The sequence below is a fragment of the Uloborus diversus genome, chromosome 8 (genome assembly GCF_026930045.1).
Source record: "Uloborus diversus isolate 005 chromosome 8, Udiv.v.3.1, whole genome shotgun sequence".
NCBI classification, from domain to species: Eukaryota; Metazoa; Arthropoda; class Arachnida; order Araneae; family Uloboridae; genus Uloborus; species Uloborus diversus.
In genome coordinates, this window is record NC_072738.1 from 108,430,115 (window position 1) to 108,574,293 (window position 144,179).

At 32.5% G+C, this 144,179-nt stretch overlaps 1 protein-coding gene across 1 annotated transcript; it reads left to right on the top strand.

Moving 5' to 3' along the window:
- The first annotated feature begins 30,438 nt into the window (after positions 1-30,438).
- On the top strand, positions 30,439-103,553 carry LOC129228533 (neural cell adhesion molecule 1-A-like). The gene is made up of 11 exons (XM_054863214.1): positions 30,439-30,502; positions 33,455-33,751; positions 56,304-56,594; positions 70,445-70,732; positions 74,319-74,621; positions 83,409-83,537; positions 86,639-86,666; positions 89,370-89,458; positions 95,243-95,370; positions 96,093-96,281; positions 103,458-103,553. The coding sequence occupies exons 1-10, from the start codon at positions 30,439-30,441 to the stop codon at positions 96,276-96,278; spliced, it is 1,803 nt and encodes a 600-aa protein (XP_054719189.1). The 3' UTR covers positions 96,279-96,281; positions 103,458-103,553.
- The last annotated feature ends 40,626 nt before the right edge of the window (positions 103,554-144,179 follow it).

Consider the following 144,179-nt stretch of genomic DNA (forward strand, 5'->3'; position numbering starts at 1 on the left):
TGTCGTGCAACACTGTAAAAAAATTCAGAAATATTACTGACTATTTCCGTGTAAACTTTTGGGGATTTTAATGGTTTTTATCCACTTCCTGGAAAATATCACGTATCAAGGACAAAAAGTTTCCTGAATGGCTACCAGTCGCACAACTGCAAACTTCTCTCTGTTGTAAAAAATATTTTTTGCTCCCAGTTTAAAGATTAATTGAGAGTATTTATAAGGTGTTATCGGCTTCAGTTTACCTACGGCTCGTCCATGCTGACCTAAACTCCCCAAAGGGGAGCGAATAAGTATGGATTTCGTAGCTTTGCCAGAAATACAAGCAAGTGAGAAGCTTGATACTTACTTGCAATTCTAGCTTAGCTATGGCCATTCTTGCAGTACTGCTTTTGGCAGTCTTGATAAATCAGGAAGGTGCCAAGCTGTGATATTATCTCTACCAGAGATAAGTTTGAACTTAAAAAGACAAAAAACTTTAAACTTCCAAAAGACTCTTAAACGGAAAGATTTTTGGATTTTTCAGGAAGGTTACTGAATTTTAGCGGAAAACTTTCCTGATTTTAGCGAGATATGTTTACTGGCAGAAAGTGGGCACATCAGCTGCCTATTATTTTCCAGGAACGTTTCTAAATCGTTTTTACAGTGAAAGCGGAGAAGTGGTTACTTTCAACAAGAGTTGAAATTGAGAAATAGGTGGTATTAAAATTGTATGTCTCCATAATTATTCGGATATTTTTTCTTTGTTTCAGATTTTTTTTAACATATTTTTTATTAACGAATGGACATTGTATCCAGGGAGCCTTCGTTAGAAAAAAACCACCATTGGCGATATACAGTTCCGATTAAACAATGGAGAATACGACTGATATTATTAAAACAACAATCAATATTGCGCATAAAATGTTGCAAAACGCAAAAAATAACGTAATGTTAAAATGGTTTGGCATACAAAGTAAATAATACTTTGCGTTATATAACTTCTAAACATATTTATATATTAGAGGCTCATCCTGTCCACAAATTCAGGTATATTTATGAACTGGAGGAGAAAGCTTCGAGTAGATAATGTGAATGCACGCAGAAGCAGAGGAAACACTTTAGGTCGTTACACCTTATGCATTTTTCTCATCCACAAATCTTAAATGAGTGTTTGCTTTTCCCCCCCATTGTTTTCTGCTTTTAAATACCAGTTGTAACTTAGAAACTACTAATAATATACTTAAAAAAATATGACATAATAAACATTTAATAATTTTGTGTCAAAGATAGATAAAATATACTCATGACTAAAAAATAATTTTATTAGAGCTGAAATGAAAAGAAGCTACAGATGGCGCTCTCGATTTAACGAATAACTTGCTAGTAAAATTTGTTATTGATAAATCTTACTATGCTAAGCATACATTTATGCAATTAAACGAAATTAAGTACCAGCTACAGGTTTTGAATTAAGGAAACTATTTTGAGAATGGAAATTTAAACTTAATATTAATTTTTCATTTTAAGAAAAATACTCTTTTTTTTGTGCGCATGTGTGGCTTTTTAAGAACAAAAAAAAAAAAATACATTACATAACACAACATTATTTATGTAAATCCAATTTTATGTTTTACATACAAATCGGTTCGTATGAAGCTTTTAAGATGAAAACAACTTTTCATTAGGTTTCAAAGATTCCAGAATTTGTAATTATTCCTCCAGAATATGTGTAGTTTACAACACAATTTAATAACACACTTGAAAATAAAAGAAAGATAATGATACCTGTCACTGCATACAATATCAGCATCTTCCACAAACATAGCAACGTAACCCCGAGCTATACAATCCACCTTAAAAGATAACGATGATTCTAAGAAGAATGTTGAGAAGGATCATTCGCTCCTATTTCATCAGTCGCATGTGGAAAAGCTTTTTCCTTCTGCACCCGAATCCATCCCTTAGAAAACAAACGGTAATTGAAATTGTAAGATTGTTGGAGAATTAATTCAAACAGACGGAATAAGATCTGCTTCGAGAAAACGGAACTACACATCTGATAAAGATTTTACGTCGAAAACGGCAGTTTCGAAAACGTAATTACAATAACAGATATTACGTTTTAGCGTCTTTTCATTTCATGTTGGAGTTCTCTAAGCCAAGATAACTGCATTACTGTTAGGAGTTTAGTTTTCCGATTACTTTTGTAACAAAGACGAATGATTTTGGTATTTTAAAATATTTTTCTCGTAAGCTAAAACATCATCCATTCATTTTGCCTCATTTAACGATTTCCTTGATATTGTTTATAATGTTTTATTGTCTTTCTTAGCATTTATTGATGTGAGTTTTGTAAATACAGTGGCTCCCAAAAATCTTCGTACACCTACGACTTTGAACGAAATAGGCCTCATTCCATTGGTTAGAATTAATATTTCGGAATAGGTATTTAACTATAAGATCTATGATTCATTTTTAACAAAACTACATGAAAATATTTTTAAAAATATTAAAACTTAATTTTTTAAAAATCAAAAACCAAAAAGTGCCGGAAATTTTATGTCACAAAAGTCTTCGTACACTTTATAAAATTTCTGTATATTATTGAATAATCTAACTTTTGATTAAGTTATTAATTAGTGGAATATCATACAGTATTCATAACACTTTTTAAACATCTGGGAATAGATTTCATTCTTTTTGTTTCTTTTTTTTTGCGTAATTTCTGAGTAAGTGTTCAACCACACTTTGAGTCTTACTGTTTCTAGCTCTATTTTCGTTTTAACGCCCAATTTTCGTAATCTAGCTTCCAGGTATCTCTAAATACGTTACATTAAGTTAAAATCTGGAGATTGAGGGGGTATTTTCTAAATTTTAGGACAATTTTCGAGGCACCAGATGCAAACGTTGAAAACCGTGTGCTTCTTATCGTTATCTTGATTTTAAAAAAAAGTTGTTTCCAATAACCAAATTTTTGGCTCAGAGTTCAAAATTGGTTTTTAAAATATTTAAAGGAACAGCATAGTTCATTATTTCATCAAAAAACTACAAACTACCAAGCCCTGATGCTAATATGGACCCTCACACTAGAACACCTCCACCGTCCTGATTAACTGATCCGAAGAAGTTCTTAAGATTAAGTCCCTAATTTTTTCTTCTACCATACAATTGTACCAAAAAATACCCAAAAATGTTGAATTCATTTTTATCTGTAAGTAAGACGTGATTCTAAAACGTTTTTAGCTTATTTAGCATTGATTTGCGACGAAAATTGTAAGCTTTCTGTTTTTCGCATGACCAAGAAAATTTCTGCGGGAAGAGTTCCCATTTAATCCAGCTAATCAGAGAACTTGGCGAACAATTTTAGGTGAAAATTAAATGTAAAATGTTTCATTTAACTCTGCAGAAACTTTTACAGCACTCAAATGTGTATTTTTCATAATTTTTGTAACTTTAAATCTCCGATCACGTTTTGTCAACTTTGCCGGTTGACCTTTTCTTACCTTGTTTTCGGTCCAATTCCTTTCTTTAAAGCATTTTATCAAGCACTTTACTATACAAACAAATAAATTAACTGATTTAGAGACATTTCAAACCAATTTACCACTACTGTGGGAAAAAAATTCAAATTTTGAATGGTGTTTGCGGTTTTTTACGAATACCAGCCATTTTACAGTAATAAGCACAATATTAAGGAATAAATAAACAAAAAAATAAAGCCAAATGACTTATAAGGGTCAACACAATGCAAAAATATTAATAAAACGGCATATGACAATTTTAATCAGGAATTTATTCGGAAATATTTGAGTGTACGATGACTTTTGTGGCGTGTTATTTCTCTGTCTCTTCGTTTTCTGACCCATTTCGAAAAAAAGATCCGTCGATATTTTGAAAAAACCAATGGGTTGTATTTAGAATGGCATAGGAATGATGTGAAAAAATATTGAACTTCATATTCGAATTCAGTTTCGAGTTATTTTGGTTTTACTAAAAAAATTCAAAGTGTACGAACACTTTTGGGAGACACTGTATATAGAGTAAGGATATCTAAAAGAGATGACATTTCTATGGTGAAAAAGAGATAGACAGAAATAAAGCCCCCCCCCCTTCCCTCTCCCCAAAAATGGGTTGGATTAAGACAAGGACGGATACAGGCTACCATTTTAAGGGGAGTCGTGCTGAAGAATAACCTACCCCCCCCCCCCCCCCCCCCCCCCATTTTCAGCGAACCTACGGCTTTGGGTACGAGAAATTCCTGAAACTGCTTGGATGTCAATAAAAAGCACCAACTCGGAAGGAGTAAGGCACCTATTAGGACATATACTTCACAAATCAAATTCATCAACAACAAAAATATGTAGTACTTCAAAACTTTACTTATAAAAATAATTAATAAATTGTAAAGACAGCGGAAGTCGTTTACATTTCATTCCTAAAGTGTCTAAACATAATGTGAACGAATACTATGGTCTACGGTTTAGGGGAGGGTGAGGGGGGGGGGCCATGGCCATCTCCTAGTATCCGCCACTGCAATAAGATACCGAAGTTGCATCGAGAGACTTCGCGAGATTGGTAACAAATAAAAGAGCTGACGGAATGGTTTGTATTCTAATTTAAAAACAAGCTTCGAAAACTTGAAACGATACCTAAGGTTAATTCACTTGCAAACATAAAGTAAGGGATAAATGGACACGTTATAGGGTGAAATCGATGCCGGAAGCTGAAACGGTGAATCCAGAAATCCTTAGCTTCTCGCTAAGGATCTTGGAATACATTGATTCAAAACACTGCGTTATTGAATTTTAATTGGTAGTTCATTTAAATATTGCTGCAAGTTTAATAAGCACGTTTTTGAAATTGCATTAAAACGTAAATTAAAATGTAAGCCAATCCGCCCGCTACTTTAGTTGGTCACTTCTCGAGATTCGTAAGAATCATTGGTTGGTAATTGGTTCTCGACCACGTTATCATAACCCCGCCCGTTTTCGCATCAATTTATCTCATGAGTCCGGCTTCAGTTCCCTGTCCCTTTTACGATAGACGTGTCCTCTCTTTCAAATGTCTTTACTCTATGAAAAATACGAAATGTTTTTCGAATGTTTCCATTATTTAAGTCATCAGTTTTAAAGCGTTTTCCAAACCATATTTCACTTTTAAGAAACTCAAATGGAAATAAAATAAAGTTCTTGTTCACGTGCCTCTTATCCTCTATGTAAATATTTCCTAGAAACTAAATTTGGTTCGTCGTCTACGTTAATAAGTCATAAATGCTTTCCTTCATAATTGAAGAAGAAAGACAATTTGATTTGCATGCAACTGAGCAATCGCAATGGCGATTCAAGTTCGAAAACTTGGATGAAGTGGTTGTTCCTTCTTTATTATTTTTAGTACTACTCGCGGGTAGACTCACGTAAGTGCGTTTTCGTAATGAAATGCTTGAATGGCATAAATTTGGATTTTAAAAATATACGTATCAATGTTATATTGAAAAGATTTTGTGATTATTCAAATACATAAGTTCAGATTATATTTCACATACTATTATGTTACATTTTGTAAAAAATTGTTTCTTAGTAATTGTTGGGGACCATATCTTTTAATTTTTGCATTTTTCGGATAAAACAACTTTTTTTTATTTTTTTGAGTTAATGTTTCAACATTGAGTTTTTAAGAGTTTAATTTAAATTGTTGTGTGTTCGTAGTTTGGTGCCAACTCGCCATCTCTGCTGTTACCTCTTTCATCCGTTAACTGCTATACGTGAAACTTTTCGTTTTGAATTAAATACAGTTGCATCAAATTTTAAATTTTATTTAAATTATTGATTGAAGCGTACAAAATTGGAATATTTTCTTCTTTTTCTCAGTTAAAAAAATTGAACATTTAAAACTTTACAGTTCGATAAAATCTTTAAATGTTACTTCCACATTTGAACAACCAGTTTATATTAATCATATTGCTATGCTTTTTGATAAAATAACTGAAAAACGAAAACTAAGGATTTCGGAAAGAAACATCCTCTCAATTTTTTTTTTTTCATTTCGAAATTTAATTTTTATTTTTATTTATTTATTTATATATTTATTTTTATTATTTATTTATTTATTTATTTATTTATTTTTTGTTTTAATTTTTTTTTTTTTTTTGAAACAAGACATCATAAAATATATTTTTCTTCCAATTCAATGTCTATCTTTTAAAGCCCATATTTTAAACTAAATAATTCAGAATTAAGCAGAGAAAGGAGTTTTACCCGTCATAATATTTAATGAACCAACATTTTAGTTTCAACACCTCCATTGTCTTCAATCATTTGATTATACATGCATCTGAGAAACGATATTGCCTAAATAATCAAAGGCATCATAATGCGGTATTAAATATTTCCATAGATTTTTTTTTCCTATTCTTCAAGATTAAAATGAAATTGCAACCTCGATAAAACGATAGAAAGAAGACTGTTCAGAAATTTTAATTAGAGTATTTCATTCTTGTGGTATTTTGTCGGGTTAAAAAGTAATTAATATTGTGTTTACCCAGGATTTTCCATAAAATTTTGCCGTGAAAGCTGTTAAAAGAATTAATTGTGCGAAGTATGTTAGTTTGTTTTTGTTTTATTGATCAAATTAAGAAGCAGTTTACCTTAGTTTAGATAAAACTTGTATTGCGCCATACTTTACCTAAAGTTTTTTTTTTTTTTTTGTTAGTAACATGAGATAAATTTTGTGGTTCAGTTAGTTTATTTCTTAGAACTTATGCAGAAAAATTTAAAAAATGATTTATTTAGATAACGTCATCTTTGTTTCTTTTCTTTTTTTTCGTTGGTGCTATGTAATTATTTATGTTTTATGATTTTAAACTAGTACTTTACTCAAAGTTGGTAGAAACGTAAGCATTCTAATACTAAAGCACATTTGACTGTAAATTAGTGCTTGTCTCTCTGCCTTTATTTTTGTTAATTCTTCGCTTCTTTACAAGTAATGTTTTTTTTTTTTCAAAATTATTTCGCAGTCCTTTGTTTTGATTTGATTTTCAAAATTTAAAACTTCGTCTATTTCGAACAGTTTTTAAAATGTTGGAAAAAGGATCAATGTTTTACCTTTTTTTTCATTAAGTTGAGTTCCGAATTCAAAACTGCCGCCGCAAACGTGTCATTGTGGACAAACTAATTGAAAATGAATTATTTTCCTGGCTCTATCCAATTATTTAGGTTAATTTTGTGCGACATCAGATGCTATATGTTTTTTACCTTTTTTCGGCTAGGACTTCTAGATTTTTTTTTCAAGCAACCACGAATTTCTTATTGTTCTCACTTGATAGTTCTAAGCGTCCGCTCGTCTTTTAATTTTTTTGTGGGACTCCTCTTCGGCAGTCCCCTCTCGACGCTGCTCCTGCCGCGAGCACCGTCTCTAGGTTGCCTCCATATCCTACACACACGCTCATGTTTGCGAAAAAGATAATTTGAATTCAAGATGTCGAAATTCATTTTTTTTATTAAGCTTTATTTTGATCGAATATAGTAAGCCATCTTTGCTTTAAAGCAAAGGTAGCACAAAGTCAACCGGAGTAATTCAAAGTTACCCTAAAGTAATACTTCTTGGGACATGTCAGGGAGTTATTTTAATTTTCCTCTTTTAGCTTAAACATTCGTTTTTTTTTTTTTTTTTTTTTTTTTTTTTTTTTTTTTTTGAGCAATCACGATTGCTTATTGTTCTCATTTGACAGTTCTTGACGTTGTGGTTCCTTTTTCAGCTTGGACCAGCAGCACCGCTCTGGTCCTGAGCACTGCCCCCCGGAATCCTCTTCTGCTGAGTGGTGGCGTCCATATCCTATGCACACGCATGCTCATACACCCTCGCCTACACGCGCGCACCTTTACACACATACACAGGTCTACGTGCACACACTTAAGCCTGCACACACACAACTATACACACATAACCACCCAGGAGGAGGGACATGCTTGGGGGCGGAGCCATTTCTAGAAACAATAACTCTAATGAGTAGGGTCTTGTCGCAACTCGTGATTGCGAAAAACATAATTTGAATTCAAAGTTTTAGAATTCAAATTAGAGTTGATTGGAGAAAGAGGGTCACAGGTTTTTTTTTTATATATATATATATTCCATTGTGTAAAACATCATTTTTTTTTTTTTTTGTAACTTGACTGTAGTAAGCAATGTGTGGAAGTAAATACGTGCATCAGAGTACCAATGAGAAATTTTATCTTTCAATTACATTTCATTGCGCATGTAATTATATAAACACATAAAAATAATTTTATACTTCAACTACATTGCTTTTAAATCACATCGCTCAAAAAAAGCTGCGTGGAAAATGAGTTAGAGGAAATGTCCTTTCACTTCCACTTCCTTTTTTACTAAAAAAATCTTTAAAAGTATCTAAAAAGTGAATTATATTTAATTTTTCATTCTTGAAACTAAATTTATTTTTGAGCACAGTTCACGTTGTAAGTCAAAGCATTTTCTTCTTTATGAACAAGTAATTTCTTTTAAGAAACCACACCCTTTAGCAGTAAGCTGTCAAAAATTTCATCTTGAGAAAGAAAATAATAAGCGTTGATGCGGATACAAGTATTTTCCCTTAGGCTATGTCTTTTTCAAACTTTGTTAGTCTGGACTTTTTTTTTCCATTTTCTTAGTGTTTCATATTTCTAATAATTCATTAAATTCCTTAACTCTTCATAACCAAATAATAAAATGTGCGGACAATTTACCTGTTTGACGTGTATAAATTGAAATTTTTTATGGAAACTACGTAATAAAACGCGCGTTAGATGTTTCTCGTATACATATTTTTTTATATAAATGATTATATGAGTTTTGAAAATTAAATTTTCATTAACTGCGTCATGAAATACTGCAACGTTGATACGCAAGTTCACATGCACTCCACCTAGCCTGAATTTAAAAAATGATTCTAGTGTTTAATAAAAACACACACATTCCAAAATAGTTAGAAAAAACTACCCAAAATTTCTGTGATAAAAAAACAATAAAACAATTATTTTTTAGCAATAATAACATACACGTAAAACGAAAACAACGTATGTGTTGTTTTTTCCCCCTTAATTACCTTTGAAAAACAATGCCAAACATGCATTAGTATTTAAAATAACGTTCCAGCATAAATATTAAACTTTAGTATCCATGGTGCAATGTCTAGATAAAATGGAGAAAAAAATAAATATGAGTGCTCCCTAGAGATGAGAAAAAAAATAGTGAATGTAATTACTGTCATTGAAAATTTGTTGACTTTCGTTTGACTACCAGTTTATTTATTTATTTTATTTTGATTAAGTAGGAGAAAACGGGGCAGTGTAAAATAATGAAATATTTTGGTGAGTTTAATGCTCCCCGCGTCTGACATTATTTCAGGAAAATGCGATCTTCGAAGATCAAGGTGTATGGTATTACAAATCATTTTTAAAATTTGATGTTTAAATTATAATTTTTTGTGTACATCAAAGATAAAGTTTCTATTATTCTAAATGTTAATTAAAATTACAAATTTTCAGCACAGAAATTATTTATTTCACATTCTGCATTTAAAGGCGAGCAAAGTGAAGCAATTATTTAGTTTCAACTTTAATGATAATAAAGTTGAAAGTCAGTCTGGACGTCTGGATCTCGGTGACGCGCGAATCGCCGAGACTGTTCGGTCGATTTTCATGAAATTTGGCACAGAATTAATTTATATAGTTTATAGCATGGGGTGTGCACCTCGAAGCGATTTTTAGAAAATTCTATTTTGTTCTTTTTCTATTCCAATTTTAAAACCTTATAACCGAGCAAATTATCAGAACGTGGGCGAGTAAATTACCAAATTATCATAACGAAAGCCAGAGGCGGCGAGTGGGGCTTAAAAGTTAGGGGGCAAATTTTTTTTAGGAAGTTGAAGACTATTTTAAGCTGTTTTGAGTGACGAGGGGGGGGGGTCGCTTATGATGTTCTTTCGTGTAAATATTTTGGAATTGTAGTTTTAAAAACGTTTTTGCAGAGTTTTGTCAACGTTTGGGGAACGGAAATGAGTTTTCAGGGTTGTCTCCGTAATGTTTTTTTTTTCTAATTACTACTAATAAAAATAATAGAAACGAAAAGGTTTGGACTGTCTTTGGCAACGTAAGGATAAGGAAGGCTCTTACCGGAAAAAAATCTTAAACTGATGTCTTAAAGACGCAAATTAAAGCCACCTTTAGCAAACTTAGAGCAAGGTGTTTAGGATTCGCTCCCAGAAATTTTGCTAAGTTTAAAAACGTATTTTAAACGTCTTTTCAAACGCTATTTCAGACTTCTCTTTTACTGACCTAAAAAGTAACAAAAGGTTTCGGAGGTTCTCCTAGTAGTTAATATAATTATTAATTTATCGATTAATGCATTTATCGTCGGTTTAGAGGAAAAACTCACTAAGTGCATTTTTCGTCGATTTTGAGGTGTCGTTACACATGGTTACTAAAAGCTGGGATCCAAAATTACAATAATGCAAGCTTGAAACAAAGCTTCAGCATCAACTTGATAATTATTTTTTACGTTTTTCCAGAAATTAACCAAAGTGCGCTTAGTGAGTTTTCTCTCTAAACCGACGATATATATATATATATATATATATATATATATATATATATATATATATATATATATAGTAATAATAATAAAAGTGAAAAATATTGAAAAGGCCACACCAAGAGCCCATAGATGCGCAACGCAGCAAAACTAAAATCAAAGTAAATATAAAATTAAGCAAACAGTTTAGCAAGTGGTGCTTTCGCCCATTGTTACTCTATATTGCATGTACTGGAGCTTAAACATTCTCTTTTAGTTCATAGTTAAAATTTTGGTCTTTTGACCATAATTAATGAATCCTTCACGGCTGATGAGCTCTGGATTCATACTTTATCTTTTCCTACTTAATAGCTGTTTGCATTTTTCCTTTTTATCATCATTAATTATTTATAATTTGTTTAATATTTGAAATTCTGTTTGCTTGATTATATATATATATATATATATATATATATATATATATATATATATATATATATATATATATATATATATATATATATATATATATATATATATATATATATATATATATATATAAATAAATAAATAAATAAATATATATATATATATACACATATATATATATATATATATATATATATATATATATATATATATATATATATATATATATATATATATATATATAAGAGTTTAGCTTTTATTTCTTTGCTCAAATTCTAGAAACTATACGAAAATGGCTACGCGCTTTCCTTTTCTTTTAAACGAGTTGAAAATGCCTCGACATTAAAAAGTTCTGCCGAAAAAGGAAATGTGAAAAGTCAGAAATTTTAATGAGATTTTTTTTTATTTCAAAGCATTTGTAGCTCATAAACGTTAAGAAGTAAATGTCAGCAACACAGATTTTGTTTTAATGTTGTTTACTGCAAATAAAAAGTTAAAACACAAAACGCATACTCATTTTTCGCAAAAATGCATTTCTGCTAAGGTTTATTTTTACGGAAGAAATAAATATTTGATTCCAATCATCTTTTTTTCCTAAAATTCCTCTTCTTGTGGCCTTATGAAAATACAACGCTGCATATATTTTTAAATAGAAAAATAAGCTGAGAATTTGCAAGAAATTTAAAACATTTGTGGTAACAAAAATAGCTTTGCACAAAAAAAAAAAAAAACATGAAAATGGATCATATACATTTTATTTTACAATGTTAAATAATTTTGTGATTTCCTTCGATACATAATGAAAACTAATGCATTAACATTAAGGATATAAAAATAACAAGAAGAAAAATTGATTTTTTTTTTTTTTTTTTTTTTTTTTTTTGAGAATTTATCATTTTACGTTAGCGCATGTTTTTTCCCCCGCATGATTTTGCCAGATGGCCCAGGTCGTCATCCGTGGCAGAGGGTCATTGATTCTTATTCTGCTACAAAACGTATAAATAAAATTGCTATTAGAAAGCTAAAATTCCTTGCTAAAAACACTAAACTGTTATTTGGGACATCAAAAAAAAAAAAAAAAAAAACACACAAAGTGGCAAAGGGAAGCCAAGTGTACTATTATTTAGCGAATTCTAAAGCACGAGTCAGTTTACACTTTAAACAGTTCATTAAAGCTCTAGAATTAATATTGAACCTTGCTAGTTTTTTGGCAAACTTCAAGTTAAGAGCTTTTTTTTTTTTTCAATAATAACAAATAAATAATTTATATCCTTGATTTTATCGTTTGAAAACGGGTGCACCTCAAATTTCAGTGCAGTTCAGTTTATTAAAATAATAAGTTATTTCGAGGTTCATGAAGTAAAGCGATGTAAATGCCAAAATTAAAAATTTGGAGATAACCTGTAAAAAATGGTAGGTGAACTTATCCTCTATTTTAGGGTAAGAAAGAATACGGGAAGCCCTGGTAGGTTTTGCTATACATGGTGATTTAAAAAAGCTTTTCAATGAAAATCTACCTAAAACTGTAAAATGTCCACTTACATTTCTTTGCTTCTCACCGCCCCATATAAATTATACAGGGTGTTCCCTTATTTACCTTTATTTTCGCAACTGTTAGTCCTAGATCTATACTTCCAATTCAAAAATGTTCAAAATCAGATGTAGAGTTAAGGTACACTGTAAAAACGATTCAGAAACATTCCTGGAAAATAATAGGCAGCTGATGTGCCCAATTTCTTCCAGTAACATATCTTGCATAAAACAAGAACGTTTTCTGCTGAAATTCAGTAACCTTCCTGAAAAATAGAGAAATCTTCTCTTTTAAAGCCAGTCGTGTCTCTGGAATTAAAGAGTAATCTTAACTAGAGATAACATAACAGCTTGGCACCTTCCTGGTTTATCAAGACTGTTCCAAAGGCAGTATTGCAACCATGATCAAAGCTAAGCCAGAATTGCAAGTACATATCAAGCATCTCACTTGATTGAAATCCTTGCCAAGCTATGTAGTCCATACTTATCCGCTCCCTTTGGGAGTTTAATCAGCATGGACAATTCGTAGCTGAACTGAAGCCGATACACTTTATAAATACTCCCTGTTAATCTTTAAACTGGGAGCTAAAAATATTTTTTGCAATAGAGAGAAGTCTGCATTCGGACGACTTGTAGCAATTCAGGAAACTTTTTGATGATGAAACTTGATATTTCGAGGAAGTGGATAAAAACCATTGAAATCCTGAAACGTTACATGGAAATACTCAGTAACGTATCGGAATTTTTTTACAGTGTAGAGGAAGTTTGAAGTAAACATAAAATGAGTCAAAAAATACAAAATTTACCTTTTCATAACTGGTCAAAACGGTCTTTTTATACGGGGGCCAGGTCCCCCAACTTATATTTAGGGAAATAATCTCCATTGAAAACTATTACTGATACAAAAAGGTTGACATTTGTGCACCCAAAACTCAAGGAGATGTTCCATTTCAAAGTTTTAAAGGACCATACAGAAGATGAGATTCAAACTTATCGCTCTTTCAGAAGAATGGCAGGTCGTCATACTAAGAAAAACAAGGTACTTATATTTTTCTTTGCTCTTCAAAAATAAATGCAAATTTTAAGCCGTGATGCGCTTAAATACACTACGAAAACTCGAACAATTCGAAAAACCACACACCCTAAGCGCACATATAATTTGAAACACTTGTTAACAGCTATATTTTCCCCCAAAAGGTGTTATTGACCGCGAGTGAAAAGTGGGGTAAGTCACAAGACACTGCGTTTCATATATCGGTGAATAATGGTCCACTGTAAAAAAATTCCGAAACGTTACTGGTTATTTCCGTGGAACGACTCGGGATTTCACACGTTTTCACCTATTTCCCCGTAAAAACAAGTATCATCACAAAAAAGTTTCCTGAATCGCTACAAATTGCACGCGTGCAGACTTTTCATTGTTGTGGAAAATATTTTTAGCAACCAGTTTAAAGATTGAATGAGCGTGTTTATTAAGTGTATCGGCCTAAGGTTACTTACGGCTTGTCCAGATTGACTAAGCTCACAATGAGAGTGAAAATGTCATTGGATAGCTGAAGTCTTTGCAAGGCAGGAGTTGCAGACCAGAGATATGCTTGGTTCCTTCTTGCATGGCTTTGGTCGTGGGTGCTCTGTTTTTTATGGACCCTTCTTGGTAAATTAGGAAGGTTCTAATCAATTACACTAAACCTACTTAATTTTTCTAGAAGGTTCTAGAGATATGACTGGATTTAAGAGGGCAGATTTCGTACTTCTTCATAAAGTTTCAAGCTTAATTTCAGAAAGGTTACTGACTTTTAGCGGAATGCGTTCCTGGTTTTTTCAAGATATGTCACTGAAAGAAATTGGGCACATCAGCTGCCTAGTATTTTTCAGGAACGTTTCTGAATCGTTTTTACAGTGTCGTACTAATTCAAACGTTATGTGTTAGAATTGTTTTTCAATGCAAATTATTTCCCCAAACATAAGTTAGGGGACCTGGGGGGGGGGCGCATAAAAAGTTAAATTTTGTATTTTTCGTCTCATTTTTAGTTTCACTTCAAACTTTCAATATCATAACCTTGCATCTAATTTTGAACAGTTTTGCAATTGGAAGTATACATATAAAACATGCGAAAATAAAGGTCTCTAAGGTTAACACGACACACCATGTATAAATAGCTTTAATACCAATGCTACCATTGATATCGTAAAAGTACCAGTTTATTCTCAAATGTAATACCAGATCTCGTGTTTTAATTTAGCTGCAACCTTAAGTAAATATTCTCAGCTAACAAGAAAATAATTTTTCTTCTTCTTAGCCATGCTCTCTTTTTTTTAAATAAAGACAAAACTTTATAAATGTTAACTTCTACATCTTAAATTGAACAATTTATTTTCTGCTTTACCCCTTCAATTATTCATTCATGCAAAAAATTGAATTTATAGCTCGTCCTCAGATTTTTAATGATATCTTCAGCTTCATGTACCCCATTATAGCATAATTGAAGCAACCTGGGTTGCAGTTAAGTCACAATTGCATTACTTCTAAACAAAACAAGCTGACTTCAAGATTTTAATTAGATTTTTTCATGCTTCCCTTCTTTAATTGGATTAAGTTATTTAATATTGCATTGATATCGACTTTCCGAAGAGACATTCTTTTGAACGTTACTGGGACAATTCAATGATTTTCTTTTTAACCAGGTATAATAGGGATAAAATATTTTCGTTCTGCTAATCAGTAGTCATTATAATTTAATTATAATTGTCTCTGTTCTGTGGAAGTTTCACATTTCATTTTTTCTGAATGCCTTAAAAAACACATTTACGAAATGTATCACATTGTTTTTTGCTTGTTTTTATTTTTTTTTTTTTTATTTCTTTTTTGAACTATTAGTTTTGCGTTTTTGTATCATTTCACGAGGGAACACGATTTTAACTTTTTGTTACATTGAAAATTGTTATTTCAATTGCTTTCATAATTTTTGCTCTTTCTTACACACTCCACTTGCTTTTCGGAAAACATTAATAAGATTAAAAACATGCCAATTACTAAAAAGTTAGCGAAAATAAGCGTTTTTTTTTTCGTTATTTTTGCAATGATTTTTTTTTCAATGAACGCTCTCAAAAACGTCTTTTATATCAATTCATTAAAATAATTTTTGAAAAAATAGTTTATTATTTTTTCCCCTAACAGTTTCATCTTTTATTTATTTATTTTTTTTTTTTTTTCATTTTTCAAAAGTTTACATGAGCAACAATCAGTGTCTGATATACTTGTTTAAACGTAATAAATATCATAACACTTTTGTTTAAAACCTAATCTACTGATAAAAACTGTAAAGTATGTTTATTACATGCTTAAAGAATCTAAATATATGCAATGATTTTCGATTATATTTATTTTTTAAAATATACTAAGACTTTTCTTTTTTAACTCTCGTGTTTTTAAATATTGATGCTTTTTATTCCATTACACTTTTTGAGGAATCTAAATATCTAATCACTAGGCAATAAAAAACAAAATTTTGTCTGCATTTAGATTTTGTCAATTCTTACTAAATTTTAGATTCAAAAAAATTAGAAAACAAAAAAAAAAACGAGTAGGTAAATATTTTTTTTTTTAATTTCCTTTTGTTTACAAGAAAAGTAAAAATCTTCTGGGTTAAGATGCACAGCAAACACCTATTGATTTGAAGTTAAATTTAAAATGAAACAAAAATCACGTGCAATAATTGTTATTAAACAGCTCATTTCTTAAAAGTTTTTTTTTTTCCTTTCAGAAAGCAGCAGTTACTTTCAGCCTATTGATGCATATGCTTAATTTTCGATTGCTTATTTTGCGTCAAACAAGACTAATCGCTTGTAATTGCCCAGTGGTGTTTGACGAGCATTAACTCAGCTCAGTGAGTCCTGATAGTTGCGATATATTGCAAATATATCCGCTCACTGCATCGCAGTTTTTAGGCAAACTATTGGAGGAAATTGAGTTTCAGTGACATATTTTGCATCAATGGTTACAGAACTTTCGTAGGATTATTTTCACCAACTGTTCTCGTCTTGTAGCACACCCTCAAAGACATCCAAGCTGTTGTTCTATTTCCCTCCAGATTTTTTTTCAAAACAATGATCTTCATAATTATGCGTATTAGAATGACCGTTAAATAGTCTCTCTTTAATCTTAGCTTCAATATATTCAGAAAATTTCCATATAAAGTATTGGAAAATCATCTATGTTCATAGTTTCTTCATTTTTCGTGGCAGAGAAGAATGGGTTGATCTACTACTATAGAGGCTCGTTTGAGCATTTCTCCCCCCGGAACCCTACCTCTCAAATTCCATTTGAGGCAGTGAGAAGCAAAGGGATGTAGGTGGACTCTTTAAAGTTTCGAGTATATTGCGTTTAAAGTTCAGATCCTAGTTAGACTTCTCATAGGAAGTACTTTTATCTGCCGTGAAAAAAAGAACACAATTGGGGCAGTGAGATTTCGCTACCTCAGTTGGCTCTATATTTTAAAATTAAGAGTTTATCTCAACTTTTTATGGTGACTTTAGTGTTTCGTGAGACAAAATACTTAGAAAATAATTATTTTTGATGCGGATGTATTTTTGATTGTTCTGTAGTGTAATGTTAAGAAATCTGCATTTTATCTAAGAATCATGATAAAGTGTAGATTTCTTAACCTTTGCTTCTTAGCAACTTAAAGTTATTTTAAGCAACTCATAAGTTTATGTAACTAAAACTTTAATAGGTTTAATTTCGTGAATCAGTCGTCTTACCTACGTGTCGTCAAATGTCGTCATCGCTAAACTGAACGTCAAGTTTGGAGATCAACGAACAAATTATATCCCAAACTTACTGCTTCACAAAATTTTGCTTAAAATTTAAAGGGACAACTGCAAAACTTTGAACGTGGATTTCATTATGCTGATATAACTTTATCCACTGTCATTTTATAATTTGACGGAATGATGTAAAAAACGGTACATGCAAATTCAATAAAAAATCTTACTCTATTAGATATAAAATGTATACGATATTTTAACGGAAAGAATATTACAATGAAAAAAAAAATTAAATAAATAATATAATTGTTATTTGCTCACCTAAACGGAAACAAAATAACCGAAAATAAAATAAGGTATTGTCTGGTAAAGCGGTCAATGGGATAAATGTAATGAAAATAACAGCAAAAAAAATGTTTCAGCGTTGGATGAAAGTTTTTTTTATTTAATATTTAGTACTTAAGTTGGAAAATTTGGATTTTATGACTACTTTACCCGACCAACCTGTACTTATTAAATGTGTTACAATTTGGAACTAGTTGAACATGTCGCAAAAATCAAAACGGAAAAATATGATTTTGAATTTTCTCAATTATGCAACTATGTGCATATTTTATTCCAAATACACAAGTATAAAGTTTATAATTTTTTTAAACAAATATACAAAACAAGTAGAACACTAAAAAGGCAAAAAAAAAAACTTCAATATCCGTTATGACATTGTTGTCAAATTTGATCTTGGAATATTTTCCGGACATCAACACTCATAGCACGTAATACACGTTTTAATCTAACTACTAGAATTAAATAACGTTACCAGCGCTTTTATGTACTCTTCATTTTTTAAGAGTGTTTTTTATTTAATTAAAAGTTTTGATTCAACCAGTCTTGCTCTCAACATCCGTATTATTTGTTTAACATCATATGAAAAGGCTGTCCTGTAATACGTTGCTTTTAAAATGTATGAAAATTTTCCTCTAATATAGCTTCGAAAAGTTCAAAAAAAGGCTTAGAAATTCCTTTTCTCCTCAAACTTTAAGCAAACAAAACTTTATGTGGTTTGAATTTTTATTCACCGAATACCCTGAAAGAATTTGCTGAATAGGCAGGAATATTTATGAAGAAAAAGGTGGCTCCCAAATATCTCTTGAGTCTACTTTACCCTTTTGTTTTTCTTATTATTTCTTTCTCAAAAGAAATGAAGAGAAATATCATCTCATTTTGTCTCTAGAAAGTGTGGTTTTTCAGGGGAAAAATCCCTTTTACGGGAGATTTCGTTGAATAAATTTTATAGCGTTGAATATACCTTCCTGAAACTATTATAAAAGTAATTTTTAGGATTAAAAAAGAAACGTATTTACACGTGATCTGAATGAATATTCGGTTACAGCACACCTTCAGAATAGTAAAGACTTTTGCATTATTGTAATATTTTATCTCTAGTACTATCTAGCATTATTATGTCAAAAGTAAGCAAGCATTAGCTAATTGTACTCACGGTATAAGACACAATGTTTTATTTTTTTTAGTCTGTCTCTTACAGACACTAGAACTAGCAGAAAGATTTCGCTGAAAAATTATAATTTAGTTTTGGTACTGGCAGTGCAGTGCTCATTGACCCATCCGGAAAAAAATCTTAAACCACTTCCTTTAAATGTTTTGTACGGTAAAAATTAAATATTGCTTCATGTCCCAGTTAAATTTCAACCAAAATTTTCGTTTTAAAAGTTTTCTAGATCAGGACGACGCCTGCCAACACTCCTTACTTGCAATACCAATTGAAGGGGGGGGGGGATTGTTTAATACCACTAGCTGTCACGACATAGTCGTCGAACCCATTAACCAACCATTAATCAATTTAACCTTTCTTACGAAGCCCGAATGGATATTTCGACGAAATTCATACCAGCAACAAACTTTCATTTCGGCCATTTTTGACTCTATTTTTTCTGTGTCATCAGCGTGAGCCGCAATTATTAAGAATCGGTTATCTAGTGTTCATTATCTATTAGCAAGAAAGGAGCTGTGTATTTCAGAATAGTCACTTGACCAACACCGTGTTTAAAGTCGAAAGTTGCCTTTTTCTTTTATTCTTGTTGATTATTTTTTATAGAAACCACACGTGAATGTTTCAATTTCATATACTAAAAGCATATAGAAATAACAAAATACTATTGTGAAAGATTCAATAATTGTTCAACAAATAATTTAGTCATTTTGTCTTAAAGACTCAATTATCTTTAAAATGTATACTTTTTTTAATGTATTTATGAAATTCCCAAATTAAACGTTACCATCATTGTTAATTCCTTTTACAAAAAAGAAAGTATTGTATTCGTGAAAAAAAATTTCACTCAAAAATCGACCTTAATTTCCATTTTGCTCGCCCTCGAATGAATGTTGAGGTTTTTTTTTTTTTTTCAACCCAAACACACGTGCATATATACCTAAGAACGTATAGACGCCAGAAATATAAATTTTGGCGCTTCTCGAGTTAATTACATTGAGTTTTCTCGTGACCTCTATATGTACGTATGTGCGTATGTGCGAATGTGTGTCGCATAACTTAAGAACGGTATGTCCTAGGAGGTTGAAATTTGGTACGTAGCCTCTTAGTGGGGTCTTGTTGTGCACCTCCGTTTTTGGTTGCATTTGGGTCATTCTAAAAGGGTTTTTGACCTTTCTGGGGGGGGGCGTGTTCTTAAAGGTTAAAAGTGTTTCCGTGGCAAAGAAATGTTAAATTCACGGTAGTTTACTTATCTAGATATATTATGCCGTGGGAAGAAAAACGACAGTATCTGCTGCAATGAGTTTTCGAGGTATTTGAAGAAATGGATTCAATACTAACAACAGGGAAATGTTGAAGTTATACGTTTTTTCGCGCTATTTATTCAACGAATCAAAATTCAAAAAAAAAAAAAAAAACAATTTTCAGTTACAGCCCTTTACCTGCCCACGGAAGTATTCTAGAATGTTTTAGTTAATCCAACGATAATTTACGCTAATATTGCTTTAAATAAATCTGTTGATGATAAGGCTATTAACTAAGTTATTCCATCCTATCTTTTTTTAAAGGGTTTACAGTACCTCAAAAATGATCAAACGATCAAAATAATTTTTATTGCTTATTTCTACACTACAAATTATTCCAAACACCAAGGAAAAGATTCATCGCTTTAGTTCAAATATTTAATACGTTATGAGTAGTTTTAGGTCATGCTCGCTATGTTCTCTTATGCAAAAGAAAAACTTTAAATTGCTTTTTCTCGATGATTTTTTTTTTTTTTTTTGTGTGTGTTTTCATGTTATTAGAATCCCTAAGGATTTTTTTCTATTAAAGATAGAGCTTTAAAATAATACTTTTTGCATGCGGGATGATATATTTAACAAAACTGTGCATTAGATAAGCAATTTATAAATTACTCAAATGTTTAAAGCATGTTATACCTTTAAAAACAATTTTTTTTAATTATGTTTTTTTTTACATAATTAATCACAGAAAATGTTCTAATACGTATATAAGCAAATGAATGCACAGGTTTTTAGGGATGGCTATTGTGATTGCTTAGCAAAAAACGTTTTTGAAATAAGTGCAAAAACAGAAAAAACCTTAGAAATTTTGAAAAATTGAATTTTTTCTAAATTTTTTGAATTTTTAAAAATGTGGGCAATATTATAAGATTTTGAAAATAAATTATTGATTGTGAAATGAGTGTGCATGTTATAGTTTCAAAAAAAAAACATATTTAAAAAAAATGTTCAAAAGGTACTGTGACCCCTTAATCGGCATTTTCGTTGCGTTCGATATTATTAAAGTGTGTTATAATTGTAAGGAATACATAAACATTTATAGAAATTAAAGTGTTAAGTGAGCGTGACGATTTAATCACTTGAAATCACTACTAAGTGCACCGATTCTCTGTCAATTTGTATTTTATATCTGCTATGTATTTTATTGAACTCTGTGCACTTTGTTATATTTTTAAATCTTCTTAGACTTGATATTTACAAATTGAATATCAGTCAATTGGTAGACTTACTAGAATAGCTGGAGGCATCATTTATCTTGAGATTGAAAAGTCACTTTGCACTTACATTTATAACCATTCTTTACTTTCAAGCATTTATTATTTTTTAAATAGAGTATAAGTTATTACATAAAAGTCTTTTAAATGGATACAACATACCTTAAAAATTGATAGATAAATACTGTCTACCCTTCACTAAACCATTTTCATCATTTCCATATTAAACATAATTGTTTCAGATTAGTCTAAAAAACACTGCCGATAGATCTTTTAGATTTAAAGTTCACAATGATGAATAATCGAGAAATGGTTGTGTTAAATTATTTCATTTGTATGCGTTTTTGTCAAAAGATTAAAAAGTTCGTTTTGAAACATTTATCAGAACGACTAAAATGCGTTAAAAAAAAAAAAAAAACAGCGCAAGTCAGAAGAGATAATCTTTTTGTACTTTCGGAAAATCGAATTGTTATCTAGAGTAAAAAGAGAAACGTTTCAGAATTTATGGGAAACTCATAATAAACAGATTAAAATCATTTATTTTTTATTACCTCAAAAGATATGAGCTATTGCATTGTAAATATTCCTGAGTAAAACGTATTTTGCTTTAAAGCATTAAAAGATATAACGTATAATTTTATGAATATTCTTAATGTGATAAATTTTTTTTCTGATGGGTTTGTTGAGTTTCAAGGACTTTAAACAGGCTAATTATGCTTTCTTTAAACGAGCTACTTCAATTTCACAAGAAACATATATATTAAGTCAAAATAAAAATGTGTGTAAAATCAAAATTATATGTGTATTTTTCACCCCATTTTTCTAAAATGACAATAGTAGAACTTAAATAATGAAATTGTTTGAACACAATTTTACCGCATCTAAGATAGATCTATGATATGATAGTAACAGTTTGTTTAAAGAAATATCTTATATTTTAAGAATTTGAGTTACTTAGCATATTAAAATAATTTCATTACATATTAAATAGTACATTAATGAGGTTCAAAAAAGAAATCCTTGAGAAAATGCGTTTAAATTCCGATAAATTGTATAATTCTTTTGTTTATTCCAATTTCAGGTAATTAATAGACAATTTTACACTTAAAAATAGTTTGGAGATCACGTTCTTACCTTTGAAAAGTTTAATCACTTCTCAATGGCTATAATTTGGATTTTTTTTTGTCTGTTAATAATTTAGCAGTGCCTCTTGAAAATTAATTAGTTTTGCATGTAGTAGTACATTTTTACTAGATGTAGTGTTTTTGTCTAGTGGAACAGAATGGAAATAAAACACGTGAAATAACCTCGCAAAATAAGTTAATTACGATATATCTAGTTTATGTAATGCAATTATTTTAGCATAATTAATTATGCTATTGATTTTTTTTCTGGTCTTGTCAAATCAAGCTTTGTTGATGCTTTGTAGAGTAATGTGTTAAAGCTGACCTCTGTTTAGGTTTTTTAGTTCTAAAATCACTGCTTAGATCAATATTCCAGTTGTAAATATTTCTCTTCAATTGCATATATAGATCTGGAACCAAAAAGAGCACAAAATATTTATTATATTACTCGCATATGTGAAACAAATTTTTTTCTTACTTTCTTTTGTCCCCCTTTATATTTTGTTTTTGACTTTCACAATATATGTATGTGTGTACTAGGTGACCCAACAGACCTTGTTCTGCCAAATAAATAATTTCAGATTAATATTTTGGTTGTTAATTTAAAAATAACGAACATATTGTAAGTGTGTGGGGATGGGATCCGTGACAGAAAGAAGAATTGTGCGCTCTAAACAATGATCGCCAATAAAAACAAAACAACACCAACCATGTATTTTCTCAATGCAATGTATTTGCAAACAGTGTTCAGAAACTTGGTAAATAATCTTATGAACATTCCAAACAACGAGCTGATGTGTGCATCACATGACTTTCTTTTACTCCAATTTAATGTCATTTCCTTATTACTGGCAATTTTAATGGGATTCAATAGTTTACTCTCTAAATATCCCCAACAGTGGTCAAATTGAAACATATTAAAAAAAATAGCCAACTTTGTCTCCAACTTGGCGAAAAAACTTGTCGACCAAAAGACTGGAGATATATCGCGAAGTGTCCGCTAAGTTATAACACCAGTTGATGAGTTTACATCGAAATTAACAATGATTTACCCCAAAAAGGGGCAAAAGACCCCTTTAGAAACATCCGTATTCAACCAAAAGAGGAGGTGCACAACTAGACGCCACTATGAGTCTTCGTACCAAATTTCAACTTTCCATGACTTACCGTTCTTGAGTTATGCCACATACATACGCACTTACGAACATACGCACATGCGCACATGCGCACATACATACATACGTACATACAGACACCACGAGAAAATTCGTTGTAATTAACTCGGGAATCGTCGTATGGATATTTCGCGTATCTATATGTTCTTAGGCACTTATCCACGTGTGGTCGAGTCGAAAAAAAACTTAATATTCATTCGGGAGTGAGCAAAATGAAAATTAAGGTCGATTTTTGGGTGAAAATTTTTTCGCGAATACAATATTTCCTTTTTGTAAAAGGAAGTAAAAATAAAATAATTCAAAGCCCTTTTCGAAATTACGTAGGCAAATCTCTATTTACGATTTCCTGAAAAAGAATCACGAATTGGTTGAAGTATAACTTTACTTAAAGTTTTTAATTTTCCAGAAAATCATTTTGAAGTTGCCACAAAACTGAAAATTTATTGATATTATTTTACTAAAAACATAGAAATATTAAGTCTACAGCAAAAACTAGGTGGTAGTGCAACATACTGCTTCTTAAACGTCTTTATCAAAATTGAATTTTACTAGTTTCAAACATTTTTTCCACGTAATACAGCTTGATGCTTGAATCATATTATATCACCTTTCCACAACGCATCTACCCAGTTAATTACAACTTAATTGAAAGGAGAGTATACTAGACTTATTGATCCAACTTCGGACATTGAATCTCTGATTTCAAAATCATGTAAAGACATACCTCACGGCTTTCCTTTCCTGAGTCATGTCAGCGTTGGGAAGTGTGAGCATCCTAATCAGTCGCTGAATTTTGAATGCACCATGAAACTTGTCTAATCTAGTGTCTATATTTTAATGACTGACTCGGAAGATATGCAGATGAGTTTTCGCCTTTGGGCGGATCACTTGTGGACACATTTCGGAATTGGAGTAGAGTAAGTTTTGAGAGGAAGACTTGTCAAATGGCTTTCACTTTGAAAGTGCGAATTTATTATTCAACTGAATTAAAACTTAGATTTAGCAAGCTTACGTTATGCAGATTGAAGAGATTTCTTTTTTAATTTGTAGGATCATTTAGTGTAATGAACTAAAAACTGAAATAAATAATGTAGATGGTTATAAATTCATTTTGGCAACAATAATTGGAGAATTGACTAAGTGTTGAAAATTAATATTTTCAATGTCAAGACATCTCTCCTTATAAAGGCAAAAATAACGGTTCTATATAATTTTCCTGTGGTGTAGTTCTGAATAATTTTAACAACATTCATGAAATGTTTGAAAAGCATAGCGTTTGGCTTTTCACTTGGCTAATACTATTACTCTATTACTATTATTATTATAATTATTATTACGAGGCGTTTTTTTAAAGTAAGTTCCGTTTTTATATAAAAAAAGAACGAGTACAGATAGAGCAAAGAAATTTATTGCACAAAAATCTACCATCCTTACGCTATTTTTTGACATTGCTCCCGTGATTTTCCAGACATTTGTCATAGCGTGGTACAGGTTTTTGTATACCTATTCATAGAAAATTGCCGCCTGTGTAGTCAGCCATGGGATAACATGTTCTCTGAGCTCATTATTGCTGTTGTGCCACAGACTACCTTGGAAAGACTTTAGATGCCGAAACAAATGAAAGATACTGCGAGCGAGGTGAGGGCACACCAGAGGATGTTCAAAAACGCCCCAGCCAAAGCCCTGAAAGAGTCCTCATGGTTGACTAAACGGGCGGTAACTTTGTACGAATAGGTATACAAAAACCTGTACCACGCTATGACAAATGCTTGGAAAATCACGGGAGCAATGTCGAAAAATAGCGTAAGGGTGGTAGATTTTTGTGCACTAAATTACTTATCTCTATCTGTACTCGTTCCTTTTTTATATAAAAACGGAACTTACTTTAAAAACACGCCTCGTATTATGAGTACAAAATCGCCCGTCGAAGTATAATGGGTGAAAATTGCTTCTACATTTGAACGAACAATTGCCTGTTTGGTGATTTAACTCCAGTGGATCTACCCTAAGCTCTAGTAGATAGCGCTCATTGTTGCCCACTTTCTCGTTTCTTAATTCTCCTAAAATTACAGTCTTACCAGTAAAACAGTTAAATTACCGGATGAAGATCTGCCTTGTCAAAATAAAGCATATCCCTGCATGTCAAGCAATGCCAAAAAATATTATCAAATTATAAATTACCTACTGAATTCTTGGTGCTTCAACAATGAAATAATACCGTCACGCATGCTATGGTGCGTTTTTCATTGTTGGTGACGTCAGAGCGTTACTCGATCAATGATTTTGGCTGTTATGTATGAGGATTATATATATTTTATCATCAACTTACTTATTACTACTACCTATATTCCATATTAGAAAAAGCATTGTGTGCATTTTGCTTTTAGCTGAATGAAAAAGTAACAAAATTTTTGTGATACTTCCCCACATTTTAAATGCAGACATTTTCCACTAACAAAGTGGGTAAATATTTTGAATGAGGCTAATACCATTAAAAGTGGAATAAACTACACCATATTACACTTCAGTGAGCATTAACGAGCAACGAATTACGTGCATTCCCCTGGTACAGTGAAACCTGTGTAAGTTGACCACTTGCGGTGCAGTACTTTGGTGGTCAACTTAGACAGGTGGCCAACTTATAGAGTGTAGTAATGAAAACTTTTTTTTGGTTGTCATTTCTTGACCCATGCATTTATTTTTTAACTAATTGGAATACTTTAAACTCACTTTCATTGTTTAACATTACTTTAAAACAATAAGAAAAAAAATGTTGTTTAGATATGTTTAGAGATTATTTACCAGAACGACGCGTAAAGTATCATACAAATTTAAAATTTCTGTGAATTGATCAAAAAAAAAAGCCTCGTTGCTTATGAAAAACTACTTACTTGATATTAACAATTCCTAAAAATTCATAACAAGTCAAAAGTGACTCAAATTATTGATTTGATTTTTTCTTGTACATTTGTAACCATGGTAATCTATTTTTCAACAAAATAAATCCTTATTAAAGTTTGACTTATTTTCTGGGACTTTACATTGGCCCAATGTTTTTCGATGGAAACATAAATATTCATAGATTTTTCTAAAATGTCTGCTTACTTATTTGAGGCATAACTGATGACACTTTTAGTACAATCTAATGCTTTTGCCTTGTGGTCAACTTACAAGGGATTTTTTACAATACTCCAAACCAAAGCTGGTGTATATTAGTGGTCAAGATAGACAGGTGGTCAAGATAGAGAGGTGGTCAAGTTACAGAGGTATTCCTTCATTTCATAAGATAGGATTAATTCCGTTCCTGACAAAAACGGTCAACTTAGACAGGTGGTCAACTTACAAAGGTGGTCAACTTTACAGGTTTTACAGTATAACTTTTTTGCAGTTTTTTAAATATTGCATTTCAGCAAATTATGAAAGAATTTTGCTTCAAAAATATCGTTACATGTACAATAAATATAACTTCTGATAGCTAAACAAAGACATCAGCAGTACTGCAAAAGATATCGATTATACGTGAAAATTCATCCTACATTTATCTTGTCCCATAAGTAGAAGAACGCATTTTATACAAGAAAAATGAATAGGTTTCTTAAACGAATACATTTAAAGATGATGAAAACATTATTTACAGACTGGGCGTTGACAGTTGGTTACATCTATCAAAATGCTCCCCGGGAAGGCAACATCTTTGCTGTAAAAATGGAGAAACGTGTTTCAGAAAGACGTAACTCCCTACAAGCAGTCGAAATGGTCATTTCTGAGGGAAAGCTTCTTTATTTTACATGATTTTTTTTTAATCATGATTCAAATTTAATAAAATTTTACTTTTATTCTGGCTCAAATATTTCACCATTGGCCCTTTTTTTTTCATTTGAAGCAAAAAATGTACTAAATATTTAAAAAATGTTAATATAATCAATATGTTTTATATTACTTGTTTGCTTGTAGCCTAAGACGTTTAAAGTAAAAGTAAAACACAAGTGAAAATGTGCACACATACACACATACACACAAAAAGACACATACGTACAAACATGCATGGTCATGCCCGTTTATAGTGTAGTCGAAGAGACGAAGTACAAACTTCATTACAGCCATAATTTTGTTATAAAAACTATATAATCCTCAGCAAATTTGAAGGGGCTTGAAACTATTACATTAGAGCCATACATACGCTGTATACTATTTTCGTTGTAAACGGACACGAGTGTATGTCTTTATAACGTGCTAATAATGCGTCTCTCCGACTAAATTAAGTAACATATGTGGAGAAAAAAATAAAGAGAAGCATTGGTAAATACATTCAAGCATGGCTTCTCCGACTAATGCGAAAATAAAGTAAAGGGAAAGAGAAATTTTTGACTAGCCGTGATCCTGACGCAAACATGGACTTTATGTGATCAGAATTTTTATTTTAGAGAAATATTTCCAGAGGATCTGCTGAATAGACAGGAATATTTATGAAGAATAGTATGGATTGCGATTTTTCCAGATTTATTTTTTTATATTCTTCTTTTGAAAAACGAACAAAAATATCAGCGGCTTTCGTAAGTCCAAAACTAGGTTTTGGAAAACTGTTTGGGAACTCCACTTTCTCCTTACCACAAAGGAATATTTTTGAAGGAGATAAATTCTTTTGATCAGGAAACGACATTAAATGCGTCTTTGTGGAAGTATATCATCCGTGAAATTAATGCAAAATTATTCAGAAATGTGCATTTTATTTTGAAACGATATTTCTTAACGAGTTAAAAAGAGCCAGAGTAGTAGAAGTTATTATACTTTGCGTTAGTTTTATTTCTACATTTTCTTCGACAGACTATTAATGTATCTCTAAAGCTAATGTGAAGGTTTATTACGTCCACTTCATTTTTTTTTTTTTTTTTTTTTTTGTTGGTATGTTTGACTTAAAAAACTACGAAGTCTAGTGCTAAGCTCGCCCGGTAAAAATACGAATAAGCTGCTCTACTTTTCATTTTAAAAAATATAAATTACATATTGAGGCAACATTATGCGCAGCTCATTAAATTATTCAATTTTTCCAAAGTTACTATTTGGGAGGTTTTTTTTTTATTTATTTATTTATTTATTTATTTATTTATTTTTTTTTTTATTTTATTTTTTTTTTTTTTTGAAGTTGTTGAAACTGCTCTTTCTACGTTTGATTGTTCTATACAATATTATACTGACGTGGGAATATAAAGAGCAGTAACTGCATTTTGTTTTTTAAATTTGCCATCTGTTGTACTTCAGCTTTACCTTGCGTGAAACAACCTTGAAACAACCTTGCGTGTTTGGTTTTAGCTGAAAACAAAACATACAAAAAAAAATCAATGTTGTTAGTATGGAATCCAAAACACGTTTTTTCAAACACATCAAAAACTCATTTCTGCATATACTGCGCTTTACCTTCCCACGGAAATATAAATGATAAAAAAATCATGTGTCATTGTAAATTAGAAAGGAAATGTTTTGAAATATTCAAAAATTTCATTTTGTTGCACTATAAATGTGCTACTTTTTTATTAAAATAATTTGTTTTGCTTCTCATTTATAACGAGGCTCAAAGTGGCGCTAAACAGCTGGATCACTTTGAAATAAGGTTCCTAATTCATTTTAAATATATTTAATAATTATCGTTTCTTATTTATGGATAACTATGCAATAGTTTAGGAGTGTTTCTACCATTATGTACCAACAAAAGCAATAAGAGTTTTAAAATATGAAAGAGAGAGTAAAGTAGAAAAATTGTGTGTCAAGGGAGCCAATTCCTTTTTTGACCAATCAAGGAACCTCGTAAATTTTGAATGGGCCCCGACTGTTGATTATTCTATTCTGCTTTGGAATTTATAATTACTTTTATGTGTGTTTCGATTGTAAAACTATTTCAATGGTGTAGTTATTCAGTAGTACTTAATAACATGCTAAAGTACTGACCTTTTTTCTTTTCATTTTAGTTTTTCAGGTTTTTACGCAATCGGGTTTTTTATTTTTATTTAATAATTATTTTTATTCTTTTTTTGTTAAGATATTTCGTTTTTAAAAGACGAGTGAAAACCCGTAAAATTCAGGAACTTTACCTGAACATAACCTGTGACATTACGGCGTTTTCTTACAGAATGAAAAAACAATAATGAAAGTCAATGTACATCAAAAGCTAAATTCAATTTATTGATTCAGGTAACGTTCCTGAATTACACGGGACTCCGCTCATTTCCTGTAAAAAAGAAGCATCTTTGAAATAAAAAATCAGTAGAAACATTCAATTGCTACTATTAGCATTATTTTTCTCTAAACTATAAGACAACACTAACGATTTAAGAAAGGAACAAAAATGAAATGATATTCCAAATGTTATCCAGACAAGAAAGAACCTTTTGAAAAGACTAAGTGGTCGAATTATGCTATTCTAAGTGCAAAATTGATCTGCAACAGAGCTCAAAATGAGAAAGTTTTTTTTTTTTTAAGTTTTAGGTCGCCATACATTTGATTCAGAATATACTTTTTAAGATTTTTTTTTTTTTTGCTTCCCATTAGCAGATGATCATAAAACATTACATGTAAGTAAAATATGTTATAAAAAATCACCTGGTGACCGTTACTCTATTTTGATACAACACTGTAAAAAAATTTCGAAATGCTACTGAGTATTTCCGTGTAACGTTTCGGGATGTTAACGATTTTCATACACTTCCTGGAAAAATCAAGTATTCAAAAGTTTCCTGAATTGCTACAAGTCACACGAATGCAGCCCTCTCACTGTTGTAAAAATATTTTAAGCACCCAGTTTAAAGATTAACTGAGCGTATTTATAAAATGTATCGGCTTCGCTACGATTGCGGTATGTCCATAGTGATCAAGCTCCTAAAGGGAGAAAATAAGACTAGAAGCTTTGCAACAATTGCAGGCGAGTAAAATTATTGATACTTGCTGGTAATTCCCGCTTAGCTTTGGCCATGTTTGCAATACTGCTTTTGGAACCTTCTTGATACATTAGGAAGGTGCCAAGCTATTACAATATTCCCACTTAAGTTAACTCTAAAGTTCCAGAGACGCGACTGGCTCTTCACGGGAAGATTTCTGAATTTTTCAGGAGGCTTCGAGGATAATTCAAGGAAGGTTATTGAATTTTTGCGGAAAAAGTTCCTTGTTCTTGCAAGATACGTTACTGGCAGAAATTGAGCACATCAGCTGCCCAGTATTTTCCAGGAATGTTTCTGAATCGTTTTTACAGTGAAAATGTAGATACGACTTTTGTGCTTAGCAGGCGGCAGTTTAGCCTTTACATTTTTTTTTATTTAATGATATTAAACTTGCTGATCCTTTTGTAGTTCATAAAATACATCAAATATTTAAAATCTCTAAAACAGATGTATTAAACTGGCAATAGTGTCCCATTTCTGACCAAACCGCAATCATGATGTTGCGTCCATTTTCCTTACGTCAAAATGTGCATTCAGTGGAATGAATAAATTATGTTTTCAGTGGTCAGCACGTGAGATCTACGACGGACATTAGCTGATGCGGAGGACGCCAAGCTCATATGCTGGTGGAAAATGATATATGATGAAACGTGTTAATGTTTCCTGTTAGATGTTTCTAGTGCCGACTATTTTTAGTTGTGTGATCGTTATGTGTATTCTTTGCACATTTGTCACGATTTGAGGTACAAATGAGATTACGTTTGGTGCTTTGTCTGAATAATGTATTCCTTAATGAACATGCTACTCAACGCATCTTACTTGTGCTGCTAAATGCTTTAGGGGTTTGATATATTTGTGATATTGTGTGTACTATAATGCGTTTCTTAATAAACGTACGTTCTGCGCTTTATACAACTCATGGGCACTAATGTTTGATAATGTTATAGTAACTGTCTCTTTCTAAGAGGCTTATGTACCGCAGAGAAATCCACCTTTTTACTTTCTTTTACAAAAAAGGAAGTATTGTATTCGCGAAAAAATTTTTACTCAAAGAGCGACCTTAATTTTCATTTTACTCACCCCCTAATGAATGTTGAGTTTTTTTTTTTTTTTTAGACTCGACCACACGTGGATAAGTGCCTAGGAACATATAGACTAGCGAAATATCAGTTTTGACGATTCGCAAGTTAATTACAACGAATTCTCTCGTGACGTCTGTATGTACGTATATGCGTATAAGCGGATGTACACTGTAAATACGATTCAGAAACGTTCCTGGAAAATAATAGGCACCTGATGTGCCCAATCTATGGCAGTAACATGCCTTGCAAAACCCAGGAACGTTTTCCGTTAAAACTCAGTAACTTTCCTGAAAAATCCAGAATCTTTCCGTTTAAAGCCAGTCGTGCCATTAGAACTTTAGAGTAATCTCAAGTAGGAATAATATAAAAGCTTGGATCCTTCCCGATTTATCAAGACAGTTCCAAAAACAGTCCATACTTATTAGCTCGCTTTGGGAGTTTAGTCAGTATAGACGAGCCGTATTCGCACAGAAGCCGGTACACCTTATAAATACTCTCAGTGATTCTTTAAACTGGGAGCTAAAAATATTTTTTACAACAGAAAAAAGTCTACATTCGGACAGCTTGTAGCAATTCAGGAAACTTTTTGACAATGATACTTGATATTTCCAGGAAGTGGGTAAAAACCGTTGAAATCCCGAAACGTTACACGGAAATAGTCAGTAACGTCTCAGAATTTTTTCACAGTGTACGTATGTGCGTATGCGCGTATGTATGTGGCATAACTCAAGAACGTTAACTCCTAGAAAGTTGAAATTTGGTACGTAGACTCCTAGTTAGGTCTAGCTGTGTACCTCCCCTTTTGGTTGCATTCGGGTGTTTCTAAAGGGGTCTTTTGCCTCTTTTTGGGAGCAAATCATTGTTAATTTCGATGTAAACTCAAGTGGTGTTACAATATGGCGGACACTTGGCGATCGATTGCCAGTTTTTTGCTCGCCAAGTCTCCAACTTGGCGACAAATTTGGCGATTTTTTTTAAAAAATCTGTTTTAATTTGGCCATTGTTGGTGATATTTAGAGAGTAAAGTATTGAATCACATTAAAATTGCCAGTAATGGGGAAATGACATTAAATTGGAGTAAAAGGAAGTCATGTGATGCACATACAGCTCGTTTTTTTTTCTCTCTTCTGAATATTTTTTGAAGTTTTCTTTACTCTGTGCATTCCTTCAATTAACTGTTGCCTAATCTTTTTCTCTCCGAGGGTTACACCTCATATTAAAATCGTATCCGAGGAGAAAATTACAAATGAAATTGCAAAATATTGCATTATTTTCCAAACAACATCGGAAAACATGGGAAAATAAATAAAACTACAGAACAATTATTATTCGTATTCTTACTTGATGCTTATTTTAGACCCCCTAAACGCGCACATCGAAATATGATGAATTTTCAAAGGATGCATAGGGGGTGTAGCCCCATAAACCTGATCATGTTAGTACAATAAATAATTTTAATCATTGAAGACCATCCTGTGTATCTGAACGCTGTTGAACTATTCTGCCGTGTGCAGGTAAACGGCAGTATCTGCAAGAATGAGTTTTCGAGATACTTGAAGAAACGCGTTTTGGATTCCAAACTAACGATAGGTAAATGTTGGAGTTAGACATTTTTTTCGCGCCTTTTTTCCAGAGGGAATTAAATAATCGAACTTGTACAATAAAGAAAACGTACAATGTACAATATAAGACAAAAATGCAAAAAAAAGAAAGAAAATTTGGCAGTAACTGTCCTTTACCTGCACACGGCAGCATTCTACTGGTTACTTTGTGATCGTGATCTATTGAATTTTGATGGTATAGAACTATAAAGTGTAATTTGTTAAAATTTTTATAAAAATCCATTTTTTCCAGTTCGACCTTTGGACGTTATGATAGAAGGAGATCGACAACCACTCTCTGCACATAAAACAGTTGAGCTGGTGTGTCGAGCGACGGGATCCAGACCTCCCGCTATTATAACTTGGTGGAAAGGAACGTCGAAACTGAAAGCGTTGAAAGACAATATTTCTGTTGATGGCAACGTCACCACTAGCATCATCACCATGACGCCATCTAGTGATGACAACGGCAAGCACCTGTCCTGTAGAGCAGAAAATCCCCTGATATCCGGAAGTGCCATTGAATATGGATGGAAACTTGAGGTTCACTGTAGGTAACTACGCAATATCTCTGTGTGTGACTGTTAATGTTTTTTTGTTTTGGGGGGAGGGGAGGATAGATGAATTTACCAGAACCATAAATAAACAATAGTAATAAAAAGGAAAGCTTAAAACAAAAACAGTACAGTTTTTTAGGAAAAACTTTTTCTCAGTCAAGTTCTCTGTTAAAATTATATTGTAACTGCGAATTTCGCTTGAAGATTGTTACAAAAACAATGAAAAATAATTAATCTTTGCTAAAGAAGTTAACAAACTGATTTCGAGGCTTAACTTAAGTAAGTGTAAATTTGTAGATTTTGTGTACTTGAAACTTTTTAATTTTTACTTCCTTTTACAAAAAAGGAAGTATTGTGTTCGCAAAAAAAAAAAAAATCACTCAAAAATCTCCCTTAATTTCAATTTTACTCACCCCCGAATGAATATTGAGTTTTTTTTTTTTTTTTTTCTCGACTTGAGCACACGTGGATAAGTGCCTAAGAACGTATAGACACGCGAAATATCCATAATGACGATTCCCGAGTTAATTACAACGAATTTTCTCGTGACGTCTGTATGTACGTATGTATGTGCGCTCATTATCACAACAAGCCCCACACGTATAAGTTCATTAAAGTGCTTTCTGAGATAAGGATCAAAGTAATAAGAAATAGTTACACTTTAATCTAAAGAAGCTTTATTTTAATGCATTTTCTTTATTAGTACATGAGTTTATACACTCGCTGCACTATATAAATTTCCCACAAACCTTTGTAAAGCGAAGCAATAAACATTTTGCGCATGTAAGCTTTAAACCTTTGACGCAGATGGGACACCGGTGTCCCTTTTATACATAATTTTTCTTACGCTCTATTTATACGTAAAAATATAATTTTATATTTTTTAATAATAAAAAACAGTCTAATTATTGCTCTTAAAAGTTTGTGAAGTAATCGGAATTTTTTTTGTACTTGAATAAAAAATTCAAAAAAAGTAGTATGAATTTTTTTTTTTCACTCACATTTAAAAATTTGTCAATAATTCATTTCTTAATCTAAAGAAATTTCAAGAATGAATTACTGTTTCATGTAGATCTAAGTAACTGAAAAAGAGTGTGATTTCAAAAAATTATTGTTTAGAACTAAGCCATGAGGCCAGACTTCCCAAGGGACACATGCGTCCCTATCTGCGATAAGCTGCCAGACCGCCCTGCGAGCAAGCATGTGTGTAATAGTTTGGGAGATAGTGTTCATTCTTTCTATTCAGGGATACAATAGGCAAGAATAGTCTCTTTCTGTTACAATGGCTCCTGATAAAGGATTTGAAGGTCACATTTGACTTTAGTATTTGCAATTTGAGCATTTGCACGTAGGTTGATCAGCATTCTGTGTTCAGCGATTTTTCTGTAAACAGCTAAAATGGCATGCAGTAAATAACGTCGTTCAAGGCATTTTGAACTAACACAAGAGCAAATTAATGCAATATTGTTTGCGGAAAGCAGTGGCAGTGAATGTGGTGATTTAGATGATGAAGATACCGAGTTTTTGGAAAGTGATATCGTTAATTTAGGTAATGGTGGTCATGAAAAAACTCTTGTCATTATTGATGGTGCAAAAGTGAAAAATACTACTGAAAATGAAGAAGTGGAGGTAGTGCCAGAGACGGAAAAATATGTGGAAAGAGCATCAAAGAGGAAAAGGAAAGCTAAGTTTCAAAAACCAAGTTGCAAGAGAGGAAAAAAATAAAACAGAAGCTACAAGAGAGTGAAGGAAGAAGAAAAGAAGGTTGTTTGGTCAAAAGAAATAGATCCCGTTTTTTTACCGAAACCTGACATCGAAATAGAATGGGGCAAAGTAAAATTACTGTCTCTGACTGAACACTCATCAGAAGCAGATACATTTCTCACAGTTTCTAACTTAAAATCTTTAGTTGAAGAAATAATTGTCCCCCAAACAAATCTGTATGCTCAACAGAAGGGTGAACTATTTGAAACCTCATCCCAGGAGATATATGCATATCTAGGAATATGTTACGTTATGAGGTATCACATCCTTCCTAATTTAAGAGATTATTGGTCCACTGACGAAGATTTGAGAGTTTCACTGATTGCAAGAACAATGACTTACGAAAGATTTACTGAAATAAGAAGGTTTTTGCATTTTAATGATAATGACAAGAATACTCCCAATATAGATGACGAAAATCGTGACAGAGCATTTAAAATTCGCCCGTTGATAGAGCATTTAAATAAAGCTTTTCAGGAGGCAGTTGAGCCGGAGGAATGTATGTCTATTGACGAACATATGATCAAATTTAGAGGCCATAATATTATGCGCCAATATGTAAAAAATAAGCCAATTCGATGGGGATTCGAAATGTGGTCTCGGTGTGGATCAAAGAACGGATATTTGTACGAGTTTGATATGTACACTGGAAAGAAAAAAGAAGCTGAATATGGTGTGACGTCGTGAGTCACAGATGTAAAGATTAACAATTCCAATCTTTTCATTAAATCAAATCACACCACGAACAAGGAAGGACTAAACCCCTTTTTAAAATTAACGAAAAAAAAATTTATTTACAGAAAAAAAAATAGAAATCGTTACATTGATGGGGTTACAAATTCAGGCAAACACAGTTGCCTCAGTGGTGGTCACGAAAAAAAAATCACGGTTTCCAACGAAACCGGAGAAATGCCTAAGGGCACCTGTTTCTCTCAAGTCCTAGAGCAATCTGCTTTTTCAAAAGTGTGGATCGAGGTCTTTTTCGAAGAAACGGGGCTTGTCCACTAAGCCCCCTTAAAATATCCCATTGGTGGAAACTTGGTGACGAACACTGCTACGTTGTTTTTGTAGAAGAAACCAGGGCCCGGATTCGTTGGTCGACCGGCGCCTCATTAACATGGAGCACACCTCCCCGTCTGCGGTTTTTCGGCAACGACAAAGTCGGACACCGTCCAGGGCTGTCAGGCAAACTCGTCACACCTGGTTTTAAAACTGTCCGAAGTGGTGCCAGACAGTCTAGTCCTTTATTTAGAAGCAGTATTCCAACAAAGGCACAAAGGCGTAGAAGAAGAATAGCTGTCCGTCAGTTCCACAGAGTACGGTCGGGCATCCCCGTCGCACAATGGACGCGCCGCATCAAAAAGGGCACAGGACTGAAGATGCCACAGCTCCTCCCCCCTTGAGAGAAAAATTTGCATGTGCAACCACATTAAATTTAGGAAGACGCGGGTGTCCATTGGTCAGAGAACTCGACTCCAGAAAAGGCAGCTACAAATTCGAAAAAACAAACCCAATTAAAGAGTACAGACATCCGACGCGTGAACCAACCTTAGGTTTTCAAGTCTGCCAACTCTTTCAAATTAAGTTCGTCAAAGACAAAATTTTACAAGCATAACCTGCGTCACTTAATCCAGTTTGTAAGTGCATCATATTCCTTATCGATTTTTCTGACGTCCAAAACTTTAAAATTTCAGTAGCTTACAGAAAAAATTAGGTGATCTAAAAGTTTTCACATATGTTACCCACAAAACAAAAAATTTAACCCAAAATAAATTTCAATTTTATTCGACGACCAAAAAATAAAAAAAATAAAAAAAAACGATAAAAATACCAATTTCAAAAAAAAAAAAAAGAAGCGATGTATGGCAATTAAAAACCCACATAGTCTGTTAATTACCGCGATTATTTACAAATAGCCTCGGGGATTGTTATGGGTCCCGTCTACTAAGGCCGTCCGCGTTTCCGTTTAATTTTCCCGGCTTATGCTCGATTTCAAAATTGTACTGCTGCAAACACAATGCCCAACGAGTAAGCCTAGCATTAGTTCCCATCCTTTCCCTCAGAAAAGTGAGGGGTTATGATCGGTTTGGATTTTAAATTTTTGGCCATTTAAATAGTGATCAAGTTTTTTCAATTCAAAAATTACAGCGGCTAACTCTTTTTCAACAACGCTATAGTTTTTTTCGGCTCTAGAAAACTTTTTACTGAGGTAAACAACAGGGTGTTCTTCCCCGTCAGAGATCTGAGCTAAAACTATCCCCATCCCATTGTCACTTGCGTCAGTTTGAAGGACGAATTCTTTAGAGAAATCAGGTGCAAACAGAACGGGGCTTTTCAACAAACTTCCCTTTAGAATTTGGAACGCCTCCTCACATTCCTCTGTCCAAACTACCTTTTCTTTCCTAATCCGCCCTTTCAACGCACTCGTTAGGGGGGCTGCTATCTTGGAGTAGTTAGGGATATACCTGCTGTAATATCCTACCAGTCCGAGGAACGATCGCACCTGTGTTTTGTTAGTGGGGGTGGGAAAATCTTGCACGGCTTTCACCTTCGCTTCGCTAGGAGATCTTTTCCCCGAACCCACGTCGTGACCCAAAAATTTTATCCAATCTTTCGCGAACCGACACTTAGATGGCTTAACCGTTAGCTCAGCCCTGCCTAACCTTTCCAACACCGTGCTTATATCCGTCATATGCTGCTCCCACGTCGGTGAATAGATGGCTATGTCATCAATGTACACTGCTGTGTAATACTCTAGACCGTCCAACACTTGAGATAAAAGCTTGACAAAATAAAATGGTCCATTCAAAAGCCCGAACATCATTTTTTTCGGCCGGTATGTACCAAAAGGAGTGACAAAAGCAGCGTACCTACTTGCCCTTTCTGTCAGCGGAATTTGAAAATACCCCTTGGTCAAATCCATTAGTGTGATGTATGGAGCAGCACTCACGCGCTCAACCACCTCCTCAATATTTGGTAATGGGAAAAATTCTGTGCGAGTAATCTTGTTCAATTTTCGATAGTCAACACAAGGTCGGGGATCTTTCCCAGGTACCTCCACCAAAATTAGGGGACTGGTATAATCTGACTGCCCGATTTCCACAATTCCCAGATCTAGAAGTCTTTTTATTTCCTCGCGCAATATTTCCGTTTGCCGCGGAGACATTCTATAAGCTCGCGATCTCACGGGGTCGGCGCTGGTCAGCTCAATGTCCATAGTGACCAATTTAGTACTCCCAGGTTCCGATGAAAACACCCTTCTATGTTTCTGAAGCACTCTTCCTAGTTGGTCTATTTGTTCTTCGGTTGCTCGCTTCTCTAAATTGCTCGCCCGAAGCATCTCTTGGAGATCAAAATGGGTAGGGTCTGGCAAGGGATAAGGGATTTCCGCCTCTTGTTCCACATCTTCTACTTCCTCCTCCATTATTAAATTTACTCGCTCGGGGCGCTTATGATATGGTTTTAGTAAATTCACATGATAAATGGTGCCTTTGTCCCTTCTCTCAGGGACGTCGACAACATAGTTAGTTTCCGATATTTTGCTCGTAACTACTCCTGGACCTATCCAGTTTACTGCCATTTTATTCGCTTTATTTGTCGCCAGTACTAATACCTGATCGCCCACCTTAAATTGCCTATTCACAGCATTCTTGTCATACCAAGCCTTTCTTCGTACCTGCATTTCACTCATCTTTTCTACCGCCAAATCCTGACATCTTTTCAAACGGTTGGTCAAATTTAGAATGTACTCTACTACATTTGGGTCAGATTCTTCTGGCACCATCCAATTCTCATAGAGCAAAGTTTGCGGAGTCCTCAAATTTTTCCCATGAACGAGCTCGGCTGGGCTAAATCCTGTACTCTCATGATTTACTGAACGGAGGGCAAATAAAGCCAAAGGTAAATTTTTTTCCCAGTCTTCTCCCGATTCCACGCATAATGCTTTTAATATACGTTTGATGGAAGAATGCATCCTTTCAACCGGATTTGATGACGGGTGACAAATAGAACTGTGTCTAACCTTTATTCCAAACCTGTCAAAGAATTCTGTCGTTAATAAACTGGTGAAGGAGCGCCCTAGATCGCTTTGCACTTCCCGAGGGAACCCAGTCCTGGAGAACGTTTTTAACAAGGCATCAATTACATTCGGGGACTTAATATCGGCCACAGGTATAGCGTCAGGATATTTTGAGGCCATACAGATGGACGTTATTAGATATTTGTTCCCATTTTTTGATAAGGGCAAAACTCCCACAGCATCTATATTTATGACTGCAAACGGTTCTGAAATGATAGGCACGATTTTTAAAGGCGCTTTCTTTCGATCACCTTTCTTTCCTACGCGTTGACAAGCATCACACGCCCTCACATACGACTCAATTTCAGCATAACAATTCGGCCAAAAAAAATGACGCAACACTTTATCCTTCATCTTTGTAGCACCCAAATGGCCTGACGCGCCATCATGACAAAATTTCATAATCTTTTCTGTCAATCTCGAGGGTATAAAGAGCTGCACCCTTTCTTCTCCCAGCTTAGATCTACTCAGACGGACCAGTTTTCCTTTCATGCATTTAAAATCCTTTCCCTCCCCTTTCGAAACCTCTTCCCACAAGGGTTTTAGAACAGAACACAATTTCTGCTCTTTCTCGAATGATTTGGAATCTATTTCAGCTAACGCTAATCCCTCAAAAGGCTCTATGGGGGGTAGTGAGCAAGTGTCCAACTCTTCCCCTCCGGGAGGGGGAAAAACGTTTGCGTTCAAAGTTTCCTGTGTTGTGGAATTCACTTCCGTTCCTCCCTGTTTTCGACGTAAACTTCCCCTCGTTTCGACTGCATTTAAGGCCTCTGGTTTTGATTTTGACCGAGAAAATAATTCCGCTGTCCTATTTCCCAAAAGATAGAATCTCGCGTCGCTATCCGTGTTTTTTATCGCTGCTTTAGAATACACACAACCTTCGTCGGTCTCTATGTATATTTTTGCCAAAGGCAAGCATTTACACTCTTCATCTAAAGGTTGCTTCACGTAAACATATTCTCCCGTAAAATCTTCTGTTTTGATCCAACTGCGGGGGCAGACATCGATGGAGGCCCCGCTGTCCCGAAGGATTTTCCGAACCTCCCCATTTATTTTCCCAGTACTTATATAAGGGGCAAAACACTCGCTTAGTTCTTTCGTGTCTCCAATATGATTGATTTGTTCCCCTTGCGCTCTCTTAAATTCAGGGCAATTTGGTTTTATATGTCCCTTTTGTGAACAAAAATAACAAATAATTTCCTTTCTTTTTTCGAAATTACTGTTTTTTTCCCATTTGGGGGGCTCTTTCTTATTAGCACTTTCCGATTTAGTATTGCTAGTTTTTGCCGGATCATTTCCTCCTTTCACCCATTTTTCTTTTTTGTGCGTTTTGGGGTCGTTTTGTTTTCCCTCCGATTTTTTGAAAGTACGCCGAAGGCTCTCGTAGTGATCTAACCTTTCAGCGAGGTCTGACGCCTTACGGAATTCTTCCCAGAAGTCCAAAAAGTGTTCCCTCACCTCAGCAGGGGTTCTCTTTTTTAACTGCTCCGTGAGCAATAACTCCTTTAACTCCTCGAATGTATTTACCTCCGCGGTTTCTAGCCAATTGTCTAGATAGCTTCTTAATTCGAAGGTGAGATCTGCCCAGGAGGAACCAAACTTCCGATTATGTTCTTCAAACCTAATCCGCAATTCCACAGAATTTAGTTTGAACCTCTTCATTAACAGGCGCTTCATGTGAGGAAAATCGTCGCTTTTCTCAAGGGGTTCCTTCACAATTAGCTCTGCTACTTCCGGGGGCAACAAAGGAATAAGCTGGGAAACCCACCTCTCTTCCTCTATCTCCTCTTTCTTAGCCTGTCTCTCAAAAATTTCAAAAAATAACGAGACATCTAATTGCTTCGGGTCAAATTTTGGAACCAGATGCTTTAAATTTGATCTCCTAGAAGTATCTGTACTCGCTGACCCATTTGAACTCAAGCTAACCGTTTCTGCTGCGGTAGTTAGTTTCAGTTTATCTAGTTCAAATTGTCTTTCTTTGTCTCTTTCCCGACATTCTCTCTCTAGTTTTTCTCTTTCCCGCTCTCTCTCCCTTTCTAGGTTTTCTCTTTCCCGCTCTCTCTCCCTTTCTATCTCTTCTTTCAAAAGTCTCCAAGTCGATTTTGCAAATTCTTCATCATAATCTGTAGCCCCTACAATCGCTTTAACTATGTACCGACGTGTATCTGAGTCAGACGTTTCCACGCCAAACTCCGAGGCTATCTTTCTCAGATTATCTTTTTCGATTTCAAAAAGAAAAGAACCCATTTTGCACAAATAGATTTTTAGAGCGTTCCCCTTTTATTTTTATGCAAAACCCTAATTATTACATGCAAAATCCAACAATTCACAATAACAGCATGCACATAAATATCATTCTACAGCTCTATTTCACTAGATTTAATTAACCTGAAATCTATATCATCAAAATAAATCATTAATTTATATGACTTTCCTTTCCAAACTGAAATAGCAAAGATCTGCAAAACAATTCTTTTGCAGTCTAACTCAGAATTTAATTCTCACAAGAAACCTTTAGTCCAATTCTATTTTTCAAAAACATTGAAAATTTTTACCAACAATTTTACTCCGCTTAAATTCTCTCAAAACAAACCCACTAAAGCTGCCTCATCGGTAACCAAGAAACAAAGACCGGACTCACCCTTTTCTGCGTCCGTCTTTAACATCAGAGTAATCCAAATCCAATTTGGGGGAATGGCACACACAAAATCTTATAGGTTTCGATCAGCTCTAGGACTACTTTATGTAAAAAGTACTTAAAGTTTTAAAAAGAATTATCTTTCAAAATTGCATAAAAATAGAAAGACCAAAGGTAACATGGGTCTGTTTCAATTTTTCTGAAACATAATCGCACCCGCTGCCACCAAATAAGCTGTGACGTCGTGAGTCACAGATGTAAAGATTAACAATTCCAATCTTTTCATTAAATCAAATCACACCACGAACAAGGAAGGACTAAACCCCTTTTTAAAATTAACGAAAAAAAAATTTATTTACAGAAAAAAAAATAGAAATCGTTACATTGATGGGGTTACAAATTCAGGCAAACACAGTTGCCTCAGTGGTGGTCACGAAAAAAAAATCACGGTTTCCAACGAAACCGGAGAATTGCCTAAGGGCACCTGTTTCTCTCAAGTCCTAGAGCAATCTGCTTTTTCAAAAGTGTGGATCGAGGTCTTTTTCGAAGAAACGGGGCTTGTCCACTAAGCCCCCTTAAAATATCTCATTGGTGGAAACTTGGTGACGAACACTGCTACGTTGTTTTTGTAGAAGAAACCAGGGCCCGGATTCGTTGGTCGACCGGCGCCTCATTAACATGGAGCACACCTCCCCGTCTGCGGTTTTTCGGCAACGACAAAGTCGGACACCGTCCAGGGCTGTCAGGCAAACTCGTCACACCTGGTTTTAAAACTGTCCGAAGTGGTGCCAGACAGTCTAGTCCTTTATTTAGAAGCAGTATTCCAACAAAGGCACAAAGGCGTAGAAGAAGAATAGCTGTCCGTCAGTTCCACAGAGTACGGTCGGGCATCCCCGTCGCACAATGGACGCGCCGCATCAAAAAGGGCACAGGACTGAAGATGCCACAATGGGCTTGGTGCATCTGTTGTTCTTCAGCTATCTGAAAAGTTGAAAGGCACTTGTGCCAAATTGTTCTTTGACAATTTTTTTACGAGTTTTGAGCTGCTAAAGGTTCTCAAAAAGAAGAAAGTATTTGATTGCGGTACCATTCGGTGTGATCGAAAAGATTTACCGATAGATTTGAAAAAAGACAGAGAAATGAATCGAGGCGAAATCGACTGCAGGCAAGCCGAAGGAATATACGTCGTAAAATGGATGGATAATAGGTCTGTCCTGCTCCTTAGTACGATGATAAGATCCGATGAAATTGTGACAGTCAAGAGCAGAGAAAAAGGAAAAGTGGAAAAAAAAGTATAACATGCCCAGCAGTTATAAATGACTATAACAATTTCATGGGTGGTGTGGAGATTATGGACCAAAAGAAAGTTTCATATGGAATCGATAGAGGCTCCAGGTATAAGTACTATTTGCACCCATTTCATGACATATTGGACATAGCGGTGAATAACGCTTACGTTATTTTTCAAAAGTTGAATCCCTCAACAAAAGAGAAGAGTATCACCTTTTGGCGAAAAATTGCACTCGCATTAATAGGGGATTTTTCGAGCCAGAAACACAACTTACATTCATATTCAAACCGCCATTGCATGTCTCAACAACTCAGTGCACACAATGAAAGATACAAGAGAGACTTACCAGATACTTCAGAGGTGAGAAAGAGATGCAAAAAACTGTTCGGAAAAAAAAGTTGAGAATCGAACAAATATTTTTTGCACTTTTTGTAATATGCATTTCTGCCTTACCACAAGCAGAAATTGTTTCAAGGAATTCCATGAAAAACAAATGGTATGTATAGAAATTATTTATGTTTGGTGGTTCCTTTTTGTCCTCAAACTTAGGTAGTAAAATTTTTATGTTTTTTTTTTTTTTTTTTTTTTGCTTCCATGGTGAAGACTGGAACATCATTGACCAGTAAAATTTAAATCTTTGACGCAGAAAGGGACACGGGCGTCCCAAGAAGACTTTACCCTTAACGCAGAAAGGGACACCGGTGTCCCATGCTGTATTTCATAACGAAAAAATATTAAAATTCTAAAAAACACATTTTTCACTTATTTTGATCTAAATTAATACAAAACAATAAAAAAAGTTTGAAAAATGTTTTTATTGCAAATTCTGCTTCAAAGAGTTAAAAGCTTTTCCTCAGACTTGACTAAGCAGACATGCATCGTGAACAAACATTACAAATGCTGTAAGATTCTCTCCCACTAGATTCCATTTCACACATAACAGGAAGCCCATACTGCAGGAAGCTGTGAGCATGAGAGTTGGTCAGGTAGACATGAAAAGTAAACTTTGTAATGTTGAACATTAAAATGGCTAAATTCAACTAAAAACAAAAAAATCAATGCAAAGGATATTTTTTGCGACGCATTTATTTATGTAAAATTTGTACTTTTCATATTGCGTTAACACTCATGTTTGGCCAGGAATATATTTTAATAATCTTATATCCTTTTCAGTATTTTTTCTAAACTGATGCATTATTCATCATTCTTTTTTCTCCATTCAAGTAAATCATTTTGAATGCAAATTTTATTTTCATTAGATTTCCTTTTGTTTTGAAATCCACAATACTTCCATAAAAATACTTCGAAGCAATTGAGAAGTAAAAACATCTAAAAGTATATTGAACTCCCTCTCCATCTCTCTCTCTCTCTCTAAAAAAAGCAGTAAAATAGAAAAAAACATCAAAAACCCAGATAAAACACTCGATTAAATTAGACTTTACGAGAGAATTTTGGAATAAAAGATAATTTAATATGCTGGCTGTTTCTTTCAAGAGGGTTTTAAATCATATATGCGGTATTATCTTTCGCTTTTCAATTTATTTATATATTTGTTGTTGCAATGGTTTTATTTATCTCTCCTGGAAGTAAAAAGTACTGCTAAAGCAGTGGAATAAGATAAAGGATAAGATAGGTTTAAATATTTATGAGTGTTATTTAGGTATTCTAAATCGTCCACGACGTGCATAGACCAGCATGTTTGTTTACTAAATGGAACATGAATTTTTGAAACAAGGCTTATGCATTTGAAGTGTTGAGAATAGTTTTTATGAATATTTTTCAAGGAATCACAATCATTGCTAAATACCATAAAATCTCGTTGTAATGAGCTTCAAGAAAATACAAGTATTGTAATAAGAGTTGTTGTTTCGTTGTAATGGGCCACGCATTAATTACGTAAGGATCCTGAAGGGGAGAGGTTGGGAAAATAACTACTTACCCTTACTTGGGGGGGGGGGCAGATCCATTCTTACGTAACAGTTTCCAAGTAAACATTTTATATTACAAATCGCGCGGTCAAGTGGTTTGGCGAAGATCATGTTTCATTTGCTTCTGGAAGGTAAAAATCGTATTAGGACGAGCAGTTTTTTAATTGTTTTTCAAAGATTGAATGGTGTATAATATAAAAAAAATAATTCGCGCTGTGTGTGGCAAGTCTTATTTTTAATTAGTATAGCATCCTGTACAAAAAATATTTTTCGAAAAAACCTTCAATCTAGATTCCTTTTAGTTAATATCTTTTTACACAAAAAGGTTTTTAAAAAATATATAATAATAGCGAATTTAATACCGATCCCAGTGATGTAATATTCGTTATTTTATTATTTTGAAAAAAAAAAAAGAACTGTGGAATCTTACACAAGATGGGGGGAGTGAAAAATTTTACATACCCTTTCATGGGGGGAGGGGGGTTAGAAAGTGCAAAAATCATCCTTTCGTAATTAATGAATGACCCCTAATGTGATTCAAGCGATGTATTAGATACAAATAGAGAATTAAAACTTAATTCGCTGAAACGCATGTTTTACAATATTGGTATTCATTGTATCGGGATTTCACTGTTCCGTCAAATAACTTAAATAATTTAATTCATTTCAAAGAAGGATTAGTTAGGGTAAAAGAATTTCCGGTGTTTCACGTTCAGATCTTTCTTTTTCTTCTGGATGAATTGAGACATGTTTTTTTTCCACATAACAAGTAAAACTATTTGAAATCAGTCACTTTGCATTAGTTTACCTGTTGGAAAGGAATTTGTAAGACGACTAAACTTGAAAAAACAACTTTCTTCACAGTGTAATCTTCAAACAATGATAAGGACTACATAACTGCTTGGAAACTTGCAGAACTCTGAAAAACTTTTTAGTGTCCATTCACCAACACATTAATTTAAAAAAATACCACAAGTATGTAGTATACATTGTTTCCATTCATCCCATGTTTCACTCTACCCCAACGGACTTTAGCTTTAGTTCAAAAAAATAAATAAATAAATGTGTGGCACGGGACGCTCGGCAGAAGTGATAACTTTCATAGGATTAAATTATTATCATTATTAACCCTATGAAAGTAACAATTGGCTTATGGTAGCTATAATAAGCAACGAAATTTTTGAATTGTATGTTATCTAAAAATCTTGCAAAGAGTGCATCAAGTACAGCTCCGTGACTTGTAGTGGCTTCTTCTGGCTTATTAAACATTTTTATTTGTAATTTGGATTGTAGAAACAATACTAAATTTTTAGAACGATCAGAAGCAAAATTAAAATCAAAATCTCCGGTTAAAATTAAAGGAATTGTATAATAATCTTCATGAACAAAAGCAGAACCTTCTTGTGTATAATTTAAAAGCTGTTTATGAATAAATTGAAAAATACTTGAAATACTTCTGTTTGGAGACATATATATGTTGGCAATAATAATTTGTTGCTTTGCTTCATTGAGACATTCCACTATACACATTTCACCTATATCGTTTTGTGTAGCGGTATTAAAGTTTGTAGCGTTATTAACATGTAATCCTATAGCGACTTCAAAGTTGCTATAAATAAAAAATAATTTTATTTTTTGATCACCATTCAGACTACTTTTAAACATAAGTTTTGATTTCGGCGCAAAAACAATAGATTAAATGACGCGTCGTTTCTAAATATTTCGATTATCAGAAAAAATACTCAAACTAAAAAAAATACGAAACATTTTAGATTTTACTCTGTGATGAACAAATTAAATGTTTATTTATTATTTTTGTTTTCTCGGGCGTCTCAAACCCCGCGTTGCGGAGTCTGCGGGAATGAAGTTCGTTTAAAATATGTACACCTTATCACAGGTCAAAACCCTAAATGAAGCGAGAGATTTTTAGAATATATCTAATCGCAAAAATATTTTTGTTTTGAAAATAAATTTTAAAGATTAAATGCTGTTTTGAATATATATTGTTTACAATGTTATTGGTATTATATTGTACTATTAAATTCACCTTTCATTAGGAGATTGCGTTATGTTGCGACGCTCATTCATCTTCTGTTAGTTTCATAAAGAAACAAAATTTCCCCGACCATGCGCGCTTCTGTCGTATGCGCAAACGAAGGGAATGCCAGACGAGAGTTGCACCGTAACGCGCGTTATGTCACAAATCGGTTTACCCTCCCATAAAAAGTTATTACTTCAATAACAGCTTTATGAATATTTTGCTCTATACCTCTTTCATTACTTATTGGTTTTGAGAGTATTAACATAAGATATCAATCCTCAAAAATAGATTGAATAAGATTTCGAAATAGACTAAGAATGCATTTATATCTTTGATACTTAAAGAAATTCCTCTGGACACTACTCGTTATTACAACTTAAAGTAACAAGGAACGAGGAGCCATATTATTTAAACAATTTGCAATATTCGGTACGCATGAAGTGGTTATGATGAGAGCTGCGTAATACAGTTTAAAGTAGTTTCGTGTCATTGAGCGTTTTTTTAAAGACGTCTGTAAAATAAACTGGACTGCGTAGATTTTAATTTCAGGAGAAGTATTTGCATTTAAACATATCTTCTTTTCTTACTATGCATCTTGTTTTATAAAAAAGTTACTTAAATCTTGTTAAGTTAAAGTTACGTTAAAGTTACTTGATTCGAAGTAACCTAAATGACTTAAACTCCTGCCGTGCTACAATTTTCAAAAGGTTTTTTACATAAAGTTAAATGCATTGCAAAATCTTATATAAGTGAAACATGCTTCCTGTGGCTGAAAATTTTGGTGACTGGTATAATCAGTGGCATTTGAAGTAAATTTTACTGACATTGTTGTCGTTGTAATTTTTTACTTGTTTATCAGGATTAACATTTATCGCATGCCGTTGAAAATTGACTCAATGAAAGGAACTGCGCAGCAGTTTTCTGCTAGTAGATATTAATTACACAATGTAGTAGATCAACCATTTGACATTCGTTATTGAGTGCAAATTAGTTCCTGCATTAATAGTTACTGCTAGATTAAAGGTGTATTTATGTCACATGATGTTAATTGTACAATTAAAACACACAACTCAAACATTATGTATGAAATATAATCTCACTTCATGCACAGTTGACGACATACGTTGTAAATCGAAAGAGTTATACAAATGAATATCGTTAGACTACATTTACGTATGAATAAGATAATAGTTAAATTGGCTTTCTACTGCAAATTGTTTCAAATTCCCCTTTTAAAAAATCAGTTAATAATGAGTCACGAATATCTGGTACTTGATGTAAGTAATGCTAAAAACGAAAGCTGCAGTTTCTATGTAATACTTTCCGTATTGGAAAAAAAACGTCACGTATTTTGACGTAATTGAGTTCCCTCCCATGAACGCAGGTCATGAAGAAAATTTCAGGCAGAAAATTTTTTGTCTAATTTTGTTAGCAAAAGAAAAAAGAGAAAATATATAATATCGACAGAGTTCCACTTATACTTACTAATATATGCAAAAAAAAAAAAAAAAACCCTGTAAAAATCAATTATCATGGCATGTTAGTAGCATATTTACAGATAATAATGGTAAATAATAACTAAATGCCTATCATTTAAATTACCGCCCCCCCCCCCTTTTTTTCCCTTTTTACTTCCTTTCACAAAAAAAAAAGTATTGTATTCGCGAAAAAATTTTCACATTAATTTCCATTTTGCTCACCCCCCCCCCCAATGAATGTTTTTTTCAACTAAGAACGTATAGACACGCAAAATAACCTTTTTGACGGTTCCCGAGTTAGTTACGAGCTTTCTCGTGACGTCTGTATGTACGGATGTATGTATGTTCGTATGTGCGTATGTACGTCGCATAACTCAAGTAAGGTTTGACCCAGAAAGTTGAAATTTGTTACGTAGACTCCTAGTAGGGTCTAGTTGTGCACCTCTCCTTTTGGTTGCATTCGGGTTTTTCAAAAGGGTTCTTTTGCCCCTTTTTGGGGGGAAATCATGGTTAATTTCGATGTAAACTCAAGTGGTGTTACAATTTGGCAGACACTTGGCGATATATCGCCAGTCTTTTGGTCGCCAAGTTTTGTCGCAAACTTGGCGACAAATTTGACGATTTTTTTTTTAAAATCCAGTCTTAATTTAGCCACTGTTGCTGATATTTAGAGAGTAAGCTATTGAATCACATTAAAATTATCAATAATGGGAAAATGACATTAAACTGGAGTAAAAGGAAGTCATGTGAGGCACACATCAGCTCGTTTAAAAAAAACTTCAACCTTTAGATAATTCTATAAATACGTCATTTCACAAAAAGATTGTTTTACAATTGGTTTGAAAAATTATTGAAGTTGACATCAATTTCTAATTATATTGCTAAAGCAGAGTAATAAGCTTGGCGATCAGGGTGGTTTAAAATGCATGTTAAAAAAAAAAAAAAACATTTATCCTAGATAAAGGGACATCCCCCAATATTTTTAGACTTTTGGATAGTAATATACTGGAAGAATTTTAGCTTCCTGTTTTAACTGAAAGAGGGTACTCAACCGCCACCTCCTACGTAGAAGGCCCTATCATTGGTTTCATTACGTAATCGAAAAAGGCTGACTCAGAGGAAATTTCCCGATGAAAATCGCTTTAATTTATGTCTCTTAAAATGCTGAAGCTCTTATTTTGAGAACAGTAGCTCACCAAATATATTAACATTGATCAAAGGAAAAATCAAAAGTTTATTTTTAAAATTACGGCTTTTTTTTTCTTTAAATTGAGCAAATTATAAGAAAGAACGTAGGAAAAGCAAGATTACAGTAACCAAATTTTTTAATACACTGTATCATATCCGTATGATTTTTAAGCAGTCTTACTAGATTCAAAAAATAATGTCTTATATATAATTATCAATATTATAACGAAGTAAACATAAATGAGAAATTTAAATTCCAAAAATCATAGACTCATATATAAACAAGAACGACATTTTCCCATCCACTATCTTAGAAGCTTTTGTACTTACTTAAAGCAATGGCTATCATAATTAAGTATCCTAAAATATGTATAATTAAATATGAAATACGTTCTAAATATGAAAATAAATATGAAATATACATGGGAATTATGTAAATCATGCGTCACTATCTGCAACACAAAGAAATCAAATGAATATCATGCAAAACAGAAAGCAATATTAAAACAAATGTCAATTGTGAGTGAAATATTTTCTTCTTGTTTTATTTTCTTGGCGACTTAAGTTTCATCTTTCAAAATCAATTAAAGCAAATTTTTAGCTTTATTGTTACAAATGTTTGTAAAGTTAGTAGCTGCATTTTATTAAAATTATTGAAATGATGCCAAAAAAATTAGTGATCAGATTTTTTTTAAATGAAAAATGTAAAAAAATATCTAAAATGTTAAAATTCTGTAAATATTTCTTCCATTGCAAGAATTTTGCTTCATTACAGTGGAGTAGTACAAAAATGATTTTATCTTTGCATAATTAACTTAACTATAAAAATGAGTTTTACTAAATCCAGAGTGCAACTCTGCTGTCAGTAGCATTAGTGGAAAAAAATGGCAAAGAATTCAAATTTTAATTTGAAACTTGCTATCGCGTTGGCTAGTGCTGAGAACGCCAAGCAGCCAAAAAAGTATTTTTGAGTCGACCGGTTCCTAATACGTCATCGCTCATTTAAGATAACCACTGATGAGGCCTTCTTGTAGGTAGTGATGGCTCAAATCCCGTCCCCCAAACTTAATACGTATGGGGAGGGGGGTTAATAAAACACATTGAACTGAAAAAACAATGCTACATATTATAATACATTAGTTATATATATATATATATATATATATATATATATATATATATATATATATATATATATATATATATATATATATATATATATATATATATATATATATATATATTATACATTGCAAAAAAATTATTAGTTACAAAAAAAACAGCTGGGGAAATTAAATGTTTCTAAATTTGTGGCATATTCTATGCTAAGGCTAATGTTAAATTAAGGGGTCATTGAGCACCCTCTTAAAATTTGAATAAGGAGCCAAAACTTTTACTGCATAATACTGTTAGTAAGTGTAAAAGAATAGGGAGTGTCTTGGACTCTAGCTGAAAAAGTTTTTTTGAACCACCGTCTTGGTTATATGTTTAAAAAGAACATTCAATGTACTATAAAAGATCTTAATGCAAACATGTAAGGAAGAAAACCTCATTCAATGACTGCTAGGGATTGTAATACTGGACCAAATATACGGTATTTTTAACGTGATACCTGGATACCGGTATTATATTTCCCAAACAAACATTCAAAGACATAATGTTTTGTTGCCATAGTGCAAAAAGTGCATCATTTGCTTATTGCGAACAAATATAAAATGAAGGAACAAATATCATAATAAATACTAGCAAGAAATATAATGCATCTACAGTGGGTCCCAAAAGTGTTCGTACACTTTGAAATTTTTTAGTAAAACTAAAGTAACTCGAAACTGAATTCGAATATGAAGTCCAATATTTTTTCACATCACTCCTATGTCATTCTAAATACAAACCATTGGTTTCTTCAAAATATTGACGGATCTCCTTTTTTAAATGGGTCAGAAAACTAAGAGACAGAGAAATAACATGCCACAAAAGTCAACGTACACTCAAATATTTTCGAATAAATTCATGATTAAAATTATCATATGTCATTTTTTTATTATTTTTGCATTGTGTTGACCCTTAACTGTCATTTGGCTTTAATTTTTCGTTTATTTATTCCTTAATATTGGGCTTATTACTTTAAAATGGCTGGTATTCGTAAAAAACCACAAACACCATTCGAAAGTTGAATTTTTTCCTCACAGTAGCGGTAAATTGGTTTGAAATGTATCTAAACTAGTTAATTTATTTCATTCTATAGTAAAGTTCTTGATGAAATGATTTAAAGAAAGGAATCGGATCGAAAACAAGGCAAGAAAAGGTCAACAGGCAAAGTTAACAAAGCGTGATCGGAGATTTACAGTTAAAAAAATTATGAAAAGTATACATTTGAGTGCTGTAAAAGTTTCTGCAGAGTTGAATAAAAATTTTTTAATTTAATTTTCACCTAAAATTGTTCGCCAAGTTTTCTGAATAGCTGGATTACATGGGACCTCTTCCTGCAGAAATTTTCTTGGCCGTGCGAAAAGCAAAAAGCTTACGCTTTTCGCCGCAAAATCAATGATAAATAAGCTCAAAACGTTTTATAATTACGCCTTACTTACAGATAAAAATTAATTCAACATTTTTGTTTAAATTTTTGTATAACTGTAAGTAGAAGAAAAAATTAGGAACTTAATCTTAAGAACTTAGTTGGATCAGTTAATCAGGATGGTGGAGGTGTTCTAGTGTGAGGGTGCATATCAGCATTAGGACTTGGTAGTATGGAATTTTTTGATGAAATAGTGAATCATGCTGTTCCTTTAAATATTTTAAAAACCAATTTTAATTATTAGCCAAAAACTTGTTTATTGGAAACAACTTTGTTTTTTATCAAGGTAACGATAAGAAGCACACGGTATCCAACGTATGCGTCTAGTGCCTCGAAAATTGTCCTAAAGTTTAGAAAATACCCCCTCAATCTCCAGATTTGAACTGAATGTAATGTATTTAGAGATATATGGAGGCTAGATTACGAAAATAGGGCTTTAAAACGAAAATAGAGCTCGAAACAGTAAGACTCGAAGTGTGGTTAAACACTTACTCAGAAATTACGCAAAAAAAAAGAAAGAAAAAGAATAAAATTTATTCCTAGACGTTTAAAAGGTGTTATGAATGCTGCATGATGTTCTGCTAATTAATAACGTAATCAAAAGTTAGATTATTCAGTAATATATAGACATTTTGTAAAGTGTACGAAGTCTTTTGTGAGATAAAATTTCCGGCACTTTTTGGTTTTCAATTTTTTTAAAATTAAGTTTTAATAATTTTTTAAAACTTTTTATGTAGTTTTGTTAAAAAATGATCATAGATCTTATAATTAAATACCTATTCCGAAATATTAATTCTAACCAATGGATTGAGGCCTATTTCGTTGAAAGTCGTAGGTATACTTTTGGGAGCCACTGTATTTAATTGTGACGGAGCCTGGAACTCATTTTAGTGAAAAGATTTACTGAAGTTGAAAATATTCTTACTGAGTTCATGCAGGAAAATGGTACTGTTAATAATGCGCGATACACCTCCTGCAGTTGCCTGGAAGTCCTTTATCTTCTAACAATTCGGTCTTTAACTTAATAGTTTTGAAAAAATCATTTTTGTGAGTGTAGGTGTTTCTTTTGTATTATGGTTAGTTTTTTATCATTATTATTTATAGCTGAACAGTTACTATTATATATATTGTAACTGTTCTTAAAGCGAAAATTCTTTTTCCAGTATAAACATCATCTTCAACGATTTCCTCTTGGTCAGATTAGGTTTGTGTTTGCTTATAATTAACCCTTTTGTTTGAAATTGACTATAAATTTGATCTTTTTCGTTTTTTTTTAATTTTATTTATTTTTATTTATTATTTTTTTTTAAATTCTTTACAATTGTGTAAATTTCTGAAAATATGTTCCCACTGATTACGCTTTACCTCTTTGAAAATGTTCAAGATATTGTAAATATTTTCTCGCTTGGTATAAAGCTGAATAGTGAAACAGAATAGCACGCTAATATCGCTGGCAACAAATTACTGTTTGTTATACAAACAAGAAAAAAAATTCTCAAAATTCAGTACAGTTAAGACAATATTTTTCTGAAATATCATAAATGGTTGGAATAAATTGTTCATAGTGCAAACACATTCATAATTGCACTTGAAATTAGTTTTCACAAGAAAGCACGTCAAGGAAACGGAAAAAATAAAAACTTGGTTCACAAACTCACGAAAGTATTATTCATCACACCAACTGGTGATGAAAATATCATTTTATAATCTTTTCGCTACTTTTATTCATTGATAGTCTATAAATTTGGACTTTTGAAGCCAAATATTTACTTCAATAAATTGATTTTGGAAATGTCTCATCAAAAAAGAAGTTCATATTTAAATTCCCAGTAGATATCTATAATTAGTTAAATTGAAAACTCTTTGATAAAAAACTATTTTTTAGTTTTATGTAATTCCGAAAATACCGGTATTTAACCCCATCAAATATCGGTATTACGAAATTGCAAAATAGTTCCAAATACCGGTATCCGGTATACCGGTATTGAAATCACTAAGGACTGATTATCATCTCATACCGTGTTTCAAGTCTTTAAAATCCGGCGAACTTTTAAAGACATGCTCAAATTATATTTAAACGTAACAGCCAATGCTTAAAATCCTTAGTAGTGATCAATAATTAATTATTAGAGCAAGATAATAGTCTAGCGATAAATTCCTCAAATTCCAATTATTCTATTAACAGACAGCATACGCAAGGAATAGCCTTTGAATAACTAGGTCCTTGTGATTACTCCTTAAGACCCCGGAGATTAATCTACAGTACTGAACTGAAGTAAGTAATTGCTTATTTAGGCGATAAGCCTGTTTGCACTAAGAAATAAGCTAGAAGCTAGAGAAATGTTGCGGAAATATAAATAAGCAGAAAATAACTTCGGCTGTTGCTGAGACATCAAAAGGTAGTTTAGTGATACGCAATTAATCGAAATTAATTGCCTCATTTGTAATTCTTGTAAGTAGAGAGAAAAAAATATTAAATTAGTTTTTTTTTTTTTTTGCATTTTTAAATGAACTAACTTTACATAAATAATACAATTATGTGTTAACCTAAATGATAAACTAGATTTTGCGAAATACAATATGACTTTAAATTGTCGTATTACTTCATAAATCTCTAATGATTTAAAAGAAGAAGAATTTGAATTAGGATTTGTGTAAGAAACGTAATTGAATGTTAATTTACTGTTATTTAAAAAAATATATCAAGTGTTTTTAATTTGAAGATTAATTGTTCAATCATTTAGGAGCTCTATTTTTCTATTTTATATGAAAATAATTTGTTTCACAGCAAATTTTTCACTTGTTTCAAGCGTATTCGATTAATAATTTCTTATTAATGTTTAAAAATTTTAAATCTTAATTTTGGGTAATTTTACAATGCTTTAATAGTTTTTTTGCATTCGGAACGACTACGAAATTGCCAAAACTATAGTTTTCTGAGTAATGGTATGTCCTTTTTATTCATTCGATTGCCTTTTTATAGTCATTATAAGCTACATTGCCTGGCGTTGCACGGCCTGCCTCGAAAAAAAAAGTTGTGTTATGTGACCCATGTTCAACAATTAAGCTTAAATGAAAGGGAAAATAAAGCGTAACAGTTTCCGTCAACGAACAGAGAAGAACAATTTGACATATCAAAATTTAAATTTAGACCTTTCTATTTTTTTTTAATTTCAAAAATTCAGTCACTTTTACTAATAGACGTTAGCATCTAGTTTCAAGAATTTTTTGAGGAAAATGCTCTGTGAATTCCCGAGCATCGAAACACCTTTGTAGCAAATTCGGCAAAGACCCAACGTAAACTGGATGTGTGGAAAGGGTTTAACCCTCGTTTCGCTAACACTTACAATTTTTTCCCCTCTCTATATATATCAAAAGGTGAGATGAAAACTGGAAAACAGGGGGAGGGGGAGAAAATTTCGTATCAGTGAAAAGTACAGGACCTGTAAAGAATCCACACACATAATGTCATTTTTATCCAAATAAATTTTGATTATTTTGTTTGGAAAATTACATAAATATATTTTTTTCAATTGGTCTTATTTTATTTATTTTTTTTTTCAGATATTCCACAGCTAACTCTAAGGCTTGGTAGCAAGTTACGACATTCCCACATACAAGAAGGAAATGACGTATACCTTGATTGCAGTATCATTGCAAGCCCATGGGTGAGTGAAATCGGATGGCGATTCGGAGGGAAAGAATTAGTAACAAACACATCGGCAGGGATAATCGTCAGCAACCAAAGCTTGGTGCTACAGAAAGTACAGAGGACTTCCAGGGGATATTATACATGCGTAGCTAGTAACAGTGAGGGAGAAGGAGAAAGTAACAACGTTCAACTTCGGGTTCAATGTAAGTTTTTTTTTTCTTTTTTTTTTTTTAATAATGCACTGCGTAACGATTTGCCGCACAATTTCTGTTGAATTCAATGTCTTGTGCTGTTTCAAATTTCAATGGCTGTCTCAAAATGGTGAATTTTAACGTCCACCGGTGAATGTCGGCATCTACCAAACTTCGAACTTTTACCGTGACATATATTTAAACAAAACCCCGACGGTCAGTTTTTTCTAGGAAACGGAATAATGATGCCATCTAGCTACCGCCGAAGTAAATGTTTCGAATAGTCCGCTATATTTTCTAAAAAACCATGTAAGGCTACGTTTGGCGAGCTCGACCGGTAGCTAACGGTAGGTTGATCACATGACAGTTAATGACGTCAGCGCATGCTATAGCATTGGGGCTGAGATCTTTATTTGTCATGTGATCAGCCAATCGATAGCTACCGGTACAAAAACGAACGCAAGCATTGTCAATTGAACTATTTAATTGAAGATAGATGGTATTGGAAATCTTCATGAAATTTAAAACATTCAATCCGCGTTTTTAATAAAATTAGCTCTTTTTTTACTGACAGGGTTTCAATCCTGACCCCTTCAAATATTACAAATTTTTTTATCTCTAGAGATCTAGGAGATGATTACAAATTGCCATGTATAATAAGACTCTTTGTTTTTGGACGAAATAAGTTTTATTGTATGAGTTCAAACTCAATTTTACCAAATTATGAACAGAACAACACCACGAAGACCTAGTACGATGTAAAATAAAAATGAAAAACTGCGACCGATTGATATCGGGGCTATAAACATACCTTAAACTTTTCACAATCATGGACAACTTATTGGACGAGAAACAGCTTCAAAATAAATAACTTCCCAGCAGAAGAAAGCAGTAAACCGAAGCTTGTGCAATCACCGTTCCTCAAAATGCCACGCAAAAAGAGGGATTCTAACAATTCCTTTAGATTTCCCAAGTGCTTTCCGGGAAAATGTTTTCTTCCGGATTTACAAAAAACGAAAGCAATAGATATACGGAAAAGGTGCGAAACGGAAGTCAGTTCGATTTTTTATTGGAGTTAAATTTAACTGCTGTAGTGAAAACAATTATCTTTCTAATGAAAGAAAATTAAAAGTACCAACTTTCAATTTGTGCCGTAACACAAAAAAGTTTTTGAGTTCCTACGAAAACTAATTCTGATATAAAAAAGAGGGTAAAGCATATCAACTGCTGTGATAATATTCCCATATACATTAAGGTGTAGAATTTGGAAATGCAGTCGAGCCCGCTTTTTTGCATATCAGTTCAAAAAATATCCTGCTTAATATAATACATTTTCAATGTACCAAACCAATGCAATGTATTATTTTAATCCCGGTAGATGGAATATCCCGGTTTTTATAATACTTGTTCATGGCAAAATGGATATTTTATTAAGCAGGTTCGACTGTATCTAAAGAAATAATGCATTATAAAAATTATTAAGTTTATAATATCTTCCCAAATAAAAATATAATCAAACGCTGCAGATACATCCGTTCAAATATGATTAAATTTTATGAAAATAGCCCCGGGTAATTGTTTGCTAGCAAAATTTATAATCTGAGACTTCTGACTTGTACTGCATTCGATGATTATTTGCAGCAAAACGATATCAAATTTATATAATAAGCTAAAATTTACATATTGTTGGAATTTATTATTGGTTACACTTTCAGCATTAGATATTCTGGATGCATGGTCTTTAATACTATTACCACAAGTTGCGTCATTTTACTCGGATAAAAACAAAATTGAAGCGATTAGCGCGTTCCATGTAACATTTCATTTTCAAAATGTGTTTTTTATAAAGTGATCACAAAAAAAGATTTTTCATCTAGTTCTAATAATCCGTGATACGAGGAAGATATTTTTAATGAAAGTAATATTGTTCTGTCTGACTCTAAAGCCATTTCTCAAAAATCAAATTGTATCCATTATTTCCATCATAAAAGACTCTGGCGACAGTATTGCACTAGGTTTAGTATTTGGTATTTTAGTAGGTTTAGTAGCAATTGTTGTAAGTTATGATAGAATATTTTCGTAATGTTAGTAGTATATAAAGTTCTAAAAACTCCATTATACGCAAGCGAACATGTAAAAACAAATTGAGTGCAGGTGGTTTATACAGGGTGACAAGAAATAACTTGGACACACATAATACATCATAAGTTTAATGCTAATGAAAATATTACGACCAAACTTCAAAATTAGTATGAATGCATTATTTTGTCTAATATATTTACAAATTTTGAAAGTGGCTACCTTTAGCCTAAATAGAGAGCTTTAAACGAGTCAAAAAATTCCGGCTATGGACCGGAGCTCACTTTCTGATATTTTATCCCAACCATTGCATAGAAATTGCTTTAGGGATGCCAAAGAGTTTAGAGGTTTAACACTCATACTTGTCTCCAAGACCTTTTTGCATTGATGAATTACACCAACGACCCAAATCTTATGGTTTGGAATGGGACATGTGCTAGTGGAAAAATATCACTTGTTTTTGTTGATCAAGGGATAAAGATTAATCAAGAAACATACCGCAAACGTATTTTTTAAGATGTTGTCTTACCTTGGTCACAAAAGTTCTTTGGAAACAAAAGATGGATCTTCCAACAGGATTCTTCACCTGCACACAGAGCTAAATGCACTTAGGATTGGTGCAAGACACATTTTCGGTCGTCATTGGCGCTCAAGATTGACCACCGCATTCCCCAGATCTGAACCCAATGAATTGTTCTGTTTAGCTTATCTTAGAGTCAAGGGTGTGTGCTAAACCTCATAAAATTTTGGCATCCCTAAAAAAAACTTTATGCAAGGAACGGGATAAAATATCAGTAACTGAGTTGCGGCCCACAGCTGAAAATTTTGTGAGACGTTTAAAGCTCTGTATTAAGGCTAAAGGTAGGCACTTTGAAAATTTTTGAATATATTAGACGAAATAATGTATTAATATTAACATTGAGTTTTGGTCGTAATATTCTCATTAACATTAAAGTTATGATGTATTATGTGTATCTAAGTTATTTCTTTCATCCTGTATGCTATATACACCATGACCAGTGTGTTTACTCTCAATTGTCCAGAGGGGACATGTGCATGGGGAGGAATACTGTTGCTTCCGACAAGAAGGTGCCCCTTATTTTCCCGCATGTGTGCATCAGGAGTGGTGCAGTAAAAATTTGCCTGGAATTTTTGCCTACGAACGATAATCCGACTCCCCTCACCTCCGATCCCTAGTAGCTTGATTATTTTGAAGGGTCATACATCATAGCAATAAAATTTCCAATTTGAGAAAATTAAAAATGTTATTTCAAAGATCTAGCAGGAAATGCCCATGGAAACGCTCATACGTACACTGTAAACACGATTCAGGAACGTTCCTGGGAAATAATGGGCAGCTGATGTGCCCAATTTCTGCCAGTAAAATATCTTGCAAAATCCAGGATTGTTTTTCGTTGAAATTCCGTAACCATCCTGAAATTATCCTAGAAACTTCCTAAAATACCCAGAAATATTCCCGTTAAAAGCCAGTCGTGTCTCTGAAAAATTCGAGTGAACTCAAGAAGGTGTAATATAATAAACTCGGCATCTTCCTGATTCATCAAGGAAGTTCCAAGAGCATCATTGCAAACTTGGCCAAAGCTTAGCAAGAATTGCTGGCAAGAAATGAAAATTTTCCTCGCCTGCAATTTTTGCAAAGCAACGTAGTCCATACTCATTCGCTCCCTGTGGGAGCTTAGTTAGCATGGATGGGCCGTGCTTGGCTGAAGCCGATGCACTTTATAAATACGTTCAGTTTTTCTTTAAACTGGGAACTAAAAATATTTTCACTACGGTGAAAAGTCTGCATTCGTGCGACTTGTAGCAATTCAGGAAACTTTTCGACAATGATACTTGTTTTTTCCAGGAAATGGATAAAAACCATTGAAATTACGAAACGTAACACGAAAATATCCAGTAACGTTTCGGAATTTTTTTACAGTGTATGTGATGGATTGGAAAAGAGTTTTAAGCTAATAGAGAAAATAAAAAATGAGATTAGTCTAAATCATTTATTGTGAGGATGCTTGATAAATGATAACTTAAAATAATTTAAAAAGTGTTTGCATGCCTTATTTAGTAATACTGTAATATTTGAAAGTGCATAAGAATAATTAATTTACCTTGTAGTTAGATATATACTCCTTAAAATAATTCCGTTTCTTTCTCCTTTTATTAACTCATTTTTCCTCTCAAAATTCGGAATATCTTAAAAGTTTACCCTTTTTAAATAATAATATTATTTTCATAAAAATAAAAAACAATTAATAAAAATAAGGAAATTCGACGCCTAGCGTTTAGGTTAATAATATGTGAACAATGCTTACTATTCTTTTCTACTAATCAAACATACATGAAGCATTATATTTTTGTGGAAATAATCTATTGTACAAGAACTGTTTTCTTTTTTGTCTCATCTTCGGCGTCATCAAAATATTTTGAATACATCCTTTATCGATTTTTTCCCTACCTTTTCTTAACTTGTTTCTTTTTAAATTGCAAATTTACATTCCAAAAGAGAATGTTTGCCTTTTTACTTCAGGGTATCCATTCATTGTGAGTTTTGCCCTTCATTCTGTATTCTTTAACATTCTTCCGCTGCCTGGAGACTGAAAAGAAGTGAAGAGCGTGGAAAAGAGCACAGTCCCTGCATCTTGTAATTCAGTCAGAACGTTCTTTTGTTGCAGAATGGTTTTCTTCTGTAAAAAGAATGCCCATGAGAAGAAGAATATCTCGACATATAACAACCGCTTTGCATTTGTGGTGCAATAGATTCTCTCGAACAATATATACGAGTTCTAAAATTTAACGCTTTTGGCATTTTTAAACATATTATACTTCCTAAAAAAGCTGCGGCCGCTATTCAAAGTCACGAACAAGCTAACTTTTAAAAGATTATGTTCGATTTTTTTTGTCCGTCTTACAATGTTTATGTGATATAGTTATGTGTTGTTTACATTATAGTACCTTTTGTACAAATATTAACCTATATTCTTTTGGGAATTATGTTTTGTGCTGAAATTATTTTCTGTATTACCAAACATAATGATATAAACTTGTAGTTTTTTTTTTTTTCGATAAATCCTAGGTTCCCAGTCCCTCGGGTGACTAAAAATACAACCTTGGTGACTAGTTTTTCTTTCAGAGATCATGGTGTCTCTATACAACCTGAAGAATAACATATCGGTGTATTGCATGTATATCTGCATGTATATCTGCATGTATATCTGCATGTATATTCTCCATAGAGAGTCAAACTTCCTAACCTAATATAATTTGTAAAAAATCAAATACGATGGAATGTATGAAATATAGAACTATTAATTTTATTTTGCCTCATTTCTTACAACAAAGTTTTACACAGCTTAGTGCGGTTTACTAGCTATAGGTTTTTCATTTTCCAAAAAATGCAATCAAAGTGAATAATGCATTGTGATTTTATTTCAAAACCTTGATTAACTGTATACACCTATTATAAAACTAATTTTCTTCTCAAATTAATTAAATCTAAATTTCTTCTATTGCAAACGGACTATACTGATGTACTGTTCAAGGATTTATTAATCTAATTACGAACCAGAAACGAGTACTGTGTATTAGAAGCGTTTTTTGGTATAAGTTTAATTTTTATGGAAACTGTTAAATTATACACATCTAATCTGTAACAGAAAGTTGTAGAGCTAAAATGATTCCCTAATTTTGAAATATGTTTGTTGCTCTAGGAAAAGCCATAACAGTGTCTAAATTTACGGTTCAGCCAATGCCCAAAACCTGAACTAATGAAAATGAGTTTATTCAACACATTAGCTACAAGTATTATTATTCATATATTCTTACACATCTTGAACCCGTCCACTAAACTTTAGCATATGCATGAGGACTCCAGCATTTTCAGCTTTGTATTTAGAAGTATTCTTTTTGACACTGCCTAGATACAGGTAACACTACACAACAAAAATGAACTTTTTGTCTGCATCCTTTTTTTTAAATAGCCAATTCTAATTTTTGGTCAAGAGAAGCGAATATGTTAGTGGATTTTATTTATTAGCTCTTGTTTTCAAGACGCACAAAAGCTCACTGGAGAAAGATGAAAAACAACAACGCCTTAATTTGTAAGTAAATTTAAAAATGGAAAAAAAATGTGCACTGTTATTAAATATGTCGTTTTTCATTAAACAATGTTTAGTTTCCGATAGCAGCGATTCATTTTGATTTATTACTGCAAATGCTTCATTTTCGATTGCTTCTTATACGTCGAAAAGGAATGTTTGTAATAGTTCAGCAGCATTTAGTGAGCACTAACTCAGGTCAATGACCTGTTTTCAATTGCAGGGCGATTCTCGAAAAAATGTCCCGTGCATAACGCTAAGCTATTTATTTTTTCCATCTAACCAAAGCCTAAAAAATGATGCTGTTGGGAAATAATACATGCTTTAATATACTATCGTAGCATAACAGTTAATCCCATATTTAATTCATAGTTACTTGAATAAAATTAAAAACTTAGTGTTACGCATGGGACATTTTTTCGAGAATCGCCCTGCAGATATCTTAGTGAAAATTTTCCTCATGCCCATTGCTCATAGCTCCACGGGTTTTTAGCAAAATATCGTAGATGAAGTGAACGAAATAGAATTTCAGAGACATGTAATTCATCAACGGTCACAGAACCTTTGTAGGGATTTTTCGACCAACTGTTTCTCATTATTGTCTCGTCTGCTACTTAGAAATACTCGTGTTACATCCTTCAAATATTCTTGGGTGTGTTATCTTCTTAATTGTGCGTATTTGAAGATTGGTTAAACATTTCCTACTTTACCTTAGCTTCAGTATATCTCAAAAATTTCTCTCTAGGGTATTGGAAAACCATCTTTCTTCACAGCGTTCATAATTATTCCAAGCACAATGAGCATGGGTATAAGCAGGAATGGATAGAACTACTAAAGAGGTTGATTTTCAGCACTATCCCCCTCACCCCCAGAATTTAAATTTCTTGAAGTGGGGGGAAGTCCATTTGGGTTTTATGTAGTGAGATTATCTACTTTAGAAGACGGTGAATTCAATGAAGGGGGAGGGGGGTGCTTCTATCTGCCGGGAAAAAAGAGCATTAGTGGGATTGCAGTACCCTAGTTTACTCTGTATCTTAAAAAGTTGGTGATTATCGTGCTTAGCAAGACAAAATATTTCGATGCATTTTTGGTTTAGGGTAAGGTATTTAGAGCTATAGATACAGAGGACAAATTCAGCTTCCGGTTTTTTAGGGAGTCATCAAGAGGCAGGTCTAGGTCTGAGTACAGTATTCATATATAAATGGGCTGTCTAGGGCAAATTTTTCGAAAAATTAAGTCTTCAAACTCTAGTTTTAAAAAATAATTTTTATCTTAAGGGATTCATAATGCCCTGCCCTCTCTAGTTCTTCGCTTTGTATGTACACTTTCACTCCAGGTCTTAAAGAGAATCGTCCTTGAACGTTTTTTATTTTTTTTTAAATCCAATGAGCAAAGTTTCTCTATGTAGGCCCTCGAGTGAATGAAGTTGTTTAACAACATTTTTTCCGTGAAGGGGAATTTTTCTGGATTAGTTGTGGTTTAGGTTTTTAACTTTTTACCCTAAAAAAAGTCCAATTTGAAGAAAAAATGAGTTGGGAAGTACAACGGTCACTGTGATCGAAAAGGAGCTGAAAAGCTGTCGAAAAAAATTTTGTTCTATCATCAATTTTCCTCTATACGGCAAAATCATTCACCATGAATTTAAGCGAAATATGAAGTTAAATGTTTTTGATTTTATTGCATTTGTATTTTTGTTAAAAAACAAACTCCTTTTTCCAGCTCATCAATCGCACGTTGATTTGCAGAAAATTAGGCTCTGATAAAGCATACTGTTATGAGTTTGTTTTTACTTTTGATGTTTTTAAAAAGAGGTCAGCGTTCTTCTTTAAATTCCACATAATGTCTGCACAGTATCTACAAAATACATACGTTGTAAAAGTCTCACAAACACCAGAATGACAACAGGAAGTACATGTTTACTTCAAAATACAGTAATACTCTAAAATAAGATCGCAGCAAGTAGTCTTCACAAAAAGCTAAAATAGTTTCCTAACTCACAGCTGAATAATCAGTTAAAACTAATTATTTACATTCTCGGAGAAACAATACCGGGAAGTTCTTGCAAATATGCAATCAGGTTTGGAAAGTTGCCAAATATCGGCCGGCATAGAGACATTTGGCGTCAAAAAGTGATTCCAGTTCGACAATACATCACCAATTTCTCACCAAATCCGCACATACCTAAACCGATTATTGCAGAAAGAGCCTCTTTTTTTTTTTTTTTCCAAAATTGAGTTAGCTGTGGATTTCCCAAGTTTGTATGTACAGACATCGACTAGTGTAGCAGGGAAGTTAATTCTTGTAAAACAAAGCACTTTATTTAGGGGGTCAGATTTTCCGTTTAGTGCAGAAAGGGCGTAAGTCCCGGACTTACGCCCTTCCTGCACTAAACGCGAAGGAAGAAATAGTAAGACGCAATGGCAACATCATAAAAAAACTAGATTTTTTGGCGTAATTAAGTAACTACAATTAAACCCTTTGATCTAACATAATTTCGATAATGGTAGGTTCGTCAGTTCGGGGGGTTAAGAGGGAGGAATTCGAAATCACGGAATCCGAATGAAATTCGCTGATTTCTCAGAGGTTTTATTAACATCTCTCTAGGAACTGCGAAAAAACTGTATGCTTCCAGTGAGATGTACGCTGGTCAAAATAAAAACAACACTGCAGAAGACTTTTTCTGTAAATAACACTGAAAAAATTTAACAAGATTGCTGTCCTTTGCGACCGGGATCTTGGGACAGTAAAGCGAATGTTAAACAGATATGACAGATTACAACCATGTGAAATTCAATCTCTTATAAGTGAAGTCCTGAAATCACATCTTGAATCACCGTCAAATCTGTTGAAAACAATGAAATCTGTAACTGCTTACACAGGTTTCCTTCATTTTTTTTAAGGACTTATCTCCCTAATTGACATTTTGGATAAAGATTCTTCTGAGCGATAAATGTTTTTAACTATTAACATTCATGATGTTTAAATATTCGATAGAGTATCAAAGGAATGGCTTCAGGCTTGCTATTTTATAGACGATTTTCAAGAGAATATTGCAAAGTAACGCATGTCGGCTGAACTACCTTTGCCAATATTGAGTATAAAGGGGAAACTTTTATATTGTTGAAAGAAATAACGAATATTAAGATAATTATTCAGAGCAATTTTGAACACAATCATTCTAATATGTACATCGAACTTGGTACATAAAACTAAACAAGAGAAGGATGGAAAAGAAAAGATTTCTATGGAGGATGTATTTGATAAATATGTATATGAATATAGTTTTATACACATATAATACTTTTGCTTTTTATCTCAGTTTGTTAGTTTTTTTTTTTTTTTTTCATTATTTTTCGCGGCAGACTTATTTATCACCAGACTTTATTATTTCATTTAAACAAGACGAGAGAAAGGGGAAAATACACTATGTATTTTCTTAAGATAATGAATTCATGGATATGGGCTTCACTAATTATTTTTGTCACTTTATAATATTATACTTTATTGTCATAAATCAGTTTGAAACAAATCTTCTTCGCTTGATTTACATTTTCATCACTGTAAACTAGTTTTTCAGGATGTTTATTGCAGAAAGAGCGTAAGTCCAAATTTAAAAAAAAAATAATAATATTTAATTTCAGTGGCGAAATGAAACGCAATTTAAGGTGAGATAATGATCCTACTTGTGGCTAGATTAGTCATAAAAATGTTTCGTAGAATTTAATTCATTTTTGGATGAAATAATCACTTTTTATTGATTCCTGAAAAGTTGCATTAGTGGGACTTATGCCTTTTCTGAAACAATCAATTCACCTGTGGTGACTGCTAGCTAAGCAACAACTTTGAAATAAAACTTCAAAAAGAGAGTAAAATTTGAATCAAGCACATAAAAATACGAAAGGACATCAATTTACAGATTTGTTAACATTATAATAAAATATTTTTGATGCTAAAACTAATTTTAAAAAAAAAAATATTAGAATGGCTTACTAAATGCGATGAAATAGTAATGATTCAACTACTGAACTTTTGTAACTGTAAATAACAAGCTTTCGTCCAGCTAAGAACCATTTTTCACCTTTTTTTATTTAACAACAAATACAACTTAAAACTAAGTTTTAGCATTGGGCTGCAGTTTATTTCTTATTTCAGTCACGAAAAATGCTTGTTTAAAAATAATTAATGCAAAAATTACTTTTCTTAGAGTAAAAATTAAAGGGCAAATGAATATTTATGGATTTAATTACTCGTTTAAAATACTTAACTGACAAAAAATTATCGCACATTTACATTTATTTACTTAACAAATAGCTAATTATTTCGCCGCATTGAATTCTTTTTTTAGAAGCTCTTTGAAGATTAAATGTTTGCTTCTTGTTTCTAAAACCATTAAAATCACCATGATAAAAATGAGAAAATCTAAATACAAAACACTAAAGTTAAAACTAAATAAATATTGGCATAAGATTAAAGACGATAAAAATCAGGCAAATGTGATCGTTTTAAAGGTAAAAACTATTGATGCTGTTTCTAAAATATGGGAAGTTTCTAAAATATGGGATTCTTATAAAAATGTTGACTTTATTCGCTATTTAAAAAATGTTGCAAGGTTTTCCACTGAATATTGTAAGGAAAATTACAAAAACGTTAAATATTTACACAAAGTACAAATATTACAATGAACTTGAAATTTATTTCACCTATATATAAAGACTTATTTTCTATGAAAATGTTTCCTATTTTAACTTTTTTGCAATTATTTCTTTGAATTGAATCTAAATTGCGAAATTGCCAACTCAATAATCAAAATTATGGAGAATAACTCAGCAACGATTATTAAGTAAAGAATTTTATATTTTTAAGAAAGAAAAAATGTTTAAAATTCAAACTGCCAACGGAAAACACATTACAAAAATGTTGTTTAAATCATTAAAGAAAAAAAGCAAAATTATTTAGTAACAGCATTTTTGATTTTTGGCGATTAAAGTATTGTAGGAATCGTTCCCCTTACCACAAAATAGTTCCACAAATTATTTTATCCTCAACAAACAACAAAAATCAGAGAACTAGAAAAAGCAACAATAATTTATCTTACTAATTTGCAATTAACTTTTATTTATTTTCAAAGATGATACCAAGATTAATTCCTTCATTATGCAATAGAGCAGCGAATATATTAGCTTTGGCAATTAACTTTGAATTACTTAAATATAAGATTTTCTTACATTGCATGAGTTACTTCAGTTTCTTAATAATAGCTAACATACAGGGTGTTTCAAAATGAATAGCGGGGTTTTAACATGTTATAATATTTATTACACCAAACTTACAGCCACGAGTGATATATCAAGTGAAAGAGAAACTCAAACAGTTTTACATAATAGCCTACAAGTGTTCAATGTGAGCATCATTCGTCACTCAGCACACGTCAAGACGATATGCGAGTTCTTCCCAAACTTCGATGAGTGTCTAGTTAGTAATTGCTGCAACAGCTGTTTCAATTCTGTTCCTTAATTCAGGAAGGTCGGCTGGCAGTGGAGGCACATACACACGGTCCTTAATAAACCCCCAAAGATAGAAATCACACGGCGTTAGGTCGGGATCACTTGTATCTGTAAGTTTGGTGTAATAAATATTATAACATGTTAAAACCCCGCTATTCATTTTGAAACACCCTGTATATCCATTAATACAAACAAAATATTAGATATCGCAAATAGGTTTAAATTAAAATTTTCTTTCTTGATATACAACACTGAAAGTTTAACCTGAATTTGATTTTCAAGTCAAAAAATTGTATCTTCTTAAAAGGTACAATTTTTAGGACATTTATCTAAAAGTCAACTTTTGTAACGCGTAAAATTACTGTCTGATTAAATGAAATTTAAAGCATCAAGATATTGTTTTGATGACAACATATTTATGACACTATTTTGATTAAACTTTCATCGAGGAACTTCTTTGAGAACTTAGCTCTCTTGAATAATTTCAGTGAAACAGGTTTTTGTGTTTGAAACCTGTGTGCAATTACACACTGTAAAAAAAAATCCGAAACGTTACTGGTTATTTCCATGGAACGTTTCGGGATTTCAGAGATTTTCACCAATTTCCCCGCAAAATCAAGTATTTCCGCAAAAAAGGTTCCTAAATTGCTAAAAGATGCACGAAAGCAGACTTTGCACTGGTGCGAAAAAATGTTTTTTTACTACCAGTTTTTAATTTACCAGTTTACTAACTGTTTTTTACAGTGCATATCTAAAAAAGGCGGGTTTTTTTCTTGACAAATAACTCTATGACATTAATGTTTGAATGTGATTCTGTGGCATGTGGGCACCACGAACATGGAGCAATTTGGAGGTCCAATATTCACATCATTCGCAAAAAAAATATAATTTCAGTGAAACACGTTTTAATGTTTGCAATGTTTAAGCAATTACATGTTTGAAAAAGCCGTTTTATTTTCTTGACAAATAACTCTATGACATTAATGTTTGAATGTGATTCTGTGGCATGTGGGCACGAAAAACATGAAGCAATATGGAGGTCCAATATTCACATTTTTCGCAGTAAATCTTTTTGTGTATCAATAATGAAACAATAATAGATATGAATTGCAATTTTTATAGCCAACTATATTTTATTCCTTCATAACTTAAGTTATTTTTTAATACAAAATGAGTGTTTTTGGAAGCAGATAAGGGGAAGATGTATTTTTCAAGGCACAACTTCCTTTCGTTTGAAACTTACTTTCACCAAACCCGGATCCAGCAATTTTTCTAAAGACTGGTAATGGATATCTATAACTTATCCTTTACTAAGTTCTAGTTGACCCAGGTTGATCGGTCTCCCGTTCGGAAACATTTTATGAGAGAGTCTTTAATTTCTCTCTCTTGCCCTAATATTTAAAATTTCTAGGAAGGCACCCATGGTGGCTGAGGAGAGCCTCGATTGTCATATTTACCTGAGATCATCAAAGATATTATAAATCTTCGTTTTAAAAACTTCAAACTCAAAAAATTCTGAGGAGATATTTCTAACTACATTCATCTAACGTTTTTAAAGTTAACGTGCAATTGCGTTTTTAAGCCTTTAAGATCGAAAAATATTCAGGATCGAGCATTCAAACTTACCTCCTCACGAAACCCTTCCCTTATCATAGAAGATCGTCTAAAATTATGTTTAGTGGAACTTCAGTTTCGTAAATTTACTGGAAGAAAGTACCTATCTCTTCCGCTAATGTTTCAAAGGATGGTCTACCATCGTGTTTATACAATTTCAGTTTTGAAAATGTATGATGTTCGCTGAACATCTCCGCATCTAACACCAACAAAGATAACCTAAAGATACTTTTATGGTTATTTTAGAAAAAAATTCCGGTAGAGAGTTCCTTACCCCATTCCTCCCTTAAGGTCATCAACGATAGCTTATAATTGTGTTGGGATCTCAATTTCAAGATTTTTCTTCCCTAACATAATCAAAGATCGTCAAAAATTGAGAGTTTTGAACTTCAACGGTGAAAAATTACCGGTACAGGATCCGTCAAGGGATGGGCGGATTACTTCCATTACCCCTCCCTTGTATCCGAGTCTAAATTTAAAACTGTTTTGATTAATTCATTCACCATAGTATGTAAAAATAATTTACTAATTCATTTTTTCGTCTCTAATATAACAGATAGTCCGTTGTGCAAGCCGGGCCAGAAAGTAATTTATGGTGCGGCACGTCATGAAGCTGTCAAAGTAGTATGTGAAGTGGAAGCAGACCCAAAGCAACTGAGTTTCCGATGGGAATTTAACAGCTCGTCAGATAACATGCAGGTGCTAACATTTGTGACGGATAATCTACGCAGCGTGGCCACCTACATTCCAAGAACAGAACAAGACTACGGAACTCTCTTGTGTTGGGCAGAGAACAGTGTTGGTCGACAGAAAGAGCCTTGCGTTTACTTAGTTGTTCCTGCTGGTAAGGAGAGAGGATATTTATGATAAACTTGATATGCATGGCGAAAATTAACTAATTTTTTTTTTTTAATGATAAAAAGAACATGTTGAGATATTTTTGTTTGAGAGATTGCATATCATGATTATTCTCTTGTAGCTAGCCAAAGCAGAGTTAAAACACAAAGTTTCAAAAAAAATGAAGTACATGTGTTAAAAAACGCAACCAATTTGACAGATATAACCCTAACTTATTAATATCACACCACCAATAGCTTTTAGTTTTGAATAAGAGGTTGAAATATCCGTATTCTCCATTTTTCTCGTTTATTTGGTTTTGCATTTCCTGTCGACATGAAAGTGAGAAATAAATATAAAAATGTGATCGACTGAAAGGTTAATTCCTTAATGCAACATTACTTACTTTAAAGATCGCCTCAGGTGTGGTTTAAGAAAGATATTATATTAATGTATAGTTACTAGTATATGTATACAGGGTGCTCCAAAAGGACCGCATAAACTCTGCACATTTCGATTCCTCGTTGGTAGTACATAAGATCTTAACAGGGAAGCGTTCCTCTATTATGAGTAGATTTTCGAGAAAAATTAAGAAAAACAAGGTATGACGTCAATGCCGGTGCAAGAAAAAACACTTTATTGAACATTCAACAGCAGTATACGTACATTACATATAAAAACAAATACGTGTAATAACGTTTTAAACATTACGTCTCGAAAGATATGCGAGTAATGTTGTTGGTATGTCCCATTAAGTGTTTTTTCCTTGCACCGGCAGTGACGTCATACTGTGTTTTTCGTATTTTCCCCCTAAACTACGGATAGTATAGGAACGCTTCTTTGGGCTGTTTTTATGTGGTGCCAACGAGGAATCTAGCTGTGTAGAGTTCATACGGTCCTTTTGGGACATCCTATATAATATTACTATACATTCATACTGAATGGTTAAGAAAAATGGAACATGCGAAGGTAAAATATGTTGTTTCTCCACATTTTGAGGAGAAAAAAAATGTTTCACAAACTATACATTCGGGCAATAAAAATTTTGTTTTAAAAGGGGTTGAATTGGAGCTGAGCAAAATTAGAGTGTAGGTTCAGGGAAAAATTATTTCAAGTAGGTTCACAGTAGTCAGAAATTTGCTTCATAAGTAGTTCTATAACGCATATCAATCCTTTCTGGTTAATTAATTAGAATATAAGAACGATTACTGTTTCAATTATGAAGGATGGATTAATATTTCCTAAGCCAAACAAAATGGGTTGGATAGTTGTATCCAAACACAAATGATTTAAAAAAAAGCATCAAAAAGTAATTTAAAGCTCTAGGTACACCTTAAATTAAATCAATGGAAGAATATCATTTCTCATGTGGATTATATTCTGCTGCAAGCCCACACAGGTTGTGTTCGTTAATCGGACCGGTAGCTTACCGGTAGGTTGATCACATAACAAATAATGACGTCAACTCCCATGCTTTAGCATACGCTGGCGTCATTAGCTGTCAGCTGTGCAACCTGCCGGTCGCTACCGGTTGAACTCCTTCTCTCTGCATTAGATTGTTATACAGACAAAAAGAGTTGGCATTTTGCATGCATCTTGTTTGTGCGTAACAGATGCTGATAACGAAGTAAAAAAACTATTTTCCGTATTTAAAGTCTATTCAAATAAATGTAAAATTGAGTGGGGAATATACGAAAATTTGATTTGGAAATAGAAGTTATTTTTGTTTAGATACTACTTGTCTATATTATTAGAGATTTTAAAAGTCCTCTTAATCTACAAATGTCCTTAAAGGGGGGCTGAACTTGAATTGAAACTTTATTGGTTCAAATTAAAAAAAAACTTGTCACGTACAAGAAATTTTACAGCATAATATAATACACGGTTTTTTCTTGCTGTTTTAGAATTGCTTTTTACTTCTTGACTTTTGTGGCAGTAATTTTAGACGCTTTCCATTCACTATTGCATTCAAAACATGTTTTTTTTTTTTTTTTTTTTTTTTTTAATGCATAAAAAGAGCATGTAAAAACATAAAAGAGTACTAGTAATATAAAAAAATATAACTTAAAAAGGATTCGTAAAGTTAATGAATTTCAAAAAAGGTGAGTGCACCAAGTAAGTCATGTAGAGAAATAAGGCACATCGTCCATTTTTCTATGTAAGACAGCAAAAACTCACAAGACTGTGATTTTATTATCATTCGAAGCCTGTTTGATGAAAAAAAATGTAATCATCATTTTTTTTTTACATTTGTCAAGTACATAAATTAAGCTTTCTAGAACAATTAACGACTTTTCTATGCTAGTAAACTACAGTGAACCACGAAAAAACAAAATTTTCTCTAAAAAAACGGAAAAATTTTGTCGAACTGTTTTGTAATAGCTTTTTTTAATAAAAATGTTGCCTATTGATAAAATACTGCATCTTCCTGATTGTATTTTAAAGAAAATCTTCGGGGTTCACTGTAGTTTACTAGCATAGAAAATTCGTTAATTTTACTAGAAAGCTTAATCTATGTAGTTGACGAATTCAAAAAGAAAAATTTCGTTTTGTACCGTCATTTTCTTTTTCGTGTGATTTGCTAACCTGAGAAAAGTAGACTGTGTCTCAAAAAGGCCATGATTGGATTATTAGGACTCAGGTGTTCTTTTGATACACAGATGGATCGGGTGGAGAATATGATCCTTTGCACTCTCTACGTTGAACATATGTGCACGAATTGTGCGCAGGAATGACCAAAGTACAATAAATAACTACTTCCCATTGCCCCTCAGTGATATTTCTCTTTTCTACTGAAGATACTATGGAAGTTTTGATAATGTTGCAGTGCTATTAGTGATTTAATATATGTTTATGCTGACAGTAAAAAATGTTTCATATTTTTTTTCTTTTTCGAACGTACTAAAATCACACGTAGTTCCAAGGGGTGTTACTGGGGTTAAAATTCCAACCTCTTAAAGTGTCGACAATACTACCGCCCATATTGTGTTCAAACACTTTATGAATACAATGTGAACGATGTTAGCATTATTTTCAATTCATTAGTTAATTTTAAAAGTAAATATTTAAAATGCAACTTCTTTTCATTGCTTATGAAATGTATTAGTATCCTTTATACCGTATTAGGTCCATTATTTTTGGCCGCTTTGGTGTTTTTTATCGTCACCCAAGCAGTTTTAAAATTTTCCTACACAAAACCGAAAGTTCGTATAGGCAGGAAGGTAATAACGAAAGCCCTAAAATGATAGTCTGTATCCACCCCTGACTAATAGTACTATTAATGATCCGTGCTCCTAATAAGGCCAATTCACCATTTTTTACCAAACTGCTGATAAACAAATTCAAATTTAATTTTTCACATGGAATGATTTATTTATTTATTTATCTATTTATTGTTTGTTTGTTTACTTATTTTTTGAATTCATTTGATGAATGCGCAAAAATGAGCCAATTGAAACATAACTGATCGAGAAATTATGCCCTGAAGATTAGATTGGCCTTATTTGGCACACTTACCTCACAAGTCTTTTTGATGTCATTTGAATACATTTAGTGCCATCATGATGCTCAATTTTACATTTTTAAATAAATAGGTCCCCCAGAATCCGTGCAAAATTGCATAGTCAACAACCAAACGGAGCAATCTTTTCGGGTAGAGTGTACAGAAGGGTACGATGGAGGCATGACGCAGCACTACGTCTTGGAGGTTCACGATGTATTGCTCAATGCACTTCACAGTAATCAGACTTCACACGAGCCAGTATTTACTGTCAAAGGATTGACACCTGGGACTGAATTCCTTGTAGTTGTTTATGCTGTTAACAGTAAAGGACGTAGTGAAGCTATAGCGCTGAGAACGAGTACCTTGACCACTCCGGAAAGCTTGACACGAGTTGGTAAGTTCAAGATTATTTTGACCGACTTCCTCTGTTAATTTTTTAACGATATAGTAAGACACATAAGCATCAGTCATACTATAAAAGCACTTATTTCCGCGATTTTCACGAAGTCGTTGTAATTGCGAAAATTTGAGCCCCGCTATTTTTTTTTCTGTCGACTTTCTGTATTGTTTACATAAAATTCGCGAAATTGCCGATATTTTAATTTTTGCGTGAACTGCAGTTCGCGAAAGTAATTGCCTATATTTACTTAAATACAGTTAACGCCGGTTAATTGAATCAGTGGTAAATTGAATCATCCGCTTTAATGAATCAAATCGTGAAAGGTAGAACAAGTTCCATCTTCATTGAATAAATCGCTTTATCGAATCAGCCGCTTTATGGAATCAAAACTATTCATAACAAACGTGATTCATATAAGCGGCGGCGACTGTAGTTGTATACGAAAACCTTTCCTACGTTTGTACTAGCAAAAGCTTACACATGAGTACGAGCTTGGCGCACAGTTTTAAACAATTCCAAAATCAAGTTCCAAGCAGCTGCTGAGATCGACTGCCCACCCGCTTGGCGGGCATAATGAGTATGGTGGTTAATGAACGGGGGAACCGAATCACCAATAATATCTCTTCTGTCTTACCTGGTGTAATAGATTACTTATCGGTCGGAAGTCAAGACAGCTATTGATTGAATTGGAATATAGCGGGACGTGCGTGCCCTTAAGACTTGATGTTTAAGTGCAGCTGACAATTATTTATATATATGTAGCATGGAAGCTTGTAACTATTCATCGTTATTGATTTATAAGCGATTACATCTATGTTGGACCTAAATTTGGAGAGAGACAGTCACTAAATTGCTAGCAGAAATTATCTGCTTGTAGTGCGCCACTAACAGGGAAAGGAAAAGGGAGAGCTTTCTATTACTGCCCTTAAGCCAGGGTTAAGGCACATCTACGTGTTATATACCGACTACCCGTATATGTCATCCAGGCACAGCAATTCGGTTATTGTCTATTCCTGACTGATCAATCCGTAACAAGCACGAAACTGCAGTCTCTGGCTGGTATAACTAGAATTACGGAAAATTGCATGCATCAAAGTTGTTTCAAAAGCTGAAGGCGTCCACCAGTGCAACAAACAAGATGCAGAGCCTCCTCAGTGCTTAGGACACAAATTCCTTAAAAGTGGAATTAAAATTAAGTTTAAAATCTTACTTACTTGATGATTTGAAGCATATTTTGCTTCTTCAACTTGTTGCTAAACTGATTTTGCGACAATATCATGGTTGAAATAAACATATTTTGCATATTCGTTACGGAACCGAAATTTAAGAGTGAATCGATCACTAAAGTTGCTGCCATCAAAAAACTAAAGTGACTAATCATTCTTGGCAGTAAAGTGCTAATATAAACTTTATCACTGTTACTAGTAATTTGAATAAGTAATCGTTATGTATGGTCCATTTTACTCAAATTCAAATCAAATTATATATTTTGTAAAAACTTATTATATAGTTTGAGTGGTTCTTTACAGTTTATTATCACACTTTTAAAAATATAGTCAAGTATTCATTATTAATATGCAAATTAATATTAATAAACGTGTTCAACTCCAAAGCACTTAATGTATGTAATGCCCAAAGATGTATCTTAAGACGTGCCTTCATTACTCATTTGGAAAGTAATTTTTGCAGGTTTTAAATAATAAAATATGAATTTAAATGTTAACACATATTTCTTATGATGTTGTCATAACTTCAGCACATAATAACTTTATTCTACCAGCAGTTGAATTACTACTTCACTTGAAGTTTTAAAATTAATGAACGCGCGCATTCTGTTTTCAAATTATTACATTTTAATTAAAAACAAGCAACACCTCACCTTTCACGAAAATTGAACTGAATATTTAATTTCCTCTGTCAGAATACTATCAGACTCGAATTTTAATTTCTACTGCGTCGGATATTTTAATTACCATAACAATAGGAAATAAACGGAAATGTGGTCCTTGTATTTGTAAGAAGAAATAAGATTTTCTGTAAGGTTTCCCAACAAACTTATGAATAAATGTTATGATGAAATGAAGTTTAAATTCTGATCGAAATATAAATGTGAATTAAAAGATAGTTAATTGAATTGGATTTCAATGAAACTTTTCTAAATATTCAATCGAAATTCGGAATAATACTTCGCGGCAACGTCAAAAGATTCTTCCTTTGAAACAAGTTTCAGACAAGAAAGCTTGTTTTCAAAAATAAATATTCATATCTATATTTTTATTTCCCTTTAACATCGCAAAACAGCTTTTATTATTTTACACAGCAAAGCTCAGTCTGAGGAAATGGAATAAATGAAAGTTACAAAATATTTTGAAAACATTTGATTATTTCGAACGCAATTCCTATTGATATAGCAATAATAAATTAAACTTCTTTGAATTTGTTTAATTTACCGTAGCAAGGATAAAGTGAACTGCACAACTTAAAACCCAATCCGAGTTATGCGTTTTACAGATTTGTTGGTTTAACCTAAAATGACAATCGCTGACATTTGTTTTATTTTATACACTGTTGAAGTACTATTTATATGGATAAACTTGCCTTCTTTCTTAAAATCAGTTAGTTTACAAACGGAAAAACTGACTGAATTTGGGTCTCGCTATAGAGTTAGTGTAAACACTAGCGTGCGCGTTCCTTTATTTTCAACGCCTAAAATGGCTGCCAGCAAGAGTAGAAAATTGTATTAAAATAAGAAAGCAACCTCCCCCCCCCCTTTTTTTTTCTTTTTTTTTTTTTTTTTTTGCAACTTAGTTCTCGAAGTAAAAAAAAATAATCTAAATTGCAAAGATACATTGCTAAAAAAGGTACATGCACCAAAAAACATTTTAGCCAAGATCATGAAAAATGATGATTTAACCACAACATTTGATATTCATACTGTAAAAACGATTTAGAAACGTTCCTGGAAAATAAAGGGCTGCTGATGTGCCCAATATCTGCCAGTAACATATCTTGCAAATTCCAGGAACTTTTTCCGCTAAAATTCAATAACCTTCCTGATATTATCCTGGAAGCTTCCTGAAACATTCAGAAATCTTCCCGTTTAAAACCAGTCCTGTCCGTGGAAATTATATCTTGGCATCATTCCGATTTTTCAAGAAAGTTAAAAGAGCATTATTACAAACATGGCCAAAGCTATGCCAGAATTACAAATAAGTAACGAGAATTTTACTTACCTGCAAATCTTGCAAAGCAATGCAGTCCACACTTTTTCGCTCCCTTTGGGAATTTAATTAGCATGGACGGGCTGTACTTGAAGTAAAGCCATTACACTTTATAAATACGCTTAATTAATCTTTAAACTGGGAGCTAAAAATATTTTTCACAACAGTGAAAAGTCTGTATTCTTGCGACTAGTAGCAATTCAGGAAACTTTTTGTCAAGAATACTTAATTTTTTCCAGGAAGTGGATAAAAACCATTAAAATCCCGAAAGGTGACACGGAAATACCCAGTAAAGTTTCGGTTTTTTTTTTTTTTTTTTACAGTGCAATTACTCGAAATTCGTTCATGGATGAAATTCATGTACGATGATCGATGTAGCCAAATCCTTTTTTACATCTGCCCAGAATGGTTCTCAAGCCAAATGTAAATGGTTGTGGTCAGGTGGCATGACACATTGCCATCAATAAAAAAAATCCCTTATCGTTTGGGTAGATGAAGTCCCTCAGCGTCTGCAAGTGGTGTAAAAGAAGCTGACGTATCCGTTTTTATTAACCTAATCAGCTGTTATTAACCTAAATCTGGGTTCCACTGAACAAGAGACGGTTTCTTGTCGTCCGATTGGGTCCAAACGATAAGGCCAAAAGCTCAGGAGAAGTGTTACAGAAGATGTGGAGATTGTGAATACACTCCAGTCGATCATCTGCTGATTAGAGCCAAATTCTGCCGCTCTATTTTAATAGACTTGTCCGTCGTATATATCCCACATTCATTTCGGTAGCAGTGTTGCTTATATGTTGCTTATCTACACTACGCTAACAAGTCGTTGTTCTAAGCTTTACGTGCACGCGGTCGAAAACTACGTTGTTTTTGGTGGGAGGTTAATTTTGAAATTAGGACTCCCTTTTCATGCAGAAAATCTCTAAATGTTGTATTCATAAAATAATTTCGAAATGGGATATCCCACGCGTCTAACTTAATTGTGCAAAAGCCCATGAGTGACAGACCTATGTCATAGTATAAAGGCCCAAAATGTTTCTTCGTACACGGTAAAAACGATTCAGAAACGTTCCTGGAAAATAATAGGCAGCTGATGTGCCCAATTTCAACCAGTAACATATCTTGCAAAAACCAGGAACGATTTCCGATAAAAGTCAGTAACCTTTCTGAAATATTAAGAAATCTCCCCTATTAAAGCCAGTCGTGAACCTTGTTAATAGATTAAATAGGTTTAATTTAATTGATTAGAACCTTCCTGATTTACAAAGACAGCTCCAGAAATATTTGAGCAACGACGGCCAAGCTACGCGAAAATTGCAAGCAAGAACCACGCATATTCCTTGCCTGCAATTTCTGCCTCGCAAAGCTGTAGCTATCCAGTGACATATTTGCTCCCATTGGAAGCTTAGTCAATCCGGACGGACCATAAACGATCTAAAGCCGATACACTTAATAAACACGCTCCGTCAATATTTAAACTGGTAGCAAAAAATATTTTTCACACCAGTGCAAGGTCTGATTCGTGCATCTTTTAGAAATTCAGGAAACTTTTTTGCGAAGATACTTGATTTTTTGGGGAAATAGGTGAAAACCTCTGAAATCACGAAACGTTCCACGGAAATAACCAGTAACGTTTCGGAATTTTTTTACAGTGTAGAGCGGCTCCCTATTATTTATTTTGAGTTACACTGGCTTTAACAGGAAACACATAGCAAAAGGTGAGTCAAAAACGTAGTCATTTCGTGTCCTCGTCGTCTCTACCCAACGATTTCCGATTCGAACGAAATTTTATAGAAATATAGACATGCCTTTAAAACTAACTTATACACATTTTCAGCTTCCAAGACCCAAATCCTGAGGATCTAGGTTCAATAAAAAAAGGAATCCAAAATTGTGGATAAGCTTTGCGAAACAAATTGTTGTTCAGCGAAATTCCCCCATTTGAGGTTATTTTGGAGCCCAGTTTTTTTTTTTTTTTCTTTTCTTTTTGAGGTATTCCACATCCTTATGATTTGTGTCTTGGAAGCTAAAACTTTGCACAGGTTAGTTTCAACGGTGTGTTTGCACTTCTCTAAAACGTCGTCCAAATCGGAGATGGTTGGATTGTGAGCCAGTTGGGTACAAATTAAAATCCTACTAATTAACTGCCCATTTATACATTTTGATCGGGACATTATTACCATCTGTGCATTTTCACATTTCTATCCCATGACTTATGTCGCATTAGAGTATGATGAACTTTAATCTGTATTGTGACTTCAATGATGCTGATTCTTGAATCTTAAACCTATATACGCTGTAAAAATATACTTCTAAATTAATATTTTTTTAACTGAAAAGCAATAAAAAATTAGATTTATTGATAGCGTTTTAACATACAGTAAATAAACTAAAAAAAAAAAAAAAATCAGGGAAACCGACCTTTGGTTAAACGAGGTTCCGGTAAAAATATTTTTTTGTAATAAGAATTTTTACTGTATTATTAAATCATGTACATTTTTGAAAGACAAAGTTTCGAAATGTGACACAATGATATGATTTTTCAGTTTTGAATTGCTTTCGAGCTCTGAGAATAAACAATACTAACTGTAGCTTATTTTTTCCTTGCCCTTAAAGCACGCAATATAATAATAAATTTTGATCCCCAAATGAAAACTATAAATCATTGAATACCTTCCCCCAAGAGGCATAAAATGAATGGTGTAAAGTGCAGAGATAAAATTAAATATTTTCAAAGTATTTTTATCGACTTGATCACTTGCGATAACATTTAATGCTAGTAATATTGTGAAGTTACATTTATTTTAACTTAGGATGTCTCATAGGTATAAAGTTATGCAGGGATTTGCAAAACAGTAAACGCGTGTTTGCTTGTGGGTGCATAATTTCTGTCTGTAAAACAAAGGAATAAAAACGCAAATTACATCTATTACATCTTACGACACGAAACGCAGGTAAATCCCTAATGGCTACAAACTTAAACACGATAATTACAACAGCACCCGCCCGTATTTAAATGGACAGTTGAGAAAGAACGCCGACTGTTGACTAAGTCTCACGCAAACAAATGTCTTATACTTCATTACGCTTTACTCTGACCTTTCACGATTTAACTCGAATTAAATGCCTCTCAGCCGTCGAGTTTTCTAAGCTGCAGAATGATGAATCAAATTTAACCCACCATTAGTAAGGCTTTGTGTGTTATCCAACCGAATTCCTCGCGACAATTAAGGACGAATGATTAAATGCAAATGACGCTCGAGTAGCTTGCGTAGTATTCAGATAAACCTCTTTTGGACAAAACGGAATTTTATCACAGGTTGTCCATTACTATGCAGTTATACTGAGTCAGTGAAAAATGAAATCTAAGTAGTGGTAATCTAGTTTTCATACGTTTAAAATGTTATTTAGCTAAATTGATGCTTTTAATCAAGAAACAATATTCAAACAAACTCTATTAAGATTTATAATAAAGTTCCATAGCAGGACACTGATAGGAAAGTTTTTAAACGTTAAAAATTCTTTTCTTGAAAATAATAGCGTAAAATGACTTTTTCTTTTGACTTACTAATTTGAAATGAAATACGTATTACCGCTCGTACTTAACTAATTTTAACGACGCAAAAACTTGGAATGTTATCCAAATGGGATGCTTGTTGTACAATTATCACTTCAACTCTACTCTCTCCAAACCTATCATACAGACACAGCCTCTTAATTCTAAGCTAATATCTAACGGAAAAGCAATTTTTTTCCATCGGAAATCGTTGCATAACTTTATACCTCTGAGAATCCAAATAGTCAAAATAACCATAACTTTACAATATTGCTAGTAATAAATGTTTTCACATATTCGCAAGTGATCATGCCTATTAAAATACTTCGAGAAGATTTATTTCTATGTCTGCACTTTACACCATTCATTTTATACCTCATGGGAGATGGTATCTAATGATTTATAGTTTTCTTTTGGGTTAAAAATTTATTATTATATTGCGTGATTTAAGTGCAAGTAAAAAATAAGCTAAAGTTAATATTGGTTATTCTCAGAACTGTAAAGGACTTCAGAAATGAAAAATGACATCATTGTGTCGGATTTTGAAACTTTGTCTCGGTCATTCAAAGAAGGCTCTAGCTAAATGTATGAAACGTTGTTTAGATTCCAGTATTCTTTTAATATTCAGGTGTAATTAATCAATAAGAAACACATACATTAACAAAGAATAAACAAAAACATAAACTATTGTAGTAAAAATAATAGCGTTACTGTGTTGAAAAAAAAAGTTTTCAAATTATAAAAATATTATTGTCTTAGTCTTTGCCTATAAACCCAGGATCAAAATGGTCACGAACCCACGGTAAACTTATTGCTGTATTACATATATGTTCAGTATGCTTATTACGTCTTCAGTTAAGTTATTTTCACTAAACACTTACTTATTCAATACACTGAATAAAGAGGTGTTGCATTGTAGTTTAAATATGATTAATGGGAAGACATTTTGAGGTAGTGTGTGGACTATGTGAAGCATTATGTAAAGGATATCATTTAATGTAAATCGTTCTGAAGATCTTCAAACCGATTGCGAGAACAACGAAGATTCTGTCACAGAATTTCTACGCACAGCATTTACTCTGCATGGGCCGGTTCGATGGAGCCCGGGGGACACCTCTGTCTCTTTGACCCAGACCAAAAGCCGTACCACCCCTAATCCTTTACCTTCAGAGGTTATTGGTGTAGAATTCAAAGTTGAGAGACTCTGAGACTACGACTGATTCAACGAGCAACAGTCACCCTTATCGTGCATGGAATATCGTCGATCCGACTACAATGATCCTGCGACTCTACGATGCGAGTTCGAAGATTTACCGCTCAGATCTAACGCACGATTACGACAACGACGAAAGCTCACTGGCGCAACAACGACGCGACTTTTGTCACATAGACTTTCTGCGCAGCTCATTAGCTATCCATAAGCAAATTACAACACGTTATTATTTCTGATTTGTTGTCATTTGCTTTAAGTTTAAGGCTAATAGAATAATAACAAAAATGTTTTTCTTAAATCTAAAGACTATTTCTATAACCCTTTTCCTACTAAAACATGTTAAATAAAGTCCTATCTGATTTCTTTTCCACTATACTCAAAAATTTCTGTTTATCTTACCATGTTTATGTTTTGGTTAATTTACAATAAGCCAATGGAATGGAAACTAAAAATTTGCGAGAAAAAATGGCCTGTATACAGATTTGTAAAAACACTTTTTCTGACGTGCATTAGAACGGATGAAGTATAACTTAAGAATAGTCTTTAAAGAATGATTTCACACGGGAATCAAATTTTTACTGCTGGGTGATGATTTAAAGTTGAGTGAAAACATTTCTTTGCAACTAGCACGACGTTTTGCAACTGTCTTGAACGGACTGGAAGCAAGTTTAAAATACCAAACCCCAATTACATCATGAATCAGAGTATTCTTATTTTCTTTAGAAATTCTCAATTGAAATCTCGAATGCAGTAATGCCTTAAATTTTTAATAAACTTTTTCTTCACTTTTTTAGATGATGTATGGCAAGTTAGTTTCAACCCGGTGCTAGTTGTTCTAGTGGCAATCGTTATTGGTCTGGTTTTATTGGCACTAATTATAGTTCTTGTCGTGAAATTTCGAAGCAGGCATCATCACAGAAAAAGTAAGTTATATGTTTTATAAAACGTCCATATATTTTATAAATTATCCTTTTAAGTATTGTTTGTCAAGTTCTGTTGAAATTTTCAATAAAGAAACAAATGCTTATTTGATATTTCTTCATACATAAAACTCCTTCCTTAATCGGTTTGCCCCTCCCTAAAACTATCGAGATTATTTCCCACCCATTGTGCTTAAATACTTAATGAATAAAATGTAAACGATTTCAGTAATCTTTACAATTCATTAATTATTTTTAACTGTTTATATTCAGAATAATAAGTTAATTTCATTGCTTATGGAATTAATTCGTAACTTTTATATCCTACCAGGGGCCTTATTTCTGGCCAATTCGGGCTTTTTATTGATACACAACAGGGGTGCCCACAGAAGGGGGATTATGGCAGAAGTTGCACCATCAAGATTTGGGGGGGGGGGATTTTTTAAATGTTTTAACATATTTATTTAAATTTATTTGAAGATTTATTTTTAGTTTTAACTAATTATTTTACTTTATTTTCATCTTATTTGTTTAATTATTTTGTGTGTATGTGTGTGTATGTTATTGGTGTAGCTCAGAACTTTTCTAACAAAGCAATAATAATATTAATAATAATTTAAAACAAATAAATAATTAATATATATATTTTATATATATTTATATATTTAATTATTAAAACAAAAATGAGCTAAAAATGAAAAATTAAAAAAAGGTAAAAGGGATGAGAAAATGGGAAGGGGGGGGCAGGATTTGCGCCATTGAACTTGGGGGGAAGGGACGTGAACCCCTAACACACAAGCAGTTTTAGAAACTATTTGTACCCAAAGTTATATGTTCCCGATACCGATTCCTTTTCCCCTCCCCTAAAATGGTAGTCTGTGTCCGCTCCTGAATGCAACCTGTATTACATTTACAAACAATTAAAGCAAATTGCAAACCTGCACTTGTTAAATCGTAAATATGTGTATTAATATAAAAAAAATATAATGGCTATCCCAGTATCTCATTTTTATTCAAACTACTCAATATTTTCTCTTGAAAATATTAAATGACTTTTTGATGTCTTTCTAGAACAGGGAAATTTAACGCTCCATGGCATTTTCCTTGGCAGAAAATGGCTAGATTTTTCCAGAAAATATAAACTACAGAACTGAAATATTTTACTTCCGAAGTTACGAGGAAGATTAATGTTTCAGATCTTGAAATATGTGTAGGCATTGATTTATTGGATAAAACTACGAAATGTTAAAGATAAGAATTAAGGTTGAAAACAGTTTTACGAAGAAATGCATTGTAATGTAAGGTTTTGACATTGTAATAAGAAAAGAAAATGATATGAAATATATATTTAGCTTTCAAAATATAGAATTGGGACATAAATTGAGTGAAACAAATTTGAAATGTTGAAAATAACATTGAAACTTCTGTCAGAGATACAAGCTTCCAGATGAAGACTTAACGAAAAAAATCTTCCATAATTTGATGCAAGACTTTTCTTTTGAAAGGAGGAAGAATACAGGAAGTGGGAAATTTTGGTGATCATATAAATAATGTCCGGAATTTTGAATGGAATGTCGAAATTCAAGTAAATGTCATGTTGGCGAGGAAAAATGGAGCAGAATCATTTTATCAGAATAAATAATCGAATTTTTACCGATTTTGCATTTTTTTCTTTCATATTTTTCGTTTGAAATTTATTTTATCTAGCATAAATTAATATCGTAGGTGTGTATTGATTAATTAGATACATTTTTATTTATAGTTTTATATGATCTATACTTTTCGTATTTGAAAACTTAAAAGTATTCTTGTATGTAAGGGAATGTGAGGCAAAATGAAATCGATAACATAACTTGAACTTTTTTTTCAAAATAAACAAATAGGAAATTTGTTCTGAAAATTATGGTTTATAAACAAGTAACACTGTATTTTAATATAAAACTTTTAACTTTCATAGAGGCAACGTCCCGTGTTCAGTTAACAATGACGGGCTGCGAACAAGGCACCTTGCCTTCAATATAAAACTTGCATTTATTTTATTTTTTTAATTTTATTTATTTATTTATTTTTTTTTTGGCCCTAACTTTTCGCCTCCAAAAAAATGAAAGTTTTTCTTTTCTTTTTTTTCGTCTTTTTTTTCCATGAGGCAAATGAGAAAAAAAATATTTTTTATGATAAATTATATTTTATATGATCACTAAAAGTAATTTTGATTTAGAAAAGCAAGATCAAAAAATTTGACTAACTGTACAAGGCATTTAAAATACAAATAAGCTTAATATTAACCAAATAAATGCTGCACTGAAGATTAGTAGCTCTTAGATTAATATTCCAAAGACATTAACAATTTGTTTTGTACCTCAAAGCCAGACTGACGGAAGTCTATCAAAAGATGCGATTTTCTGTTTATTAGTGCATCGCATGTTGAAGTCTATCCCGCATCGAATCATGAGAACACAATTCTTAAAAAGAAATCATTTTCACTTTTTTACCAGGGTTAAAAGAGCGCGATTCCCATTTTTTGCATGCGCCAGAAAAAGAGTTTTGGCTTTCTCCTGTAAAATTACCTCTCATGTGCTTTACGTCCTTCTGAGTCTGAGATACAAATTTTATCATTTAATAATATCAAAAATATTGTTTTTTTCTTACAACAAAATATTAAATTTCAAATTCATACAGACTGTTACATAAAACTATAGAAGACTGTTACTTGAAACTATATAAATTATTTACAACAAAAGGGTTTGATGATTAACTACATAAAAAGGAATAATTAATGACATAAAAAGGGTGTACTCTCAAATTAAATTATTTTGTGTTTCATATGTTTTGCATTTACACAATAAGTTTTATCACCATTGTTTTAGAAACATCACAATAGATATAAATTATAATGTTGCATTTTTACTGCATCATTACTTTCTTTATTTCTCCTAATTCATTATTTCGAGTTACTCTACGAAACAAGTTAGCTATTAGAAAAACATGTCATGTTTTTTTTTTTTTTTTTTTTTTTGTATGTCATTTATTACGCATTGAATTGATATTTTGTGTTAGAAGCTAATTCGATTTATATTAATTACAACGCATTTTTTTTATTGTAGCAAATCAAGATTGTTCAAAAGACGACAAGTAAGTCATATTTATACATATAGTAATAAACTTTCTCTGTGAATTGGATTATCAATTTTTCAGCACAAAAAGGAATTGCATCAATTAATTATATTACAATGTATACCAAAGTTGAATTCTCAATCTTTCAGTTATTAAATCAATACCTATTCTTTTGGGCATGCATTTTTTAGTAAAAAACTACTTTTATAGTCTTACATAGTCTACAGTATGCTTACATTAAGGAAATATGAGGCAGTGAGAAGCAAAGGGATGTAAGTAGCAAAATTAAAAATTTAGAGAAACCAATACACATGGTAGGTGAACCCCTCCTCTGTCTTAGGGCAAGAGATGGTACTAGTAGAACTTATAGTTGCAGCTATACAGGAAAATAAATCAATGGAAGCCTACCTAGGATGTTATCTTTAAACGCGTTTTACTCAAAAATTGAAAATGTCCACTTACATCCCCACTGTAAAAACGGTTCAGAAACGTTCCTGGAAAATAATAGGCAGCTGATGTGCCCAATTTCTTTCAGTAACATATCTTGGGAAAAATCAGAAACGTCTTCCGCTAAAAGTCAGTAACCTTTCTGAAATTAACCTTCAAAACTTTTTGAAGAAGTGCGAAATCTCCCCTATTAAAGCCAGTCATGTCTCTAGAACCTTCTATGAAAAGTAGGTTTAGTGTGATTGATTAGAAACTTTCTGATTTACCAAGAAGGCTCCATAAAAATAAGAGCGATCTCAGCCAAAGCTATGCAAGAAGGAACCAAGCATATGTCTTGCCTGCAATTCCTGCTTGGCAAAGCAGTAGCTATCCATTGACTTTTTCGTTCCCATTGGAAGCTTAGCCAATCTGGACTGACCGCAAGCAACCTCAGACTGGTATACTTAATAAATACGCTCATTTGATCCTTAAACTGGTTGCTAAAAATATTTTTCACAACAGTGAAAAGTCTGCACGCCTGCAACTTGTAGTGATCCAGGAAACTTTTTTGTAAAGATACTCGCTTTTACGGGGAAATAGGTGAAAACGTGTGAAACCCCGAGACGTTCCACGGATATAACCAATAACGTTTCGGAATTTTTTTACAGTGCCTTTGCTTATCATTGCCTCACATAATGTTTCAGCAGTACTTGACTTGGAGTGTAGTACACGTTTACCTTGGCCATAAAATGGATTTACCCCAGTTGGAAACTAAGGATTACCTTGTTGATGACAATTTACATTTGTGTAGGAGGCCAAAAACTTTCCATCTTTTATGGTCAAAGCTACACAAAAACTAACTATTAGTTCATACCATGCAGTATTTCGTCATTTGAGGGACTTTTTCATAGAATAATCTATTTAACAAGAAAAAACGTTATCCTAAAATATAAAATAATTCACTTAGATAGATAAATTAAGCTATTAAAAGAAATAAAGTTAAAAATAGTCCTCCTATGAATGAGAACAAGCCACTTCAAAAAAAAAAAAATCATTGAAATGTAAAAAATCACGAGATAATTATATCAAGTCTTTCAAATCAATGTACGTCCTCTGCAATGTAAAACTAATTCATGAGGAGTAAACACGATGATGACTTAAACGATATTTAGCTATTTTTGCCTGGATAGAAAGTAAACAAGTGGCCAAGGGCCAATACATCACTACTCAATGCTACTCATGCTGATTTTTCTAAAATGATGTACACTAAAAACGAGTATTTTTCATTTTTCTGCGAGCGTATTTCACTTACTGAGGATCGGAAAAGCCCTCAAAAGTATGAAGAAATGCATTTTCACACCTTATGTTTAAAAAAAAAACTGTAAGCAATTTTCTCTAGTAATTTCTTACATTTAAGTTTTTTTTTTTTTTTTTTTTTTTTGTGAGATATGTCTTTTTTTTCCCCTCCTTGTCAGTGGTGGCGTGTACTGCATTGAGCACGGCTGTTGGTTATGAACCGAGCATCTGTTGAAGCACGCGTATATAACACACGCATTTCAAGTAATGTTTAGTGTTCACATTGTTTATTATGTATTTTTTTCATTAAAAAAATAATCAAAAAATCTGTGAATATGCTGGAAATGTCTTGACCGGGACTCGATCTAAGGCCCGATTGGTTCGAAGATTCGCAATGAACCACTCTGATTTCATATTAATATTTCTGTGCCGAAATATTAGTATGTGTATGAAAACGATATTTTTTCTTCATAAGAACAAAAATGATGATGCAGAGTGACACCATATGTACATACATTTATGTGAAGAAGTGAATGATAAACACATTCTATGCTTTCAAAACTGATTAATGAGGAATTAAAATATTTTCATGTAATAAATTTGTTTCATCTCGTGTCTTTACTACAAACCCTGTTTTTTGTTTTTGTTTTTTTTTTAATACGAAATGTTTAATATCAGACTACTTCACTCTTCTTACTCTGCTATATTCCATTGTATTGATAAAGAGTATTTATGGAATTAATCACTGGTCTGATCTGTTTCCGTATTTTCACTCCTCCATAATGATCTTCCTTCTTCTGAAAATGTCTGGGAGTACTATTACCCTCTAAAAGAAACCCTAGAAATTTTAAGTAAAAAATAATTACACTGAGTCGATTGAAAGAAAAAAAATCCATGCATTTTAGAAAAACGTGTAATATCTACCTTGTACACTTTTGTTCACTGAACAGTTAAAAACGTGCGATAGAGTTCCTTTTCAATTTCATGCTTCAATTCCAGGTGTCAAACACCATTGCGGAAGGATACAGATGATGATTGGAAATCATGCAGCTGTGCCGGAGAAGAAAAGTGCCCAGATATAATACCAGGTAATTTTTTTGTGAAAATTATGGATAAGTATCGCAATCATTTTAATCCAATTTCCCGTAATGTGTCAAACAGGAATTAATTATAGGCAAAATCCAAAGATTTAGAAACTTTAACCATTATCTTTCGCGTGTCAAGTGACAAGAGCGAAAAAAAAGTTCGATCCTCGAAAATTGATAAGAAATGTGTCATACTGTTAGAGAATTTCTTATCAGCAAGTTTTTTTCTCCTTTGTAATAGCTGACGGAAAAGAACATTCCATTAATATATCTGGAAAAATTTCTTTTATTTCCTTGGTATTTGAATTTTTAAAAGGAATGTCTCCAGACGTGTGTTCTTTTGAGTGAAGTTCGTTGAAGTTCTTTTTATCAATGTTTTAAAATTACTTCTGCTTAGTTTGCACATTTTTAAATCTCGCTGTCAATATTAGTGCTTTTATTGAGTTCCTGGTAAATAAGGAACACACACACAGAATGATATGGATAGATTTTGATTATATCGAAAATTTTTAATGGCTTAGATAAACGCAATGATAAAATAATTAGTTGCAATCAAAAAACTAAATATCATCAAGTAATACAAGGTAAAATCAGAAAAGACTAGTTTTTAGTAATCCAGAAATTGATATATGTACACACTACTATAATAATAAGTTAGTTTGTATGATATAATGATAATTATTTTTTCCAACCTCATTATGAAATATTTATTTTCCTCGTTATTACACCATAGAAAACAGTTTTTACTCTTTCGCAACACTCAACTCTTAATTTTAGCACCAAGATTTGTTCCAAAATGTGAAAAAAAAAAAAACCCTGAACGCTCTTTGGCATTCCTTCAGGTCTCCTATTTATTTATGATATCCTCGAAATAATACATTTCTAAGTTTTATTTGCATGCTTCTTCGTGCTTATTGTAAAATATAGATCAAATGCTAGGCTTATGTTTTTCCTTTCTTTTTCTTCTTTGAAAGAAAAAAATATCTGCATAAAAAAATCAACAGATGGGAAGTTTTGGCTAAAACGGTCATCAGTTTTTTTTTATTATTATTTATTTTTTTTATTTTATTTATTATTATTTTTTTTAAACAGACCAATCGTTGCTATCTTAAAAAGTAGAACCTAATCAGTTTTGCTGCACTATGATGTGTATTATTTACTGTCAATATGCAGCATATACACATTAAGCTTTTTATTTTGCAACTTATAAATAGTTTAGTTACAAGATTGAAATTGAGTTGCATATAGTACATGTTCTGAGAAAAGCGGTGAAATTAACGCAAATAGATCATTACAAATTCTGTTGGTTATTCATGTCTACGTACTTTTTGGTAAGTGGCAAGCATTGTTTTTACACACCTTACCAGTTATATAATATTTTATTTGTCTGTAACTGTATTTACTGATACTTTATTGGTATTTCTTTTAATTCTGCACACGGAAAAAAAGGTCGTAGTTAGAAATACAAGAACTATTTTCGAAATCAATATTGGTCTTCAGTACATAATTCAGTGCATGATTAATACCTCGTTTAAATAATATATGTCTATGACATGTGGTTTGGTTCATGACTAATGATTAAATCATTATGGTGACCAGATTAGTACATCCTAGCGATAGCATGTGTTGATCTCCGGCATGCGTTTTGATAACTACAGACTTTATAAGGCACTTCTTATGTGTCTTGTTTAAAATATCCATATAAATAAAAACATCATTGTTACCAGGGCATAATTTCGAAGAAAATAAAGTGAATGAGCCCAAAATTACTTAAAACGTAATGTATTTATGATTCGTATTTAATTTAACTTCAATTCTAATTTCGACTACTTAAAAAATGAAAAATAAAATTTTCTGTAATAAGTACAGTAGTTAAAATGTTAAACAATTTGTTTTCGATTTTGCACAGCAGACAAGCGAAAAATACAATTATTGCTTACATACATTTTATTTTCAATTAGTAACGTAATACTGACAGCAAAAATAGGACAAATTTGGCTCAGAAGGGGGTAGTTCTAAAATTTGGAAATCGAGTGAGAAGCGAAAGTACCCCCCCCCCCCCCCAACACACAAAATAATGAAAATAATATAGCAGTTATGGTTCACAGTTTTAATATAGACATTTCACGTCGTTGTGTACTATCTCTCTTCTGTGTGAATTCATCATCCCATATTACTCAATGGAAGGAAAATGAGTATTTATTAGTTCTGAAATTGATATAATGATGAGCTCCGGAGCGCAATATCGATGAGCTCCACTGCTTACCATGTAATGTCTTGAAATTCGCTGAAGAAAAAGCTTTTCAAAAGCTGAGCTCCCGTAAGCTACCATGCAAATTAAGTATTGAATGCAATGACATTAACTTCAAGTACCCACTAACTAAGTGAGGCCCTAGGCCTACAATAACATCGAGGCCATTTGAAGACTGATTTTGGGGGGGGGGGTCCTTTTGCCTATCACAGAATTATGTAAATCATTTATCATGTTCATTCATGATCATAATTGTGACATGGTAAACTCGTAACTGGTACAATTAATAAATATTATATTTTAAGTAAGTTCTTTTCCAACTAAAAAGTCGTTCTTTTTTTATTATTACTTTAAAATTACACGTATTTTTCACATAGTTGTAATGCTATGCTGCTATGCATACTTCTTTACGTAATTTTGGGCTTCTTAGGAAGATAGGGCCCCAGGCCTAGGGCTAGTTGGCCTGTGCGGTAATCAGGCCCTGCAAGTATCTTCAACCGGAGTGACTTTGCTATATTTATGATAAAACCGAATACAACAGCATAAGATACCTTAAAATTATACGCATACCTTAAAATCATACGCATATGATTTGGATCATGGCTCGCTGGATTCGTGTTGCATTATATGGCCAAGGAAGCGCTTTCAACCAAAAAGAGTACTAGATCAATGTTTTCGGCTGGAGCATTAGAAAACAAAAGACGTAATTTTCAACTTTATGACACTTTTTGTCGTCCTCACTATTTAATACTAGGACAAAGCTTATTACAACTTTTTGGTCCAATCAAACCCGTTTTCTAGGTCTGTCATGGTCTCGCTTGCATTTTTTCTTTGTAGAAGATGGCCGTAGAACGTCTATGTATAATCAATCTACTCTTTGAAAACTTTTGAAAAACCATCTATTAAAAAAACTTTTTAAAAACTTCTGAAATGGCATAAAATCATGAGTTGGATGAACTTCTTAGTTTATTATTTCGATTCCCTTATTATTTCTCTGCTATGCTAAATGATTACTATCAATAATATCTATATCTCTTAGCCGATTTGTGGCTACTGATGAAATTTTAATGCATTGTCTTTAAAATATATCGATTAACCATAATTATAGACTAATCAAATACTTAGTTTTTGTTCAAAAACTTATTACTGCAAACCACGATAGAATTTTAGGATTTAGGCGAGATTTCTCATAGTTAAAATGATATTATTTAAAACTTTCGAAAAACTATTTAATAAAAGAGAATGAAAAACTAACAGTTCAAACATCTGCCTCTTTCAAAGAACAAATAACCTCCATATGCGATGGAACACACGAACTCAATTTTAAAATTAACCTCTATTTTTAGGAAACAATTTATTTTCGAGCTGAATCGTATTTTATTGCAGGAACTAATACTTAGTTGGTATAATTCGAATCTTGAATTAGATCGATCGTACAAGCGCATTACCTTTAAACACCTGGCGCCATCTATGTACATTGCTGTGAACTGTAAAACGGGAAACTTGCACTGCGCGTGTTAGAAGGAAGAGGTTGCATGTATAAAGTATTGTCGGTGGTACCAATGCTCAGATATTTGTCTTCCTAAAAGAAATCAGGGGTGCCCACAAAGGGGAAGGTCACGGTGCAGACTGCACCTTTGATTTCTTTTTTTTTTGGGGGGGGAGGGGGTGTTTTTAGGGGTATTTCTGTCATTTTTAGGGGTACTCTTGCATTTGGGGGAGGAGGTCTCCACGATATTTAGGGGGTGCGCCCTGGCCCTTAAGGGAGGTATTTTTGAAGAAATTTCAATCCTATTTCAAAAATGAGATCAGCTTCTCAAACATTGAAGAAAAATTGTCGTTTTATAATATTAATTAATAGATTATTATAAATAGCTTTTCTTTTCCTTTTTTTTTTTTTTTTTTTTTTTTTTTTTTTTTTTTTTTTGTAGCTCCAATGTATATAATTTTAAAGGCTCATTATTTCAAGGGAAGGAATAAAAATTGGCTGTGCTTGCGTTAAGAAATAAACTGATTTCTGTTTTAATGCCATTTCTATTGAGCATTCTCCCATTGCCGTTCCCTTTAAGTACAAAAATAATAATAAAAGTGTTTACAATATGAAATAAAGGGATATGCGGCGAAATACTCTCCCCCCTCCCCAATGCATGCCTATAGAAGAAAGTAAATTTGAACTTCTGGTTCTAAAACATCTATTCATAATTATTTTTCTATTGGAACATTTTAAACTTGCTTTTAATGTTTAAACCGCTTTTTATGTTTCAAAAATTAACTTGATCGCGGCAATAAGAAGTGCTTCACTTCGGAAGACGGATTTTTTTTTTTTTTACAATATTATTTCTTCGCGTATTTAAACTTCAATATATTTTTTTTTCTTAGGCTCCCGATACCCGTGTAACCGTAGTTGCGATACGAAAAGATTCCAGTACGCACACAGATTTTCAGCAACAATGCAATGCTCAATAGTACGTGGCCTACCAGTAATAAACGTGCGTGATCCATTGCGACCCACTAGTGGGTCACGATGTCACGAATGTGTGCTTTTTTTTTTTTTATGTATCGCTTATAATCAGATATTACGATTTTTAATGCCCGTATTTCTCATTTACAAAAATGTTATAATTCTTGTTGATGATAGTTTTTTGACTGAAATAGCATGACGTCAAAAAATGAGCAATGTAGTGAAGGATCATTTGAATGCCTAAAAAGGATTTTTATCCATTATTCGTTTAAAAAGGACAAAATTTTAAAAGTAATCCTAAGCAAAATGGTGGGTTCTTTCTTATTATCTGCTTCTTGAAAATTAAATATCGAACTATCAACCAGTTAAAGGGAAATTTTCTTTAAGGAGTTAATCTACTTAACTCTAGCAAAACCCATGTAGATTGATCAAAGCCGTGTCATTTGTGTTTAGCTTAATTTTAAAATTTTTATATTGTAGTCAGAAGCTTAGTTTTTTCGGAGTACATGATGTAAATTAGATACCTCAACCTTTCCCGCGTCTCCTTTATACATTTTGACACGACAAAAGTTAAAACAAAATCAAAAGACAAAAGAGATAAGCTTATAAATCATTTTAAATTATCAAACCCACATTATCATAGTTTTCTAAACTTAGTTCTTTCTCTTTTTAATATTTCTTTCATGAAGTATAAATAAACATAAGTAATTTGTTTAGTTGTGATTTATTTTAGTATGGGCCATATTGTGAATAATAAATTACATTGCAGAGCTTATCACTCGGACGTTATTGATACTCAAAAATAAAAGCGCAATTTAACGTAAAAGTTGATATTTTCATTACTTTGCATAATACTGTATATTCTTTATCTTACTACAGTTTCAATTCCTCATCAATTATACAAGCTAAGACCCTTTTTACTCACAGGTTATGATTGCATAATGATAAAAACCCGAATCGGTTAACATTATTCAACAAGAAAGCGCCAACAGTTTAATTATATGTATTTTAAATTTCATCTATGTCTCTTATTAACAACAAGTCTAAATCATCAACGAACGAATTCATATTTCAGGTCCTCTAAAAGAAGGAACCATGGATGAAGATGACGACCTATGCGGTGATGGACTTCATTGGCGGACATCTTCCGTAGATGGTGTTCCAGGAATACTTTCTCCGGATAGCTATTCTAGGAGCAAACTTGTAAGACATTTACTGGTGCATTTATTTTACATTGCATTATAACTGAGGTATTTTTGGGGTGAAAAAAGCATTCTTATTGATCTCCTCAAATAGTAGAAAGTATAATAAAAATATTAAAGTACTAAGTTAGCACAGATGAATGGTCGCATTAAAATTTTAAAAAAAGATACCCGTATAAAAAAAAAATTCGTATTTGAGATTAAAGAAAAATTAACCGATTTGTTTTTAACCGCGTGTATGCCTGATATAGAAAAAAAATAAAAGACGGTTAACTTAATAGGTTTTTTTTTTTTTTCTTTATTATTTTCTTACCACATATATGGTCTGAGATAGGAAAAAAAAAAAAAAAAAACTTTATATTTAGATACAGTTGAGTTAGGTATTCTTCTTTATTTACTTCTGTATCCAATGAGAAGAGTTCCTCGAGAAAAATATAGCCATCATTGGATTGTTAATCAAAGTAATTTCCATCAAGTTTTTTAGAGTTTGATTAGAACATTACAATGGTATTGAACAGTTGGATTGGCACTTTAAGATTCCTCTACAGTACTTTAACACATAACTAGGGGTGATTTGATGTCGGTAAGCACCAAAATGCCTGACTCAAAAGTATCACTCAGTCTTCTTTTAACTCTATAAAATTGTTTGAAATGTCAGATGAAATTACTTTTTTTTTTAATATACATAAGTAATTAACATCATATTTTCTTTTTTTTACCCAGTCTGCATCCGGAGTTCCACTTTTACAAAGTACATCTCCTACCCCACCGCTATCCCAAGAGCTATCCCTACAACCAACATTATTACAAGAATATTCACCACCAAAAGTTTTAAGCCGAGCAGCAAAGCAAGTACTTGGAGACAGTTATACAGAACTTACGACTACAAGTAGACAAACAAAAGTCTGAAAAGTAAGACAAATGCAGCCTGCTTATGTACTTTATAATTGTAGTAACTAATTTGTATCTGTGTATATTCAGATATATCCTACAGTCTCCAGAAGTCGGCAATCAAGAACCTGGCCAAAACCAGAAAATTCGCTCACATTCTGACAGGACAACAACCCCTACAGAGAAAAACCTGCTGCACGTACTTTACCGATACTTGATAACCTGTCATTTTCTGGATTTATTTTATTGAATTTATTTAGTTAATATTTGGACCGGGACGTTGCGAAGAATAAATATTAGTTGGCATAAATGATGCGATTTTTTAGAGTTAAAAGTGCACTTATTTTCGAAACAGACAATAAATGTTAGTTAATTCTAATGCAGTCTAGATTTTATTATAACAAAAAGCTACCTAAAATGAAAAAAAGTTGTAAATAAAATTACAGTCCAAAATTCTTCTTTATAACATTCTGTGAAGTTCATTTATACTTGTCAAGCACTCTGCTCACAGCACGTCTAATGAGTTTTCTTTTATATTTTCCTGAACGTTTCCGTTTACATAATAATATTCGGCATATGTTCTCATTTTTAGTCTACTTCCCCGAAAAATTCAAAGAAAGAAAAAAAAAAAAAAAAAAACACGAGAAAACAGTGTAAAAACGATTCAGAAACGATCCTGGAAATTAATGAGCAGCTCATGCACCCAATTTCTGTCAGTAACATATCTTGCAAAAACCAGGAACGTTTTCTTCCAATGGGAGCAAATAAGTCACTGGATAGCTACAGCTTTACGAGAAAGGAATTGCAGGCAAGGAATATGCTTGGTTTTTGCTTGCAATTTTCGCGTAGCTTGGCCGGGGTTGCTCGAATATTTATGGAGCCTTCTTGGTAAATTAGGAAGATTCTAATCAATTAAGTTAAACCTATTTAATTTTTCTAGAAGGTTCACACTGGTTTTAATAGGGGAGATTTCTTAATATTTCAGGAAGGTTACTGACATTTATCAGAAAACGTTCCTGGTTTTTGTAAGACATGTTACTGACTGAAATTGGGCACATCAGCTGCCTATTATTTTCCAGGAACGTTTCTGAATCGTTTTTACAGTGTAGAGCATTCAAAGGAAAATCGGTCGACATTACAGAACTGATTAGAACCTTCCAGAGTTTCTAAGAAAGTTCCAGAAGCATCAATAAAATCATGGCCATAGCTAAGGCAGACTTGCAAGTAAAAACCAATCCCTTTCCGCCAATTCTTGTCTTGCAAAGCTGCAGCTATTAAATGACTTAATCGCTCCCATTGGGAGTCCAGTCAACCTGGACGGGCCGTAATCGAACTAAAGACGATACACTTAATCAATACACTCAGTTAATCTTTAAACTGAAAGCTTAAGATAATTTTACACAAGTGAGGAGTGTGCGTTCGCGCAACTTGAAGCAATTCAGGAAACTTTTTTGCAAAGATACTTGATTTTACGGGGAAATAGGTAAAAATTCGTGAAATCCCGCAACGCACCACGGAAATAATCATTAGCGCTTTAGTTTTATTTATTTATTATTATTTTATTTTTTATTATTATTATTATTATTTTTTTCTGCAGACAAAGCTTAATGCCTACATCGCAAAAATTTCACAGAAAAAAAAAAGACACGTCAAAAATAAAGAAAACATAATCAGATTTTAAAAATCAAAAATTTAAAATTAGGGTTACTTATTCTGAAATTCCCACCCGAGTAAAACAGGATATTAACAATCTTTAGAGACAGACCCCCCCCCCCCCCTCCCGTGAATGATTGGTACGAAGGAAACCGACTTGGTGCTGCTCTGTCTCAGTTGACGGGACCAAACGTGCTTCGCTAGACTTCGTAGTGGATGCACTCAAACTCAGAGGCATATGTCAATTTGTCTCGACTGAAGATGTATCCTCTTTGCCCAAAATGTAATGCGAATCAAGCCTCTCCTCTTCACTTGCTTCCTTGTATAGGCGTCCAAAAGAGACAAAATCTCTCCCATCCTGCTTAAGTTCTAAAAGGTTTGAAGCAGAGATGGGCAGATTCGTATTCGTAAATCCGAATCCGAATTTGATTCACAGCACCTTAACGTGTCAATCCGAATTCGAATACATTCGTATTCACAAGTGTGAATCCGAATACGAAATTCGGATTCATACCTATGAATCCGAATCTATTCAGATTCAGACCTATGAATCCAAATCATTTCTGATTTACATCTGTGATTACGAATCCATTTGGATTAACACTTGGATTCACTGAAAAATTCAATTCAAAAGCCCAATATAAATAAATAAATGTCTATCTGTACCTCGCTACAGGTCGAGTTTTCGGTGCAAGTGAATTTCTGAAGAAAAGTGACGATATTGTTAAGTGTCCAAAAATTTTAAAAGTGGAATTCTACCAAAGTCATGTAAAGTGAAACTTGATTTGTATATATAATTTTATCACAGATAATTTATCTCAATTTCACAACTTTAAAATATAATGAATATACAATGATTGGTGTTACAAAGGACCAAATTTGATTGTAAAAATTTGTTGATGTTACAGATACTTGTACCGTTGAAAATGCAAATTCTCTCTGAAACGTTTCGTTTAAAAGGAAGAACAAATATATATTATGATGGAAGAAAACGGTTTTTTATTCAATAATACAAACATACATTTCTACACTCCATCTCCGGAAGGAAGCATCGATCACAAAGATAATTATTTACTGATAGTTCTACCATTCTACTATCCAAATTTCTCACGAAAAAACAGAAAATGCGTAAAAGAAAACTAGGTTGTATTTTGTATTTCGAATTTATTTTCAACTATCGCAACCGTTGACTACTGCGAAAACGTTCTTGTTTGTACTAAAGAGTTTTATAATAGGGTAGAGGAACGACTCGTATACTGCTTCCATTGGCCGCCAAGACCAAGCACGGAGACCGGTTTGAGAGAGATTAGAGTGGCAAGAACGGTAGTTTCGTTATGAAACGTAATGAAAATTCAAGCGGCGATAAATATTTTTTACTGCATCAAATTGCTGAGATTTTTCCTCAAATGCAGTTTCAAATGGAAATAACGGTGGAATCTGCTGGGAATTTTTGTCAAATAATTTGAGGTTAAACTGCATAAAAAGTTTTAATGAATGATGTATAAAAACATAATGCACTGACAGAATACAGTGATTTTAAACAGATAAATCGGGAAATTTTTAATCAGTACTCAAGAACAGCAAAAAAACTCTACATATTTTATTAAACAGATTACAAAATAGTGTTTAAATTGTTGGATCTTACTTCATAACAGGGTTGATAAAAATCAGGATTTTTAAAAATACATATATAAAAACTAGGATTTTTGTTTATTTAAATCGGATTTTTTTGATTATAATAGAATCAGAATATAATAAATAGAATTCAGAATTTAAATATAAATTTATTTAAAATAGTATTTGATACTAACAAGTTAAAATGCTCAAGTTAGATGTTAAATTAGATAATTCTTTTCCTATATATGGTTAAAAATTCATAAACTCTAAGTTTGAGTAATTCAAAAATCAGTAAAAAATAATTACACATCTGAGTTTGATAACATCTTGCTACAATATAAAGTCCCATATCCATATGGGTGTATTTCCCAGAAATTTTTTAACAATCAAAATAAATAACACCTTTCTTTTTTCGAAGGAAAAAAAAGGAAATAATATGGAAGTACATAAACTGAGGAAGAATAAAAATAGCGTAAAACATTGAATTATTTTCCTTTTTTTTTTTTGTTAAAAATAACATCTGTAATAAAATGCACGAAGAAAAAAAGGAAACCATATGCTTCTTGTATTTTAATAAAACTCATCAAGGTCTGAAAAGAAGACTGTTTTTTAGAATTCTTATCTTATAAAACGCATGCATTTTTTTTCTCACTGTTTTGACTTACTGTAAGTTGAGGAGGATTGTATGTTTATTTTTTAGTGAATAAGTAAATAGCTTAACTAGGGTGGTTCAAAAATACATGTAAAAAAAAGTTTCCAATAGATAACTGGACACCCCTCAATATTTTTAGACTTGAGGATAGTAATATACCGGAAGAATTTTGACTTCTTATTTCAACTGAAAGAGAGTGCTCAACTCCCTCCCCCAAACATCGTAAGTATGGGGAGGGGCGTTAAAATTACATTGAACTGAAATAACAATGCATAATATACAAAATTATAATAAATACATATTATAATATACAAAAGTAATAAGCATATACATTGCAAAAAAAAATTATTTAAAAAAACACTGCTGGGGAAATTAAATGTTTCCAAATTTGTGACATTTTCCATGCTATGACTAATGTTAAATTGAGCAACCTCTTAAAATTTGAGTAAGAAACTTAAACTTTTACAGCGTAATACTATTAGTAAGTCTGAAAAAAAAATAGGGTGTGTCCTGGACTCTAGCTAAAAAAAGTTCTTTTGAACCACTCTAAGCTTAACTCTTTCTAGGTACGTATCCAATTTAATTTATTATTTTTAATTTCATTGAAAGGTAATCTCGTTTCATATATATATATATATATATATATATATATATATATATATATATATATATTGCAAGTTTTTTATTTTTTAATGTTAATTGCTACTACGATTTTTTTTATATTTTTCTTCGGTTGCAATTGCATCTATTTAATAACAATATGATTTATTTTTGTTTCTTTTAGTAAGATTACTTATTATTCCGAGGACAATTCTTTGAATTCGGAATGCGAACCTTTTCAGAAATTGCGATTTCCGCTTAGATCAGCACTATGTGGTGATTTTTTCAAGCCGATGAGTGATAATGCCGATACTATTTCCCTAGAGAGAGCCTCTCTTAAATCTATTCGAGTTTTATGTTTAAAATGTGATGCGAATGTTCCCTCAAAAACTAAAGTTCAGGTGAACATTTTGAATACTTCGAATTTAATACGCCATTTACAGCGATACCACTCCACTGATATTGTGGAAGAATTCAAAGCTAGTCTTATATCTGCTAGGGAAGAATTCGTTATCACGAACCCCCGAAGGAGGTCCCTAACTTGGGAGAATGAACATTTTTTTTTTTGTTTTATTTTTAAAGGGACAAATCTATACATTTATACCTTGTCTTGAAGGGACGTAGTAAGGCACATCCTGAAAATAGAATACTTCGTTCGAATCGAAAACGTACGATTAATATGCTACTAGAGGTAAAAGTTCAAAACTTTCCCAAGTATGGGCACTTGACTGTACGAAAAATTAGCGAAAATTTTAGTGTTCATGACCATAAAATCATGATTTTTAACTTTTTACGAACTTCTAAAACCTGGGTCCAGTAGTATTCGACTTGGGGCTCCAAATAGTAGGAAGTTCATTTTCGGGTCAATTACTTAGTTTGACGCCAATAAATATACATCCAAAAACTCGCTAACACCCAAAATTCGAACTGTAGCGAGGTACAAAGAAACATTTATTTATTTATATTAGCCTTTTGAATTGAATATTTCAGTGAATCCAAGTGTGAATCCAAATGGATTCGTATTCATAGATGTGAATCAGAAATGATTTGGATTCATAGGTCTGAATCCGAATAGATTCGGATTCGGATTCATAGGTATGAATCCGAATTTCGTATTCGGATTCACACTTGTGAATACGAATGTATTCGTATTCGGATTGACACGTTAAGGTGCTGTGAATCACATTCGGATTCGGATTTACTAATACGAATCTGCCCATCTCTGGTTTGAAGGAGCACGGGTTCATATGGACTTGACTTAATGTTGCTTTCTTCAAGTGGGATCAGAAAAATTAATTATTTATTGCCAGAAGTATTTTATTTTTGGAAATAAGAGAAAAATAAATCCGAATCGCTTTATTTTTGCTTAAAAGGAAGAGCTGCAAAAGATTTTCTTTCTGCACAAAATGTACTTATTTTGATGTGCTTTTTTTAATTTATTTTTTTATTAATTAATAAATTAATTAACTTATTTTTATAATATTATTTTTTTTTTCTAAAAACAACTGCAGATTTTTTTTTAAGAAAAAAAATATATTTCTGCTATGTTTAAAATGAACTACTACTTTATTTGATCATTTATATATTTTTACGTATTTATTTCATCAGATAAGAGATTGTTTGCATTATCATCATTTTTCAAATCTAGTTTGAATTATTTAAAAAAAAGACAAAAATATAACAATAAGGAAAATAGTTACGGCTCGTTGTGCCAAAATGTTTTAGGAAACCAAGCTGAACTTTTTAGGGCAATTGTATTACAATTGTGTAACATTTATTGTAGACAGAACTTTTCATTTTTTATCTCGCTCTATAAAATACCATAAAATACTCTGATTATATGAGACGTTTTGTACCGGAACCAGTTATAGCCTTTTTTAAAAAGCTTTTACTGGAGGGACGACAAAATTATAATAACAATAATAATAATAATAAATAAATAAATAAATAAATAAATAAATAATAATAATAATAATAATAATAATAATAATAATAATAATAATAATAATAATAATAATAATAATAATAATAATAATAATAATAATAATAATAATAATAATAATAATAATAATAATAATAATAATAATAAATACAAGTTTAAAAATAACGAAGTGAGCTGTTCTTAAAAGAAAACGGGATTTGTCAATAATTTTTTACCAGAATTGAGCTGAAAGCACTCCTAATGACTTCGTAGCACGCTATATTCTAAGTAACGAGAATTGGCATGTCAACGACAAATAAATTTGCTCCTCTCCACTCTTTCTCTCATGTTAGTTGTCAGGGTTACGGCGCTATGAACTCTTTCTTCACGTTGCTTCTGCAAATTTTATGTCTTGCAGAAGCAACGTGGGGGAAAAGTTCATAGTGTCTCAACCATGACTACCCGAAGGGGGAAAGAGTGAAGTGTATGAAAGTTTTTTTTAACTATGACACGCCAATTATCTAAATATAGACTATAGTATCACTCATCAAAACTAACGAATTACGAAATAAAAAACATGAATTGAATAAAATTCATGAATTGAGCTGGTCTGATACAAAACGCTTAATGATATTTGCTCACGCAACAAAAATAATTTCTAATGTTGTATAGTTTTTTAAAGTTAATTATAAAACGTTCTTTTAATTATCACTTTCTCCCAATTGTATATCTAAAGCATTTTTCTTTATTTCAGGCACATTGTCAATAATATTTTTATCGAAAATGAACTCTTAATCACAATTATGTGTAAAGAATCTGTTTGAAGTTGAAACTCAAGACTTATCAAAACAACAACTATTTTATGTAAGATAAATATGTCTTCAAGAGAAGCAAGATCTGCAAGTGACTGTCAGAACCAAGCAAGCATAGTATTTTCATTAAAACTTCATCTGAACTTGTGCTTGTTTAGGAACTTTCATTCCATTAACAGTGAACTTGGACAGAAATAAACGGCACGCACGTGAAGTGTTTGTTTGCATCGTGTTTTGAAACTATTGGATGCGTTCATTTTCTTTTTGTTAAGTACTTTTAAAATCATATGCCTTCGTCATTCCTGGATGTTCACATCCACTCATTTGATCAAGATTATCAAGACAGGAAAAAAAAAGTATGAATTACGAAAGTAGCACACAAACTGTTTCAGCGCATTTAACACTTCAGTCCTTATATCTTTGCGAAATGAAACAATTTTATACCACTGTATATCACAAATAATTTCCCAAGTAGTACTAACGGTGGGGAGATGGTTGGCCAATAGTGGCTAGGCTAACGGGTAGCAGCCAGTGGGGAATTTTGGTTTATCAAGGAACGATGAACCAACGATTGCCTTACAGTTTCTGGGCATCGTTGGGTCAACCGTGAATATTTTTGATGGGCCATCGTTGGGAAATCGTTTGACACTATACCAGATGGCTTGTCCTTCGCTGCAAATGGTTGGTTGGGTAACAGTTGCCTATAGAGGACATAGCCTACCATTTGCTAACCATAAGCACCGCTGTTGACCAACAATCTCCCAACCGATTGTGCTTTTAGGGTGGTACCGGCACGCACCTCTCAAGCGGTTTCCTCTATTCATTTTCTTGGAACATATGGGGCAGTCGTGAAGTCCTTATCACATTTTAAAAATGAAATCATCGTACGAACATGCTGTTTGCGCGATAATACTTCGCAGGTTTGTGTGAGTGTGTGCGTGTGTGTGTGTTCATTTATGTCAAATTGTGTAGCATTAAAGGTCTGAAAATGCGAGTTACTCAAGTAGACCTGGATAGATCAACTTGAGTACCGTTTAGATGTAGTTTGAGCAACAAGCGGTGCACACATTGAGCTCTAGCAAGTTTTCTGGTTAATAAGATGATTAAACACCTTGCATTACGTTTGTTTTGCTATCTGTGACTGTACAGCACCATTTTAAAACGCAATATGAAGGGGGGGGGGGTTACGATGCCATAAAACAATTTGTTAACCTGTGAAGTTTTTTTTTTTTTTTTTTGCAAATCGCATTTTTATACAACAATTGGTTGCTTTTCCTTGAATATGTCTAGGACTTTTCAGACATCCTGTAATTTCAATTGACGTAAAATATGTCCTAGATCAATTTTAATTTTTCTCTATGCATTAATCCTTTTCCCGCTATGTATATCCTATACTTATGGCATCGTTTTTTTCTACAGCTTAATACCCTACAGAACACAGAAACGAAAGAAAATATGTTTTATTAATCTGAGTGCCTAAAACGGAAACTATCGCTATCGACTTAGGACTCTGAGGCCATCAGCATGTTTTTCAGGATAGCGAGGGGTAGGGGGCTAAAATAATCTATACATATAGGAATTTATCGTACAAGGAGTGACACTATGCATTTAAAGCAATAGCTCTACGAAGGAATTAACTCACACCTATCAGGTGTCACCCATATGTTTTACTAACGTTCGTTTTTTAGCCAAAATAAGTCTGACTCCGACTTTGCATCTATGGCAGCAATGCATATTCAAAGGCACAATGACCAACTCTGACTCCTGAAAATTTTAAAGCTTTCAATTCCCGACTCCAAATCTTTTACCCCGAAATCAGTTCAACTCCGGCTCAACGACTCCATTGCCCTGGTTTTAACATTGAAATGCTACAAGGTGTCCTGAAAAAGACTGACTGCTTTAAAAAAAAAAAAAAAAAAAAAAAATGCAGAAAAACGCTTAGTGATATAAATAGAATTCGTGAAGAAAATTCATCGGGCCGTAAATTTTTTCCCTCCAAAGAAGCTAATTTTAGTTCAAAAATTTTCCAGTAGATGGTGCTGCAGATAGTAAGAACGTGAATCAAAGAAAGATGTAATCATTACATCATACATTGTCAAAAAAGTTTTTAATGAACAAAATTACATTTTTTTTTTCAAAATGTTGACCACCGGCTGTAATCACATGTCGTAATCGAATGAAAAATCGGTGAATTTAAATTATTCGTCTCTGAGTTACAGACTTACTATCTGCAGAGTCATCTAGCGAACAATTTTTGAACTAAAAATTGAAATTCCTGGGGGGGGGGGGGGTTACGGCCGACTACATGAGTTTTCTGCAAGAATTTATTTTTTATTATTAACCGTGTTCCTGTTATAAAATTTTAAAAAACAGTCAGTCTATTTCAGAACACCCCGTAAGTGCATTAATTGCGTCTTGCAGAATCTGTTCTCAATTCAATGCTAAGATTGTCTGAAATCAGTTTGTATGCTATTTTCGTCACAAGGAATATATCTTGAGAGAGATCAAGACTTACCTGGATTTTGTATTTCGAATAATTTTAATGAGCATTTCAAAATGATACACTGGTTGTAAAATACTACGGAGCAGGATAAATCAGTAATATTTCCCATCGGTATATGGGAATAAAATCCAAATTTAGGAGATTGTATTTTCACAGATTTGTTGTCAGTGTGAATCTTATGTAAATATTGCAAAACGACTGAAGATTTTATACATACACCTATGAAAGAAGAAGAGAATGTGTTACGCCACGTGTTTTGATGGAGAAAATACAGCTTTTTATTGTTTTGCAGGTTGTGTTTTTCTTATCAACAAACTCACCTTCCAAAACGACTCGGAAGCTAACACACACTCTCACAGATCATTTCGTACAAGTAACTCAGATAATCATACTATTTGTTCATTAAACGAACTGATGTGTGCCTCACATGACTTCCTTTTACTTCAATGTAATGTAATTTTCCCATCATTGGTAATTTTAATGTGATTCAATAGTTTACTTTCTAAATATCACCAACAGTGGCCAAATTGAAGCCAGATTTAAAGAAAAAAATCGCCAAATCTTGGCGACCGAAAGACTGGCGATATATTGCCAAGTGTCCGCCAAATTGTTACACCACTTCAGTTCATATCGAAATTAACAATGATTTCCCCCCAAAAAAAGGGGCAAAAGACCACCTTAGAAACACCCGAATGCAACCAAAAAGGGAGGTGCACAACTAGACTCCACTAGGAGTCTAAGTACTAAATTTCAACTTTCTAGGACATATCACCAACAGTGGCCAAATTGAAGCCAGATTTTTAAAAAAAATCGCCAAATCTTGGCGACCGAAAGACTGCCGATATATTGCCAAGTGTCCGCCAAATTGTAACACCACTTGAGTTCATATCGAAATTAACAATGATTTCCCCCCCCCCCAAAAAAGGGGCAAAAGACCACCTTAGAAACACCCGAATGCAACCAAAAAGAGAGGTGCACAACTAGACTCCACTAGGAGTCTAAGTACTAAATTTCAACTTTCTAGGACATATCACCAACAGTGGCCAAATTGAAGCCAGATTTTAAAAAAAAATCGCCAAATCTTGGCGACCAAAAGACCTGCGATTTATCGCCAAGTGTCCGCCAAATTGTAACACCACTTGAGTTCATATCGAAATTACCAATGATTTCATCCCCAAAAAGGGGCAAAAGACCACCTTAGCAACACCCGAATGCAACCAAAAAGGGAGGTGCACAACTAGACTCCACTAGGAGTCTAAGTACTAAATTTCAACTTTCTAGGACATACCGTTCTTGAGTTATGCGACATGCATACGCACATACGCAAATCCGCACATACGCACATACATACATAAGTACACACAGACGTCACGAGAAAACTCGTTGTAACTAACTCGGGAATCGTCAAAATGGTTATTTCGCGTGTCTATACAATCTTAGGCACTTATTCACGTGTGGTCGAGTCGAAAAAAAAAACTCAACATTCATCCGGGAGTGAGCAAAATTGAAATTGAGGTCGATTTTTGAGTGAAATTTTTTTTCGCGAATACATTACTTCCTTTTTTGTAAAAGGAAGTAAAAACACTCAGACTTCATTTACTTACAATAATCTTCCTCAAAGTTTGTCGTTTGACAGAAGTTACACATAATTTGCTATACATGAATAGAGTTGGGATAAATATTTTCATTCAAACGTTTTATATTGTGAAATACTTTAAGGGTTATTCTCCAGAATGTGTAACATTTGAACAGAAATATTTCTCTATTTCGAAACCTTTTCTTTCTTTTTTTTTTCAAATTCTTACATGAAAGTGTTACCTAATAGATGTAACCATAATCAATGGTCTAGCTGAATTCCAATTATTTTACTCATAAATAAAAAAAAGAATACCTTGTTCATGGAAATAAAAACAAAAATAAAAATAAAAATAGCGTTAGAAAATATAGGCCAATTTAATATCAAAGAAGTCATTTTGTTAATTGTTCAAACAATGCGATATTTTAATGATTAGTGTGAATCCACTATTAACTTATATTAATTAAATTACGGCTTTAATTTTAGTTATCCTTTTAATTCAAATTTGTGTTGAAAAATAGTATAGTAATTATATAATTCCAAATTAGTAAATTTGAGAATATGCCAGTAATTTATGATTTTAGTAGACTGTCTAAAATGAATGTATTTCCTCTCCATCATGTATTGTCACTTAAGAAATAATGACATTGAAAAGGTCTGTCACGCAGGTGAGGAATTTTCTATTACTATAGGCCTAATGGATACATTTTTCAGGGATTGAAATTTTTTCTGTGTTGCTACAATCTGCACGTATTAAACATATGAAAAAATGTGCACTTCATTTTTTACATAAAATTACGTCCTTGAAATTCAAGTTCACGGAGGTGAGAGTTCCGACTAACCACACTTGAGTTGTAAAACAAAATCTATCTTCTTGTTTTTCAACAAAAATCTTACAACTCCTTTATGGCTGAAAATCAACAAGGGGGCTCCCTTGTATCATGGGAAATAAAATGTGACGCCATTACAGCTACCTGTTGTTGAGAAATGGCATTTTGTGCTTGGGTAACGGAGGTTTGTATTGTTAGGAGGAGGAGGATTTATTGTGTGGCGTAATTCCTTATCCTCTACTAAAACGAACTAAAATACAATATTAAAAAATGAACTGTACTTAAACAATTAAATCTATTTGAGAAACTTGTAAAAAAAATAATAAATAAATAAATATATACGTTTAATGAAAAAAGCTATTAAGCAACATAAACAGTCACTCCAGGTGTGTGACATGCTACGGAGGTGAGAATTCACATGATGTGAACCAAAAATACAGTAAGATAAAAATAATTATTAAAACATTGTCGGCAGGTTTTAATCGATAGTTTTTGAGTGCGAAACAAACTGGTAGCTAATATAGAATTAGCAGACCAGACGAGTGACCGAAGCATGGGGCGGTAATTTACTGAATGTACAGTCATAGAAAAAAAAAAACGAAACACTTTTAATTATTCGGCCATTTTTCATGCTAGAAAGGAAAGAAAGATGTCACCCGACTTAGTTTAAAGTCTTCTTTAAAACTACGTAGGTAAAATTTTGATAAGGGACCATATACAAAGCAAAATGAGCACCAACTCTTGATTTTCAAATGGGAACCCCTAATTTTTGCTACATAATTATGTTTAGACCGCAAAATACAGCCAGGATACGAAATTTCACTGCATTCCGTGCAGTAGAACCGGAGTTATTAACGAAAAACGTTTTAGGGACCATCACCACATTGAAAACGCTTCTTTCAAGGTCACGGTTTATCAAGTAACGGAAGGTGAACAATGAAAAGATCGAGATTATCCAGCTCAACTCATGCTTTTTTGAAGTTCTCTTTTCTTCCGTAATCCGATACTTTTTAGCCGATTATGTTGCGGCAAAAAGCGATTTACGGTCGTTTTTTTTTTTTTTTTTTGAAAAAAAAAAGTAAAAATATTTACTGATTTTTGTCTATCTGCATTAACCTAAGAAAGACGGATGAGGTTTGGCTGGTCCATCGTATAGATCGTTCTTTAGTAAACCGAATAATGACAAATTAAAAGTAATGGAACTTTTTGACTTTTCCTAATATAAACTTATTGGATTGCTCATATAATCATTCAAGCCTCATAGAAATGTAAATATTCAACCTTATACCTAGAAACATGATGTGAATATGTTTGATAAATGTTGCACCTATGCAACATAGGTGCAACAGGTTATTTTGGAACACATGTTGTTACAGGTGTTACAGGTTTATTTTGGAATGAATTAAAAGTCTTTGATTGTAAAATGGAATTGCGCGTTTTTAATTTCGCAGAACATCGGCAGAAGTTTGAGCCATCGCACACAAAAATATAAAAAAAAAAACCGCACAACGTGGGAAGACGCAGCATTAAATAGATTGGAGACTCGAGCGAAGCAAGGCCCATTTATTCCGTGAAAACTTGCTCTAAATACATAAAATGAACGAAGCTTCAATCTAAAAAATAAAGCAGAAACAGGAGAATATAAATACCCGTTAATGAGCAAACCCTTTATACTCGAACTTTATTTGGGAAAAATTTGGTTATTTGAATTAACCCAGTGGACAAACACAGTAATTGTTCTAGAGGCTTTTTTGTAATCAAAAAAAGAGAATTTGTTTCAAATCCTAATTTATGCGAAAGATCATAATGCGTGGTATTATTAAAAAGACATAACACAATCGGCGGTTTTAGTTAAACATGTAACATCTCTTAAAACCAATTTAGGAAAGTGATTTCCCAATGCTGTTTCTAGCAACGAGATTCGAGATGGTTCAACCCGTAATTTAAAAAAAAAATCACTTTAATTTTAACCAAGGTGAACGGAAATCTGACTTCTTGTCATTTCTCCGATTTTGTAACATTACAAACAAAACTTAGCTTTATTTGATATTGTTTCGCGCACTATATACTTGCACACTAGCATTGTCTACAGCATCAGGCTGTCGCACCTATAGCAATACTATAGGCAGCATACCCGACAGGCGGGTTGAACTATCCAGAAGCTACGATTTCGTCCTCGCTGCATATTTCGCAGACTGGAATCGGAACTAAGCGTGTGGGATGCGGAAGTCATCTTATTGAAGCTGAGAATGCGAATAAACTGGTAGGCAAAGTAAATTTATCTGCTGTATGTTTACGGCATCTCACTGGTGAGATAAATTTTCTTCATCCACCAGTTTTTAGGCACTCTCGGCTTCAATGACATGACACTTGCTACATTGTTCGGTTAAATCTAGTTCAGGGCTGTTGTGTTCAATATTAGGACTCACAGCAGCCATGGAATGGGAAAACCAATTCACAGTGAAGACGCGGGCCGCATTCAGCCCGCGACGTTGGTCCATGTGGCCCGTTGTGTGTTCAAAGAATAAGAACAGGAAGTAGAAATAGTTCCAGTGTCACAAAGTTGGAGCCGAATATCCAGATATTGGATTCTGAAAAAGATACATTTAATAAAATAGGCACCCATTAGTTGATAACAATATTTTTTTTCACTTTCTTTCTTTGACGATATTTTTCCATGTTGTTCAAAAGAGAAGAAAATATTTTGAAATTTTATCATTGTCTTGCGAGAATTATTTTAATGTGAAATGCACGCCAATGACCGAGAAAGTAAATAGAAAAATAGTATTTAAATTATAATTAAGAATAGACAAAAACTCAACTTAATCTAACACGCAAATTAATGTTTTGTTAAATCTTTGACGAAGTCAAAAAAAAAAAAAAAAAGAAGAAGTTCACAATTAGCCACAACTACTACTTTTGTGCTGAATACAGCTCAAAGCACGCGGCCCACTAATGCGATTGAGATTTCCTCTCCTAGATCCTAACACATTGAAAATTATTCAAACTCTATACAAAAAAAATTAATTCCTAAAAACCAGTAAACTTATCTAAGAGCAATTATTACTTTTTGACCCATTTGGATACTGTTAAAGGAGAAACTTCACACTGTCGGCTATTTTTCGAGTACTTTTTCCCGAATTAGACAAGGCAATAATTTTTCCTTTTAGCAAATTATCACCGGGAAGAGCCACTAATTCTACACTCTATTGCAACATGACTGGCAAGACACTGGGGTTTTGTTGTACGTTTCTGTGAAAAAGTTGTGCATATTAATTTTTTTGAGCAATCACGATTGCTTATTGCTTTCATTTGACTGTTTTAATGTGATATCATTTATTTTCCCACCAGCACCCTCCGCAGCACCATCGTCGGCCGGCCGCCTCACGATGCTGCTCCTCTGGCGAAAACCGTCTCCAGGTCGCGTCAATATCCTACACACACACATACACGCACTCCTACACACACACACATACACGCACTCCTACACACACATACACACACTCATGCCTGCACAGACACAAACACTCATGCCTACATACACACACACACGAACGCCTACACACACGCGCGTACTCACACATACGAACGCCTACACGCACACGCGCGTACACACACACACGAACGCCTACACGCACGCACATGCATACATACACACACACGAACCCACACGCATGCGCTTACACAAACACACACACACGAAAGCCTACAATTACGCGCGTACACACACATACGAACGCCTACACGCACACGCGTGTACACACACATACACGAACATCTACACGCACCCGCGCGTACACACACATACTCGAACGCCTACACGCACACGCGCGTACACACACAGCACTGCATACACAACACGCACACACATGCGCTTACACAAACACACACGCGCATACATACACATACACGGCTCGTGATTGCGAAAAACATTATTTGAATTCAAGATGCCAAAAATTCAAATTAATATATATATATATATATATATATATATATATATATATATATATATATATATATATTATTTGAGTTATTGTTTTACAAAAGGCAATGGCTAAACGCAGAAAAAATAAAAAATAAAAATAAATAAATAAAAAATAAAAATAAAAATAAAAGAAATAAAAAAAAAACAGAAGTATTTAAAGTATAGCTTTTGATTTAAAAAGTTCTATAAAATATTCTTTTATTAGACAATGAAGTAGTGTTTCGCATTATTTACACATTGACGTCTGAACGATATCTACAAAAAACTGACGGTTGCAATATTGTGTTGTTCTTCTGCAGAGACAGCGAATAAATTTATGCATTTAAAAAATTCATAGGCGTAACTCTAATGTAGAAAAACCACGTTATAATTGGTTAGCTTAGTTTGTTGAACAATTTTTTTCTTTTTTTACGAAGAAACCAACTTTCATAATTTCTGTTTTAAAAAAGTATACGGTCCCCTAAAGTAGGAAAAAATGAATTTTTAAGCATAGCGCAAAAACTACTGAATATTTTGAGCTCAAATTTTGGATTCCCTCATAAAAGCTCTTCTAGATTGTTTTTCTGTTAAAATTTAATATGGTTTCAGATCATATTTTTTTCAAAAAATATTAAAATAATTCATAAAAAAACAAAAATTACATTTTGGGCGTTATAAATGATGCTTTTATTATTGGGTCGATTCATATTTTGATACAAAAAAACAATCTTTGCCGTGCCTAATCTAGTTTTTGTGTTATGAGTAAAAATATCAAAATACGTTTTAACATTACGAGAGGAATTTTTCAAAACTCGATTCTGAAGTAACGGCTGGATCGAATTAAACAAAACTTTGTATACAAAGTTAAAAAAAGATGCTGATTACAAATATGTGATAAAAAAAGGGGGTTCTCATTGAAAATTTTGAAGTTGATGCTCGTTTTAATATGAAGACGACCCCTTAACAACAATTTTTTACCATAATTATGTAGAACTTTTTATTCCTGAAACAATGACACCTTACACGTGTCTCTAGTATCAATAGTCTTTGAATACGATCGACTGTTTCGTTTTTTTTTTTTATGACTGTACCTTGCCTCGCGTTCAATCGTCGAGTTGAACCGAACCTTTGCTTCGGTCACTCGTCTGGTCTGCTAATTCTATATTAGCTACCAGTTTGTTTCGCACTCTAGGCTTCCTTAAGAGGTTTTCCATCTCCAGCTCACTCACTTCCCTATGCCGGGCTGATGAGCGCTAATAAGCACGAAACTGCAGTCCTCGGCTGGAAAAGACTGAGCTGGCGGTGTATTTCACATATGAGAGAGATGTTGACGTAATGATAAATATTTTTTTTTCTTAGTACTCTAGTCTGGAAATAGGAACTGGAACTTTCAGCAGGATTGCTTTCGAAATTGAAGTTTTAAAACCTCATTTTTAGACGATCTTAGATGACATTAGAGGTAGTGTTCGAGGTCTCTTAGTGAACCTTTTTTGAAAGAAATACAACTGTATTACACCTTTTATTACGTAAGGATAAGCGATAGGGGTTTGTACACTCCTCCGATTTTTTTTAAAAATTGAAGTTCCAAAGAGTAAAGGGTTAAAATAATAGTGCCATCTTTGAAAATTTTCTGGATTTGTCCTTGTTTTGTACTGAATCGATATTCTAACAATCACATATGAGTCAGTGAGAAACAAATGGACGTTTTAAAGTTTTGAGTAAAGCGCGCTTAAAGTTGAAATCCTACACTGTTAAAAAAAATCCTGAAATTTTACGGTAAAAGTTACTGGCATCCATGTTGCCAGTAACTTTTAGCGTAAAATCCGATTTTACTCTAAAATTTTATAGTAGAATAAACGAGAGTTAAAAAACGCAAAATCCGAGCAGTATACTTGAACTCGGGACCTTCGTATTGGCTGGCGGATTTGCTGCCCACCATACTAGTCGGTTCACATCGAGTGAAGTGAACTACGGTGTTATCTGCTTTGCACTGTAAGTCACGTGGTGTACCACTGGTGCTGCAATCGTTTGTTTTTTTCAGTACAATGTATTGTAAATTTTTTCTGTACTGTAAACACTCCATTTTACAGTATTATTTACCATAAAAGTTTCCTGAAATTTTAACAGTGTAGTTAAACTTTCATTAGAATTCTTTTCTAAATCATACTTCAGAGCAGCATCCACCAGAGGTACTAGTACCATCTCTGGCCCTTAAACAGAGGAGAGGTTCATCTATCATTTGTACTGGTTAACTCCAAATTTTTAATTCTGTCACTGAAATCCCTTTGCTTCTCGTTGCCTCATACGTCTTAATTATTTCTAACAAAGAATCTCTATAACGCAGAGTTTATTCACACGGTTTAGAAATTAACTACGACTAATGATGAAAACGGTCGGAAAAAAACCAGAAAATTTTCGAAAAAAACGGACAAAAAATGTTTTTTCCTGAAGAAGTAAATTTTCAATTCGGAAAAATTGAAAAAAAAAAAGAATTTTTTCAACTTTTCAGGGTTTTAGTTGATTTTTTTCAGCAAAAAGTGATTAGAAACTTTTCCCACTTAAATTCTAGTCCAATCCCCCCCCTCCATGTTTTATGTTAAAATACTGTTTAACTTTAATGCAAGTTTTTGTATGATAATATAATTTGCATATAGATCAAAAAACGTGTAATAATACTTTTTGCAAAAAAGCTTAACCTTAGTGAAGAATTTATCTTCCTTCCATGAAACTAACAAGCATAACATCAACCACAAAACTGTTTCTGCTGACTGTGCGAATCAAATGTACAGAGTGCGGCAATAAAAACCCAGGCAAGCAATTTTCCACGAAACTTTATTATAAATGAATAAATTAAAACACAAAAAATAATAATATGAGTAGCCCTTTAGCAATCAATAAATTTAATTGGTATCAAACTAGCAGCCTTTTCAGTAATACAGAGATGCAACTGCTTATTGAATTTTTCATTCAAGGGCCACAAGTCCTTTAATCAATTCTATTCCCTATAAAGCAATTGGTTTAGAGAGTTCAAACTACCCTAAATGTGTAGTTTAGGGTAGACCTTCATCTCCTAAATAGGCCATACAGTGTAATAAATGGGATTGAATTCTAGCGAGTAGAGCGTCCACTCAAAAGATAATATCATGTCAAAAAAAAAAACGCAACACCATTGTCTTTTTGCCCACACGAATCGGAGTGGAGTTCAAGGAAAATGTCCAGTTTACATTGCTGAAGTGCTCTTAGGCCGACAGAAGTACAATAACTTCTAAAATGTCCTTCTGGTTCACTTTTTGATTCATTTTACGGCCCTCATCCACAAAAAACTAGAGATTTTTTTTCGCTTGTGCTGATTCCATCACAGACCAAGCCTGACTTCGGATTTTGGCGATATTTAACATTTTTTAAGGTGCTTAGCTACAGACCAATTCTTATTGTTCTGGGGGATATGAGCTGGTTGAATACTATCTCTTTCAGCGTGGCCTTGCGGGCCGTCTCAAATGTTTTTGGCATCTTTGGAGTCATACAAATGTCTAAACTTTTTGGAACTCGTAAAACTTCTGTTTGAGCTGTTTTTTTCCCTTAGTCGCACTTATCAGTCAAAAATTCCCATCTTACAAACTACTGCTCTCGTGGAAACCCAAGGATTTCATTCAACTCAATTTTGGATGACCTGACAATTAACTCAAATGTTCATTGTTCATTTTGTCAACTTTCCGTACATCGACGATCATTTCCAAGCCACTCGAAACTACATACCGTTTCAAATATTGTTTCCCGAGGCACAAGAAGCAAACGAACTGTTGTTCTACTTGGTTAAACAAATTAAAACAGCAAGTATTTTATTTAAAATTGCAAGAAAACCGGTAAACAATACATAAACTAGGAAATATATTGTAAACTATTTTTTAATAAAGTGAGAGACAAAAATAAATTAGGCACTTATTAAAATGAAATTACCTTTCTTCCATTCGATGATACGATTTTCGTCCTATATTTTTTTTTTTTTTTTTTTTTTTTGCCGCACCCTGTATACTGCCGTGCTAAGCAAAAAAGTGGAATTTGAAGTTGGGCTCAAGCTGAGACATTGTGTTTTGGAATTTGGCTCTTCCATATATTTGATTAAGATTTCTTTTTTTTTTCTTTTTTAAAGTTCTTGATCAAATGACTCTAAAACATTTTATTTATTATGTAAAATACGAAACAGAGAGTAACTTGGTTCTAATAACTCAATTTTGTTCAAAAGTGCTGGTATGACTACTTTTACTACAGTGCTTAGCACGACCATATGAATAAACTGAAACTCCAGTTTAAGTTTTGGTTCAGCTTAAGAAAAACCAATTTAGTTTTGATTTGGACTGGGATGGAAAAAACCAAAAGTCAATAGCATTTATTTTCTGACAGTAACATTGTATTATTTTTCTTTCAAAAAAAATATCATGTTTGAAAGTCAAAAATTTCAATTAATATTTCAAGTTTCAAAGGCAATCTAAAATATGAAAAGCAATTTTTATGATTAGACACGCATTACCCAATGTTAATGGTTGAATGAGGACTGAACTTATTTCTGATGTTTAGCCATGAAAGCTCTGTTATAAAACAAAAAGGTTTTTTTTCTAATAGCATATTTTTTTTATTGCTTAACCCTTTATATGTTCCAAGAAACACAGAGCTATTAAGAAACCCATATTTTATTTATAAAAAAATCAAAATTTCCATTTTTTCCAAATTTTCCCAAAAAAAGACGGTAAAAAACTGGTTTTTTGTCCACCGCTTCAGAATTTCCTGAAATTTTTACATCTCTAGCTACGACACACTTGGTGAATTTTGATTGCACCAAAAATCGATCAATTCGCAACTCTAATAAACTATAAGGGGCGCTGCAACCACTGTCTAATGGCGAATGAAAAAGATAAACAAATGCCGTAACTTATAACTTGCTTTGACGCTTAGTGAATGGCAGTAATTTTTATTGTGTTTGTGGGAAGCTTTCTTTTTTATTCTTCTGAAAATACATTACCCCATAAATTGTCTGTAGCCTGTAATTTCCCCGCCCGCCCTCCCATCCCTCCCAAAAAAAAACACGCGGAATGAAATGCTTTACCTTTTTCTTTAGTATTGTTTATCACCGCAAGGGAGCGTATTCGAGAACTGGAGTTGCAAATTAGCGTTTTCCTTTAAAACAACTTCCAAGCAAGTTGTTTTAATTCAAGCCTGTAGGACCGTACTGACAAAGTACGATATGTGCAGACAATTAATATGTACACACGAATTCATAATGAAACATGAATAGATTACGATAAATATTAATCTCAATTATTTTTCTTTGGCATAATCGCAATCCCATTTCTTAGTTTTAAATCGCTTTTGAAATAGTTTAATATTTTTTTCTTGACGTGAGAACTAGTATTTCTTTCACTTTCTGGCCGTAATACAGCGTATTCGTTCTCGAAAAGATCTAGTAAAAATCTGCAAAAGTTAGTTAAATAGGTCTGAAATTATTTTTGTACATTTTATATGTTAAAGTCAATAGGCGAATTTACCGATCTGTTGGGAAAAAAAATATTATTTACATTTTATACATATTATTTAGGAAAAGTCTAATGGATTTGACAAATTAATTTGTTTTATTTTATGATGGTTGTTGTGTGAGATTATAAAGTTTAATACTTTCATATGCACAAAGTTTTGTAATAAAATGAGTTTTTCAATACATTTTATGGACCTATAAATACGTAAATTTTAAGATAGCAAAAAACTAAAATTACTTAATTCACTTAAACGTAAATATTTATACTTGAGAAAGAAATGCAATTCGGGTTGCAAAAAGATTTTAGCCAAAGCAACTTAATTGTGTATCGGATAACAGTGTAAACCTCATTATCGCACACGTCTATAAAGTAGCTTCGAGTTTTTTTTTTTTTTTTTTTTTTTTTTTTATTTTTACACAGAAATGAAAAAAGAAAAATGCACTAACTATTTATATTGTTATTGTCTTTTGAAAGTTGATGGTTTATTTTTCGACACCAGTCTAGACGACAACATAATTGAATTTCATGTAAAGTAAATCAATGAAAATATGAAGTGATTCGTTGTAATTATCCATGAAACCCTGAAAGTTTTTTAAATGAGTGCAATTAAATTTAGTTATAAAATTTAAAAGAAATAAGGTAGTCTCATAAATGAATTAATTGCTTGTAATTGTTTTCAAAAAAGGTTTGTATACTGTTCTTTCTTTTATGAATTAGCTAAAGTAATTATCTTCTATTAAATTCCAGACAAGGAAACGACTAAATAAAAATTGCTCGTCTGTTGTTTAGACAAGTTCATTTACTGTTTTGTTGCATCACATGCCATTTAAAGCAGCAAAAATCCTGAATCTAAAACATATATGTTCTCCTTTTTTATATAAGTTGAAATAATCAATATAAATGTTTTACTGTGATGCACAAAATGCTAGTTTTTAACGATAGTATTAGTTTGTGAGTAAAGAAAATATGTTTAAGTGCTAATTATAAATGGAAAAGTAAATAATGTTGATCTCGTATGAGTAAACAAGTTAAGAAATACAGGAAAAAAATAAATTAAATGAATAAAAAAAACAACTATATTTTAACTATATTTTAACAAACGACGTTCATTTGACGATCGGTGAGGACAGATGCTCAATATCTGCCACTACGCAGAAGTCGAGTTTGCGCATGTGTTGCCAGCTTCTCCGTTCTGACTTTATTACTGAACTTTACAGTCAGAAATTGCAAGAAAATAATAATAATTAAGTTTCCTTATTCTGATAATCATAAACTAATTTTTCGAATAGTATAACATTTTTACTACCATATATGCAGCCAGTTTTTAAGGTTCGACCAAGTATTTCCATTCTCAAAAATTAAAAAAAAAGAAAAGAAGTTGAATTGTAAAATTTAAAAGAAAAATCGAAATTGATACTTATACGCTATTTAAGAAGAGTATTAGGAAAGTAGAAATAAATACTTTAAAACAAGGTGCATTTCTGTAAAAAAAAAATATTAACATAATAGATTAAGCTTTAATATTTATGTAAAATCAAGAACATGTTTCTTAATGTATTCTTTGTCGTATTTTTATTCCCCCCAAAAATATTAAGGGTAATTATAGTGCGAGTCACAATGGTCATGTAATATGTGTCAAATATAAAATGTGAGGTTATACTATTAATTATACATTTTATTAATCTAGTAGCAATATGAAATTAAAGTGCTATCATTACAAGTTACAACCACCTAAATATTTTTTTTTTTACTCAACAGAGGAAAAGACAGGAGTTTTTGAACTAAATACAATGCATCACTTCCTTTTTGTGCAGTTTGAGTAACAGCTGAGCTTTATCCATATACACAGAGTATGCAATGAAATTGATAAAATTTAATGACTAGGCGATATAAATCAAAAATCAATCAAGCTAAAACAACTGGTAAATCTCTCTTTTTTTTGTCGCATTAGTATTTTTATGGTCATTTTAAGATTCAGGTTTAGATCATTAGTAGAGTAAGTCAAGCATGGAACTAGCCGTTTCCAAAAGCTTCCATTCGTGCTGCAAAATTACTGGAAAAGATATGTTACGAAGTGTTCTAAAAAAAGGACATGTAGCAGTTTTCAAAATAAAAAGAAAAAAATCCATTGCATTCTCATAAGTTTTTCAAAATAATTCTGAACCAAATACTGCTCTGGGAAGTGTTTTGAACACTTCTAAAACGTGTGCTTCAAATTGTTCTTAAAAAGTAATTCAAGTATCCGTGTGCAAAAAGTGCAAGAAGATTTTTTGTGCATGAAGCAAAATAGCATGAATTATTTTGCATTAAGAATTGTTTTACCTTCTCTCATGATATGGAACAGATTAAGACTTCTTCCATTAAAAACAATAACTAAGGAATTTAATTAACAATTTTGACCATTCTTTAAGCACTGACTTTTTCTCCTCTACATAGCATTTTTGTGCACAAAGCATGCACGATTTATGAGATAAAAGTCTTTGAAAAACAAAGTTCGAGAATAGTTTTATCATACGTATTATTTTCTTTTGCAGTACTACAAGTTTATCCGACTCCAAAGCTTAAGGAGTTGAAAAACATTATCTTTTCTTTAAAGGGCTTTAAAACTAGTCAAGAAATTTATGTGTTTTGCAACTATTCCATTATTTATTCTCAACGGCTGTTCTTGTTTCCTCTAAAAAAATAATAAAAATATAGAAAAATTGCAATTTAAATGCGAAACCATGTTTTGAGATATTTAGACTTTTTTTAGCTGTACAGTTCATTTATCGTCTAAAATTTATTTATTAATGCCATGTCACAAAAAAAAAAAAAATGTAGTTTTTCTCGTTTTTTCCTCGGTGTTCTTTTTTTCAAAGAAAAAAAAATAGAATGCTTTTATTTTATCATTTCAAATTACTATACATAGAATAAAAATAAATGTACAATACGTTCCTCAAATCAAACTTTTATTCGAGTGTGTTTTTTGATTATTACACAAATTCACTTGCATTATGTCTAATATATATATATATATATATATATATATATATATATATATATATATATATATATATATATATATATATATATATATATATATATATATATATATATATATATATATATATATATATATATATATATATATATATATATATATATTGCCAGAAATATAAAAAAGGTCTCTTTTGTGAAAAAAAACATAAATAATGGCATTGATGCCTTTTTTGACCGTTGGAAACTGATTCTGTAAGAAAAATGGAACCACCAGTAATTGGCCACAGGGCAGTAATTGACCATTCGAGCACCAAAGTGTACAAAACAAGGATAAATAATTACATATTTTTATTTAATTGGTAAAACATATATCTATCCACCCATGAAATGATCTGTTATAGTTAATACATGTAACTAACGTTTTGGTTTGAATTTAGAATGGAACACTTTCAGATCTATCTAAAAAACTTCCTTTTTCTGCTAGTAAGAGGGGTTATGAAATTAAATGCTGAATGGTATAGCTTAAGGTTTAATGTAATTCTGCAGGTTTTTGTATTGGGATTTGCAAATTATCTACGCTTATAAGCACATAACCACCTTTAATGGGATAAAAGTAGGGGTGAAACAGCCACCGGTTCCGACAAGGAACCGGTTTCATTTAGAAATGGACGGGCGGTCATAAGTGTCCTTTTCGTGCCTGGGCCTGGAATGGAGCCTGGAAGCCATTTTCCTGTAATTTTTGATCAAACTAAACGATATTTACAGGTGAAATGCTTAACGAAAGTCTCATAGCGATGTTCAAGCAAACGTCAAAGATTAGTAAATATTCAAATTTATTCAGTTAAGTTAGCACACGTGCGTATAGCTCGATGAATAAAATGTAGTTTTTTTCAAAAAAAAAAAAACATAAGTAGTAAAGTAGGTAATTTTACATTTTTAACTGCTGTTAACTACTTTATTAGAGCTTTTTTTTTTTTTTTTGCTGTAACATTTTTAACTACTTCTGATTATTCACTTGACTGACTGGAAGATATGTAACTAAAACTGTATTGGTGTGAACGCATTGTTAAACGAGTGTAAAAATACTCTTTGCTTCATTTTTGTTTTATTTTTCAAAGAAAAATTGTTCATAACAGCCATTTTTTTCCTATGCTCGCCATAAACGTAGACATAACAGTAGTCATATTAGAAGTTTAATGCATTGTGTATAGCATGTTCAGTCATGCAATTCAATTTCTTTGATCGCTTGAGATACGAAGCTGGTTCCGCAGATTTAATGCTACTTTATCGTTGGTATTTCTTAAAAATTTTGAAAAAATTCGCGATGAATCACCATACTTAGAGCAATACTATTGATGGCGTGGCAAACAGAAATAGATGATTTGAAAATCTCATCGATCGTACAAGTTTTATTATTATATCCGGCACTTTTAAGTCGGAACATCTATCGAAAACCAGACAAACTGACTGTCTCTGAATTTTCTCTACCCCATACATCTGTTTGGACTATATTCTTCGGTACAAATTGCTGCAATTTTTTCTGTACTGTAAACACTTCATTTTACAGTAATATTTACCACAAACGATTCCTGAATTTTTAACAGTGCATTCTAAAACTTAAATTTGAGGGGGTCTTTTTTTTGGTATGCGCTTTTTTATTCCTAGCTGCTTATAGAGCAAAGATTCCACATATAAATTGAGAAAATTGTAAAGGTTTGAGCAAGACCAGAGTATCATCAAATTTATTAGTGAAAAACAACTATACGTATCTTACATTTTTTTTTAAATAAACAAACCCTATGACATAATAACGCAAACGAAAATCTAGTCCATAAGACTTGAACCCCAGCATGTTAATTTTTGTTTTGAGAAATAAAACGAAAATGTTATTGCTGCAGATGTCTAGCTGTTTAGCAACTATCGATCTGCATTTTATTTATTTTTTTCTCAATCAAGAAAGGAAATGGTGCTGCATCCAGTAATAGGGAATGCGCTTCAAAACCATGTTTCTTCTTATCAGAAAGAATAAAGTTCGCGTTCAACCTTAAGGTTGTGAATGAAAATGAGGGTAATCCCCGTAATATTCGCCTATTAAGCCTAATGAAGAGACAATCTAGTGTTGATTAGGTATAGCAAAGATTTTCTTTCGGAGAAAAATAACGAAGGAGCTCACAAGACTGATACGATATTTTGTTACTTTTATTCTCAAAGCAAATCTTGCACCTTAGTTTCTGTATTTACCTTTTGTTGAACTCTATTTATACTTAATGAAAGATAATATGTAAAAAAAAATATATTTTTACAGAGACACAGAGTTCTCTTTAGGAATTATTTTCTTGCACAAGAAGTGGTTAGAAATAACAGTACTTATTCAAGAATATGGAAATGATAATATTGACTTTTAAAAAAAATCAACCCTTATTCCAACAAAATTCAACCCTTAGTTCAACATTAATTTTTATAAAAGGATGTTTTAATCATAATAAGGAGTTTTAAGGAATGTTTTTCTTTTTCTAATAGAGAGTTTGTTCGGTTAATGGGAATTTTTTGGGACCGTTGTCCTTACTCTGATAGAAATCTTTAAGGACTATTGTCCTTTCTCAATAAAGGATTTTTACTGGCTAATGTCAAGAATGTGCTGGTGATTTTTGGGTTTTGTTATCCCAATCCTAATGAGGATACAAAGAGTCTGTTGACGCTATTGTGGGACTCTTACCTTTATTCTAATGATCCCTTTATCGATATTTTTGCTTATTTATGCCGGAACTTTGACTTTTAGGGGGTTCTTAACATCATTAGTTTTATCATTCAAATGGACAGTTTCAGAAACTAAGATGCAATTTTGAACAAGGATTTTTAGGAACTGCTGCCATTATTTTGACTAGAAATTTTACACTATGTATTTTTCTTCTATTTAAAACTGATTGTTGAGCACGTGATACTTGAAATAACTTTCATTTTCGAGGTAGACTTTTCAAAGCCGTGTGACGCAGCCAGTAATCTATAAAATGTAAGAAAAGTCAATGTTTTTTTTTCTTTTTTTCACTTCCCAAAAAACAAAACAGAACTAAAAGAGAATAGAAACAAGCGATACGAAGAAAAAAGAAACTAAGATCTAATTGCTCTTGACGGAGTGTACTTAAAGGAAAATCAATTAAATTTGATGAGACTAAGATAAATAGCTAGCATTTAAACGTTTCCAGAAACAGAAAAGAGCATTTCAAACGAACTGAAGAGAATCGCAACAGAAAGTAAATGGTACAATTGGAAGTCAACATCAATATTCGATGCATGTATTTTTAGATGTTAAATGCTTAGAAAAACAATTCTTGTACCTTAAACAACAAATAATTGCGTTTAAAACCTCATTCTCAACCTTTTAAGATAAAATGTTCTAAAATATATATGGCTGAACTAATCGTTACTTTTTGTTCTATTTTTTTCTTTTTCTTTTTTTCTTTTTGCGTCTAATATAGAAGAAAATCTTACAAAGGAAACTGAGGCAATCGCATAACTTAAAAGTGTCTATTTAAGAGGCTATTATTTTTCTGTTTTTACTGTTTTATGTGTTTTACTTATTTTACATGCATGCAAACAAATGAAACATGAAACTGTAAGTGTTTCCGAATTCGGATATCTTTTCTCCCCATAGCCAATTACAGTAGGGTAAAGAAACTTTTGACGCATATAATTTCACTGCAAATTCCTTTTGGAGTACTTACATTAAGTAAAAATGTTTGCGTATATGTACCGAAATTAGGCGTTGCTTACTGTCCTTTAATGTATTTGGTGCGTAGAAATATGGCAAGTCGAACTCTATTAGTCTATTTTGCAGTAAGTTACCGCCCCAAGCCAGGGCCTAACGCAGAAATACATAAAATACACTTCCAGCTCAGTCATTCCATCCGAGGACTGCAGTTTCGTGATTTTTAGCAACATCAGCCCTGAATGGGAAGTAACTGAGTTGGTTACTTCCTATTCCGGGCTGATGAGCGCTAAAAAGTTCGAAACTGCAGTCCGCGGATGGAGTAACTGGCCTGGCAGTGTATGTTGTCTAGTGGTCTAATTCTCATATGTTTAATGTACCAACACTTTTTTTTCCTATGTTACTTTCCTGAAATTATATCCGAACATCCCGCACATAGACACTGCATTACATTATTTCTTATGGGGTTGCGTTAGAAGCGTTTTATTTTGCTCTAAAGTTTTTATAGCGTAAAAGGTATAATAAGGAAACGGAAACGTCCCTTCTTTCATGTGGCACCTCTGTCGTCGGATGCCATTATAAGAATTTTGATTCCCAGTTTCCCCACCAGATGGAGATCCCCTTCCACTATCTGCGCACTTTTTGACGCGCAGCTGAACTTGGAATTTAACTTTACCAATAGTACCCAAAGCCAAACCAGCACTAGAGGAATCTTTTACATGCCGCAAGGACACTGAAAATTTTTTGCAACTCGAAAATCCACAACTGGAGGCAGTTTTTAACCTCTACCTTTCGGCGTGAGAGGCCAACGTTTAACCGCTACTCTAATCTGTCAGCCCACACATGTACTTCTATTTTCGTTGCTACAAATTTCTAGAAACTAAATTCATTTCATTATTTTTTCCTGCATTTCACTCAGAAAGAAAACAAAAGTTAAACACATGCGACCATTACGGTTTTGTTTAAAGTGATATGCTCTTTTTTGTTTTCTGAACCAATAGAATTTGGAAATGACAGAGATAGAAGAGCTTCTGGAACAAACTGAGCATTTACACTGTAAAAAAATTCCAAAACGTTGCTGATTATTTCCGTGTAACGTTTCGGGATTTCAATGGTTTTCATCCACTTCCTGGAAAAATCAAGTAACTTTATCAAAATGTTTCCTGAATTGCTAGAAGTTGTACGAATGCGGATTTCTCATTGTTGTGAAAAATATTTTTATCTCCCAATTTAAAGATTAACGAGTGCATTTATAAAGTGTATCTGCTTCAGTTCGGTTACGGCCCGTCCAGACTGATTAAGCTCCCAAAGGAAGTGCATAAGTCAACGGACAGCGCAGCTTTGCAAGAATTGCAGGAGAGTGAAATACTTGATACTTTCTTGCACTTCTGTCTTAGCTTTGGCCATGTTTCCAATATCGATTTTGGAACTTTCTTGCCCAATCAGGAAGGTGCCGAGCTCTTATGTCATGCCTACCAAAGTTTACCCTAAAGTGCCAGAGAAACGACTCTCTTTAAACGGGAAGGTTTCTGAATTTTTCAGGAGGCTTCCAGGATATCTCCAGGAAGGTTACTGAATTTTAGCAGAAAACATTTCTGGCTTTTTCAAGGAATGTTACTGGCAGAAATTGGGCACATCAGCTGCCTATTATTTTCCAGGAACGTTTCTGAATCGTTTTTACAGTGAATCGTTTTTACAGTTTTGTAAAGAGAATGTATTTCACGAAGTTATATTATATTTTTTTTTTTACTTTAATGGCATCATATACTTACTAAATACTTTTTTAATATTTAAGTTTAGCGCGTACAGTAGCTAATATTTCAATTTTTTGTCTGTCTCCTTTTGGGGGTTGGCAACTATCTCGAAAGACAAGATTATTTGCACAAGATGGAATCATGCAGTTTGGCCTATAAATATTGGAAATTTGACAGCTCTGTGCAATAAAATATAAACTTTCACTCAATAAAAAAAATATAAACTTTCGAATTTATTACTCTCAGTTCCCTTGCGAAATTTTTGGAAAAATTTACACAAAACCGCAAACATTTAATCGTAGCAAACCATACTGCAAGAGCACACTTGAAAACTGAGTCTACAATTACATAAATCCAAAGATACTGTTCGAACCACACCTAGTATTCAGAATATTTGCAAGGCTTTTAAAAATACTGTAAAAAAAAAATAAGTGCTAGCAAGGACTTTTTGCATTAAAAAATATAAAATGCATTACATAATTGATGAAGATGATTTATTAATAATGAAAGAATATATTGTTTGATTACGCACCATCGGGATTATTAATTTACAAATTAATTTGTTCAGTCATTTCAAGCAATAACTTATTTTATATCGTTTAATGGATTTTGAGTTGCACTGTAAAAGGGATTCAGAAACGTGAGAAATAATAGGCAGCTGATGTGCCCAATTTCTGCCAGTAACATATCTTGCAAAAACCAGGAACGTTTTCAGGCAAAAGTTAGTAATATTTCTGAAGAACTGAGATATCTCTCCTGTTAAAGCCATTCGTATCTCGGAAACCGTCAAGAAAAACTAGGTAGGTTTAATAAAATCAATTAGAACCTTCCTGACTCACCAAAAAAGCTCCTGCAGCGTTATCGCATCCATGGCCAGTGCTAACAGATAATTGCATATTTTGCAATGCAAAACTGCATCTATCCAATGACTTATTTGCTTCCTTTAGGGACACAGTCAAGCTGGACGGGCCGTAATCAAGCTGAAGCCGGTAGACTTAATAAACACGCTCATTAAATCTTTAAACTGGTAGCTAAAAATATATTTCACACCAGTGAAATGTCTGCATTCGTGTAACTTGTACCAAATCGGGAAACCTTTTTGCGAATATACTTGATTTTACGCGGAAATAGGTGAAAACCTGTAAAATCCCGAAACGTTCCACGGAAATAACAAGTAACGTTTCGGTTTTTTTTATTTATTTTTTTACAGTCTGTCAATCTTTCAGTCCATTCAGTTTTATCACAGAAAAATGCTTCAATAAATATGAACTCTCATAATACGACCACGATTAATAGCTTTTAGTAAAACTTCCCTCGCTATTTATTTATGTTAACAATATCTCTCATAATACGTGCATTAAAATGCAAAACTTGGCTAAAACAAGCAGCTGATTCTGAGCTTGTCACTGAACATTTTCGTGATTGAATACCGTTATTTTTTTTAGAAATTAATGAGCATTTTATGTGACTGTTAAATCTTTTTGTATGAATGACAAAGCTTATTCCCTTGTTTACCTGAAGACATTTCAGTTTGCATATAAAAAATGTTATATTTTTCATTGTACATAACCACATCGATACAATGTTATGAGAAGCGACCAGAAAATGTGAATATAAAAATTGCACTAGATCTTTAACGTAGAGATTTAAAAATGGTTAAATTTAGTAGGCCTAAAACAACTTAATACGAAGGGCCTCCCTCCCGTAAAAAAAAAAAAATAAATAAAAAAAAAAAAAATACAGAAAGGAACCCGAATAAAGAAATAGGTTAAATTTTCCCCAAATCTAATCTATCTTATTTGATTTAAATATTTCTACAAGTAATAAAGAAACACTAAATATTCTTTATTAAGTGCCGAAAAAACATTTGTTTTTATTTTCTCACAATTTTACTTATTCACGTCCATTCTGAATAACATCAAATAAGTACAAATTCGTGATTTCTTGGCATTTCGTATAAACAAAGTTCAACTGTATCTCCTTTAACAAAGTTTATTTAAGAGTGAAAAAACGATATATCTAACCTCTATATAAACTAACAAGAAATACGTTGGACAAAAGCCTTCTGCTTAAACAAACAAATTATTGTCGGGAGCTTTTACATAAAACAGCTTCGATGACAAGCTGCATATTCCATATGTAAATGAAATTGGGTAGTAATGAATAAAAGTTCCTCGCAACAAACCATTACAAATCTCGTTAGAAAACTTCCTAGCTGAATCTGGAAGCATTAGAATAGATCCAAGTTTCCAAAAAAAAAATCGATTCCAACAAAGGATCCAGGAAAAAAAACCTACTTTATCAGGAAATCAGGAATTGGAGAGAAAAAATAACGGGTCTTAGATTTACAAGAGCCGGCCTGTATCGGAGCGTGACGTCACTTTGCAGTCACTCTCAGCAATTCATTTCTTCCTTCCTCCTCTATCTAAAAAGAAAAATCAAACTCAAGCGGAGATCAAAAACGTTTTCCATCCAAAATGATTTTTCTTTTCCGAAATCAATAACGAATTGGAAGGAGGGAAGCTACGCAGATAAAAGAACTGAAGTTCGGGTAATATATAAGAGCACGGATATAGAGAAATTCGATTAAAAATTATGTTTCTGTCTAATAATGTTGTCGAAATAATACAAAGACTTTGTTTCTAAATAAAAATCAGTAGTTTTGTTTTTTATTATTTTAATTACTAGTAGGATAAAGTTTATATTTCCATCTTTCATCTTATATTTAAACAAAAAGATATATTTCTGAATTTCCTTGCATATTAATACTGAAAACATTTTCTAGTTTTAGTAATTATTTAATATTTCCTTAAAATAGTTTATACTCAGTTTTTTTGTTTTTTTTTTTTTTGTTGCCATACATTTCGTAGAATTAAACTACACGGAAACACAAATTATTTTCTATAGTAATCTGCATATGTTTTGGAAGAAAAATGTATTTTTATGTGAGAGTTTAATGAAACATTAAGTTTCAGCTGAACAGCTTTTTTTTAATGACTGTTTCGTTGTAGTTGTTACGATTTACAAAAGGGAATAACTATTTTTGATAAACTGTGCTCTTGTTAAAATAATAAAGTTTTGAAGTTTGTACGCTATATTCCTCCAAAAGTGTTTTTTTTTTTCAGTCAAAATTAAATATCAAAACAAATATAAATCTCAACATGAAATCTTAATTTCCATAATTTTTATGAACTTTCTTTAAAATGCATTGATGGACTACATAAATATAAACCCAACACTAAGAAAAATTTCTCTCATAATAACTTAGGCTAATTCCATGCCAAAGTACACCTTGACACAAAATTGTGGATTTACGTTTCTATTCTTTTTTCCTAAAAGGAACTATACACATAACATATTTAACTTTAATATTTATGTAACACTAAGAACAATTTGTTTTTTTATGTGTTTTTTTGTATGTTTTTTTATTGTCAATAAAAATATTTAGGGGCATTGTAGTGTGAGTCACATTGGTCATGTAGTGTGAATCACATATAAAATGTTATGTTTTAAACTAATCAAATCTTTCTTTAATCTAGTGGCAATATAAAATTAAAGTACTTACATTACAAGTTACAACCACATTGTTTTTTTGCTCAACAGAGGAAAAACTATGAACGCTATCTACTGGAGTTTAGTTTTAATCCACTGAAATTAGGGTTAAAATTTCAACTATCAAAATATCACTAAAGAGGCAATTGCTTCGTTAAAATGTAGAAGAAAAGAATCAATTTTCACCCGTCAAACCTTAACGGGAGACTTTCTAGTAATAATAATAATAATAAGAAGAAGAAGAAGAAGAATGATAATTTCTTTTATTATTATTATTATTATTATTATTATTATTATTATTATTATATAATCTTCAAACAAGCAGCACAACCACCTAATACAATGAAACCTGTGTATAACGATAGTGTCTATAACGATAACCTGTCTATAATATTTTTTTTGGCCCCAGCAAAATGTCAGCATGAATAATCAAACTGTTTATAACGATAACCTGTCTATTACGATATTTTTTTAGGTTTCAGCAGTATCATTGTAGACAGGTTTTACTGTAGAAAATACAATGTATTTGCATTTAAAGAAAAGCTTCTGAATGACTTCACATTAAAAGTATGAATATTAGCAGAAATTTGTTACATACTTTGTAAAACTTATAGAATGCATAGTTATCAACAGCATTTATACGCCCTGAAGAACAGCGCATTCAATGATCATATTTACTTGACACCAGGAAAAGTGGTAATTACATTAACACCATTATAAGATCAGTCTCCCCTCATGAGGTTATGCTTAATAGCCATAAAGATTTTAAATCGCTAGAACATCAAAACTGCTGAACATTATGCCCCACTGGATGAAAATATTAAAAATACCTTGCGTAAGGTAGAAAGAGTTTTGACAACTAGACAGCGGTAACTGGACCGTAAATCCGTTCCTGCATGGGACTATGTGACAAGCTATGGAGAAATTCCGTCGAATATATCGCTCGAAAAGTTTAATTTTACATTACAACGGATTATTTTCTTAGAAATCTAAGGCACTCCTGGTTTTAATAAAGTATCTTGTGTTGTATCAAATTTAAGCTATTAATGATGTTTTGAAGTTTTCTAGTTGCATTAACATTTAAATTTTCGCAACACGGTGTAATTAACCCAGATAGTTAAATACCATATTCGCTTTTACTGATGAGAAATTCGTAACAATGTTTTAGAAACACATATGTAAATTCGTTTGCACTGAAAACTAAGGTGTAGCAAACTAGAAAACTGAGGAGAAAATAGTATTTTTTAAATATTTTACTATAAAAAAGCACAGAAATTAAATTCATCCAAATGGTACAATATTTGTCACTAAATAAGTATTACAAAAGTGGATCAAGAAAAAACTATTAATCTACACAAACGAGAAAAAAATATAAAAAATAACAAACTGTAATTTGATCTCACTGTTCCTCTGGTAAGTAATAACAGTGAGACGCATGTTTTCTGAATTAGCTTACATTAAAAAAAACTAAATTTACCTGAAAAATATGAATGGATGTGGGCGTTTGCTTTTGGTATAAGCTTATTGCCTTTAGCAAAGTAATTTTCATGTCATCTTGACACACAGTAGTGACATCTACCCAGTACGTGTTTGTTACTCAGATAAAATGATTTAGATAATTATGGATTAGTAATTGACACCATAAGATAAAATGTATCTTGTGGTGTAGTGTTTGATAGATATGGAATGCTATTACTGCAGCCTCTGTCTATTACTAGCACAGTAGCTTATTTCCTTTCTGTTTCAGAAAATTTCCAAAATACTTTACATGACTTCCCTTTTTCTAGGCACGTTGAAATTCTGGAATGTGGAAAAATGTTATTACATTTAGCATTTCGCAATGAAACAGTAAAAAAAAAAAAGAACATTTAAAGAATAAGTACGAAATGGAAATATTTTTATATTGTGTAGCTATATATAAAAGTCATAATTCCATTCAAAAGTATCCGTATTTTGGTGATGCAGAACTTTCAACAGCATTTCATTATTTTTTGCATCAACAGGCTAGCTGTAATTAAATTCATATCAAACTATATTTTTTCCACTTTTAATATTAAAATGCCATGGGGACAGTGAGCAACGAAGTGTTGTTTCACTCTTCCTGTCTCAATGTTTCCTAATTGAAAAATATAATTTCAATAGCAGCCATTTTCAGACAAAGAAAATTAACAACATCTTTCTATTGCTAAAATACACGTCAGTTAATAGGTTGTAAGATTAATAATACCAGTCTGTAAATAATATCTAACAGTTTAGAAAAAGTGCAACAAACGATGGAGATATTTTACTTCGATGGGCTCAAACTACGATGACATAGTTGCTCTTTTTACATGACACTTGAAAGAAAACTTTTTCCAATAATATTTTTTACATTATGTCTACTTCACCTTCCAAATTTTTCAAAAGGGCTGGAAATATCCAAACAAAAAATATATTGCAGTGTCTCACTGTTATACCTGTTCCCATTTCTTCTCTAAATTCTGATAGTCTGTCTCACATGTTTAAAAGTTCAGACAGGTCACGGTTTTATTTTAATCATTACAGCTGTGTGAAACGAAGTGCGCAGGATTTAACTGCATTTCTTTTTGAAATTTTATTTAAAAAAAAAATTTATATAAAGCAGTCCGACGTAGATCTTAAATACAGCAATAAATGAACCGCTCTTTACCTCCTAGCTTGCTCCTGTACATATATTTTTCTAGCTCGACGAAATTTAAACCTCTTGAATAGCGATCATTAACACTGTAAAAACGATTCAGAAACGTTCCTGGAAAATAATAGGCAGCTGATGTGCCCAATTTCTTCCAATAACATATCTTGGAAAAACCAGGAACGTGTTCCGCTAAAAGTCAGTAACCTCTCTGAAATTAACCTTGAAACTTTCTGAAGAACTGCGAAATCTCCCCTGTTATAGCCTGTCATGTCTTCAAAACCTTCTAGAAAAATTAAGTAGGTTTAGTGTAATTGATTAGAACTTTCCTGATTTATCAAGAAGGCTCCATAAAAATCAGAACGACCACGGCCAAAGCTATGCAAGAGGGAATCAAGCATATCTCTTGCCTGCAATTCCTGCCTTGCAAAGATGTAGCTATCCATTGACTTTTTCGCTCTCATTGGAAGCTTTATCAATCTAGACAGGCCGTAAGCAACCTTAGGCCGATACACTTAATAAACACGCTCATTCAATCTTTAAACTGGTTGCTAAATATATTTTCCACAACAGTGAAAAGTCTGCACGCGTGCAACTTGTAGCGATTCAGGAAACTTTTTTGTGAAGATACTTGTTTTTACGGGGAAATAGGTGAAAACGTCTGAAATCGAGAGACGTTCCACAGAAATAACCAGTAACGTTTCGAAATTTTTTTACAGTGTAGTTCTAAGACAAATATGAAGACGTGCATGTTTGTCATTTTTCATGTCCGTTAAGGTAGGTGAATACCCTAATTTTCGAATAAAATGGATTTTTAGATCATTAAAAAAATAGAGAGTCCCAGTGTTCTTCTTTCTAAATCCGCATTTTTTTAATCGATGAAATGTTAAGAAAACTAGAAGACATTTACTGAACTTAAATGCATTGCTTATGTTTGAAAATTACTTCATTCTATATTTTCTAATAACCACGTTTTCAAATTTTTTATCAATGCCAACAGCTCTAACGATCGGATCGCGTTGTAGCGGGATTCGACTGTATATGGTATCAAATATTAGCAAAGTTATGAACTGAAAGCTTTATCAACTCCCTATCTTCAAAAATGTATCTGCTTTCAATTTTTCCTACCTCTTTAGTCCCTATTTTTTGCACATAAGTCACCCTTTTTTTCGCTCTTTATGAATGAAATATGCAGGTCATCCTTTCAATATTTTATAAAATATACTTTTCAAAAGAAAAATCAGATTTCATGTATGTGAACCATATACTACATCCTATCTAAATTGTGCCTGTGTGGATTTGGGCTCATACATACATACATTGGGCTGATAGAAAAAAAGAAACCTTCCTCCTGATACCCTATATCATTTTCTACTCTTCAACACTTCTATATGTCTACTGTTATTAGCCTCCTGAGGTAAGGTATCTTCCTGGTTCCCTTTATTACAGCTTCACGTTTCGCGTGAATGGATTTCATTTTATGCTCTGGACTGCAACATAAAACTGTCCAAGCAATATTTTATACTGCATTGGCCGATGGGAATTTTCCGTGCATGTCGATTCTGATTTTTTTTAAGATAAGAAACCAAAAACTTTTTTTTCTCCCCCTCCGATTAATGAAAATTTACGGCATGGAATTGATTCATTTTCGAATAACATGAAAAAACCTAAAACCATTTCAAATATGGCTTAGGTTCACTGATATACGGCTAGTCCTTCATTTTCCTTTGCATAACAACACAGATAGTCTCTTTTGAATGTGTCTCTATCATTCTGTTAAACAAAAATATCTTTTTTTTTGCATTATTTTAGTGACTAAAACACTAACTTGCAATGCTGGGTTGTAAGTTCTCTTTTCTATACAGTCATCTGCTTTATTTGTGCTCATGTTATTCGTCTAAGCACTTTTCTGTTAATTTGTACGAAAACAAACATTCCAGTATAACCAACGTTCTAAGCAAATGGAAAAAAATATTAGTGGAACTCAAAACATGTGGGTACTAATGTTAAAACTATCAGAAGGTAGTTACAAGGGAAAACAGGTATTTATTGGGGCGAAAAGAATGACTTTATTGTTTTCCAATTTATTGTAAATGTTGGCCTTTTTTTAGACTTTATAGTATAACGAAAGAGCAACTTAGTTTTAAAATGTTAAAGTCTCTACCAGAACTGATCATGTTTTTTTAACTGCACCATGGTGCAGATTTATTGACAGTAGCACTTTTGTGAGAGAAGTCAGAGAAAAGTGTTGTCAAAACTGCATGCTTGAAAAAAATTTATTGTTTAATAATGTATCCCTTCAACGTGCTTTAATAACATCGAAGATGTGCGTCAGTGTAAGCTTTCTCTTTCTTTGCATGACACGTTTGCGTTTTTGTATTGTTCGAGGTTTTTTTCCTTTTTTTTAAATGATACCTTGTAGTTCAATTTTTCTGTTTCTGTTTTCTATACAGTCAAGCCCGCTTATTGGAAAATCGGTTAAAAAACCACTTAATATAGTAACCTTTCAGCGTACCGGACAGTTGTAACATGTCACTTTGATCCCAGATAATGGAATATCCACATATTAGAACACCTTTTCTTGACAAATTGGCTATTACATTAAGCATGCTTGACTATAATTTGTTTCTCTCAAAATACTGTCTCTCCTTCAGCTCAAAAGCTCATACCAAAGCAGTTGCTGACTCTAGAATATGTCTTATTCCGAATGAATACACTTGATGTCGAGACAACATATCGTTATTCAAAAGCAGCTAAGCTATCATAAAGATCATATGACACCTCCGTTATCAGGTTTTTTAACTGATCCTACTAGAGAAAAATGCAAAGGCACTGAGACAAAGAACTAAGAGAGACACTGGAAAATCTAACTAGAAAACGGAAGGGAACTAATTAAGAAAGAATCAGTAATTAGAGAAAGAAAATGAGCCCTTACAGTACAAGTACGTAAGGCAAACCAAGAGAGAAAACGGGAGAAAGCTTTATTAAAAAAAAGGTGATACATGACTCTGATAAAGAAACTAGAAGATGATAACTATTTATATATGATATGTTGTGAACTTCTTTCAGAATGACGAGGAATGGACAGACAGTCCATTGGTTTCAAAAAATGCTCACACGTGAAATGTGCTAAAGGAATTAAATCTTACGTATTCTTGCATTGGAAAGTGATTATTCAGAATAGGATGACAAAACTAATGTATTTCAGTTTTACTTTATTGCTAAATTTTTGGTTCAAGAGTTAGACACATATAATGCTTTATTGATAAATAATAATTCATATATGTTTTTTCAAGTTCTTGTTAAAAACTGAAATTATTATAAAGTTTATATGTTACTTTTTCATGGTTTTATGAAAAATAAGACTGAATGAAAGGGGATACGAAATGTTTTTTTTTTTCTTTTTTCTTTTTTTTTCAGATTTAAATTCATAACTTTGGTTTACGTCAAAATTTTTCACATTTTTGATTGAATGAGGTATGAAATTGTTCTGTAAATTTTTTGAACATAAAAAATCATTTCTACTTAAGCAAAGAAGCTGATTGTTCTGATTAAAAAGTCATGGATTCAGTTCGTTTCTTACTGCCGCAACTTTTCCCTAGTGTTATAAAAACCAATTCCTGGCACGGGACTAAAAGTTTCACAGCACATTTTGCAGAATTTATTTGTTTATGCTTTCTCTAATAAGCTGGTAACTAATACAATGTTTCAATCTGAAACTAGAAGAGTTACTCAATAAAGAAAAACTCCTAAACTTACTAAAACAATAAATATACAAAAGTTGTGATGATTTGTTTCAAAAAACAAAAAAAAAAAAAAAAACAAAAAAAAAACAGCCCCTGTCATTAGCTATTTATTTAAGCGTTTAGACTTAAATAAACAATAATAACGTTTAAATATCCAATATGAAATAAATCTCTCTCTCAAAAAAAAATATTCAGTGTTGGTTAACATATAAGCCATCTGCGAAAAATAATACCAGTAACAATGAATTCAAAAAAAAAAAGAAAAAAACAGGAAGACAAAATGTAAAATAAAAACAAACCCTGTATTTAAACATGTAAAAAAGAAGACTATAATGTAAAATTGCAGGGCAGAAATGTCGATAATAAGTCGCGATAGATCACACGGCCACTATCTGCCAACGGTAAAGGTAATATAATGACAAACGTAAAATCACGGCAAAGTGAAATCAATAAGCAATCTTTATTACTCGACAGAAAGAGGAACACAACTTGGTTTCTCATTTGAAAGAATATTAAAGATATCAGTCTCTAGAAGACTACCGTGGTGAATATTATGAAAGATTTGAGAAATTTTTGAACAAAAAAGAGCAATCGTATAACCGTTCGAATCCAATGTTTAGATACTTTTGTAAAGGATTTCTTGTTAACTGACATTTGTTTTTGTACTTCTTTCTAAATTGTGTTCATTGTTTCTTTAAGTTTCAATTGAAGTAATCATTTTTTTTTCTTTAGCTGTTAGACAAAAAAAAAGATGAACAAGTAAATCAAATTTAAACAAGATTTTTTTCCACGTCCGTTTAAAATTTTCCCTCACTAAACATATAACTTAATATATACAAAAAGTTACGAATGTATGTGGAATGTTTTTGCAAAGTATTTCCCCTTAACAAAGAATTCTTAAATAAGATTTTTAAAATGTATTTTTGTGCTTTCCCATTGAATATGAAAAATTCTTCGTAAAATGAAAGACTGGCTTTGGCAGAACGTATATGTAAAGAACTTCACGAAAAACGTTGAGCGTGTTGCACGACAATAAATATGCAAAAAAAAAAAAATCCTAGTCTTCAAAACTCCCAGTCAAATGAAAGATAAATATTTAACTGTTAGTTTTCTAAATTTCCTCTCATGTAAAGGAGTATATAAATTAATAAACAATTAAAAAACGTTTAGCCCGGTATACAGTGTTTTTGTCTTAGAAAGACCTTAATATTTAAAATTAGTTATATTTAATTTATTACTAGTTTTTAAAATATACTGTAAAAATCAAATTCCAAAACGTTACTGATAATTTCCGTGGAACGTTTCAGCGTTTTGCAGATTTTTACCAACTTCCTAGAAAAATCAAGTACCTCTGTCAAAAAGTTTCCTGAACTGCTGCAAGTTGCGCGAATGCAGACTTCTCGATGTTGTGAAAAATATTTTAAGCTTCCAGTTAAAAGATTAAATGAGAGTATTTATTAAGTGTATTGGTTTCAGTTCGATCGTTGCCATCCAAATTGACTAAGCTTTCAATAAGAGCAAATGAGTCTGTGAATTCTACGGCTTTGCTATAATTGTAGGCGTGTTCGAATCCTGCTACTTGTTGGCCATTCTGTCTTAAGCGTTGGCCATGTTTGCTTGGAATAATGCTTTTAGAGCTTTCCACGTAAATGAAGAAGGTGCCAAGCTATTACAGTAAATCAATTTAAGTCTTATCTAAAGGCTCCCTAGACGCGACTGGCTCTAACCGGGATGATTTACGAATTCTTCAAAAAAAAAAAAAATCGAGAATAAACTCAGGAAGGTTGCTGAATTAAAATTCAACAGCGTAAAACATTCCTGTTTTTGCAAGAGATGTTACTTGCAGAAATTGAGCCCATCAGCTGACCATTAGTTTTCAGCAACGTTTCTGAGTTGTTTTTACAATGTAGTGCGTGGTAGCTTCGTGAGATATCCTTGTATAAGACAAATTTAGTGATTTTAGAAAAATTTGACAACTTGTTTTAAATTTAATCTAGCTGATAATTGAGTTATCAACATTGTTTCAGTTAAATATAAGTAAGAACATGGGAAAATATTAAGTCTTTAGTTCAGAACAAGTATTATTGCGGTAAATTACACAGGTTTGCAAAACTTTGGTCATGAAAAAAGGTGCGCACAGTTATGACTGATTTTTATATTTTTTAGTACGCTGAATTCAAACATGATATCCTTTTTTTTTAAAGTAAAGCAAACATTTTTAACAAGCAGTGCTTGAATATATGGAAAAAATACGTAAATATATTACATAGTCTATGAAAGTAAAGTTATTTTCAAATACTTTGTAAGTGTTTCGTCTTCAAACTTGACGCTGTATCAAGCAACTGGAAAGGATTTGATAAAATAAATAAATTTTATATTAATTAGAAATTATATTTATTGGAGCAGCTATCCATTATTTAATACATCCTGGAGTACGCAGATCTATGAGTAACAGCCAACAGCACTTTACAATTGTATTGTCATTTCACTTATCTTGGTATCTGCCTTTTATATTTTGATAAAATCTTTAAGTTTGTTCTTCACTGACTGACTTCAAGGTTTTGGTTAAATTAGCAAAGATGCAAATTTAAAATATGTGCTTCCAAACTCATTAAACAAGCCAAGTCTCTGGACTTTATTAACTTTTTTCGTAATATTTTTTTCCGTTTGGATCCTTAAGCTACCGAAACATTTTGTCGCGACTTCCTTGGACACTCCATGGGTCTTATTTTCACAGAAATGCATTTTACGTCTGAAACACCTGCATCTGCAAAAGTGTATCCCTCTTCTTCTGCTGCTGGCAGAACTGGAAACTTGTAACCTCCCCGGCATTCAAAACATTCACTTTCTTTTCATAAGTTTTATAGCAAGTATGTTGTTAAGTTAAACTTCATTTCGAATTGAAGCATAACCACTTAACTGTATTCAACCAAGCTGTCCTTCACTGCTATCATTTTTTCCGGGATTCTTGATTTATTATAGGAACTTTCTTGTGTACTCTGTCTTAGCTTTGACCATTTTTCCAATACTGATTTTGGAACTTTCTTGATAAATCAGGAATGACCCAAGCTGTTATATTATACAAATCTAAGTTTACTCTAAAGTTCTAGACACAAGATTGGCAAACGGGAAGATTTCTGAATTTTTCAGGAGGCTACCAGGATAATTTCAGGAAGGTTACTGAATTTTAACGGAAAACATACTGGCTTTAAGATATTTTACTGGCAAAAAATGGGCACATCAGATGCCCATTATTATCCAGGAACGTTTTTGAATCGTTTTTACCGCGCAATGCTTTTAGCCTCTTTTAAGAAAAGTTAACAAAAAACCTCCACTCGTTCAAATTAAAACATATAATAAAAATCTACGAAATAAATTAAACCAGCCCATTATCTTAAAAAAAGTTTGTGACAAAAAATGTTGATTTTCTTTAAAAACATAGGAAAGAAGTACCGGGAGCGAAGAAATGTTTTCACTTTAACTGGCTAAGAGCGTAAGTATTTGAAAAATGCCTCACAAAAGACCAAATCTGGATAAAAATTGAAATCATGCTGCTATTTCAAATTTTCTGAACACATTCGACAACCTGAAAACTGTTTATATTACCGTTTCTTTCTTTCTTTCTTTCTTTCTTTCACACACACATATTGAGGTTTCTGCTATTCCACTAAGGAAGCTTATACCTCTATTAATCCACAAAGTTTCCAGGATTTTGTTTTTCCAGGACAGAACAAACACAACACAATAGATGGTGATGCCATCTATGGACAGTTCAAGAGACAATTTAGAACCAGGCCAGGAGCCGAATAACTTCCTAGTCTGGCACCCCCAGAGGTATCGTTTCACTTGGAGGACATTGTGACCACGAGCATATTTAACGTCGCCCAGTCGCCATTAATGACGACGGTGGGTCTTCGACGTGAGGATCGAACCCGAGACCCTCCGGTCTCGAGTCCACTGCCTTACCGATCAGGCTACCACGGTCCTACTCGTTTATTTTATTTCTCAGACACATAAATATCTCTGACTTTAGCCTCAATGCCAACTCACGGTACTAAATACTTTGTTCCTTACTTAATTTTTGCACAATCAATAGGTGGCTGCAAAAATCAAAAATTTTAATTTGTTGAAAATGGTGCATGAAGGAATTTTCGATTATTTTTCTAGAAATAAGCGTCCCAAAACCTAAAAGAATCTCATATTCGGTCAAACGCTTTTTTGACTGCAGTTCGTTGTTATTAGCTCTGATCTAGATTCAAACTAGATGAAAATCATTTTTAGATGTTAATTTCAGTAATTTTGAAATATAATCCATCTCTTCATGCTACAATTATTTTGAGTATTTCATGTACTTCTGTGTTCTTGATGTTGCATTCTTGATTTCATACGATAAAGTGATTAATAAAGTTCATAACTAAAATAGATGACGAAAGTTATTCTGAGAAAAATATTGCATAACTTATTTTTTAAAAATTTTAATGCCATTTTCAAGTAAGAGAAACAAAGAGAGAGAGAGAGAGAGTATATAAAATGCTTTTATTATTTTTTATTTTGTATTTAACTCATTGTAATTGTTTAATACTTTATCTCGTCGGACATTCTCTCACCCAGACTGCAGAAAGGAAAAAATTTAAAAAATAAATAAATAAATAAATAAAAAGAAAAGAAACAGCGAGAACGCTTCTTATACAAAAGCTACTTACAAAGAAAGTATTGTAATTAGATGAATTAAAAGCGTTGGAGATAATTTATAATCACTAATTTCCGGAGTAGATTCGTAATTAAAGAAACAAAAAAAAAACACATAAAAATTCAATAGTAACTAAATAACATCACTCGTCTGCGTGTTGTAAAGCTTTTTAAATGCGTGGAGCGTATTTCTAAGCAGGAGGAACTTTTCTAAAAGTATTTTTTGTCAACACACCGAGAGAAAGAAAAAAAAGGCAAAAAATAGTGATTCCTTACACTAAATCATATTTCGACATAAATTAATTTAGTAAGGTAACTTAAATATCAAAAATTACTGCAAAATAAAAGATAATTGAAGTATATTTAATGTATTTACTTAATTATTCATTAATTTATTTATTTAAAGTTTAACGTACTACTTTTGAAAAAAATTAACAAAATTCAAACTGGAAGAGCTGTAAAGATTTGCTCTTTAATCAGTCACCGAGAGACTATGCGGTTAACTTCAAATAACTTTCGAACGTGCATTTGCTTTCCTTTCAGCAAAATGTATTATTAGTTTTTAATTCTTTTCTTTTAGTTAAAATTGTTTTTATGTGTAAGTTACGAATGCCCTAAAAGTTATTGATTGAGTTCTAATAGTATATGCTTTATTTTCAGCTGGATAAAATGAACGTAAATACGCTTTTCATTTAACAAAAATATTAGACTTTGGAAATAGATAAAGTTTTTGAAGTTGTATTAAAAGTGTCTAAATACAAAGTAAAGTTACCATATTTCTCCTCCATAGCCAAATTCGATCTTTTGAGTTTCTCGGCTCTGACGCGAGCAGTCGCTTGTTGTGGAAATTTCATGAACTTCATCCACTGCTGTCGTTTGGGGGTACCTTGTCTGACTTTTATAAATATGACTTATCATACTTACTATTTGTAAATGGTATTTTTTAATCGTTAGAATGTTCATTGTATTAAACGTATTTGTTTAGAACAAGATATAAATTGAATGATCTGAGTGTTTGTCATGTTTCTGTTTCTACTTCACGAAGGGCGAGTAAGCTGCAATGCTGGCAGATAGAATGTACATATTTTTGTCTAAAACCAAGATTTGAATGATGGCGAGGAAAATAACGATGATGCATACTGTCCCATATGCCAAAACAGTTTCCTGATGACAAACATAGCCAAATCGGGGTGTGCTGCACTTGTGTAGTTCAATGATAATGATGTCACTATTTGAAAACTTTTTTTGAACATCATGAAAAGGCTCTTCCTGCTTTGCACTTTCTATGCAATACTTTAAATGATAGATATCGTGTGATGTAGTGAAGTACAAAGAGAGAACACAAAGTATAAATTATATTTTAATTCATTAAAATTGCTCTATTTTTATAAAATTAATTTATTTTCCATTTCATTTTTCCCAGGGTTTAAAATTACCCAAAAAGCAAGATCAAGTCAATGGAGCTAATGACTTTTATTCCTCAGTTTTGGAGAACTATGCAGCAGTTTGAATTTTTGTGTTTCGCTTCATACCAACAAATACAATATCTCTAGGAAAATGTGAAATAAACTGTTTAAAAAAGAAATCTTGTCTGAAAACTACCTTGAATGACTTCGTTTCAGTTCTGTCATATGCACAGTTTTGAATAAAATATTACTGAAGTACCCTCAAACCTGTTTTTCTACAATCTTTTTTTTTTCTTTTGCGCTGTGTCTGAAAATTTCAATCAGGTTGAGTGCGAGGTAGTATCTTCAAGTGACGACAGGGGTACTTCGATGATAGGTCGTTGTGAAGTTCCCAAAAATGTCCTATTTCGGGAAATTTAGTCCGACTATTCGGCAAAAGTATCATCACTTTGTTTATTTTGATTTCGTTTAAATAAGCAATTACTAGTTGTTTCATTAGTTTTTTTGGTTATTTTCTAGGTGAAACTTTTTTTTATGCGGTCCCTATCCACTGCATTAAAAAATATATTTTTTTAACTGTGTTGCGAAAACAACTTTCTATAGTTACTTATCAAGTTTCGAACAATTTTTTTAATGCAATTTTTTTTCCATGTGGTCCCTATCCTCCGCAAAAAAGATAAGTTCGGGTGTATTCAAGAAATAATATTTATTTTATAAATAATTTAGTCACAAAAATGTCCACCGCAGCTTGATGTCACAATTTTCATATAGAATAAACGAAACACGATATCATAAAAACTAATAAGATCATACCAGAAAAAAATTTCAGAAAAAAAAAGAAAGAAAAAAAAATGAAATGGGGAGAAAAGTTATTTCTCCAGAGAATATCAACTACGACAATTTTGTTTGTTTTCTTTATTTTTCTTCTTAAAATGATGTGGATAATACATAAATACGTGTTCTTCTCCAGTACAATAAACCAATGCATGTAAATGCGTGTATGTTTCCATCCTCAAAATATAGAAAACATTAATTAATATGTTTCTTGTTCTTTGTCAACTTCTGACAAACTAAAGTAGTCTTGAAATCTTTCCTTCAGTATGTTTCAATACGTTGCACAGAATTTTTTTTCCTTTTGATTTTCAGACTCCGTCAAAATTTGCTCCAAGAAAAGAATATTTTCTGAGAGTTTGCTCAATACACTTACTCGCTGTGCTCTTTTGAATCACATTTTGCATCCAATTTCATTATTTCCTTTCTGTGCAGCTAAAAGAAATGGAGAAAATGGAACGCCGTAAGATGATCCGAGCTCTTCTATTTCTTTCTGATGAATATTCCTATTAGGGGATTCGCAAACAAATGATAATCTTATTATAAGTTTTCATTTTTTGTATATAATTTAATATTAAATTTGTCGTACAATAAATTATTTTACTGTTTCTCTGTTTTTTTAGAAATGTGGAACGTAATCGGGAAAAAACTCTTTTTTCCCCTTGCCTTTTCTGTTCCTTTTATTTTTAGCGACGTAAGTAGAATTTATAACTCCAAATCAATTATTACATTTGGTATCTTTACAAAGTTATCTAGTGATTTTGTAGATGATTATTCTAGGCATTTCTTAGCTCCAGTTTAATGAAAATTATTAATTTCATGTAAACTACCAATTCGCCCATTAAACACAATTTCGAATCTAAAGCATTTTATAGAATTCTTGATATGTGGTAATGCACTGCTATGGGTTAAACAAAAATAATCTCATTTTTGGAATATTTTAATGTTTC

Coding starts and splice junctions, on each gene's coding strand:
- LOC129228533 (XM_054863214.1), top strand. CDS start 30,439: ATGTCCATAGTGATCAAGCTCCTAAAGGGAGAAAATAAGACTAGAAGC. Junction 30,503..33,454: donor AAGCTTTGCAACAATTGCAG/GCGAGTAAAATT, acceptor CATTTTTTCCAG/TTCGACCTTTGGACGTTATG. Junction 83,538..86,638: donor CAGGCATCATCACAGAAAAA/GTAAGTTATATG, acceptor TTTTTATTGTAG/CAAATCAAGATTGTTCAAAA.